The sequence below is a fragment of the Vanessa atalanta genome, chromosome 21 (genome assembly GCF_905147765.1).
Source record: "Vanessa atalanta chromosome 21, ilVanAtal1.2, whole genome shotgun sequence".
Lineage (NCBI taxonomy): Eukaryota > Metazoa > Arthropoda > Insecta > Lepidoptera > Nymphalidae > Vanessa > Vanessa atalanta.
The window spans coordinates 5,587,735-5,709,630 of record NC_061891.1 but is presented as its reverse complement, the minus strand read 5'-3'; the positions used below and the strand labels follow the sequence as shown (position 1 = coordinate 5,709,630).

At 31.1% G+C, this 121,896-nt stretch overlaps 8 protein-coding genes and 2 non-coding genes across 21 annotated transcripts; 4 read left to right on the top strand and 6 right to left on the bottom strand.

Moving 5' to 3' along the window:
• Positions 1 to 243: 243 nt before the first annotated feature.
• LOC125072277 (probable protein phosphatase 2C T23F11.1) lies at positions 244 to 8,032 on the bottom strand. Of its 5 annotated transcripts, none has more exons than XM_047682834.1 (8): positions 8,012 to 8,030; positions 6,627 to 6,817; positions 6,232 to 6,329; positions 4,846 to 4,995; positions 4,284 to 4,464; positions 3,673 to 3,764; positions 3,243 to 3,416; positions 244 to 676 (listed from the first exon to the last, which is right to left on the bottom strand). In XM_047682834.1, exons 2-8 carry the CDS (start codon positions 6,811 to 6,813, stop codon positions 584 to 586), a joined length of 975 nt encoding a protein of 324 aa, XP_047538790.1. In that variant the 5' UTR covers positions 6,814 to 6,817; positions 8,012 to 8,030; the 3' UTR covers positions 244 to 583. The 5 variants fall into 5 exon arrangements, with proteins under 5 accessions (XP_047538790.1, XP_047538793.1, XP_047538795.1 ...); XM_047682837.1 differs by lacking the exon at positions 8,012 to 8,030 and adding an exon at positions 7,685 to 7,785; XM_047682839.1 differs by lacking the exon at positions 8,012 to 8,030 and adding an exon at positions 7,436 to 7,454.
• A 1,879-nt stretch (positions 8,033 to 9,911) lies between these two features.
• Positions 9,912 to 11,288, top strand: LOC125072210. The gene has a single exon (XM_047682736.1). The coding sequence runs from the start codon at positions 9,912 to 9,914 to the stop codon at positions 11,286 to 11,288; it is 1,377 nt and encodes a 458-aa protein (XP_047538692.1).
• A 5,266-nt stretch (positions 11,289 to 16,554) lies between these two features.
• LOC125072270 (tryptophan 2,3-dioxygenase) lies at positions 16,555 to 30,055 on the top strand. Its single transcript, XM_047682820.1, has 10 exons — positions 16,555 to 16,704; positions 21,401 to 21,570; positions 22,348 to 22,481; positions 24,426 to 24,548; positions 25,138 to 25,229; positions 26,159 to 26,303; positions 26,800 to 26,921; positions 28,644 to 28,771; positions 29,103 to 29,196; positions 29,773 to 30,055. Exons 1-10 carry the CDS (start codon positions 16,688 to 16,690, stop codon positions 29,978 to 29,980), a joined length of 1,233 nt encoding a protein of 410 aa, XP_047538776.1. The 5' UTR covers positions 16,555 to 16,687; the 3' UTR covers positions 29,981 to 30,055.
• An 877-nt stretch (positions 30,056 to 30,932) lies between these two features.
• Positions 30,933 to 35,388, bottom strand: LOC125072289 (galactose mutarotase-like). Of its 2 annotated transcripts, none has more exons than XM_047682855.1 (6): positions 35,317 to 35,388; positions 34,750 to 34,881; positions 34,319 to 34,534; positions 33,101 to 33,363; positions 31,749 to 31,908; positions 30,933 to 31,346 (listed from the first exon to the last, which is right to left on the bottom strand). In XM_047682855.1, exons 2-6 carry the CDS (start codon positions 34,876 to 34,878, stop codon positions 31,032 to 31,034), a joined length of 1,083 nt encoding a protein of 360 aa, XP_047538811.1. In that variant the 5' UTR covers positions 34,879 to 34,881; positions 35,317 to 35,388; the 3' UTR covers positions 30,933 to 31,031. The 2 variants fall into 2 exon arrangements, with proteins under 2 accessions (XP_047538811.1, XP_047538812.1); XM_047682856.1 differs by lacking the exon at positions 35,317 to 35,388 and adding an exon at positions 35,055 to 35,078.
• An 823-nt stretch (positions 35,389 to 36,211) lies between these two features.
• LOC125072453 (cathepsin O-like) lies at positions 36,212 to 53,759 on the bottom strand. The gene is made up of 6 exons (XM_047683087.1): positions 53,486 to 53,759; positions 52,998 to 53,308; positions 42,355 to 42,487; positions 39,303 to 39,496; positions 37,930 to 38,049; positions 36,212 to 37,624 (listed from the first exon to the last, which is right to left on the bottom strand). The coding sequence occupies exons 1-6, from the start codon at positions 53,675 to 53,677 to the stop codon at positions 37,435 to 37,437; spliced, it is 1,140 nt and encodes a 379-aa protein (XP_047539043.1). The 5' UTR covers positions 53,678 to 53,759; the 3' UTR covers positions 36,212 to 37,434.
• Positions 53,760 to 54,346: 587 nt separating this feature from the next.
• Positions 54,347 to 61,810, bottom strand: LOC125072439 (ecto-NOX disulfide-thiol exchanger 2-like; the record flags this gene model as incomplete). Its single annotated transcript, XM_047683068.1, has 9 exons — positions 61,352 to 61,810; positions 60,947 to 61,135; positions 60,003 to 60,502; positions 59,765 to 59,908; positions 59,151 to 59,334; positions 57,764 to 57,870; positions 55,535 to 55,639; positions 55,207 to 55,341; positions 54,347 to 54,700 (listed from the first exon to the last, which is right to left on the bottom strand). Coding segments are annotated over exons 1-9 (2,034 nt in total), but the record flags the coding sequence as incomplete, so codon positions are not given.
• Positions 61,811 to 62,787: 977 nt separating this feature from the next.
• LOC125072262 (RNA-binding protein 41-like) lies at positions 62,788 to 65,297 on the top strand. 2 transcript variants are annotated; one of them, XM_047682808.1, is made up of 5 exons: positions 62,788 to 62,965; positions 63,049 to 63,324; positions 63,544 to 64,120; positions 64,572 to 64,719; positions 64,806 to 65,297. In XM_047682808.1, the coding sequence occupies exons 1-5, from the start codon at positions 62,961 to 62,963 to the stop codon at positions 64,922 to 64,924; spliced, it is 1,125 nt and encodes a 374-aa protein (XP_047538764.1). In that variant the 5' UTR covers positions 62,788 to 62,960; the 3' UTR covers positions 64,925 to 65,297. The 2 variants fall into 2 exon arrangements, with proteins under 2 accessions (XP_047538764.1, XP_047538763.1); XM_047682807.1 differs by having other exon boundaries at positions 63,541 to 64,120.
• Positions 64,781 to 75,281, bottom strand: LOC125072260 (SWI/SNF-related matrix-associated actin-dependent regulator of chromatin subfamily E member 1). 6 transcript variants are annotated; one of them, XM_047682803.1, is made up of 15 exons: positions 75,137 to 75,281; positions 74,008 to 74,087; positions 73,571 to 73,615; positions 73,069 to 73,319; positions 72,660 to 72,863; positions 72,363 to 72,438; positions 69,946 to 70,050; positions 69,725 to 69,858; positions 69,258 to 69,398; positions 69,035 to 69,145; positions 68,110 to 68,284; positions 67,378 to 67,485; positions 67,136 to 67,213; positions 66,495 to 66,629; positions 64,781 to 65,704 (listed from the first exon to the last, which is right to left on the bottom strand). In XM_047682803.1, exons 2-15 carry the CDS (start codon positions 74,072 to 74,074, stop codon positions 65,670 to 65,672), a joined length of 1,665 nt encoding a protein of 554 aa, XP_047538759.1. In that variant the 5' UTR covers positions 74,075 to 74,087; positions 75,137 to 75,281; the 3' UTR covers positions 64,781 to 65,669. The 6 variants fall into 6 exon arrangements, with proteins under 6 accessions (XP_047538759.1, XP_047538757.1, XP_047538758.1 ...); XM_047682801.1 differs by lacking the exon at positions 72,363 to 72,438 and adding an exon at positions 70,573 to 70,660; XM_047682802.1 differs by lacking the exon at positions 72,363 to 72,438 and adding an exon at positions 70,579 to 70,660.
• A 21,057-nt stretch (positions 75,282 to 96,338) lies between these two features.
• Positions 96,339 to 96,412, bottom strand: Trnat-agu. The gene has a single exon. It is a non-coding gene; the product is annotated as a tRNA-Thr (tRNA).
• Positions 96,413 to 96,956: 544 nt separating this feature from the next.
• Trnat-agu lies at positions 96,957 to 97,030 on the top strand. Its single transcript has one exon. It is a non-coding gene; the product is annotated as a tRNA-Thr (tRNA).
• The last annotated feature ends 24,866 nt before the right edge of the window (positions 97,031 to 121,896 follow it).

Genomic DNA, 121,896 nt, shown 5'->3' with positions numbered 1-121,896 from the left:
GTTAATATTATAATTTAAACATTTTTAAACAATATAAACTCAAAACATCAAAACATTTTTTTTTTTTAAATCATATACAAAAATTTTACTAAAAAATAAAAACATAATAAATATCGAGGACTTGTTAAAAATATTACCGCCTATTATGATTTTTGAATATGGAATATTGTTTTTATTTATTGATAAGCTATCTTGAAAAATACTGACAAAGAAAAAAAAAAATAGCTTCTAATTAAATGATTTATACGATTTTTTATTCTATAATGTGCATATGTGCATATTAGCTAAAATTTGTTTCGATGTAACGTCAATATAAAGCAATTTCTTATATGCGTTAATATAATTACAATAGAACGTAATTAGTTACAATTCTAAATTAAAATTTAACTAATTTCAATTTTTAATAAACCCCTATTTTCCCGCCATTTTAGACAGTTTGGTTTTCCTTATAACTCCTTGATACCAAACTTGTTTTATTAGATAGTATACTAATAAGGAATAATAAATTGTATACGAAGCTCCTTATAATAAACACCCAGTCTAAAGACTATTTACAAACGTTTATTATATATCCTAAAACTCCTCACTTTAAATCTTCCTCTTCCTCGACGTAAAGCAAATCCTCCATTTTAGTCATAAATTTGTTATTTAACACCTGTTCTTCTGGCAAAGGTTTCTGGAATATATAAAATAATACATTTTTAGTAATCTCGATATAAAACATTCAAAATAAGTCTAAAGCATTAGGTGCAGCCCATCTGGACCCAGTAGCACTCATCACATTTTCTACCGCCAAACAGATCTACTTAGTATTGTTGTGGTCTGGTTTGTACTGTAAGTGAGCCTGTATTACCAAAGGCACAAGGTATATAACTAATTAATTCCTTAAGATCCTTAAAATGTACATGATAAATTCAAAATAAAACATACAAATAAGTGCATGTAATGCAAAAAATATAAGGTTTTTTTAGTGATGTAGGAAGGCGAACGGCCTAATGACCCATCAAGTAAGTGGTCACCTATCGTCTACCGCCCATAAACATTGGCGCCTTAAAAATATTAACCATCCTTACGTCGCCATTGCGCCATTTAGTGAAACTAGACAATCCAATTGGAATATTGACAATATCTAATTTTATATATTAAGGCAAAAATAACTCATGCATTCAAAAAAAGATTGTTACGGGACGACTAGGTTATTAGCATTCCGTAACTTCTTATTTTGGACTTGATATTCCTACTTAGAATATGAAATGACGTAACGACGACAGACTCTTATAAATTGGAACATAAACATATGGTTGATGTATAATAAAATAACACAACTAGGAAATAAAAGTATAAAAGTCGATAAATGTTTGTAAAACAAGGTCATGTACGCGAGACACCGAAGAAATTTCCATACTTTCAAGTTCATGCAGTGCTACACTTAAAGCAATAAATTCTCACTTCACATGTTTGATAAAAAATCTACTTACCGTAGCTGCTTTTCATGTCGGTATTATTACTTGCATAAATTATTTACAGCATGCAATGTGTACATAAACTTAAAATAGCTATGAAAAAAATTAAAATACAAAAATAATTTTATTTGTAGAATGGTATTTTTTTTAATGCCTCATTTTGAAGATTGCTGTTGCTAATTAAAAAAATGTAGACCATTCATTAACTAAACTAAATTACTACAAGTGTTCAAATTATCCGATTCATATTACCACAAAGAAAACGACATAATTATTAAGGAATATTTATTAAAACAATGTGAATATATCAGACAAAATAATTGTGAAACGTTATCAAAATGTCAAAGCAAACAAAATTTAAACTAAACTTACTTGTATACAAAAATGTGTAAAAAAATCATGATTGTTACTTATATAACTTTTGGCTTATCAATGCATAGTACTGTCTTTTGTACTAACAATAAATACTTCTTATACTTTTAAAAAAATTACAATAAACATTTCTGTTTAATTCAATATTAGACTTCATAATTTGTACACAAAGAAATTATGTTACGTTATCTGCGAATGTATCTTTAATATAAGTCCGTAAAGTAAATTAAAGATGTCTTTTTATTTTCTTTAAATTTAAGCGATAATTAGTAACACAGTCAAATTCTAATAAAACGTAGCATGCAATAAAAAAAATTATAAAAATAATAATAAACGTGCACGGCAGTGTTAGGAGGTCAAGTTCTGAAATATTGCAAAAACGTAAAACATGCATAACATTACTATAAGCGAAACACACATTATTATACATTACAAAATAGGATTTAGTCAACTTACAAGCAATTCGTTAAAAAATATGCAAATGGCTTTTTTTTTAAGTTACTTTTTTTCATTACTCAGAAAATATTTTCGAGAAAGTTTTCATTTTTATAATTTAGGTTTTTATTATATTTATTGTCACAATAATCTCTTAAAATTTATACATTAAAAAAACATCTAAACTTTTAATTCATAACCTATTTATTGAGGTTTTCCTTATGAATTTAATCATAGCATTAAGTATATTTTAATGAAACACATACACTATTTGGTATCAAAACATAAGAAAACTTCGTCATAATCTTCGCTGTCGTTAAAAAAATATTATATATGCATTAAATTTAAGAGTACTGATGTATGGACGTTTTTAAAAATTTCATTACTTTATAACGAAGTTTTCAGATTAAAGCTTGTGCTGGTGTAATTAGAAAGAAAATTATGAAAACCGTCTCGGAGGCATCGTCCAATACTGGTTCGGACGTGAGTTATCGAGACATTGGAATGGTGACTGTGAAAAAAGAAAATTACTTAAGATACAGATACTGTATATTTATTTAACTAAAAAGAAAAATATGTAGAACGATTATTTTTATGAATATGTGATATAGTGAATATACATAGTAAATAAAATAAATATAAGAAAAGTTTTAGCCTTATATCTTATTCGAGTTAATTGAAATTTGTTTTTAAAACGATTGAGCTTGGCCTTGTCCATAAAACGATAAAACATATGCATTAATAAACACACCACCGACACACAACATGCAAACATGCACATAAATGTTAAAAAGATATAACAGAAAAACAACCACAACTTCAAACATACAAACTTACCATTGTTCATTTTTTCAATTAAAAATAGTTACTAAACCTTTAATGCCGTTTATATTTCTATGAACGGTCCAAGTTACTTTATGTTATATTATATATCAATTTTATATCATAGCGTTAATATTTAAATGAACTTACCACCATATCAGCTCTCGGGAATGGAGACAGGCACACAATCAAAACGGTCATGTTGTCACATCCTAGACCTCCAGTCGCGCAATTGGGAGCCAAACATACTTGCATCAGAGCCTCACAGACGGCAGCGGGTTCCCAACCACTTAACAACCTCACACGACAGAATGATAAAACCTCCTAAAATAATATAAGATAATAAGAATTATAAAAAGAAAGGATTTTAATTAAAACGTCAGACGAAACGAAGTCTGATTGATTGATGAGCATTTAGGGACAATATTAGCTTTACTAAAAAATACCTACGATATAGTTTATCCGAGAAATTACCTCATAGTTCCTGAGATAAAATATATTTTTATATTCAATGAATATATGCCTCATTGGTCAAGTAACTAGCTTGCACGATTGCAAATATAGACACACATTTACATACCTCATTGGACAAAACTTCCCAAATACCATCGCATGCAATCACAATAAATTCCCAGTCATCATTGAGTTGCCTCACTTGAACATCTGGATATGCTATAAGTCAAAAAAGATTTCAAATTACAAAAGGAGTACACGCAATGATTAGAAACAGATATAATATGAAATAGTTATACAATATTAACACTACCCATAGCACTGTTAAGATATATAGATACACGTCATATTATAAGCGTAATACGTTTATTTGATTCAAAATATTCATATTTATTTGTATTAATATAATTAAAAGCTTGACACTGAAATTATGGATTGGATGAAGTTGAAACTTGAAGAGTTGTAGTGTCCTAATCAACAGCAAACTTCCTCTTTCTCTTCTTTATGTAGGTAAAGAAGCAAAGTAACTAACATATAAAGAAATTCCCTATAATGTAAGTCAGTCGTAATAGTCAGATAGACATGGAATATAAAAATATTCAAATCGTTATTTTGACATATATATAAATAATAAAAAATATAAATAATTCACCTTAACAAAGTTGACGTGATAGTATAGCAACCAGCCACTGTTAACAATACCAAAACCGTAATCTGTAGCAAAGATTTACAACTAACCTGTAACTATTTGGTCCCGGGGTGACATGCGGTAATTACGCTTAAAAATGTAATCGCCCAATGCACGAGAGAGGGCTAGATTTCCATTCACACGATTCAACTGTACCCATCCCCCGCCTGCTGTTATTCTACGGAGTTCCTCTTTATGATATGGTTTATGATCATATGACAGGACCTCGACCTACAATAACATTACTCATAATAAATAAAAATTAAAAAATGACTGACATATATATATTACTATAAATTGAAAATTATAGAAAAGAATACCAGTAATCTTGAACTTGGCACTCGCACATATGCACACTTAATTATTTTTTTTATCTTATCACTGATTGCTGTATAACAATTCATGATATACTCATACTAAAACTAATATTTCATTTTTAATTCTTTATTAATCAATATGCATATAAAAACCTTTAATATGAACAAAAAAAACAGCAACATTATAGTTTTAAGTTTTTAGATGCTATTAGAAAAAATGTAATAGACATTTTAACACACAAGAAAGCTTATAGGCCAATTACTTAGATTATAAACACTAATTAATATCACTTACCGCACCCCTGACACTGGCTATAGCTCGGGAGTCGCCAACATTAGCACAATACAGTGTGTTGTCTTTTATAAGCACCGCCACTGCTGTGCTACCTGCTACCTTCTCTTGCATGTTCTCTTCCAACATTGCCTGATCTAGGTCAAGAAAACCCTGAGAACAAAACCATATATAATGATTTCATTGATTTATATGTTGTAAATCTATTAAATACCATTTATTCCTGTCCACTGCACCCTGTCTAGATTATATACTTATAATTAAATTTCTTTAGAGATAATAATAAGGTACTACTTAAGAAGTTATTTAAAAAAAATAAAGGAGAAAATTCAGTAACTCCAAGACTAATACAATAAATAAATAACAATAAAAACACACAAATTGTCTATCTGTTTTGGTTGGTAATTTTTACTTTCATTTTATATAGGATGACTTAAAACTTATCATCTATTCAATAAAATAAGCAATATTAAAATATATTCACAACAAGCGACAGATATCGCTAGTATAAACAAAACTAGTGACAAATCCCTAGTTTACTATCCTTAAGGGTGCATTATTTTTTAAATAAGATGTTGTTTTCATTAAAATAAAATAATTATCAAAATGTACATTAAGTGTTTAGTAGATAAGAATACCATTAAGATGGTTCAACTAATGATTGATTGACACATTAATATAAAAAGCAAAGCTAATCTAAGCTAGAAAATAAATGAACTCTACATGTAGCCATGTACATGAGCCGAGATGGCCCAGTGGTTAGAACGCGTGCATCTTAACCGATGATTTCGGGTTCAAACCCAGACAGGTTTATAATTCATCTCGTGCTCGGCGGTGAAGGAAAACATCGTGAGGAAACCTGCATGTGTCTAATTTCAACGAAATTCAGCCACATGTGTATTCCGCCAACCCGCATTGGACCAGCGTGGTGGAATATGCTCCAAACCTTCTCCTCAAAGGGAGAGGAGGCCTTTATCCCAGCAGTGGGACATTTACGGGCTGCTTATGTTTATGATGTACATGTATTGAGTTAAATCTTGCAACTGATCTTGATCTGATCTGATCTATCAATCTTTAAACCAGTTTCACCCAAATTATATTTGTCACAAATTTTTGGTTAAGGTGAAATCTAATGCACTAAACTTGATGCATTTTAGTAGATGGATAAAATGTAATATTGATGGGGTGAATATATTTTTATGCAAAGTTTTCTGATGAATTACATCTTTGGTACCAAGCATCAGTAAGTAGAAGAAAGTATGATTTATTAATTTGACTATATTTTACATAATTTATATAAATTAAAACTACTCATTGAAGAATACTATAAAGTTAATTATCACACAATTTGATATTGATCAAAATGACAATTATTAATATTGGAATAACCTGTTTCATTGCTTCCTCAATATTTCCAAGGTGATACTCAGGTCTTGCCATTATGAATTTGTGTAGATGTTTCCCTGCATATTCAGCTATGTTTGACCCTGAAATTATAATATTTATCTGATTACGAGCTCTGCTTATGTAAATATATGTATTGTAAGACAATAAATTATGTGCATATCTCTTAATTTTAATGTAAACAGTATTGTATGTTATTGCATGGTTATTTTAAACTTTTAAATTATAATAACTGTTCAATTCAATAATTACTTATTACTTAAAAGCTTGTATTAAACTTTTTTTAAATAATGTAAACTTAAATAGTCACTACTTCTACAGTTTTTCTATAATACTATTAATATTAATAAGCTTTAAGATTAAAAATAGTTCATATGTACCTCCATGGCCATCATAAACTGCAAAGTATGCTGTACCAGGGTCATCAGGCAGTGATAATATCTGTGTGTGTGAGTCATCCATTGATACACGCCATCCTTGCATACATGAGGACCCCACAAGATATCTGGAGTCCTGGCATGTTGACGACTGCTTCTCTGTCACGGGCTCAGAGAGGGTTTGCCCCATAACTCTATTAAGGCAATAATTAATCATTATTTAAACAATATAATGTAATAAGTTATGAATGTTTCTTTCAAGACTTCATATTTATTTGACCAGCTTGGTATTTATTCCATGATTTTAATCAACTGTGGCTGATAATTTAGTTGCACAACATCATCACAATAGTGCAAGGCAACATCCCAAATAGATGAACTCTAGTTTAATCATTATAATGAATATGGGGATTTTCATTTTGAAATCAGTTTAAATTAGTGTTGCTAACACACACACATACAAAACACTCATATGTTCATGATTTAGGCACAAATATTAAGAGGATGTATGTATTGATTTCTTTCACTGCACACAACTTGTATAAAAGTTAATAATAATTACAACAATTTAGATCAACTATATTTTAATATCACTAATACATATTAAAACATAACTAAGCTATAATTTAAAGTTATATTAATTTACCTTGATTAGTTAAGGATACTTCTATAACAAGTATGTGTATGAAACTGAAGATATCTTGTCTTTGAGTGCAAGTCAAATAGAACAATTAAAAAATTACTTATATTACAGAAAGCCGGTCATACTTTCTATGAAATAGAACACCTAACTAAGACTTAAATTGTCATACATGACTAAGATCTGATGTCACTGATGCATAAGACATGAATACGTCTTCCCTGGATTATCACTATTGAATTTAATTTAAATAAAAGTATGTTTAACTATTTAAGACAACTATATAATAAGATAGCGGACTACTTACTGATAATACAGAAATAACAAAACACAAGATAATAATTGCAATATCTGTTTAAAAATATAAATATATTATACATTTTCCTCATAACTCGACTAAATTATAGATAACTATACTTACAATGTTTTTAAAACTGTAACTAAAACACTAATTTGGTCGTAATTTGTTATTTAATACTGTACAAATTCTGAAAAATAAGTATCGTAAAGTGCGTAGGTAAATATCAACTAATGTGTCTATGATACAGAAACGTCAGAAATAATGAATTAAAAACATATGATCATAGACAACTTTTATAACCTTTAGATTGTACCTATTAACCCTAGTTACACCTTATTTAAAATAAAACAACAGCTATTTGCAGATCCATTCTATTTATATAAATATTTTATACGAATAGCTAATGATACATATTAATAACTTCAATGTAAAAGCAAAATGGCCAACCTTAATATTCTTGATGCTGCGAACATAATTAATATTTTCAAAATAAGAAGTAGATACCCTTTAAATTGATTTATACTTTAATTAACAAACTATTGTAACCAGAAATATAAAGTCAACCACATTAAAAACTAACTACTAAAATTTCATTGATAACGACAAGCTCTTTTTTTTAATTTTTGTCAATGTAATTTTTGTCGTATGCTAATCATATTAGTATTTAATATTATATTTTATGTATTAAAAACTTTTTGTTTTAATTGTCGTAATTGTTGTTGTAATTGTAAGTGAATTTATTGGATAAATATTTTTATTAATGATTAATTTCCTCAAACTAGTGATTTTGTTGTGCAAAATAGAAATATGGCCTCAAACTTAACTACCATTAGGTGACATTAATTATTATTTAATTCTAAGGACTACGGTCATTGAATACATTATCAGTTTAATTTATTTTTCAATAAAATTTGGTTATTAACCAACTGTAGGTTATAATTGTTAAATAATATGTTGTAATAATAATTACATAGCTAGGTATTCGGTAGGTTTCCTAAACCAAAATCGAATACTAATTACGTACAATTTATGGAAAAATAAAAGAGCGAAAAAGCTGCGCCAAATAAAAGCAAATGTTGCCAATATTGATAACGTATTTATGTGTAGTATAAAAGAAAAACTAAATTAGAAGACTGTTTTAAAAATTTTAGATGCAATAGCTACCCAACTAATATCACCATTAAATGCAGCCAAATTATCATTAAAACTGCATGAATGCACTGCATTAAATGTTATAAAAGTGTTTAATGATGCCGATAATATTGTAAAATATAGCATCCTATGGTATATTAGAAAAAAACGAATTATCGTAATAGTTTGGACGCGTGTTAAATTCCTCACAATTTATTGAAATATATTTAAGTTATACCATTGTTTAAAACTGGTACCAATAAAAGTGAACACTTTGAACCAACAATCTACTTCGGTATGAATGCTATTCATCCTACTTGGCTGAGATGGTTAAAATACTAACCAAAGAATTCGTGCACAAGCCCGGGCAAAACTATTTTTGGTGATGATAATCGTGAGGAAAACTGCCACATTGATTCAGCGCGGTGAAATAAGCTAGACCATCACATCTAGACATTTAGTGGTTGTTCACTTTTTATTATATTTAAGTATATAAGATTAAGGTCTTTGCCTATTTGGAAGTAAATATTTTAGTTTTTCTTATATTATACTAAGGTTGTTAGTTCTGGTTGTTATTTAAATCTATCACCGCCTAACGCAAAATAAACGAGAATTGCCTCAGCCTTGAATATGATGTCATAATTTATTGATTGAAATCAGCATAATTTTTGCTGTGTATTTTCATTGCGTTCATTACATAAGCAACTTTGCCTACGATTTTGTTTTTATTATCTTGAATAACGTATGGCGACATAATTATGTAGTTCGTTCGTAATATTTATGTATGTACGCAAAACATGAATAAATTTCTCCAAAATTATAATATACATATAATACCCGGCACGAATCTTGACTCTGCGCAGTAACAAAAAATAGATGTCGTTTGAGGTGCGGTCTGAGGCGAGGAGCGCGTTACTATAGCAAACAAGGCCGCCATTACTAGTAACCATAGCAACGGGTGGATGCGTGGCCCCGCGCAGTGCCACCGCGTCTCCCGTCGCCCGCGCATGTTCCTGTGTTGTCTTAGTGTACGCTCATTAACATAAGTTATTATTATATAACGGTTTTATTGTGTAAAATTGTGTTTGATTATTAACTTTGTTTTTGTATTGTTGATTTTGTGGGTTGTTTCTTTTGTTATTATAGTAAGATTTTAACGAAGTATACTAAAATGCCAAGAAAAAATAATATAGTTCTAAAAAGACAAGCTCGGAAAATGATTTACGATGTTTACTGTTTTTTAAAAAACGAAGCTAATGGCAGAAGTGATACTCAAATTAAAGAGAGAACAGCTGAAGCAACAAAAACCTCTCTATGCACTGTTCGGAGAATCGTAAAAGAAGCTGAGCAGTCAGAATTTCTCACAGTATTCCGGACGCCTGGAAAAAAACATGCTAGATCGAAACCTGTAACTGGTATAGACAATTTCGATCAAGGAGTTATCAAAAGATGCATTCATAATTTTCATTTAACAAATAATGAAATCCCAACAGTTACGAAACTTCTGACAAAACTGCGATCGGATATAAATTATCAAGGATCTGAACGGAGTCTTCGACGCATCTTAAAGGATCTAGGCTTTAAATGGAAAGCAACAGAAAATAATAGAAAAGTTCTTATTGAGAAAACCAGTATAAGATTACAGCGAATCAAATATTTAGAAGCAATACAAAAGTACAGACATGAAGGAAGGCCCATAATTTATACTGACGAATCGTATGTCCACGCTTCGCACACAAGTTCCAAGGCGTGGACGGACGGTTCAAAAAAAGGTTTAAAAAAACCGATATCCAAAGGTCAACGGGTAGTTATGGTACATGCAGGGTCTGAAGCCGGTTTTATACCAAATGGTTTATTAATGTTTAAATCCGGAGCCAAAACGGGCGACTATCACGACGACATGAATTATGAAAATTATTCCAAATGGTTAACTTCACAATTAATACCAAACCTACCACCGAGATCCGTCGTGGTAGTAGACAATGCATCCTACCATAATACACAATATAATTTGGCCCCAAATTCAAACTCCAAGAAATGCGACATGCAAGCCTGGCTGACTGAAAAAGGAATTTCGTTTGATCCAACAATGTACAAGCCACAGTTGTACGAACTAATAAAAACGAACAAAGAAAATTTAAAAAATTATAATATCGATAGATTATTAGCACAACACAATCATAGTGTCCTTCGCTTGCCGCCCTATCATCCGGATCTGAACCCCATTGAAATGGCGTGGGCCGCAATCAAAGGTTACGTTAGCAGCAAAAACGTAGCGTGGAACGTCACACGCGTTATGGAACTGGTGAAACAGAAGGTAGATGCTATGGGATCAAGTGAATGGCAAAAGTTATGTTCAAAAGTAAGGTCTATTGAAGACGACTATTGCAAAAGCGACCATGTAGTGGACCAGTTGACAGACCAACTTGTTATTCAAGTGGGAGATTCAGATAGCAGCAGTAGTAGCGATTGGGAAGTCTTTGATGATGACGAACCCGGTCCGAGCACCAGTACCAACCCCAGTACCAATCCAAGAACTTCGACTTCATTTGCTGATTTTGAGGGTTTCACGCCGTTGAGTGATAGTGATTAATTTATTTTCTAATAATATTTCTAAATTTTATTTTTATTTCTTTTTATTTATTTATTGATACAATAATTACTAAATATACAATAATTAACCCGTTGTGTTTTATTACGTACCTACCCTTTAATATATTAAATATTTATTTTAAGCTTTTTAGATAGTACGTGATTTTCGCAAGGACTGTACCTGCGCAGAGGACGCCATGTTAGGTCAAGTTTCGTGCCGGGTAGTATACCTACTTTTAACACTAGGAACAAGCATAAACTTTCTCAATTACAGAGTTTTAGTAAGTCTTTTATGAGACAATGTTTTACGTTTATACAACAGAGTCTAAAAATTCATTCATAAATGTACAAGTGTACAATTTAATAGATTCGTTAAAGATCATCCGCGTGCTAAAGAATATTAGAAAACTAATTACTTTTTAGTTCATTGTTCACCTTTGGAATGAGCTGATAGCACGAAAAAATAACGAAAATAAAATTTTATTAGTATATGAAAACTAAAATAGTAATATATTACATTAAAAAAAGTCTCGCTGAGTTCTATCACCGGTACTTCTTAGGTCCGAGGTGTATATTTACGAACCGGTGATAGATTTTGACACGTGAAATGCTTCTACATTGAATAAAGACTTTGACTTTTTCTAAACTACTAATAATGGTTTTCAATAGTTTTTTGCGATGTATTTCGTCAAAGTTGCTTTTGAGGTGTATTATTACGCAATAATTTATTTATTATTATAAAATCAATACTTTTATGTAGTAGGTATCAATATTAATACATTAATTTTCTACAAATTCTTATATAGAAAAAAATAAACCGACATCAATTATTTTCCGAATCTTGCAAAGCCGATATAACCGAAGATAACCGATGCCCAAAAGTAACTTGAACAAGACCAAAATCTATATTGATCCATCAAAAACAAATAAATTTCATATTGACTAGTTTTACAAGCACACCCTGCCTTATAAAAAGGCACCAAAAATTCTTATCGTGCGAGCGTTCCGCATATTAGTTAAGTATTAAATACGCGTCCTAACCGCTGAGCCGAGACAGCTCATTGGTGGGTTCAAGCCCAAGTTTATTATTAAATTTGTACTTGAAGTAAGACGTCGTGAGAACACCTGCATGTTTCTAATTTCAATGGATTGTGTATTTCACATTTGTATTCTACCCGCATTAAAGATGACTATACCTTGGCATAGCGAGAGGAGGCCTTAGCCAGCACATTTTACTTTTATTATATAAAAACGATAGCTGTAACGATAGTCCTGACTTCCTCCGTGCGAAATAAGGATTTCTTTTAATTCCCAATCGCAATGAAATCTACTCGGTCCAAACTAAACAATCACGGGACCCACTGAATACACACAACAAAATCATCGAAACCGGTCCAAACAGAAGATTTATATATATAAATATTACACTGACTTATTTAACACAGACTTGAGTAGAACCGACGAAAGAAACACATTTTTTTATCAATATTTTTTGCTTACAATATTTTTTTTATTTCAAATGGCAAGTTTAATTTTTTTAAAGTAGTGTTAGGTTAAGCTTTATTGGTGTTTTCTGGGATCCTGTTGTCAAAGCGTCATTGTTCACAAAAAAGCCCTCTGGAGGCTGACAACGGGGGTAACAAGTTGATGTTATTTCCTTGTATGTGCCTGCAACAATATTTTAAGTTTTTTTTGTTTGTTCGATCACAAATCACCTTAACAAATACATATACACTTATCGAGAACCGAAAACCAATATTTTTACTTCCTTAAGCTTCTTTCTTTTTTATTCTATAATTTCACTGATTTTTCTTACAAAAATCCTACTGATATCGATTTTACTTTCGACCTTTACCTGGATCAATACACCATGGACCTATTGACTAGTCAGCAACCACGTTTCGAAAAAAGATTTGCAAAATTTAATATATATATATATATATATTATATCAAAAAAAAAAATTCAACATGGGAAAAATAATCCACGCGTTCAAGAAAATGGGCATGGTTGTCATGGACTGAGTAACTTACATCATCTCCGGACAATTCAAGACGGAAATTAAACTAAGGTAACATAAGATTGTCGGTCGACAACCTACTATTCTTGGAAACAACTGTGGAAAATCCACAATGAAGTGTTGTATTGATTTAATTAAAATTAAAGAATAAACTTGCTTAACTTAGTATAGTTAATACTGTCTACTCTTTAAAATTTGAAGTTTGTCAGCGATTGTTTGTGTGATAAAACGAAAGATATCTAACATTAGAAAAGGAGCCCCATTGAATATTTAGTTTTCTCTAGGAAGGATGATTCCTTTACGGCGCAGAGGCATGGACAATTGGAAAAGCAAAGGGAAAAGGGGTTATGTTGTAGAAGAATGCATGGGAGACCGTTGACCACGAAGAGAATCAAGTTAATCCAAGCTTTTGTGTCGACATCAGACTTTGGGAGCAGTTTTTTCGTAAAATATAGTTAATCAATAATTTATGCGTTAGATGTATATTATTAGACTTATTAACATATTATTGTGCATAATGCAAATCAGGCCAGTTATCATCAATACAGATACAATACTAATTATTCTTCTCCGAAGCTTATTTTAATATATTCCTATAAATATTTACGACAATCGATAGGTATATATCCAATCTGCCGCCGTATTCTGAGTTAAGATTCTTTACAGTTCTATATTTAAAACATTGAACGAACTTTCCACTTGCTTTTCTTATAAAGATAAAGCGCTAAAATTATCTTTAAAAAAACTATTTAAATTTCCATTGTTAACTATCTTTTTGGAATATTAATTAATTGTGTGTTATAAATAATCGTTCTTGGCAGTGAAGAGGAATATCGTGAGGAAGCTGTTTTTATTGTTGTGTTCCGGTTTGAAGTAACTACAGGTACAAGGGACATAACATCTTAGTTCCCAAGGTTGGTGGCACGTTATGAAATATTGGGCTCTAAGAAATATTAACCATTCCTTACATCGAGAATGTCTATGGGCGGTTGTGACCACTCACTGAAAAAAAATTGTCACATGTAAATAAACTCCAAACCAGCTGCAAAGGAGAAGAAGCTTGGAAGTAAGACATTTACAGCTACTAAAGGAAAAAGAAAACATTGTTTAAATACGAGAAGTAAAGATAAACTTGTAACACTTATTTTCGGACAACACAAAGTCAATATCACTTTTAAAATTAAAATAAAACTGCAAAAAATATTAAATTGTCAAGTAAAGATATCTTAAAAAATGTTAAAACAAAAAAAAATAATATTATATAATATAATAGGGATATTGATATTACTTGTTACATTTATAATATAATAAGTATGTAATTACTTAAATTCTTTTCTTGGATATAAGTACATTTAGGTAATTGCATTTAATTAATTTGGTGAAAAAGTATTAGTTTATTGTCAGTTCCTCACGGTTACGGTTACGGTTTAAATAGTAAAATCGTGTTCCAAACGCTTTTAAGAGGTTGCTCGAATAAAGTATATATATTGTTTTTTATCAAATGTAATTTATGCTAATGTTAGTTTACGTCATGACTTCTACGTACATACATACGACCTAATTATATATTTATAAATTGGAATGAACTTCTAAATAACAGAAGCCAAATTGACGACATGAAAATTGATTCAGGTATTCCATCAGACTGTATCCTTGATTTTTAGTTCGAAAAGTCAAATTTTACGTCATCAAGGTCAAATATATTATAGTATGCGGAAACCGAATTTCGTCATGAAATTTAGCACACATCTTTGCTTTGACATAAGACATTCCTCCAGATTTGACGAATTTTAATAATTTTCGAGGTATAATATTCTGAAACTTATTTTCAAAGGTGGATCGACCACCGATATAGTATTGTATGTCTTCATAATATTGCTTGGTTCTCTGTAGAAAACGGTCTAATGAGAGGAGGGGTAAGGTAAACCATTTTTTATGGTTCCGTTTTGTATGGTTTATTCCAATTACCTAAGGATTATGGAGACAATGGTTTTATTTTACTTGTATTCTAAGGCTATTTGGCGGGACAATAACTGCTAAGAATGTGCTATCGTCTATAAATAACATAATTAATTTAATGATTTTAAATGAAGCATGGTTCACATTCGTTTGCAATTAAATAGTACAGTACCTACATATGCTCGATATTTAACTCCAAATTATATTTGAGGGTCTCTATTGTCGTTGGATGAATGAAGAAATCAGTTATAACCAAGGTATCGAAATTTAAAATTTGTTGACGATAATTTTATTGATTAATTTTCAAGTATTCTTATTAACTACACTAAAATGTCTCCTTTAAACCCTTTAATATCAAATGTCCTTGCTTTGTAAACTGTACATTTATTTAAAAAAAAACTCTAAAGGCGAAAGCACAAATTTAGTTGCTTTCTATACTATAACTGTTTACTATTTTGTTTAAAAAAAATACCTGCAAGTTCTGAGAACGAACGTTTTTTTATGAGATCTTTTTATTTATCTTACACTCTAATGGTGCCTCGTTAGTAAGGTAACCTGTACACAATATTACAATTGAACGATTCTTTAACATTTCGTACTACCTTATTTAATTATTTAAATTTTTCATATATTTAAATATATATACCCATGCGAGTTAAACACGGCCGACGAAAGTATTTTTAAAAAGAAATTTTATCTATTTAAAATTATTACTTTTTTATATTTAAAAAATATTAATTTAAAAAAAAAAACAACTTTTACTAAAAAGGCTTCCAGAAGTCTGATTAAAAATTATATTAATTCTGAAATGAATAAAAATGGAAATCCCATATTCCATTGTTTGTGCTTTCCTGATGTCAGCGGAATGTGAGCGTTATGATTATTATTTTAACTACCTACTGTATTATTTTTTAATAGTCTGAATCGTAAATAGGTAAAGACACACATTTTGAACTGAATTAAAATACCTTATCCTAATTTATGATAACTGAAGGCACATTATAAATCTTGTTAAAGATTTAATTTATTCAAGTATCGGCGTTCAAATATTTTTTACGTCTTTTTTATCTTTCGTTTGTGAAGTTTCACTGTTGTAGAACAGTTCTAATCATACGAAGGTGTTTATCAACTCTACATATTATAACTAATATCTACGATAAAAACTCGTTTCGGATAAAAAATCTGACAGTGAACTAATTTACTAGTGCTGGTATTGCAGACTGATGAAATCGGCGTTGATGCATGTAAAAACATCCATCACTATTGGACATTCGAGAATCGAGTATTAAATGCTTATACTTTAGTTTCAAGTGAAATCGCGCAGGGATTGCGCGTGTGCATCGTTGTGTTGTGCCACGTGATTTTAAATTTGGAACATTTTATTTATTTGACATTACTTTTTCGAAAGTTTCGATATTTAATAATGGCCTGTCCTATGAGGTTAGTAAATTTTTTAATTGTTAGTTTTTGGCAATGATGTAAATATTGTTGCCTCTTATCTGAATATAAGTGAAAAGATATTTTAATTTAAAATAAAACACAAGACATATAAAATATAAAGGAAAAATATATAAATGCCTTTTCGACCACGATTTAGTTAATTCAGTTGTAAACCAACTATGGATTATTATAATATCTGTGTTCTGTATTTTTTTATTACTAATATCGGTTTGATAATTTTATTAACACAAACTAAAGGTATAAAAATAATAATCAATCAATGTTTTTACTTCAATTAAAAGAGCCGATGATTAAGGTTTCAGAATTAAATAAAAAATAATAAACACAAGCTATAATTTATTATAAAGAAAAAACAAAACCATAAAATAATATCGCTAGAAGCCAGACTTTTTTCTACTTAGCAGATAGAAATGCAAGTTTTCATTTGTAATAATTAATGTCAGAGACAGAACCCAAAAAGGGTAGGATAGCATCTCAATATTTTTGACATATTTTACAAGAATAATTAGTTTAAAAAAAAGTGAGTTCCTAATATTTGAGAATTACTAGCTAGATAAGTAATGTTAATTCTTCAAATAAGAGAAATCCTGATTTCGAAAAGCGATCGGATTTATTTATTGTGTTTAACTTTAAAACATAAAAAGCCGAAATGGCCTAGTCATCAGAAATGTGAACCTTAGCTGATGAGTCCGGATTCAAACTCAGGCGATCACCATTGATGACAATTCAATATTATTGTACTCAATTTGAGTTTATAATTCATTTCGTATTTTCTATGCTATAAGTAGGCTGACGAGTAATGGGCCACCAATTCTCACATCGCCAATGCGCCCCCAACCTGCAGGTTGGGTTCAACCTTGGGAACTAAGATCTTATGTCCTTTGTTTCTGTAGTTACAATGAGTCATTCACCCTTCATACCGGAACATAACTCAGTACTGCTGTTTAGCGGTAGAATATCTGATGAGTGGGTGGTACCTACTCAACACAAAGCCCTACCACCAAGTAATCTGTTATTAATATATTTGTTATTTATAGTTTGTAAATAACAAACTAATAAAAAAAAAACGCTATCCAAAAGTTTGTCGCTCATTCGTACATTCAACAGCTGTTAGCCACCATTTGGTAGGATGGTACTTACCCAAACAGGCTTGCACAAAGCCCTTCCACCAAGTAAAGTGCTTTGAGATGAAATATAAAAATTCGTGTCATTCGTCGTGTGCGATTCTGCCACATGGAGCACACACATTGGAGCGTCTTGTAGGCTCTAAACCTGCTTATTAGACTAACAGTAATAGGTTGTATAACACAAATAAGTATATACATTTCAAGACGTCACAAAACGTATATATAAATATACATATATATATACATATATGTATCAAATTAATATAAATAAAAAACAGCTAAAACAGTATTACGTTTTAATATTATTCCATAATTGTTAATAGTCAAAATTCTGCCAGGAAAAAATAAGATACCGAAGTATGTATTGTAATAAATATATAAAATAACCAGATATTTAATTCAGTATCGTGCTGACAAAACTACTTTGTACAATATATATTTTAATTATTTGAATATTTATTAAATAAATAATACAGATATAATACAAACACAATTTAGTCGTTATTATTGTAAGAAAAACGATTCACATTTTATTTATTTTACACTCAAACCCGCAATTTATCCATTAATTTTTTGTCTTTTATAAATCCGCCATAAACGAACTTAGAAGAAAAGTCTTCTAAGTTAGTAAGTCTAGTGAGTTAGCTTCAATTTATTTAATTTTATAGAAAACATTACGCATATTTCTCTAAATCGCAAATTTTAGACACTGTTTAAGGGTATAAACTGATAGAAACGATAATGTTATTTTTTTAAGGTAAATCGAATGACTTTTATTATCCGCGCGCGTTCAGAATGTCATGTGACGTTTTGGAACTGAAACGCGCGGTCCGTTTATACTTGATGCTTGCCAGACTTATATACTTGCTGGTAGGGCTTTGTGCAAGCCCGTGTGGCTACGTAATAATAATAAGCAATACTTAGTATTATTGTATTTCGGTTTGAGGGATGCTTTAACTACAGACACTGGGATCACAACATCTTACTTCATTCTCTTAGTGATTATTAATAATAAGGAGAGTGAGAATAACAATTTTGAAAAGACAATATCGTATAATTATTTTGTCAGTTAAACATACATACATACAAAGACTAACACACATAGGTATGTGTGTTAGGTTAGGTTTGCTAGGCGTTTCTATGTAGGTAGGTACATAGAAACAATTTACTAAAATCATGTCTCCCAAAAATTGTTTACAAATAATCCTTCGATCTATAACGGTTTTCTAAAAATTTTAATCAAGATACATCCCAATATAATTTGCGCAAATTACACATAGAGCTCTAATTTACCAAATTTAAAAAAAAAAGAAAAAAACATTAAAATTCGAATTATTTTGATCGAATTTAAAGCGCGTAGTTAACATCAATTTGACAATTCATTTCATTTCATTTATCTTTAAATTTAAAACTAAAAAAAAAGAAAACTAATATGCAAGACACGCGATTGTACAAATAGTGTTTATTTGTAACATTATACAATTATCATACACTTATTATTTGAGATAGTATTCAAACCAGTTTTTATGAAGCAATCGAACGAGTTTCAATAACGTTTTTGTTAAACATTTCGGTTAAAGTTGATTTCGATAAGGATGTAACAAGTTTTCGAATGAACCAAAAAATAAATAGATATTTAAATTTTGTAGATAATTAAATAAAATATGAGTAACGATGTGTTTTATATATTGGATACCTTTTTTAAGTGACATACGTGTTTATCTATCGAATTATTTGATGTCATCCTAACCGACTTCGGCCACGATGGCTATTCACAAGAGAGACTAGCTATAGCCTATTCCAATGTAAGTAGGAAAAAAGATAAACAAACCTTAGATTTACTTATTTCACTAAGAATTTATGATAAATATATCTTCATTTATAATTGAACACTATTGCACTTAACTACTTATTTCCACTTTAATTTTACATCCAAAATTCCGATAGCAGTTTCGTCGACGTTCAAAACGCCATTTTTTTTACAAATCCATAGTGAATATCATAGATTAATCAAGCTCTCGACCAATTATATCGCGTCAATTTGCAGTCAAATGTTGTTTATTTGGCTGTTCTCCTATTATGGTTGGAATAGAGCACACAGCTGCGCTCTCATAATCCGATGGAACAAAACCGAATGGACAAATAAGGAATGAGTTCAGGCACACTATAGAAAATATATACGCTATAGATTCTGCACCCATAATCCACCCATATAATGATTGAAACAAATCGAAAAATAAAACATAGTTATTCAACTTAAGAGCATGCAAATATTCTTCATTAAACTTCAAACCAATACGAATCCTTTATTTTTCTTCCTTATTGTTCCTGTAAATTATAGTTCTGCATTATAGCCCTTTTGAATGGGCAAAAAGAAAAGAAAATCTGTTAAATTGTTTGCTCATTACTGTTATTATCCATAACGAAAACACTCAAATTTTAGTTTTATCATAATAATATTATTTAGACGGCAAAACGTCAGATATCAATCCTAAAGATTAATATTTTCGAAGTAATGTATTTTAATACTAACTTGTTTTTTTTTTATATATATATAGGTACCATTAATAATTCGTCTTGACAATAGATAATGAGATTTTAATCCGAATAACAGAGAGGTTAATATCATAAGCACGAGTTACTCTTAAACCAGTTGCGTACGACTATTTTTTATAAGCGGTACGATTTACAACTTTTATTTCACCATTATTTGATAACTGTCTAATATATTTTTTAATGAATACTTATAATATTTACTTTTTTTTTTATTATATTTATGAAATTGTAACATTAAGGTCTTAACTATATATAAAATTTAAATTCTACAATTCAATGGTATTAAGCAATTTGAATATAGTAACTTTTTATCACAACATGAATCACGCGCTTTAGTTATTATCACGCAATAAATCAAGACCGTAACACATGTCTATAATTAATTATTAGTATAAGATTCTTGAATATATATATTTTAATATTTGTATTAATCAAAATGAATGCTAATGAAAATAAAGTACCATGCCACCGCTCCGAAAACGACATCGTGACGCACCATTATTTATTACAGAGACTTTACTTCAGCGAAGTCTACTGAGATACATTTTACTATTTATGTTTAGCTCTTAATTTTTAACAGTTGTTAATTATCATGTTTAATTGGTATGCATCGGTACTTATGTAAGTTATTAAAATGACATGTTTATTTCTTGTGCATACCGGTCTACATAAAGTAAATGAAGATTTGAAAATTAAAAGTTATTACTAATAATAAATATTGGACAACATAAACTACATTACTCTGATCCCAATGTAAGTAGCTAACGCACTTGTGTTATGGTAAATCAGAAGTAACGACGGTACCACATACACCCAGACCCAAGACAACATAGAAAACTAAATATCTTTTCTACGTCGTCTTGGCCGGGAATCGCTCGGAGTGGCGTACCCATGAAAACCTCGCGAAAAAAAAATGTACACACTCGTGCACGGAGGTCGTCGATATTACGATGATTATATTATATGTTCATTTAATTTTGTATTCGTTTTAGATCGATAATAGATGAAGCAGGGCAAGAAGGTAACCACCTCGGTAATGAGGCAGGTATGCTTTACGGAGAGTACCTGATGCTTGATAAATTGCTCAGCGCTCAGAGAATGCTCAGCGCCGAATCATCGAAACCTGTGCACGATGAACATCTGTTTATTGTGACACATCAAGGTAACAAAATATATATAATAGTATTTTTTTTTTTTTTTTGAAACTATTATTTCCTAATTCAAAGTTAAAATATGAAATTAATACCACAGAACTAAAAGGCAGGGATGAAAGTGAGCCAACCGGAATTTTGTACATATTTTACACAACATTTTTGCAACAACCGGTGTATATTAGTCAGTTAAAGTTTTTCAGTTGAAGTTGAAAGCTTAGAAGAATAACCTGCTGTACTTATAAGATGAAATTCTGCCACATGTGTGTCAACTATCCATCCCGTAATCCACATTGGAATAGCGTAGAGGAATAAACTTCAAATTTTTGTCCTAATTAGGAGAGGAGTACGGGCTTTTAGTTAAAATAATATACATATAATAAAATTGGAGTGTCTGTTTGTAATATTAAAATAACCCATTTTAACTAAATGCATATGTATACACGGTACATATACCAAAATAACATTTTTTACAATTTTTGTCTGTCTGTCTGTTTGTTCCGGCTAATCTCTGGAACCGATTTCGACGGGACTTTCACTGGCAGATAGAGGATGTGATAAGGAGTAACTTAGGCTACTTTTATTTTAGAATTATATAGGTATAGAAAAAAAATAAAATCACGCTACAATATCCAAATAACTTAAATTCAAACAACGCGCACGAAGTCGCGGGCAGAGCTAGTTATGAATAAAATACAAAATGTTAAACTTAATACAAGACCTGGTGATATTGACATTCAGATATTTGTTTTGTAATATTAACTAATCTATTTAATACAATGTTTCAGCATATGAACTATGGTTTAAACAGATAATATTTGAAGTGGACTCCGTGAGATCATTACTAGACGTAGAAGGATTAGACGAAAGCCACACTATGGAGATTTTGAAACGTCTTAACCGAATAGTCTTAATATTAAAGGTAACAAACTTTCTCTCATTCGTTGTCTATACTCTCTTTTAAAGGTTGATTGTATTTCTGTTCCACCCTTATAACTGCGGCCTTACTAAACGTTTTATAGATAAACAGTTTCAATATGTTTCTGCCTTCCGGCAACAGAAAAATGAAGACAAAACGTATTCTAACCATGCAAAACTGGACGTACAACTAACCACGCAGCGTACTAATATTATGTATATCTGTAATTACGAATTTAAGGGACATGAAAAAAAAACATTCACGAACATAAACATACCTATTTATCAGTAACAGATTATATCTTATGTATTTATTAGATGTTTTCTTCATAATATAATTAACATTCAACTTCCGAATGACTGATAAACAACTGTTTATTATCGTGTCTATCAGAGTACATTTTGTTAAAGCCTCTATATAAATCATTTTGCCAAATACTTAGACTATCAATTAAACTCCATTCACACATTCAATTCATTTTTTTTCTTCAGCTGAACAAGCTGAATAAGCAAGAAACAGAAAAAGATTTTAAAAAAAAAAGTGGTATGGATTAAATATCCATGTAAACCTCACAACGGAATAAACGGCTGCAACTCAAAGACGAAATTTAAAAAATGTCCGTTTATTTGTTAGGCTTATACGTCATAGCTACTCAAACGATCGTCATGAAATTTTGTATATCCTACAGATTGTCGGTAGTGCAATAATGGACAAAGAATACCTAAGCCTCTCCTTATATTTGTACAATATATACTTATGTGTATTTATTTTTAAATTCACAAGTATCCGAGCGAAATAGCAAAGCGAATATAAAGACCGTAAAGTAAAAAATTGTAACAGACACATAAGTCTGTATATAAAATACATATAATAAAACCAACCAAACCATAACATAACCTATTCTAAAATAGTATAGAAAATATAAATCGAAAATAAACTTCTACTTCTTATTTCAGATTAAATTATTTCCATGTTTGAAATAATAAATTTGACATGATAGCAATAAGTCTGAACAATGTTAATAATAAAATTATTAATCTTATTATTAAACTTAATAATATCACCTATCACATAAAATGATCGTACATTCGTATTTCACGCATTCATTGTAAATTATTATATTGTTTACTTATTAAATTACGCATAGGCCTGATAATACAACGCTTAGAGCCATGACATCCGACCCGGCACTCGGAGTCGCATCACTTTTTATTGATAAACCAGTCGTAACTAGTGACGTTCTGATATTATTGATGACTATCGTGACGATGATGAAATTAATGATTAATTAACATTATTGTTATTTTGTTATAGAGTATAGAAAACATGTTAATATTTTTCAATTTTTTAATTTATTTAAATCCCTTACTTTTGACCTTCACTTGCTTAAAACTATGACCAGAGAGACAAGTAAAAGGCATTGAAAAATTCGTATTCATCTAACTGTAGACTGTCATTGGATGTGATATTATTTATTTATTATGTATATTTAAATTTATATAAATAAATATTATACAAGAATGTTTTACGTTTGTCCTTTATGCGTTCCTAAGCCATTGATGCGTTTGTGATGAAAATTTAGTAAATTGTTCCGCGTAAGCTCGGGAAGATTTTTGACCCAAAATAATATGAGATTTTAGGCGTATGTTTTTCCTTCGACATAAATGTCTTTCTACGCATGCGAAGCTGAGACGGGTAGCTAGTTTAAAATTTTCAGAATAGGTAATTACAATACATCAGTTCAATATTTTTATAAATAAGTATTTTAAGTGGTATCAATAGATAACGACTAAGCGCTCCTCAATTAATATTATTTTTGACTCTCATTTAATTTTTCCTTAGAGAAAAAATGTAGTACAATAAAGGACCCCACTCACATATAGTGTTCGGGCGTCTAATCATTATCAATAGTAAATATGGTTGTTGTACAATATTATTTTCTTGCAGCTTCTAGTCGACCAAGTAATGATCTTAGAGACTATGACGCCATTAGACTTTATGGACTTCAGGAACTATTTACGACCGGCGTCTGGATTCCAAAGTCTACAATTTCGGCTACTGGAAAATAAAGTAAGTATATTGGATAATCAATTTCATAGACGAGACGCAATCATTGTCTTGCTACATACATATAAAGATACATTTTAAGCAAATTTTGTATCGTCGTTGCGCTACTGGCTACAGCAGCGTCATTGATAGTGAGAACCGAGTCCAAATTAACTCGATGATTCGAACGTCTTAAGGTTATCGCCTATGAGAATGTTTTTGGCGTTGTCGGAATAGAAGTGCTACTCGGTCACTTTACGAGACGACAGACGGCAGTAATGTATTAAATTCTGGCTGAAACAAGTCTCTACAAACAAACAAGTGGTTGAAGCGCATGGTGTGATTGATGCGCTTAGCACAACAATTTACTTTACAATTTACCTTACTAAAATGTACAAAACAATGTCTCTTTTAATTAATTTTAAAACATTGTAAATAGCACAATACTTCAAAGTAATGTTTTAGTTCAAAAACGTCGAATTATTACAAATGATATAAATTATAGTATATTATTTTTAAATATAAGTAATTACAATGTTTGCGAAATTATACTATCAATGCATTTTGTTTTGACTTTTCTCGCCTTCAATCTAAGTTCAATTATTTGTTTCAGTTGGGTCTAAAGCAAGCTCTACGTGTTAAATACAATCAAAATTACCAAACTGTGTTCGGAGATGACCCTGAAGCCATGGAATCATTACATAAGTATAAAATATCTTCAACTGTTCCGTTGGTCTAGTTTATAAAGGGTTTCTAGTCCTGGGTTGGGCCACTATAAGTTAATAGAGTTTTCTGAGGAGAAATTCTCAATATCAACCTGGACTTCTGAAGTTGAAAAATCGTTTCTATTCCCGTGCTTCGGAAAGGAAATAAAGCAGTTGGGTTCCGTGATTGTACCTTATCCAATCGTATCGGATGTGCCTTCCAAACTAATTACATGAATGTGAGCCTATAGACTGTCTGAAAGTAATATATGACATTGTCTGTATAATGTTCAATAGTAGTAATTATTAAGTACGGTCAATATCATATAAGGTCTTTTCGAACCTTTCCAATTGCGTCTAGAGATAGTGACGCTGAGCGGTTACTATTTACAGTAGTAGCGGTGAGTGCTCTGAGGAAATATTCCTTGAAATTCCACCTTTCCCTACGAGTCTACACTAGCTGGCTCTCGAAGTCGCCGCCTAACTGTGACATTAATTCTATCACACAAGAAGAAACTTTTGACAACACTTTTCTTTGTCACACCGCTAAAAAATAGCCTCTCGATCAGCACACGTGTTTCTTATAACCTGTTATCCATAAAACGAGGCGTGAAGAAGCATCTTGCGGGCCGGCATAGCGGGCGGCTGAATGTACTGGTCGGCTTTGCGTTTGGACTCCACTACCACTTTCCATCAGGTGGAATAAACATTAAAAAAATAAACGTATCGTAAAACAGCGTATCACCGTGTGTGACTTATCAGAATTTCACGAGTGAGATACGTAATGAGTTACATTACATTACAGCACTGCTGTTTTCCTGATATTAATAATAAAGACATAGACAATAATATTCGTTTAGATATAATTAATAATTGGGGGTATCCCATATCATACTAATTATCTCATTAAACATTTTTTTCATTTATCAGGTCTGAAGAAGAGCCCGCGCTTCTTGCACTTATAGAACGATGGCTGGAACGGACGCCTGGTCTTAATACCTATGGGTTCAACTTCTGGGGTAAATTTCAGGCAGCTGTAGACAAGCTGATCAAAGGTGACATCGAAGATGCCATGGTAGGTTTAACAAGAATATTTCTCTCAGTGTGTCACTCATTAGGTATTTAAAAATAATCAATTATTGTATAAGAAACAGTTGTTGTTTATTTTATAAGTAAAATACTTCTACAGAATTTTATATAATTCAAATATTGCAACTGTCATTTTATTAATTAAAGATATAAATATCCAAAGCCATTTCTTGCAAACTGAAAATGTAACATTTGTAATTTTTAATATTTAACTGATGCAGACTAATTATTTACAATCCGTTTACAAATCGTGACTTTAGATATTACGTACATACATCATTACGAATTTATAGTATGTTATTTTTTTCAACAAATAAAAATTACAAATAAATATATAATATGTATCGAAGAACATTAAAACGAATAGACGATCGTCGATATTAAGTATAGCGGATAATTTTGAAAAAAGTCGTTTCTATAGCGAATGCTTTGTTACTAGACGTAATCATTATGTTTAAATACAGTAAATTATAACATTTAAGCGTGAACCCAACGAAGTGGTGCGTCGTCATCGTCTGCAGGACGCTGAAAACAGGCGGGAAATATACCGATCCATCTTCGACCCAGCTGTTCACGACGCGCTACGCTCGAGGGGAGAAAGACGGTAAGATAAATATATATATAAGATGGAAAAATACGGAAGAATAAATATATATAATTTGCCCTACTAACGAATAATGCAATTTAAAACTATATATTTATGTCAGCTTACAATATGATACCATTTTGCGCTAACAATATTTTTAATAATATATTTATATTATCATTGGTCGAGAGCTTGAATAATCTATAATATTCAATAAGAGAATTAAAAAAAATGAGTTTTAAACGTTGACTAAAATGTTATCGGAATTTTAGAAGTTCTATCGTTAGTTAAGGGGGACAGTATTGTATTAAAACAATATATATCAGTCAAGAACTTAGTAGTTTACAATATAGATGACAATCGCGTGGCATACAAAATCTACCTTAGATTTACGTATGCCACGCGAATTGTTGTTTATCTTTATTCCTTTATCGACTATAGGCATGACCAATCCCAACTCTACACTTATACTACAGTTTATATTGAGACAGACTGCCCACTTGCCAGGAAAGCTTTCTTTCAACGACCAGGCTTTAATTTCACAACATTTATCTTAAAATGCAATTATTCGAAATATGAAAAACCTGAAAAAAAAACACAGTAGTACCTTATAAGTACATATACAGTTTCTGCTCCTTAATAGTTCTTAGTTGCAACATAAGGCGATACATAAATGAAACAAAAAATCCAAAACTGATTTTTATGGTCACTTTATAACAATCAATGCTACACCTGTATACATTATGTTTAAATCGTGTATTAATTGATTTTATAAATTTATATTTATACAACTGTTTTTATTTATAATACATTGGGTTCCGAGTATTATAGCTTGCTTTATAAATAACCAAAATATAATAAATATCATTTGAATTAACGGAACCATCGATATAATCGATCGTGCTTATACATCACTACGTTTTGTTATCGGAATATCACCTAAAAATAAGAATTATTGAATAAATTGTACAAACAGGCATCACCGATATGTCAAAAAAGAAAAAAATACGCGTGCGTCTCGTCCAATATTGAAATAGTTTAACTTGAAAAAAAACTTAGGTTATTACTTTATGTATATTAATATTATAATCTAAGGATTTTTTTTTGTTTATTAATAAAATTGCCTGCCTACCGCTGCCATATGTGTAAGAGAATGGAAAGCCAAATAGACTGGCGCCGTAACGCGTTACGTAACGAAGCGGCTTACCCTCACATAAGAAGTCATCACTTCAATATTACTGCATCAATAGTTCGACGCTCGACCATCGAGGCAGTTATATTTTTTATAAGGTTATAAATCTCAAGCTACTATCATCATGTCTTCAGTCACAAATCCTTTTGTTATAATTTCTACAGACGTGTACATACACCCTTTGGTGTAATTTTTTATTATTCTAATTGAGTTTAGAGATTGATTGACAAACGATCAAGGGCGATTCTACTAACAAATTGTTACACTATCGGAATCGAATCGAAACCACTGTATGAATATCATAGTCCTTGTCCACATAGTCACTTGTATGATTACGATTTGATAGCGATCTAATTACGGTTCGGTCGAAGTTGGATCGGAATAGACTCGGGATGATATTGTAACCGTTATAAATTTAGCAGTAGAATTTGCCCCCTTTACGATCCAGCTGAGGTATATTTTGGTGAGAAATAATCATATCGTATCCGTTATACATTTGTAGAATTGTACCCAAGAATAACAACTTTAATTGTTTTTAACGTTTCCAGGCTTTCACATCGCGCACTACAAGGCGCTATCATGATTACATTCTACCGCGATGAGCCACGCTTCTCTCAGCCGCATCAACTGCTGACTCTGTTGATGGACATGGACAGCCTGATAACGAAATGGCGTTGTAAGTATTTTATTATTACTATTAATCTTCAGTCTTGATTATCTCTTACGATATAACAACGATAATTGCTATAAAGGTATCCAGCATAAAACCTATACATTTTGACAGACTGTCAAATAATAGATACTAATCATAGATATTGAGATGTTCCCATAGACAATTTTACTTTTTAACTAGTTTGACATGTTCGTAACAAGAACGAATATCGATTATCGACAATCTATATTATTTAACTTTAAAATTGAAAGCATTAAAGATATAGCCATACAAAAGATTTCTTTTTTTTGCAATCAACAGTTATGTTTAATTAATTATTCTATTCGTGATGCAGACAATCACGTGATAATGGTTCAACGCATGATTGGCTCCCAGCAGCTCGGAACAGGCGGTTCCTCGGGATACCAGTATCTACGATCTACGCTTAGGTAAGATTAAATAATTCAAATATATTTTTAAATTGAGTTAACTTTTATAAATAAGGTTTAAATAATAAAGATACCTAATAAGAGTTAAATTGATAAATAAGGCTTATTATACCGCAATATTTATATTTAAACGATAAAGGAGTTAGTGGTATTGTTTACTCGGTGGTAGGGCTTGGTGTAAGCCTGGGAAGATGTGCACCCAAACTCATCGTACATTCTACCGCTGAAATATAATACTGCTCAAACTGTTCAAACCGGAACACAACAATACCGAGATTGTTGTTTTCCGGTTTAAACAGGTAGTTGGCTATTTTAACTACAGGCACAAGGGATACCTTGCTTCCCAAGATTAGTGAAACATTTTTGGCGATTTCATGGCGGTTATTTCTTACAACGCCAATGTTCATAATCGATGCCCATGATATTTATCGTGTGCAACCTGCATCTATCTATTTCATAAAAATAATGTTCTTTATTTAGTGATAAATAAGCGTAGTTACTTGTAATCTTGGTTCTTCTCGGTAGAGTCTGCATTTCGTATTCGATGTAACTAATTATAACATTTCTGTTTACCAGTGACCGGTACAAGGTATTCTTGGACTTATTTAACTTATCTACGTTCCTCCTACCTCGTTCTCTCATCCCCCCTCTCGATGACGGGATGAAGAAAGATCTTAACTTAACATGGGGTGAACAAATCAAGGAGAACGGCCAGAACGGAGATCACCAACAAAATGGCCTTGATGATTCTGTATCAAAATTGTCGATTAATCCTTCATCATAATTTAGTTAGCTATAATTTGCATTTATGAAGTCAACATTCTGTATAATTCATTAATAAATATCAAGAATTTGTGCAACAAAAAAAAAAAAAACATTTTTTAATGATTTACAAAAATTGCTCATGTTTAATAAAAATGTATTTTATAAATTATTAACATTTTTATTCTGTGGAATATAGTTGTGCTGATATATATGGAGATGTATAAATTTAGACTGTATACTTTAGGCCTTTATCTTACTGTCTTTAAAAATATTATTATGTGGGTGCATTTAAAATGTAATTAAGGCATGTGTTATTTAATTAATAAAATCTTCTAATGTTAATTATAAGTTTTCCAGTGGCTTTGGTTGATAATTAAATGGAAATAAATTTGTTTTGACAATATGACGTTCTTTTTTTAAATATTTTTACACAATTTTACTTCGTGGTAGTGTTTTGTGTAGGCCCGGCTGAATAGGTCTCAATCACTCATCATATATTCGACCACCGATCAACAATACTTAGTGTCGTTGTCTTCCAATTTTAAGGGTCGTAAAATCTCATTTCCCGATGTCAAATATTATTGTTAATATTTCTTACAGCAACAATGCCTATGGACAGTAGTAACCACTTACCATCAGGTGACCAATTTTTCCCTGTATTATAAAAAAAAATATTAAACAGACATCGGTTTAAGATGGAACCTAGCCTTTTCCGGAAGCAAAATTGCCGGTTATGGGAAAATTCCCGAAACCAGTACCAGAATTGTCTATGGCAAGTCAGGAATAACTCACATTTATTAATATAATAGTTGTCAAATGAGCACGAAGCTCGGCGGATGAAAAACGAATATCACCTGAACATTTGCACCTCATGAACATTTGCACTATCAAAGAGCTTGATAGTGCAAATGTTCCTTCAGGGAATGAAAAACGTGAGTACCTAATTAAATAACGAAAATGAAAAAAAAAATTTATAACAAATTTAATATTTATGCTGACATAATTAAATCAAATTAAACTTTAACTTGAAAACATAATCAATGAATACTATTATCAAAAATTAGGCTGAATCAATTTAGAACCACTTGCGGTTCATCCACCGAAACTGATCCAAAGTGATAATTTACTTTATGTCTATAAATTTCTCCTGGTATCAGTATTGCACTCGGGAAGCCAGCATGGTGAACCGCGTCCGGATAATCTTGGGTCTCAAGACAGAAGGCTCCATGGCGTCTGTATCCAACTCCCCCTTTCCCTACCAGAGCCACTTCATTAGGTGATGGCAAGAAATTGCTGGTGTACAACTGGACACCAGGCTGGTTGCTGTAAACTTCTAGGTATCTTCCAGAGGCTGGATGGATGACTCTTGAGACGAAGTTGATATCCTGTTAAGGTATAATAAGCTGAATTGTAAATTTAAAATATTTTATAATAAAATTTTGAATACGTTATCGTAAGCATTGTTACTAGACAAACCTTTGCTGTATGATTATTTTTTCTCTTAGGGAGTAAATGATGAAAGTTTTACGAAATTTAGTTTTTTGGCGTTTATTTTAAATTTAGTACATAGAACGCTCTATGTACTGCACTATGTATATAATGCACTATGCATGTGGATCAAATTATCCAACACTCCAACCAACCAACCAACAATCCAACCGAAAGACTAGGAACTAATATGAGTTGTTTTTGGCGCACACTGCGTATGTTCGTCCACGTGAACGACATTTTTGTTATGGTACTAGACATATATTAATTTTCATTATTTTGAACTGGTTATAAATTACCTGTTTTCCAGTGGAAGTAACGCAAAAGTTATCGTCATATAAGTCAGTCGCTCTTCTCATGGCGTCACCGAGTCGTGTTGGAACTCGGAGATCGTAAGGTGTACCTCCGACTTTAATAAAACGGCCGGTTGGAATCGACTCGGGTGTAGTTTCGGTAATTCTGTAAGAACAATCTTGATTTACATACTCGGAAATTACCTATATCTTCCATATCAAATCACGGCTTCAATTTCTTTGAAGGACAAATGAGACTTTAAAAATTTAAATTATCGAAGTATAATTTGAAGGTTTACTTCGTGGTAGGGCTTTGTGTAAGCCCATTTGGGTAGATGCTACCCACTCATCAAATATTCTACCGCCAAACAGCAGTACTCAATATTGTTGTGTTGTGTCTAACTACAGGCACAAGGAATAACATCTTAGTTCCCAATGTTGAACCCGCAGGTTGGATAGGCGATGTAAGAAATGGGTTATATTTCTTACAGCGCCATTGTCTATGGGCGGAGATGACCACTTACCATCAGGTGGCCCATTTGCTCGTCTGCGTACCTATACATATTTGCTATAAAATATCATATAAAATCAGCTAAGGGGCCAATGACGACTTATTTATATCTGTTATGCGATCCGTAACTGGGTCGTTGTGATCGTAGAATAAGAAACTGGCTAAACGGCAACGATTACGTTTTGATTCTATTGCGATATAGTGATAATAATTTGTTAATAAAATTGGCGCCCTGTGCATGTCGCGTTTAACAAATCTTAAATCCAAAAATTCAAACAAATCCAATTTGATTTTTATTTTCTGATTTTCATAATAAGCAAAGAGAATACTAGAAAATCGTAACATAAAATAATAATATAAAAAGTTTGTCTTGAGAGTTTCCCTTTAAAGGTTTAATTATGTATTTGTATAACGTTATACTAACATTTTAATAATGAAGTTATAACAATCTATCGAAATATTTTCTTTTCATCTTACTTACTAATATTATTAATAAGAATATAGTCTGTTAGTGTGTTATGATTTAATGGCTAAACCGATTAAATCGATTTTGATGAATTTTTTTACGAAGCAAACTTACCCACTTATCGCCCTTTTGTAGGGATGAAGAGTTTTTTACAAGTTCTCGAAGCATTTTCGGGCAAAGCCCGGGAAAAAGGGCGGGCGAAAATTTAGACATTTCTATTTTTAAATAAATCTTTTGCACTGTAACCTTCTTTATCATAAAATACATTAATTCTAACGTAGTGTATCTTATGGCGTTGCGTAAGAGTGACAAAACGCGTCATACGCTTGGTCCCACTCAGTAATTTTATTACGAGTCTCTTAATACTATATAACGACTGACCTATCAGCATTTATGTTGATAATGTGGTTGTAAATCTCAGCTGAACCAGCATTGTGACCGGCGAGGTTAAAATACGAGTGGTTGGTTAAGTTGACCACGGTCTTCTTAGTGGTAGTTGCTACAAATTCCACGTACAGCACATCGTCGTCTTTAACTTCGTAAATAACATTGGTAACTAAATCACCAGGGTATCCTTCTGCGCCATCTTTGGACAAGTAGCTGAAAACAACCTTATTACCGTTAACCGTGGACTTCCAGTTGACCTGGAAACAGAGGAATATCGTTGCAAATTTTCTTTTTCGTGTAAACAAAAAAGTAAAGTAGGTAACAGTCTGTAATTATCCCAGTTCTGGGCTGAAGTCTCCTCTCCGTTAGAAGAATTATAAAGCTAATTAAACCGTGCTGTTTGTTTGAGCGTTGAGCGTTGACGCAGTGGTGGAGCACATGTTTATGTGGAAGATTTGTATCCGACATATGCAGCTTTCCTTACAGTTCTTTCCTTCACCAATGAGCAAGTGATAAAATATAAAATAAAAAAAATAAAAAATGAAGTTCATGTAGAAAAACCAGTAGTATTTGCCCAGGTTTGTCACCTCAATCTACGGTTAACATTGACGAGTTCTAGCTAAGGGGCCATTTCGGCTCTTAAATTTTTCAGCCTAATAGACAAAAATGTACCTATATAAAGGTCTGCTTTTATATCGTTACCTCCACGGGTTGGAATAGTCGGATAATTTTCTGTTAGAAAGAAACAAAATAGAAAAGAAAAGTTGTTTGGCCGCTTTTGAGTTGTATAATTATAACTATTTAGTTCTTGGTCTTGTTCAGTTTACACTATATAGAAATTACTACAGCCTTTTTTTTTACTGTAAAAAACATTATGCCTTTTCCCCACGTAAATGGGTGAAGTATGTGGGACTCGCCGGTGCCCAGAACGAGTAGTCACGACTTTCAATCCACTATCCACTAAAACGCCAGCGGTAGCCTCTCTGTATCTTCGGCGGGCGCCACGGGATCGCTTTCGCATCTTACGTGAGATCCCGAATAGAACCTACTCTAACATAGCCTCCTGATACCTCAAACTACTGATATGCGTACTGATAACTCAAAAAAAGACAATAAGATTCAGACATAGACAATTTTGGTGCAATTTAATTTTAATTGCATTTGAGTTTAAAAACAGAAGCAAGAAGAATATTAAGTTATTCGACGACTCACCTTGTCAAACCCAATTAAACCTCCATGCAAATGGTCCTGACCAATGTTCTTCGCCAATGAATAAGTATTTCCGTCTATTTCAAAAGTTGCTCCACCAATCCTGTTTGCGCACCTCCCAACAGTTGCGCCTAAATATGGCAAATTTCGATTTACGTAACCATCGATATCGTCAAAGCCCAAGACTACATCGCTGTTAGTGCCGTTTTTGTCTGGAACCTACGAGAATACTTAAGGTTTTTAAAGGATATTAATTATTTTATTAATAGATATTCGATAAATACTACAAATCACAGACATTAAGATCCCATTGATAGTTACTACTTTTATTAGGTAGTTAGATCGTTATGATTTGACTTTATTAAACGGTTAGTAGGGTACATAATATATCACAGACGGCTGCCGATGGGTTTGTTTGTGCGTATTTAAATTACCTCAATTGATTGGATGATCGCTCCATAAGATATTACGGAGACTGAGAACCCGCTATCCGTAGTCCATATAAATTTCTTCACAGGTTCATTTTTAAACGTACCAAAATCTTCCTCGTGTAATTGCACCATTGTCTAATAATATAAAATTAACATTTTGAAAAATATTATAAATAATCATCGTTGTCACACTTTTTTCAAATAATATAGTATTCATACAAAACAGCAAGTGCTTGTTACTTTTAACTATTAGTTCATTTAAAAAAAATAGCAATTACATATATAGGTAAAAATATATGAAGACATACTCGTATTCAAATATATCTTCAATAAACAATCGTAAAAACAAAGGCTATCATATTATCATTCAAACAATTCAAGATCCGATTATCTAATAAAAATGCCGGTAACCGATCTTAAGCTAATATTCATTTGATTATATATTTTTTTATTTCTAGTGTGTTTCCAATTTATATAACAATGCTCTATAAATTTACTCCTTTGTCATAATACATAAATGTATTTATTTTTCAAGAGGATAGAGTAACAGATTTAAAAAAAAAAACTCACTAAATACGCGCGCTCCTCACTTCAGTTTGAATATGACTATTTTGAAGAGTATATTTTATAGTGGTTACTTATCAGACAAGTGCCAGCAATTTGTTACGGAGTTAAGTTAGTTACAAGTGTCACTGAAGTTCATACAAATGTCAAATAAAATTGAAATAACAACTAAACTCGTGGTTACAACTAATTATAAAACATAGCTTTGTTTGTGGGAAAATTATTATCTATAATATCAGTAATAAAGATGATGAAGAAATAAAAATATATATTTTTAGTATATTGACCAGATATGTAAGAAATGATACGTTGTTAAATAATACAATGTTGTGGATAGGTTAGTAATAAAATGTGAGTCTTGATATTCGCATCCTAAACTGTTGAATAGTGTCAAACATTTTTTTTTTAATATAAGAAATAACACATTCAGACAGAAGGTAAAGGTATAATCGCTTGCAACTCTAATGCTTCAAGATTATTATTATTAAAAGATTTCACTGTTATTCTTATTACCATGTAAACGTACTTATTTTAAGTGTGGGTAAATTACCCGCCAATTGAGTGATTCGTTATCTTATCATAACTAACCACAATAAATATTTATATACCATAATGTTGGTTTGATAAAATTTGTATATAAAATACAAATATAAAAATTATAACAAACATATTAATATATAAGTAAGATAAAAATTAAATAGGTATTTAATTTTAATTTATCGTCATATGGATTTATAACTTATATGCTTTTAACTGTATTTAAATAGGCACTATTTGCTTTACTTTTTTTTAAACAAATATAAATAATATAATATAAGCTTTGGGCGACTTTCGATTTTTTTTTGTCAGCCAATAAGCCAAGGGAAATAGAAAAATAGTAGAAATAAATTAAAAAAAAATGTTAATTAAAAAATTTTATTCGAGTAAAAAAGTAATATTCTTACAAAAAATTTTTCATTGACTTATTAATAAAGAAATAGTGTAAACAAGGCACGTTCACATATTCCAGCACTTTTCATTGATTACAAAAAAGTTCGTAAATAATAAAAAAATAAAAGTTATAACGAAATACACTTTTGTTTAAATCAATCTATTATATAAATCATAGATTAAACATAACAATAAAATGAAATGTAAACAAAATAATACAATTAGAATCAAAACAGTCTTAAAATAAATTACCCAACATTAAGCCGGGAATACACATAGCCATTAGCCAACACACTACTGGCATACTAGTTACTATCACGTTTATACATATATTAAATTTCAATTCGTGGCATGTCAGATTCTCTCGTATGTGTATCCTCAGCTTAAGTTAACTTTTTTCATTACTTGACATTCAACTTGTACAATCCATCCAACTGTCATTATAAATTCTAATTATATGATTAAGTTGTATATAAGAGTATAAAAAGGTTTTCGAATTACATATGCGTAAAATAAACGTTTAACAAAAATAAAACTATATAATGGCAAGATTTGTTCGAAAGTAATGTAGCTTAAACTAACATGAGCTGTTTACTTAATTAATTATAACAACGTTATTAATGAGTCTTTTTGTTTACGTTATATCCTAGAAAACTTATCATTAAGAATCGATAGTACATTAAAATATTAATAACAACATATTGTATATCAAAGGACGGCAAATATTTTAGATTAATCCAACGACAATGCTTTTGAGCCTGTGACAACTTTTGTCTTTGGACAAAGAATTGTCTTAATCTGAGAATCGTTGATGAAAAACCCACAAGATATATAAATTCGAGCGTCAATAAATTATCAGACATTATTATCTTAAATCGTAATTTGGGTCTTTCAATAATTATCAAATCTTCCCAAAAAAATATTTTGTGAACAGATCTTATTAAGCTTAATTATTTTATGTATTATATCCATTATCCAATAGATCTAGCATGCACTGTGATATGATCCGACTTAAATCTGACTACAGAACTTCAAAACTATTCGAATGTTTTCATTACATACTAAGACTTCAAACAAAATCCACTTTCGAGGTAAATTGGTCCCACATATCTTTTAAGTATAAAAATATCATTTGATAATCAAATATAAAGACACGTTACTAATGGCAACACTATTACAAACACCAATCAGAAGTTACGGTTTAATATCGATACTGGCAACTTCATTGGCGAGACCGCAGATATTACTACCAATTGCCAATAGGATGTAACCATCGGTACCGAACATTTTACCCCAAGAATTTTTCGCGATGTAATATGGAACATCGGCACTTATATCGTAGCCCACCAGCTCCACGGCATGATTGAGATCCAAGGGGCTGCCACTGAAAATACAAATAACAGATATTATTTTAATATTTATTGAAAACGAGACAGGCAGTTAACCTATCTCGAGTTTTTATGACTAGGAACCCTTCCGGGCGTACGCTGAATTTACAAAAGTTTCATCAAAATCGGTTGATGTTTTAAGCTATTAACGCTCAGCGGACAAACATACTAATATTAATTTTTATTTATATGAATAGAAGAATTTGTACAAGCTTTTTTGTATGTAAATAGTAAAACGCTACTTAGTAACTCCTAACAAAAATAATAAAAATAAAAAGACATTGATAATAGTGTTATCTACCTGCAGTGGAATTGAATAACTCCGCCGAGATAATTCTGCCAGGTGAGGGCGTTAACGGCGACAGACACCGGGCCGTGGGTCGCTATTAGTTGCAGAATCGTCTCCTCTTCCCCGATCAAGCTGTAAAGAATAACAACATTCATTTTCATTAACTCATTCGTTCATTTCATTCATGTGTCTGAGCGAATCAATCAGATCTTAGAATAATCCGCGGAAGACACTGACCGTGATCAGCGTTCATTATTTTTTAATAATTCTTGTATACGAGTATATTGAAAATCAAACTATACCTTATTTAAGTAGGCTTTCACAAGCACTTCTCAATAGTTATTTAACAAAACTATATTAAGTGAAGCTACAACCGATTCGAAATGCAGATTCTACCGAAGAAATACCGACAAGAAACCCAGTAGTTACTCTTTTTCAACATTTAAAATAAAAATTTGTTAGTTAAAGACAATGACATATGTATATACATTGAGTAAACTATTGGTTATATTATCAAAAAAATAAAACCAAAATATTATTCAAGTAGGCTCATAAAAGCACTTATGAAACGTCAAACAGTGTTGAATTAAATGGAAAGTTATCATCAGTTCGGAGAGTAGTTTATAGAAGAACGGTCAAGAATGAATATTAGCAGTTCGAGTGCGATATTCTTACACACAAGAAAAAAAAACTAATATTTATTCAATATATATAAATATAATCTCAAACAAAAACATCCTAAACTATAATTTTCAAAAGTAACTGATAACTTTGATGAATATATTTAATATATCCTTTTACAAAGTGTAAAATTACTGCCGCAAGATAGTTACTAATTTGGACCAATCGTGTAACAAAGGTAACCAAACAACAAACATACTTCAACCGAAAGTATGTAGCGATACTTATTTTATTATATACATTTGTTTTTAAACAATCAACGTAGACTGAATTTTATAAGATGCATAATGAATTATTATTTATATATATCAACAATTAAAAAATTAAACTTTTTAATAGAAGCAATGGGCCTTTAAGTACTCTTAATTGTCGTATGCATAACTTGTACAAGGTACCTAACAGTCGCTTTCCACCGTCTGTGCGCTTAGGTCTTTTAAAATAGGCAACGGATTTTAATGCGGTTTTCATAAATGGGCGGAGTGAATCAAGAGGAAGGTTTATATGCATCCTATATGCATATTATGATGACAAAGAAAAGCCGACTATTCGAACTTTCCTAGCCCAAAAAAAAACACTTTTTTGTTTATTCTCTAATCTCGAAGTTGTGGGTATAAATGCTGGATCGGGTAGGTATTGGTCGTTACGACCCATGGGGACTCAACAGGAACGTATAAAGCTGTTAAATTATAATATAATGTACTCACTCGTCACAAGTGAATGACTTGACACGAACGCCGGTCGCGTTGGCTTTCTTGTGACAGACGCCGTTGGTCAACTTCAAAGGATATTCATTGTCTGGTTGGATTGCGGTATCAGTTAACATCAGCCAGTCAAGCAAGAGGCAGATGTCGCCGCCCAAACATCCGCTGTTGCCGAGACCGGCGCAATCGATGACTTCCTGCAAACAATCATAATATATTACATAAACATCATACTCTGAAAATGAGTGACAATATAAATATATAATAAGTGTGTATGAAATAGATACATATAAAATATGTTTAGATAATAATAGCACCTCGACCCCTTACTGACTTTGGTCCCAGCGGGCCTTGTTATGGTAACCTATACTCTCCAACCATAAGAGAAGAAAAGCCAAATAAACAACATTTGACAGCAAATTACCGCAATACCATTGGTCGAGAGCTTGATTAATCTATGATATTCACTATGGATTTGCAAAAAAAAAAATAATTTTGAACGTCGACGAAACTGTTATCGGAATTTTGGAAGTAAAAATAAAGTGGATATAAGTAATTATGTGTAATATTATTGCATTATCAGTAAAGATATATCAATCATAAACTCTTGGAGTTATTAACAAATCGCATAAAATACGTCAATCTAAAGTTTGTTTATCGAATTCCTACTTCGATTGGAATATATAGTCAATTGAGCAAGATATATAGACAAAAACAAGTACGATCTCAATTCCAACACGCTCGTAATCCAATGGGACGCAAATCCGACACGACCGCAAAGAGTTCAGGCGTAGGGCCAACTACTTTACAATTTACATGCTTTCCGCATAAACCTTTACATGCACTTACAACCTTTACAACATAATGGTATTGATTATGCATGTTTTATTGTTTCCATTCTTAGTTAGTCATGTAAATTATATAAAAAAAACACACTTCTAATTATATTATTTAAGTTAAATTTAATTACATAATATTTTAATCTGTGATCTCGTTTGCTACACGCGCTATAGCATTAGCATTAGCATTAGCAGACCGTAAATGTCCCACTGCTGGGATAAAGGCCTCCTCTCCCTTTGAGGAGAAGGTTTGGAGCATATTCCACCACGCTGCTCCAATGCGGGTTGGCGGAATACACATGTGGCAGATTTTCGTTGAAATTAGACACATGCAGGTTTCCTCACGATGTTTTCCTTCACCGCCGAGCACGAGATGAATTATAAACACAAATTAAGCACATGAAATTTCAGTGGTGCCTGCCTGGGCTTGAACCCGAAATCATCGGTTAAGATGCACGCGTTCTAGCCACTGGGCCATCTCGGCTCACACGCGCTATAGGCCTTTGCAAATATTTATAATCTTCAATTGTAGTCTTTAATTTTCATAAATATTATAACTTCATAAGATTTTGAATTAACATGATTAAAACGGGATTCAGTCTCGTGAACTAGACATTCGTAGATGATGTCGAAATATCGAGCTCCACCAAGAAACATGGAAAATATCCCGTTTTAAATATAAATATTCTTTTATATGATTATTAGTACGATGGGAAAAATAAACAGTAAGATTACTGATCATTGACCTATCGTTTAAATTTTTACATAAAATTACGATGACTTATTTATAGAAGATAGGTAGTACCGTCACAGACATATCAGTAGACAATATCAAGATCTACAATTCAGTATAACATTTAATAATTCTTACTTATCATACTTCAGTCGGTATGTTTTAAAAATTAGATTATTATTTCTAAATCTGTATCGATTGTCGCACTACAAAATAACTAAAACTAGTAAAATAACTGGCTAGTTTAGCCAACTTTATTAACTTAGCGATACTCGCCCAACGTCATACTACTTTACTAGTGTGCGTGTACTTAGCTGCTAACTGATTTACTTTTTTTATCAGTCTATCTAGACATAAAAATTATCAAAGTTAGAGTTCTTAAACGCAACGTTTTAAACATTTCATACAAAACGTCAAATGACTTAGGTTTTTAAAATTTAATACGATTTACAATTTTACCGGAAACATTATTTGAATACTCATGAACACAGTTTTATACAGTTTTTTTTAGGAAAAATCGACACGCGCTATTGTTTTATTTTATTTAAATACCTACTTAATTATATATGTGAATTACAATTAACTTAGTGTAGACAAAACACTAAAATACAGTCATAATATTAAAATAAAGTTAAAAAACAATGTAAGAACCGGTGCATTGAAATTTAGCCAGTAACCAACCAGTAAATTTAAAACAAGAATTTTGCAAGCCCATATATACAACAAAAAAACCTGTTCTAGAAATACAGACGTCTGAAGCCTTGAACAGGTTCAAATTTTGTTTTCGATGGCGAATGGAGTATATTTTGAGTGATTCGTTTTTCTTTACTTTTATTAAGAGGCTAAATAAAATGTAATGTAAACTGGATTCTAGTCAATGAACTAGATAGGTTACATAGTCATTATTCGTATTTATATTGAATTTTAATGACGACTTAAAATAAAATATAGTTGACATCACTACACTAAGCAAAATATCATTTAATTTAGTTTCCAATTTTGTTTTAACATTGACATATTTTTCCAATTTCAAAAACATTCGTTAATTGAAAAGTGTTGCCACATGCAATGAAACTTTTACTTTTTTTTATCATTCATTTTAAATATGTATATTCTTGTAGCGAATTACATCTATATTTTACGAAAGTACAAATATAAATTATTGACCGCTTCAAATTATTAATTTCAGGCATCAAGACCTATTACATAAAATATATAATAATTAATGGAATCAATACATTTTCGTCATCATCATCATCTTCCTACCCTTATCCCAATTTTACTTGGGGTCGTCTCAGTATGTCTTCTTCTTCCATACTTCTCTGTCGTACGTCATCTCACAAGTGACTTTCTTACCATATCGTTTTTATTTTCGTCGAATCAAATAATTACATGCATAGTGTGCGTATGTGTGAATGTGTATGATTGAGTATACATTCAGCGTGAGCGTTTACTTCAATTCGACTTTTTTTTAACATCTCACCTGTACACTGAGAGAGCTCAGTTTTCCCGTATTTATTGCAGCCATAGCCTCCATGGTACCAACGGTACTGAACGCCCAGCATGCGCCGCATAGCCCTTGGTCCCTAACTGGACCTATTACGCCCTTTTCTCTCCTGCAAAATAAATATTGGTCGTTTCAAATATCTTTGTAAATATTATGCCTTTGTTAACAATAACAAAATATAATAAAAACCAACGAGAAATAAAACAAAAAGCATTTATAATCAACCATAGAAATGTATTCATGGTTATTTAAATAACTAAGATCTTTTAGCAAACGATATCAACAATAGGACCTTTTTATTTTATTGTTGGCAACATAAACAAAAACCAATTACATAATTCTTTATTGCACGCCGGTACACAACCAAAAAAAATTGGTAGACTACGCTTTATCGCTTAATAGTGATTTCTTTCAACCAACCCTTGGTTTAGTACATTAAGATACGGGTCAGTTTATTTGTATGTGTACCAATAACTAAATAACAATACCTTAATATAACATCTTTTATATTAATAGCGTAAGCCGATTTTTGTCACAGTGATTATGGGACGATAGCTGCACATAAAAAATCCGTTATGGTCTCAAAATGAAAAACGTAAACAAAATTAAAGTAAATTGTCATCGTCAAACTGAATTCTAGCTTAATGTCTATTTGACATAATTTTCTAAATTTCATTCAAAAAAGGTTTTACAATTTTGGCGCCAAATTTAGATGAGTGACTTGCAGTTTACTATGAAATAAAATCAAAACAAAACCTGTCATATTTTTAAGGTTTCGAAATTCCCAAAAATATATTTTGAATAAACGCAAAGTTTCGCAGGAGATCCACTAGTAGAAAATAAATATGTCAAAATCCACAAATTAATATACATTAATATATACGACACACGATCAACACATTATCATGAAACCGCTTTATTTAAAAAATACGAACGTCGTTTGACATTAATGATGCCGTTCGAAAATACAGTTTGACCGCTCGTTTGAATACAGAAATAGACATAGATTCTTTTTTTAATTAAAAGGAGAATCATTCCATATTTTAATCGCCGGGTAATTCAAGGATTGGTCAAATAATTTAATCGTATGAAAAGATAATCTAAAATCAAAAATGATCATTGTATTACTAGTTTATTACTATCACTACGTTTAAAAAACTCCGTCCCGACTTCGTACGCGTTAAATCTAAAATTCATATATATAGTTACATCCTATTTCTCCCATTATGTTGAAATTTCCTTAGCGAATACTTACGTTATAAAAAAATCTGCTAAAATAAACCAATGCTCCAAATTTCAGCTTTCTAGAATAAGTACTTTCAGCTTTTCGTGCGTTGATAAATCAGTACAGGACAAACGAAAGATTACTAATAACCTTATGAGTGTTTATTATTTAATAATTCTTTTTCTTTTGTACTGTCGTGTGTGTACCATATAACTCAACTATCGAATAGTAAGGTAAGTAAGAATCTTATTCATATTATTTATTTAACGCAATGCATACAGAAACAACAATGATTTATCAAAATCGTATTTTCCATAATATGTGAACATCTTTATTTAATTCATATATAATAGCGATACGATACATCGCGTATACGTAATCGTAAGTCCATATGTAATTACATACTAAAACCTACGTTGCAACTAATTCGCTATAATCTTGCAACAATGACGCATCTTCGACCATTTAAACTCTACTATCATTTTTATTCTAAATATAACGTAAGGACATTTATATATTTATAATTACATATACTTAAACATGGGTCGAACCTTTTATTGGCACGCCATCGAACGCAAAATTAAGTTTCCAAATTAGACCAATAGTTCATCAGATTTGTTCATTTAACCCAACCAACAAAAGAACGAAATGATTTTTTATGTTATATATGTAGGCGGACTGGAAAATACTGGCACATTGCCATGGCGCATGGCCCGATGTTAAGTGGTCAGCGTTACCCATAAACATTGGTACCAAAGTCTATGTGCAGTGCATGCATTTAAGAAATATAAATAATTCCTCATATCACCAATGTGCCACCACCTGTTTCGAGAGGTATATTATGAGCGGATGGTACCCAGACTTTAATATCACGAAAACAAACATTGGCAGTAAAGATTTAAAAAAATATTTATTATATGTTTTTTAAAAGAATTGTCGATTTGTTCGTATAAAAAGACCGTAACTTTTTTAAAGTGATACTCTATACAATAACCGTACTTTGATAAAAATCGGCTTCACGTTAAATAATCCTACAAAGTGGAAGACAAGACTGTCTGTACTTATCCTATTTCATATATTTTTCAAAAGTTGAAAATCACGTTATGCAGATCCGAAAATCAACCAAAAACTGGTTTGTCATAAAGAATATAATTAATTACACATTCAAAATATATTCAGGCATTCCGTAGGAAAATACTTGGCTAACAAAAACTAGTACACTGTTTTATATAAACGTAGGTAGTATCATACACGTTGGCCTATCAATATATCTATATCTACAAATATTTGAGCAAATCTTGGATCACAGTTAATTGGTGACAAATTTATTTTATATTCAAGTAACAAAACCCGGCTAACTTTGTCCTGTATTTGTATATTTCATGGTGGTGGTAGGCGGACGGGTAGATATGCCACCTGATGGTAATTGGTCACCAATGCTCAGTCATTGACAACGTAAAAGTAACCACTCCTTACATCGCCAACGCGCCATCAACCTTAGCAACTGAAATGTTATGTCTTGTGCCTAGAGTTACTTCTAGATCTGAACACATCGATACTAAATACTTCTTATTGGCAGTAATATATGATAAGTGGGCGGTGCCTAGACGGGCTTGCACAAAACCCTACCAAGTAAAATTGTATAACATACAAATCTTAATAGTGACCGTTCGAACGTTATAGAAGTAGATTCGATTTAGCACATGCGTTGCATACAAGTGAACACTGAATAAACCATATAAAGAGATTCGTGATGTAGGATAGACAACAAACAGATACACACACCTGAAGAGACATGGTCAAGCGACTGAAGATTGACCCTTAACATTCAAGCCAAAACCTTTAACTCAGCAATTAAGGTTACTGAGGAAAAAATGGCTGGGTAATGGTAAAAAAACATATGTATCGATTTTCATTGTAATTGGTAAAACGATGTCGATGTAGTTAATAATCTTAATTCGGTGATTAATAACAATCTTAAACAGGCAGGATCCATTTCTGTATCCATTAATTCCATCGGTATGTTACAAAAATACAAATTTATATTTTCATCTCTTTCTATCATGCGATTTAACATTTGAAAGAGGAAGATAAGCAGTGTAACCATACGGCGTTTATTTGTAAGATTCAATTATACATTAGTTGTTTGCTGTTTATGGATAATCAAAACATACAACATTACGATAAAAAAAAATCAAACATCAAAAAATATTTATAGGTTATAAAGTTACTAGCACCACATCGCTACTTAGCCCTAAACCATAAAATTATTAAAATTTAAAATAGCTCAACAAAACAAAATACATATAATATCCGAACGTGACCTCAATCAGTAAAGTTGTTTAGAAGTGACGACATACTTAATATGCAGCTTCACGAATCTAAATAAATAAGTAGATAAATCCATTAAATAAGCAAAAATAAACATATTCATTTATAAATTAGAAAGTTTCATCGCTATAGTTTATAAGATATATAACATTTGATAATTATAATAAAACAAAAAATATGTGTACTGTATAATATATTTCTGTAGACTGTTATTCTAGTCATGCAAAGCCGGATCGGGTAGCCAGTTATAATTATAAAATATCCAATTCAAATTTGGCTATTCGAAAAAGGATACAAAGCAGACATACATATTTCAAAACGAAACCTGTTTCGACAGATCGAATATTTCGAAAAATTAAATCCTTGTTCAGATAACAGTGTATATATTTTATATGTGATCACGTATACGCCGATGCCAAGATGTCTTGTATACTGATGATAAGGATTTACTAAATATCTTTATGACCAGTGGTCTACGTTCCCTAAATATAAATTGTTTTCTTTGCTTTTTAAAATAAAAAAAATAAAAAAATTAGCGTTCAATCATTGTTCGATATGACCATAATCATTATTAAATATTTGAGGAACTCATATCAAATAAATTTTTGAATTTCGAACGTTTCTTTTTTACTTTTATTTCCATTTTTACCGATAACATAACAACGAAAAAGAAATCGGTTAACAAACAGAGAATCAAAAAGTACTGAAATGTTATATTTTTATATGATAAAAACACGTGGAGTGTTTGATTTTTAGGCAGTATAAATTCGGCTGTGTTATGTTTTTTTTTTTTTTTTTGATTTAAGAGTAAGTAGTGAATTTCGGGCCGGTTCTCCTTGCTATAATCCACTTTCCAAAAGTGTGATTGCTTAACATTTAATAAAATCTTAAAGTTATCGATTCAAAACTGCTTGTGAGCCGACTTTCATGAAGCATAAAGTCGATATTCCAGCTGCTACGATCTTGTCTAACAATTCCACTGTCTAACTGAATATTTTATACGTTACTAAGACAAATGGATAAATTTCATTCATCACCTGAGAGGGTGAAACTTATGACCAAACTTTCATACAAAAGTTTGGAAGTAGATCATTTAAAAAAAATAGAAATATAGGTTTAAAGAATTTATTCTAAAAAAAAAAATGGATCGTTTATTTCGGATTCGGATTAAAACGGATCTAATTGAAATTAAATTACCCAAAAGAGTATAATTGGGGATGAAAGTTTTGCTAATACTTCTGTTTATAAGTAAAAGACCAATGTTAGTACATATTTTACGATGGAATATCCTGTCGGGTAAACGGCTAAATATTATTATATTTTATATTAATATTAGTAACCTTACTTTTCCTATTTTTCTTCGTACCATTTTAGAATTTATATATTTTTGTTTTGTTTAGTTACTTGATAATTTATATTATAATAGGTACTCATGTCAGTGGACTCAATAGTTGCCGTATTGTATTTATTAAAAAAATCTTGTTTTAAAACATTCATTTTCCGTGCGATTCCAGAACGGATATGTAGTAAAACAAATATTTAAAAAAAGAATACTAAATGAAGTAAATTCATTCATACCTCAAATCGGACTACATAAATTTGTATAAGATTATCATAATTCACTAATCCAAATATTACAAAAAATCCGAAGGATGAATTTTTATTTATAAAAATGCATTGGACTCGACACGAGGACGTTGCCCGCGTCTTGAATATTCTCGCCATACAAACAGAACCAGTATTTTTCTATTTATAAATATATATTAAGGTCCAATACTCATGCGACGTATCTCGCGAACTAAGAATTAAAACTAAATATTTAAATGAAATATTATAGTTGATAGAATCGTACCTACATTAATCGCAATATTCAATATTAGAATGGCATTTATGGTTTTGAAGCAAGCTAGTAAACATTATAATGATTTGTATACTAATAACATTTCATACAAATAAAAGTTTAAATCGATATTGATACTTGATTAGGTCCAGTATAAGAAGATCCTACTAAGCGCTACAGCGCTTCCATTTATAAAAACAGTAAAGGACAAAAAAGATAATTATTTATATGCTGTAATTTACTAACATTATTTAGTATAGTAGCGGCTGTGTTTTAATAAAACTCTTTATTAAAAAAAAATACACTAAAAACTTTTCTTGTTTTAAATAATACATTAAAGAATATCAATTAGACATAAGGGCTTTTATCAAGGTTATGTATAACGCATAATACATAATTTGATAATTTGTATATTAATTGTTACTCGGCCGAAGAACGGGACGAATTATCACGTATAAAAGTCGGTGACCTCGTGGTAGAATAGGACAGAGGACAACTTTTTAATTATATTTTTTATAAAAGAAAAATTATAGTGCCTTATTAAATATTTAAGGCGGTAATAAGCGACAACAGCGGTCATTTATTTTAATATTATTACAATTATTATTATACAAATTTCAAAATCACCGTCGAAATAGATGTGATTATTTATATGATAATAGCATGGCTGATTTATTTCCAACTCGATTTTTATGTAAAATAATTATAAAACGATTACCTATATATTTTAATTTTAGCTGATATGAATTCACTTTTATTAATTGAATTAAATTATAATGATAAATTAATAGAATGATTTATAAAGAAATCAAATATACTCAAAGAAAAATCTAGAAGCTACTGGACGCAACACAACACAAATAATATACATATATATATTTGTATGTATAATAATTCGGTCCTCTAGACCAAAGATTTTTGTAAAACGATTGTGTTAGAAATACTTATGAAGCAGTTACATTTACAAATATTTTAATTATATAATTAGCTCATATTTTGCTATTGTATCCGATTTCAGAACGTAATTCGTATGGCTTTAGAAATTTTTTGCCGCGTAAATTTAGAAATAAAAAAGACGGTTACCGATTTATTTTTGGAGATTGGATTGGAGATTTTTGTCGAATATTCTCGAAATAAATTTTATTTTATTAAATTTGGTTTTATCTGGTAAAATAAGGCTTTAATGCTAAAGAAATCAGGAATTGTCCGAGATAGTACGTCCGTCTGATTACATAATACACGTCACCTTATAATAATTGTTGAGATCAGTTTCACGCGTGGGATTGAGACGGCTAGCGGTGGACCTGTCCGTCAATATTCGCACTACTTGACCTTTAGGTGTATTTTTATCAAACTTGTATAGCAACTATATCTGTTTAGAACAAAAGATAACTTTCTGAACATACATTTTGTCATAACTGACATTATGTTAGACTTGTTGTCCGTCCGGCTACGTACCAGTAATATTCATACAAAATTATTCCATTCCAAAAATTCTTCTTAGCGAGTGTTTACGTCGTTAAAGGAGTAACTACGCTAATATCAATCAATCGGACCTATAATTGCAGAGATCTTGGGATGAGTTAGGCTGTGGTATTTCGCTTATATATAATAAACAAATATTTATAGATTTGATAACAATAGGCTAGTTGACAAAATTTGGAAATTCGTTTAAAACTATAGCTTAGCATCTATTTCACCCCAAAAATATACTATTTTAAGAAAAATAGGTTTTTTATGTTAGTATTTTGAGTTTTTAGAAATGAACTTGAAATTGACCGCGAAAAAGGCCAAGATTGTCATGGCGTCTTGAATGACGTCACACCTCGCGAAACAGTCGTGTTTGTGTATGACAGTCAATTGTGTTTTTTAATAAATAATGAATTCCTCGTATTATAAATACTGTATGGTGCCCCAATGTGAAAGTACAACGATAAAAACGCTAGACAAATTATTCATATACGTACCAAACAATAAATAAATACGAATAAAGTGGTTAAATGGCATGGAGGCAAGATGCTCTTACTTTGTTAACTAATTCCACAATTTATTTCTGTGAAGATCATTTCGATGTAAGTATTAAATACAACTTGATATATCTATTTATAAATGTATAGTAAAAGAAATGAATTTAGCAAATATAATATAACACACATAACCTATAAAATGTTAGGACTAGAATAGGATTTTATGATTTGTTTGAGTTAAAATATTATTTTCGTTTTATAAAATGTAATAATTCAAACTCTTCTTATTTTTTTAGTTGCCAAGTTATATGACTAATTATACAGAGTATCATATTATGGGTAAAGACATAAGTGCGCATGAAACCAGGTTGTATACCAACGAAGTTCGAATGCCAAGAAGATATATGTTGAAAAAACAAAGTTTGTCAATAATCGCAGAGTGTTTGAAAGATCCAGAACCAAGTAGTACCCCCAGTTTATCTGCCATAATGATAATTGATAGCAACAACGTAGCGTTCCGCGCTTGTTTCGCGAGGTGTGACGTCACGCGACTCTGATTGGTGTTTAATGTCACGTGATTAAATGCCTCATTTTGTCGATTTTATTTTACAAAAATATTATTAATCTTTTATTATTTTTGTAGAAAAGTTGTTTTTTTATTTACTAATTATCATGGTTAATCATTAGAAACCCAAAGCCATCCGATTTATTATTAGTGGAAACAAGCCTATTGTTGATGCAGATGAGCAATTAAAACTTTTTTAAGTTTTTTAGGCATCAAGGCTTATGTCTTTATAACTTTTAACCTAGCATTCATTTTTTTTAATGAAACACAATGGGCAATTTGACAGTATATGCCAACAGACACTAGTGTTTTTAGATCAAACGTCATCGAAAACAGGCACAAGACACATAAAATGATCATATAAATACACAATAATGTTATTGTTTTGCCTACGTGACATTCAAAGTTTATCTTATATTCATAAATAACTTTATAAAGTCAATCGTTGTAAAAAGTTATATTATATATTCAGGTTAAAAAAAAACTAACACAATAATCTTTGAACAATGATTAAATAATTTTTGTGACATTATTTTATTAGAACTGCATGATTTTTATATTTATAGAACTTAAATAATAAAGATTGTTTTGTGTGTTTGTTCGTAAAAAACTGTTTTGTTTTCCTCGTCGAGATATGACCTTAGAGATATCTCTCCGACTCTTTCTAAACTAAATAGCTAATTACAATGTTGCGCGGTCTATTTACATAGGAAGCTCTTTCACATTTAATGGCTTCGTAATATTTTTTCAGTATATTTTTCGCGTCTTTTATATTACTTTAATTACTAAAACTGTCGATAAAGACGTTACTAAAAGTTTACAATAGCGTCAATGTAGTGTTAGAGAAACCGCGTGTAAGTTTATGGAGGTCCGATGTCGGCATTGTTCTTTACTGTTTATTGAGGCTAGGTCAGAATGTTCACTTGGTGGTAGGACTTTGTGCAAGCCCGTCTGAGTAGGTACCACCTACTCCTCAGACATCCTACCGCAAAACAACAGTACTCTGTATTGTTATGTTTCGGTTTGAAGGGTGAGTGAACCAGTGTACTGGCACAAGGGATATAACATCTTAGTTCCCAAGGTTGGTGGCTCATTGGTGATGTAAGGAATGATTAATATTTCTTACAGCACCATTGGGTTTCGTTCGCCTACAGATATCGGCATCGTCACCATAAAAAAGGCATCGTCACCCAACACAATCACCAGATTGCTTTAAATTATTCGTTATTTGAATAATAATTTACAGTGAAAATTTTCAAAGATGAGGTGGCGGAAAGCACCTTTACAGAGTACATCGATTCCCGTCACGATTTCTTTAGCAGAGGCATCAGGCCGTTTAAATGTCAAAAGTGCATCGGCAATATGGACAAATACTGTTAAGTGTGTACTTAACATTGAAAAAATTATTTATCATACAAAATATCATAACCAAATACACTTTTGAGGCAGTTCCATGTTATATGTAAACATATTCATGGTTATTTTCCATGCTTCTGTAAGATCATTATGGAGATATCACCTGTATTTTACCAATTATTAGAGTTTAAGTAGAGTTTCTGAAAATCCATTCTTCGGGCCTTATCTTTTTTAACTGAGTGCAAAATCTTTACTGATCTGGGCCTATGAATAGCCTTACTAATGACGTATAAGAAATAAATAAGTATTTATTTTTACATGCTACTATGGACACCTGTTTTAAGTTTTGAAAGTTTAAATTTTTCGATCCTTAAATTTTTGGGACTCTCCACACATGGCGCGGTCGAGTCCCACATACCTTCGCTTCATGTGGGGGAACGCGTAATATGGTAGAATACATACATACAAAATAAAAGCATGATAGAACCTTCCAACAACCTTAAAAAAAAGGTTTTAAGCCAGGAGTGAGATGTTTAAATGAAGTTATATTTAAATAAAAATAAAGTTCCTTTTAAAATGGGGGAGTCAATATTCTCCAATTTTCTTCCTCAATAAGGGGCGATTTTAAAATAAATTATTGAACACTATTTAGCAAAACATAACACTTAATGCACCCATCTTTATCGTACTGATCATTATGTTACACCACAAGTATTATTATGAGAAATATAAGTAAGTTATTAGAAGTATCACTTTTAACATAATTATTGTAAGACAATTTACTCTCTATTTATCACACAGACTGACTCCACAGATTCTTAGGTCTGTGGTATTTTGAGTTTCCTTTTCAAATATTGTTCTTTTCTAGCTCAATTATCTTTAATAATAATTATGACTGCAATTCTATTAGATGATTATCTTGAATAACTAATAGGTTTAAAACTCTAATTGTTTAGCAAAGTCAATTAACTTAATGATGTGACCTAACTTGTTTTTGTAATATGTAACATATTACAAAAAGTTTAATAATTAAACTAATTTATTCAAAATGTAATACTTATATTATATTATATTTATTATACTATATACACATGATTATGTTCTACCTATGTGGTATATAGCTGATCCATATCTTGTAGAATTAGATCAGTTCTCTTAATTATATTACCACTGGTTTAAATCAGACATTGTCCCACAAGGTATGCAAACATGGCTACAACTGGGTGCCTGGAGGCCCTGGGCATTAAAGGGCCACAGATTACATTTTATTTTCTTTAAAAAATGTGTTTTAAAAAAAAAATAATTCCTTAATTAAAAAGTAATTAGTTAACTCACCAGTCGACACGCAGTGGAATAGCAGCCCGTCGTTTTCTTATAAGAATATTCTTATTTCCATTGTGTATTTCATTATCATCTTGAAGTGACACAGTATATGCATCTCTGTCATTCATATAATTTTTATCAGACCTCCCTCTGTGCCTATTCCTCCTAGTATTTCTGTTATGGTGTGGTTTCTCATCAGATAGATGTATTTCTTGAAACTCGGCTTTGGACAAATCGGATAACTTTGTAAGGCCATACTTAGCTCTCAGGTGTTCAGGACCTTTGGATGCTGAATTTAACGTTTCTATTTCTTTAACGGAATGCTAAAAAAAATTAGTTATATGTTATAAGATAAACATTTATTTTAAGATTTCTTTAACTTTGTTATAATTTAATGTTATTGACCCCTAATGATATTTCTTAGTTAAGTTTGAAGTCGTAATGATTTTTACTTTTTTCCCCTATTTATTATAAGATTTATTGGATTTGTAGGTACTTACACAAAAATGTTCAAGTCTTGTTTCATATTCGGTTAAATTATATTTGTATGTTTTGTTGAACTTTTGTATATAACTGTCGAACATTGGTCGAAGTTCATCCTTAGTTTTGCTCTTTGGATAAGTAAGAGGAATAACAATGAATAATAAACCCACTAATGCTAATACAAGAATCCAATTCCACCATTTTTTCATCGTTACTGATTCAAACACAATTCAGAAAACACCGACCACTCAATGGGCTCCCATTATCAGTAATGTTTTATTTAATTTGAATGACATTGACATCTTGTTTCGGAATGATATGACACATAACAGGTGGTGTGCGTTAAAGTCATCCGATGACAGATAATACACTAATTTAAAGCTCAACATTCATGTTACTTCATGTCTCTCATTGTAAATAGAGATTTTATGTTTGCAGTCAATCGAGTTAAGTGTCCAACAAGTATCAATTAAAGGGAATTGACACTTGTAAAATCTACCGTTTGAGTGAAACTACCTGCTGTAGGATTAATAGTTATGTCAAAGCATAGTATCGGACTAAGTCAACCCGGTGTTTTAAGAAGTTTTTTGGCACATATAAAAGCCACAAAAAAAAGAATTTAAGAAGTTGATTTTACAGCAGTTTATTCGTTCCACATTTGTATGTAAAAGTTTATTATTATTTAGTTTAAGTGCCGCAAAGAATTATGGTAACCATGCTTGATGTTCGCGCCCTTTAAGGCTCTTGTGCGCTATTTACAAACTAACCATAAGGTTACTTTTAGGGTAAAAATTAAACTAATAAATTTCGTCATAATTATTTATTATAAATAAATACCTTAGTCTTTACAACAATTAAAATAAATATTACATTTCTTTTTTAATTGTTTCAAATGTTATAAATGACCATCTATGTTCAATACAAGCACCGACGCCAGTAGTTTTACAATGAAAAATATCGACGTATTTTTGTAATGTTGCCAGTACAGTAGCTTGTGTTACATTTGGTGTCATAGACCTCACATAGGAAACAAGATAATCTAATGATGCTCCTAAAGGATGGACCATTAAAAAAGCCGTCAATATGCTTATGAGTTTAGCTTCAGACGGTGGTACCGATGGACCAGTAACGACAACTTTGTCGTCATCCGGCGTTGGAGGTGGTGGTAACGGCTTCACGGATGTTGTTAATGTTGGCTCCACCTTATGATGAGATGGTAACGGCGGGTAAACCTAAAATTGTAATTATTAATTTGTTTGTTTATTTCATGGTCACAATATTTTTTTACTCATACATTAGATATGATAAATTATATTATTATTAGCTGAAACTACTACTTCTGATGGTGAATGAATAATTTAAGTTGGATCAGTAGTATAAGACTTTATCGAGTAGAAACAAACGAATCTTTCCTTTTTATGCTATCATAGGAACCGTGCATTTTTCCGAGATAACAAGTACCCTATTCTTGACCCCTAAATGATCACTATGCAAAAACTCATGTCGATCTCTTGCTGAAAAACAAATGCATATCATCCCACCAGGATAAAACTTTTCCGGAAAATGTAAACATGTAACATAGATGTGTAAATAATAGTAGGTAATATATCTTTGTTCCAAATTTCATCCAGATCCGTTCAGCTAATTTAGCGTGATGGATTAACAGGCATCCATCCATCCATCCAAACCGCATTTATAATATTATTAGGATAGTAGGATTATTGTTACACAGTATTACCTGTTTGTTCTGTAAGGCTTGTTGAGCGATAAAATGGGCCTTGAACTTCTCAAATTTTCTCTCAGCTTCGTCTTTAGCAAGATGTGCTTCATTTTTGTAACCTTCTAATTCGTATGTTAAGTTTTCGTTTTCTCTCTAAAATTAGATCGTCAAATTTGTTCATTAGAACATAATATTGAAACTATTATTTCACTATATTTTGACACTTAATAGATATCCCAAAAGGCGTCAAAGTATAACAAATTAAAATAATTGTCTATTCTACACAAAGATTTCCATTGCAAGCAAATGAACCAAGTCACTGATAATTTAATACAATAAATAATACCTTCAACTCTTCATATCGCTCCAAAGCCACTACATTCTTGCCTAATTTCTCCATTTCTTCATCTTCAAAGATTGCATTAAATTCTTCCTTTATATTTTCTACCTCCTGTAAATCATTTATTTATTATTATTAATTAAACAAGAAAATAAACTATACACAAAATATATTAAGTTTATTTTTTTTTAATTGTAACAAACCATATTTTTTTAGGTACCTAATTCATAAGTTTGTTTTTTTTTAACATGGTTTAAAAATAAAGTAAAATTTATTCATAATCTGTCAAAATGTCCAAATCACATATTTTATTATCCATGTCCTCGAATGTTGAAATGAAAAATTCGAAGTCACTTCACTCCCTGCTGAATTTGATGAAAACTTGGAGAATATGTAGCTCTGCCTGATGTCCCTCGCTCGAAGATTTCACGATGAAACAGTTCGGCGACACAGATAATAAATATGTTACTATCGTTTTTATTGCAAGATACAGAGCATGTTTCAGACAAAGTATAAGTTAGTAACATTTTGACAAATTTGTATACCAATTACCTTATCATCCACGAGATAAATTGATGTCGCAGATGCATTTGATATCGCGTACAAAAAGTTTCATTATACTTACACGATATCGAAGATCATCGAAGTCGCCGTAGTTTATTTCTTTTTGCTTATACGGTATACTATTTTGGTTCAAAGGTGCCATAAAGAAACTCCTTTGATAAATGAACATACCAAGTGGATTGCTGTCTATTTATCCATTACACCTTTATTAATAATGTCAATGTTAAAACGTCTTCATTAAATAAGTACTATGTACAACTTGTTTGTTGTGGAAAGCTTGAAAATTTGGTAATCCACTTGCCATATTCATTCTTACCAATTCTGAATTGTGTTTAGCATATTTGAGATCCTGTTGGTTCTCCCGTGTATTTGAAGATCAGCTCTAAGCGATACTCAAGCTTAGCTAACTATTATAAATAGTGATAGCCATTTAGAACAGTCATCTAGATGGCTTTGCCGATTATTAACGATATACGCAATCTAAGTTGGCCAGTCAGATACTAGTCACGAGTGGCTTCACCGATAAAGTTTATACATGTGTAACATAAGCAGTGGCGACGACCTCCGCCGGCCTTGCTTGATTCAACATTAACATTTTTGATTGTTTGAAAACTGATGTCACAGACGTCCTCACTTCATTTAACCGCCGCCGTTGTCTATGGAAGTGCGGTCCATATCATAGATATTTAGAAATGACAATACACATAATGTGCAGTTAATAATATCGATAATTCACATGCGAGAATTTCGGACGAAAGGTGCGAAGAGGTTCGGACTAGCCAACATAAATTACGCGTATTACACTTAATAACTTACCTTCATCATGACATAAGTGGCATAATTGATTTTATGAAAGAATAGAGTATCGATAAATAAAGGACATATCAAGAGATCAACCGAGCTATGACCAAACCACAGAAAAATATTTGTAACCTAGTTCAGGTTACAAATACTGTTCTCCAAGTTGTGAATAGTGAAAGTTTGAGATACATTGCAACAGTTTCAGTTCGAATATCAATCGAACGTGTTTTAATATGGGAATGATATAATCACAGCACGGTCAATATGGATTCATCTTAATAGTTAGGGAGCTGTCGACCAAAATTTTAAAATTATTATCACATATGGCAGACTACATCAAGGTCATATATAATTAGCTCATATCTCTAAGACTGATATTACGAATTTTCAAAATGGAGATCTCTATCCCACTAACAGTAGTAAAATTTTTGTTTTAAAAAATAAATATAAGCACTCCTTGCAATTTTGAATTATTCGATGATATTCAAAAGAAAATATTCAATATAAACGCATTACAGTTCTGTTATATTATGTACAAAAAAAGTACGTAAACTACTATATAACTACTTTGTTATATAGCAATATTTAAAGTGTCGTTTTTTCGCGGATCCACAATGAATATCATTATTTTAATTTTAAACGAATATTCAAGCTCTTAACCAATGATATGGGGTCACTTCAACGCCAAATATTTCTCATTAAGCTTTTATCCTCTATGTGGTTGGAAAATACAAAAATTGCTATTTTTGTGTATTCATAGACATTCTTTATTTTCAATTTTTCAAGAAAATTTTGACCTAAAGCAGCATCTATAATCCTTAAATTATATATGGACATGCTCGACAACTCTCCAACCATAAATAACTGTACCTCGGTCATTTTGAGCCACATCTCGATGTTCCGACGCTGCTGTTTCGTGAAATGGTCCGACACGCGTTGATGTTTTGCCGCCGACAATATTTTGGCTACCTGCTCGACTGTTATGAGGAAAACTATAGTGTTAACAGTTGATTGATATTTTTAATCGTTACAGGTTAGTACTGATGGCATTTGAAAGGCCAAAGCTGACTGAGAATGAAGAATTGCATGAAAATAGTTTTCTGGGCTGTGTACCCAAATATCTACATTTTATTTTACCATGTGATAAAATGTAAAAAGTTTGAAATATGTGAGAAATTGACCAGTGATATGTTATATCGATTGTATTCGACAAATTGATAATAATTTGAGTCCGACAATTCATTTACATTTTTTGACATTGATTTGGTCAGTACAGTAGAAATAGCATCGTGTAGATCTTATTAAAAATCACCTTCAAATACATAGTTTCATAAATAAACCAATTGAAGGAGACTGTTACTTGTTTGATACGCTGAAATCTGAAGCTGTTAAATGCTTTCTGTAAAAGTAATGTATACTCACTTTATTTATTCATACGAACAACGTGTAATATTTTTAGATCGATGGATGGAACGGAGTTGAAATAACGCATCTCTCTTGTCTCCTTCCGATGATTTTTGCAGTATAAACAACAGGTTCAGAAGTGAAAGTAAAAAACCGAGCGGTCGTAGTTTTTCTGTTCAATCATATATTCAACATTACCTTTTTTCTCGACGTATCGTTTGTACAATTACTAGACGGTGTCACTTAGGTGCAGATTCATTTCAAGGTCGTAGATGGAAGAAATATACCATTTTAGGAATATTTTATTAGCCCCCTGGATTATAGTTAGCATCATATTTCTTTGCCGTTCTGTGTTATGTGACAATTGTCTGCGCAGTAGTCATAACTTGCACAAAGTTCAACGCACTTGCCTTTTAGAATTAGCAGTTAAGGTGATTAATTTGAGTTCATTGTAGAAGTAGTACTTAAGAATAATTATAAAGGAATTATACAGAAATATTTTAAAATTGCATAATTAAATAGATTTATTGCATAAAATAAAAAAAAACACACAGGCAACCTCCATTTTGTTTACACAGATGGTGGCAAAGTAATATAACGCTAACCAAACTACGCATTCAAATCCTTTCCGAAATTGGAAGTAAATTTTAGTGGCCGCAGAGGTTTACTCTGGTAACCTATAAAAAAAAAAATTGCTTCCCAGAACTAACTCAGCATCCATTTCTTCCGATCTTGATGATGTGAAGTATGGTGGCGTAGGTCAAAGCCGCCGTACTGTTGCTGCCACATTGGCGAACCGGTTCGTCGGAAACCTATAGTTATATAACCGCTAAATATTTTAAATATTACTCACATTGCATCACAACATGTGAAAACTTGTCTTTGATAGTATTCTTCATGCTCAGGAACTCGTCATCAAGTTGCATTTTCTCATTAAATAATCGTCGAATTTGATTGTTGCTGGCTTGAATTAGCGAATAGAATGAATTCGCATACTTCTTGTTACACTCACCACGTTCCAACCAAACTGCTAAAGTCTAGAATGATAGAGATTAACGTATTTTATTCATTTGGCCAAAACTATTGAAATTGAAAAGGGTGACCATTTTTAATGGCAAGAAACTACTATTTTCTAACTAAAGAAGGGGGGGGGGCTCATATTTTAGGTCAGAATAGAATGGGATAACCTACCAGAGCAACATAGTCACCCAAGTGACTCAGGTCTTAAAACAAGAATAAAAAAAATAATAATAGGTAGGTATCTGAATAATTGGTTGAGTACTTTTGTATTTATTAGTTACAATTCCACACTATCAATGTTTAATTAAACTGACTCACTACCTTATAAACAATAAATGCAATTAAAGAGGTGATGAAATAAAGAATAATTATATTGTAGTTGTTTATCTCGGATGAGTTATATACGTATGTGATTAATTTAATTAAAGAATAAATATAAATACTCACATTTGCAGCAGTTGCAAATTCTGACTCACTTTTAATCTTCTCTGTTATATTTGACAAAGCAGTTGCCGTAAAAGGTTCAACACGAGGAGGAGTTGGCTCTCTTTTTCGTTGGTGTTTTTCAAATTCATTCTGATCTTCGCGGTTCTATAGAGATATTATAATTAAAACATATAATATATCTGATGTAAAATGTTATATCTAGCTATATTAAATAATTAAATATTATATATATGCTTACCATTGCATAATCAATAACTAATGTGGTAGCTTCATTTTCAGTTTGGTCGTGATATTTAAATCTAAATCCAGAAAGAAAGAATGATGGCTCCACACTCTCTTGTCGTTCAAACCGAATATAATAGACTCCAGTTTTAGGTGACTTTATATCTTGTATGATACCAAACCTTTGGAAAATTTCATTCAACATATCATGCGTAACATTTGATGGGAGCCCTCCCACAAAAATTGTACGACACCCTTTAGGCTTATCTCGTCTTTGTCGTAAGGAAACACCGGGTATAGGTGGTAAAAGAACACCATTGCTAATAAACATTTGCTGATTAGCCATCATCGCAGGTATCATCTGCTGATTCATCATCATCATATTCTGGTCCATCATATGAGGCATTATGTTGCCCATCATGTTCATGTTTGGGACCATTTGCACCTGAGACCCATCTATTGATTGCTGTCCCATCATATTATTCAGCATATTTGGATACTGCATCATATTCATACCTAGAGATTATAAAATTACTTGTTAATAAAAATAAAAGTCATGAAGTAATAGTTTAACTGAAATATTATTTATCTTATATTCATAATAAAATACAATGACCACAGAATTTAATATGGAAGCAAATAGACACCATAGAAATTGTCAGTAGACATCATAGTAATAAGATATTGCGTATTCGCTTCACATACTTTGTAACATATATAAAATAATTCGCTTCTGTTTGTCAATTTGATAATATTACTCTTTAGAAAACTAAAAAGGAAAAAATATTTAAAAGTAATTTGGTGTAAAATCTAATTAATTTATACATGCATTTTTGCTTGGGAGATAAAAAATGTCCCTGTCCCAAGAGGCACATGATTCATGGATATTGTGTCTGCTGTATGGACAGGGGCTAAAGCGTCAAATTAAATAAAAATTAATCAAGATAAAAAGAAAAATACCTGGCATAAGCCCCATACTCATATTTCCCATGTTATTTCCAAGAAGAACCCCTTGTCCTGCACCATTATCAGCATTTTCCCATTTAGTGCGTCTATCTCTCTCATCATTTCTCTGTCTATTCCTGTCATTCCTATCATTTCTGGAATATCTGTCACGACGATCCCGTGATCGTGAACGCCGCCTTCGATCTGTAAGAAATGTAAAAGCACCTAACTAACTTGGTCTAGCAAGCATAAATTATCAAATTAATAAAATGGGTTATAAATGCTGTGGAGGGGTTATTAGTTAATCAATTCTGAATTTTCTTCTTTCAAATATCAAATCATTGTTAACAGAAAGAGATTAGTTCATTAAAACACCCATTAAACAACGTTTATGAGGCCGTAAGTTTGAAGTTGTGTTACCAGAAGCACTCCTATCTTTATCACGACGACTATTATAAGTAGAACGTTCCCGAGACCGTCTTTTTTGATTCTGTGTACTAGATACATCGTCCAGTTGACTTGTTTGAACGTCTCGATCCTGATTATTTGGATCATTAGGCAAATCTTCGGCCTCGATGTTCATATCTTCAGGACCTATGAGAGTCACATGTGCATTCGGTGACGGGTTCATTGGAGGCATATTCATATTATGAGGCATTAAACACATTGGAGGTACTAACGGAGATACCATTTGATTCATCTCAATGTTATAACTTTCATGACTCCAGGAATTCATTTTAATAAATATAAAATAACGTAAACAACTTTTGTAAAGGCAATCTTACACCAGAGAAAATATTAATATTTTATTACTCTTTTTATATTCTCTTTGGCGTGAATCAAACATGTATAGTTTCTCCTTTGTGATTTGTTTTCCGATGTTTTAACTTTAATGTTTTTTAATATTGACAAATGAGAATGACAGTAAACACATATGATCATAAACGGTGAACCACAGATTAGCATTTTCTATTTTATTTTATTTTCTTTATTAACAGTACATACAATATACATCAAAATAATAAATTATCTTGGCAAATGTTTTACCATTTACAGGTTGTCTCACCATGCACTGTCACGTTGCACAATATGTATTAAAAATATAAATTAAAATAACTATCTATACTACAAAAAAGCAAGTCGAAATTTCGAATCAAATAGTCTCTTACAGCCACCAATCTACCAGCTGGATTCCCAAATGCGTTATTTTCTTACAATTTAAGTACCTCCTGAAGGCTGAAACATATATATTTTACAGTGACTTCATACGTTTTCATCTAGCACTTAGACTGAAAGTTGTATATTGTTTATTATATAAAATACATGTAGTAGCAATTCAAAATTATAAAAGTCTATCATCTAATTTTCATTTTGATGCCATCGAGATCTTGCTATTAGATTTAGATGCCAATTCACTCTAGCATTATTAGAAACTGTAACAAAAGCGAAATATTCCTTGCCCTGAGGCTTGAAAACCACTATGCAAAACCCTTAATTTTTTTTTCGTTTTAATAATTATATCATATATCACTGTGTGACAAATTTCATAACTACTGAGACAGACAATGATCGTTAATTTTTTATTTAAATACACATTCATTTAAAAAAAGACATATATTTATAAAATACAGCAAGCATTTTGACTAAGTAACCATTAGTAGTCTTATAAACTAAACATTGAAAGCAATTTTGAGTAAAATTATAAATAGTATATGCTACAATGTTGGTGAATTGGGATCAAATAAAAATATTTTTTAAATAATAACTATATTACAGTTGTCAATAAATTACCATAGATGGACCATATATTCTATTTAATAAAATATAGTGTTACTTTGTCTATAGCCTGAAGCGGATTTGACAGATGATTTTGTTTGTGAATTATTAAAATTGAATTAGCAAAGAGCTATTCAATTTAAGCGTAATAATGGGATATTTGCTTAAAAATATATAGCTTAAAGTTAATCTAACTAAATGTATCAAAATAAATCGTGTTATTTACGTCTAATGTCGCATTAATTCTCTTGAAATGTGGTATGATACTTTACGGCAATATTTATTATCATTTTCAATTAGAATTTTTGAATATATTTTATAGTTTTCTCCTATTGTTTTAGTTCTGAAATGCCAAAAGAATTTCAAAAGACGTCCGAAGTGTTGCCTTTTACGAAATATGGGATATCAACTGCTGAAGAATTCAGAAAGGTCGAAAAAGATATTCAGCATTTGGAATGCCTGAAAAAGATTGGTTTAACCAATGACGAGATAAAGTTGTACCAGGAAAACGAGGCGGGCCTCTTAGATCAACGGAAAAAGATTGAATCAAATGTTTTAAAGTCAAAATTAGAAGGACTTTACAATAAAATTAATGAATTTCAAAATGCTTCAGGAAGGTAAGTCAGTAGGATTTAAATTACAAGACTTAATATGAGCAATTAAAGTACAAAGTTAAGTCTGTACTTTTAAATTCATAAGAAAATCGTAGAATGATAAGCATTGATAGTTCAGAAATCTCATAAAATATTATTTCATCTACACATTTTTTCACTTGAATATGCTGAATACTGTATTATTTGTTTGTAATAGTATTTAAAAAAAGTAATTTTTAGTAGTCAAGAAAACAAGGATGCTCCCACTACTTCCAATGCTGCAGCTGAAGATATCATCAACAGAATACATAAACACCCAATGAAATTCTATCCAGAAGGACATCCTATGAATGAATTAAAAGAAATTGAAGAAGAATTATTTGGACACTTAAAGAATGACAATCTTTTACCAATAACTAAGCGACGTAAAATATTGAGACGTCTTGAAAGGAAGAAAGAAAAATTACTTTTGCAGCAAAAAGATCCAGGAATACATTCCAAGGATCCAATTGCAGGTCCATCGAAAGTTAAACCAGGAAGCTTGTGGGACGTAAAAGATATGCCTGGGAAAGTTCAACGTCCAAAGTCACATCAAGATATAATAGGACCTAAGCAACAGACTATGTACACTGTGAAGGAGAACAAAATAGTAAGGTTGGAGCCAGTACAGCATGAGGAAGCAGAAGAGTACCGAGCTGTAGACATTGTGGTACCAATTAATGCAGCTGAAGAACAACTTCTAGAAGGTACAAAGATGTGCTTGGATGACATTAAAAAGATTGATAGGTTCAAGGACTATGAGCCAGGAATACCATCTAAAGTAAGTTTAATGTTTTTTTTAAATGTTAATCAAATCTGAATCTTATTGGATATGTTCTCATTCTTCACCTATTTAATTGGCTTTAAAATTGCACAAATGACATTCGTCAATTTATAAGTTGACTGATTACTTACTTGTATTGGTATTTTTGCTGAATTGTTGTAAATCAATATTGGAATGCTTTTGTCTCGTTTTTAAACAAATTAACTTTCTAACACATAATTAATGTATATAAATATTGTTTTGTGAGTGTTTGGATCTCTTTCTGGCATCATTTATGTGATATTCAAAAGTAGTAGACTTGTGTAATTGTTTAACTCATCACCTAAAAAACATTTATAGAAAAAAAAAATTCTAACTTACAATTACTACAGATGAAAATAACTATATTACATCAAAATAAAAACTAGATTGATTAAATTAATTCTCTCATTTGACTATATTATTTAAGGTGCTGTTCCTAAAAAACATTTCACCATCCGTACCACAAGAACAGTTGATGTTGCTCTTCAACCAGTTTCACTTGGAGAATGGAGGGCCAGTAGATTTACGGCTGATGACAGGACGGATGAGGGGGCAAGCTTTTGTCACCTTTCAAAGTAATTTATTGTTTCATATGTTTTTGTATAAAGTGAATTTCAGATAAAATAAAACAAATCATTTTGATACAAATTTTATTTCACAGGTGAGGACTTAGCTATACAGGCTTTGGAAGAAGTAAACGGAACAATTTTGGATGGTCGCCCAATAATTGCGCAATTTGGGCGAAACAGCAACAGAATTCAGATGGAGGAGAACAGATAAACACATTTGCAATTTGTAGTTTTTACACGCTTTTGACATCTAAGTTATACTTTAAGTAACTAATTTATTATTACGTAATTAATATATACCTAGGTTCTAAGCATACTAAATGTAAATAAAGTATTATCAATATAATTTTATCCTAATTTTAAACAATTGTTATATTCACACTGTATCTGCAAAATCATTGATGTAAAATTAAGATGTGTGTAAGAATATCTTCTGCTAATTATTACTTTTTAGTTAAATGGTTTGCAGTATAGAGTAATGATGTTGCTATAAATGTTTTATCAGATTATTGTATCACTAAGATTTATTGAATATATTTCTTAAATAATGTACGCACTAACTAAAGTACACAGTCATAAACGCCTTACTTCTATTTTATTGAGAACCTTTCCTTATATAATCACAATTTTAGAAGATTGATTTTAAATTTGTAATTCACATTAAATGTTTTAATATCAACAACAGTCACTTAACAATTTCCTGCCAAAAATGGAAGAATTAAGTTCCGAAGAAGATTCTTCCTGTAGTCTTTGTTTAGTTAAAAATATTCAGATGAAATTTTCGTTATTCACTCTTTCTCACTAATTATAAATATCCCGTTAATGATATTTCACAAGTGTTTGAGATATATTCATAAGTTGTCCGATTTAAAATCACTGAAAATCTTCGATGTACTCTACTGCGTCTCCTTAGATGAAGATTTTCTGCGCCGTTTCACGACGCGTTTCGGTGACAATCATTCGGCCTCTTTCTTAGCCGGTGGCTCCTCGGCTGTAATAAGTAATACTTTGTATATTTACATCTAAAATGTATATCAATGTGAACAAAGACTAGTATGATTTCAGTGGTATACATTTATAAAGCCCTAGGAAAGTATTTAAAGTAAATAATAATATATAAATTCGGATGAGTTAAAAAAAATCACACTTTTAAATATTAATTAGAACAATTAGAAATGGTTGGAATTACGAATGTCCACATAAAATTCAATTCTCTATGTTAGTGTTAAAAGTGATTTTTATTTCAATGCACAAGAATATATTGCATAAGTATAGTATTATCTCACCTTCTAAATATACAACAATAAAATATATTATAGTTTCCATATAATATAAATATAGAAGAAGTGATAATGATAAGTTATTTGTGGTTATGAGTCTTTACAAATGAAAATCATGCTTGTTTTGCTTTAAATTAAAAATAACTTTATGTTCCAAGAGTTTCCAAATTGTTAGCTATTAGTAACGCTATATGAAATTGGTGACGAATATGATAAATGAGGTTATTATTACCAGGTAACATTATAACGAGTAATTAGTACCAAGTTATATTCGAAAGAATGAATCTGAATTAGAATCGAAAAGCTGAGTGAAACTATTTAATTGCGAAATTATAAGTACACCAAGTACTAAAAAAGGTTACACTAAGAGACTTCGTAGTTGATATATCGCAGTTACTACCAGGCAAGTCATTCAGTTGACTATGAAACGTGTTCCTTAAAATTTTGCGTTCAATGGAATAAATACGATCATCGCCTTTCGAGGACATAATGAACACTCACGCTTAAGTTCATGGTGGGGATGAGGCGCGTGGTGCGGTGGGTAGTGGTCGGGCGGGTAGTAGTGCGGGTAGGCGGGGAAGCCGCCCGCGTATCCCGGGTAGTAGCGGCCACCATATCCTGCCGCGCCATAACCGCCTAAGATAATAAAATTTTAAACTTATAATATTTCAATTTAACTACCGAGTTTCGTATGCGCGTTAAGTAATACTTTATTATAACCGTTCAATAATAATTTTATTAATTTTAGTAAGAAAATACCCGAAAAGTCCGGGGGTAACTTATGTGAATCGCCTTTAACAAGATTACAATCATTTATCATCGTGAAAGCTTAGAATAAAGAGCTAATTTTCTCTTATACCGAAATATTAAATGCTATTTGACGGTTTTAAAATGGTACTCCAGAAATGAATGAATATGGTGTTAGTACTTTTTGAAAGCAACAAAATGGCAGTGCAAATTTAGTTTATTTTGTACTCTGTATTTTTACCCCGGCACCTTTATTCGTTTTAAGAATCCTTACATAAAAAAACCAGTAATTTATCACTATGTTTGAAGTAGAATAATAACATGCCACATGTTGAGAAATGGTAGGTGAAGAAGAATGTGTTTCATTAAAAAAATATTTGTATTGGTTTGTTTACCTGGTGGAGGTGGTGGTCCTCCGTGAGGTGGTGCTGGGTGAGCTGGAGCATTAGGATTAGGAGGCATCATCATGGTTACTGAAACAATAATCATCAACTGACTATAGAATTATAGTCATATTATATGTGTTGATAATTAAATTTTAAATACACTTAGGCAAATAATGGCTCTATAACCGTAAAAAAAATGATGGACTTAATAAATATTTTAGATCAAGTAAGATATCTTATAATGTTGTTACCAGGGGGTGTTGGTGAAGTTATTTGTGACTGTGGTGGCAAAGTTGCTGGCCCTGGAACTTCCCTGTTCTCTACTTTCATCTCAACTGGTTTGTCTTCTTTGCGTTCACCTATAAATACAAATTAAGTAATTTTAGGATCGAAGTTCGCAAACTATAAAGTTTACTGAGAAGTACCCGTAATAACATCAGTCGATAAAAAAATGAAAGCAAAGCCCATTTCCCAGACTATTCTGAAAATACAGAATTACGGTAATATCTTTAACGGATTTATTAAAAAAATATGATCATAATTAATTAAAATTGTTGAGGGAGCAATTTTAACAGCATTTGAAACAGATACTATTATTATTATGATTAATACTAAAAGGCTGAAGAATTTGTTTGATCGAGTTATCATTAGGACAGGTCTTAAAAACACACACGAAAGAATAACAATTACCTAGGATTGCTGTACACAGCCACCTGCGATACAAGCCTTTTTTTAATTTTGTTATTTTTGCTAGGAGAATTGGGAGACTTAGTATCCTGGGCACATGCTAATTTTCAAATTTGTATGCTTGAAAGCTTATTTGCTTGAAAGTGGTATTCTAATGGTAATCACGTTGAAAGATTCCATATTCCGTCCTGATACATATATGTATAGTACATACATACGGATAACCTTATAAAAGCGCGTCAGTTGAAGACACGGCAAAGTTGAATGATTAAAAAAAAAGTAATAAGTGATCGTACCTTCGGTTTCCTGCGTAACGTTGTTCTCGGGTGCAGCCTCTTTCGCTTCGCCCTCCGGTATATTTAGTTCCGTAGTGACATTAGCGTCCGGTTTCACTTCCGTCGTCGAAACCTTATCCACCTGTGTCGGTGCGTTCGGTCCGGACTCAGCTTTTATCGCGTTCTGATCCATTGGCTGACATTCATTTAATGTATCGTTAAAATCGATTGACAAACAAATTAAATATATTAACATTACTATACATTGGAAGTAATTTTTGTTGGCGATGAAAGGGATATATTTAACTTACATGTGGTTTTTGTATATAAAACACACATTTAAGAGCCATCAATCCCGATATATTTTTAATAGTTTTGGCGAGAGAATACAGCACAAAAGATCATTTAGTTTGAAAAGGTTAATCTCTATGTGACATTTAAAATAAGGTAAACGTAAATACCTATATATCTCTCAGAGTTAACGAAGGTCAAGGTCATTACAATTTGGACTAACTTATACGGTTAAACTTGGCTCATTCCGTTTATTTGGAGATTCTATTCATTTTCATATTTTTATACTATAGCCTGATAGCCTATAAATTTCCCATTGCTGGACTAAGGCCTCCTCTCCCTTTTGAGGAGAAGGTTTGGAGCATATTCCACCACGCTGCAGGTTGATGGATGCACATGTGGCAGAATTGTGTGAAATCAGACACATGCAGGTTTCCGTACGTTTCCCATCACCGCCGAGCACGGCATGAATTATAAACACAAATTAATCACATGAAAATTCAGTGGTGCCTGCTCGTGTTTGAACCCGCAATGTTCGGCTAGGATGCACGCGTTCCATGCACTGCGCCATATCGGCGTGGGGATGCTGCCACCACTAATTAATGTAACTGCATCGCGGCGAGTTCAAAGTACAGCGAGCGTAGTGCGGCGCTACCTCGTGCGGGCGGTCGCGCGCGTGCGGCGGCGCGGCGCCGCGGCGCAGCTGCTCCAGCGCGCGCTCCACCATGCGCCCGAACGTGTCCTCGTCCACCGCCGGCTTGCAGTGCTGCGACGTTACGGTCGATTAGTGGATCGAGTATATCATCAGGTTATTTGTATTATAATTCTATCGGCCACATAACATTTTTGCCAGGATATGTGCGAAATTCACGGCATACCTTTTTCAATTCTTCCTGGAACGCTTCGCTGCTCTCGATGAACTTGCGCTTCTTGGCCTCGAACTTCTCCTCTATCTGTTGCAGCTCGTCTTCGAGCTTCTTCTGATGCATTGTCAAGGATTGCACTTGTTTTTTTAATATCTAAAAAAAAATATGTCAGTGCAATTGTTATTGGAACTATGAAAAAATATATAAATTAAGAACGAATTATTTTGCAAAATACAGCAGAGCAATTAACAAATTGCAAAGAACAGGAACTATGATGTTATGTTCCTTGTGCCTGTAGTTATACTGGGACTATCCTTTAATCCGAAACAAAACAATGCTAAGTTTTGCTATTCGGCGGTAGAATATGGGTGATACCTGCCCAGACGGCCTTGCACTAAAACTAAGTAGAGTTTGGAATGAAGACAATTAATTTCATTATGAAGTATACCACATACTGTGGCTGTGTTATTAGTAATTACCTGCATCCGAGCGGTGGTGACTACTGAGCGAACATCGGGAACGACGGTGTCCGAGAATATCTCATTAATGAGGCGATGATTGCGAAGATAGCGTGCATATGCCACATGCTTTACTGACAAGCCTTCGTCTTGATCTGAAAGAAAAGTTAAGTTAATTATTTAGTTTTATTTCTTATCTTAATAAATATTATAAAGCTATAATTTAATATTTCAAAATTCACCTTCTTCGTCTTCTGCTGGTTGAATATCAATTCTTCGATCTTGTTGTTGTTGTTCCTTCTGGGATCCCCCCTTCTTGCTCGAACTTTCTTCTTCCAAATTACCAACTGTTTGATCGAAAGATTTACCATTATTGCTATTTAAATTTTATGTTCTTAATATTTATTTAAAATATGATTTATTTTTAGTTTCGAGGAGATCTGACATTACTTAATACTGATCACTACTACTTAATACTAATTAATGTTATCCTTGTGGGTGTTTTAGATTGAATTTGATAACAAAGAACATCCATTTTTTGTTCTTATAAAACTATATACGAAAATTATTGCAATTTGATGTATGTCTTATAAAGGGATTAGCGTAGGTCAGGTGGTAATATTATATTTGTAAACAACTTAACCTTTCGTCTTTACTAGATTAATATTTTTAATTTTATTATAGAATATATATTATTCGATTAATAAAAATGCAAGTTCACAAACCTACAATACGGGTAGTGTTGTAGGGGTACAGTATGAAGAAACTGTAATATTTAACCTCCTTATTCGGTGTTGCAATGTCAAAAAAATTATTAATGTATGAATTAAACTTAAACTATTAAAAAAAACATGCAAATAGTTCCATACCCTTACCGACAGCCTTGTTCTTCGCGGCTATGTACGCCAGGTACGCTGGTGAATTGTGGTACGTCTTCAGACTCTTTTCGTACTCCGACTATAGCGTACATGTGATCCCGTGTGCATAATATATATGAGGTGATGGTGCATGTGGAGGAAAATTAGCATTTTGTGTGTTAGTCACAATTTATAGTGATTCTGTATGTATTGAACATTCCAATTTTATTTGTAAAAAAATGTGAAATAAAAAAACTACTAGGTATATAGCTATTCACTCTATGATATCTTCGTTTTAATAACATATTTTATAGCTTATTTAATTATTCTAAAACTCCCAAGGTATAAAAACCTACAGCGGTAGCGTTCAGACATTGTGGTATTTTCTCAATCAATTTGTTGTCATAGAAAAAAAACTACCTCCCAAAAAAATTAAAAATAAACGATAATATATTTTTTTATTTCAAATTATTTAGATAAATAAATTAATGATATCTAATGAAACACTCATGATCGTATAAATTACATCATAATGATAAATGTATTCCGATTTAATGATATATTTGACAAACATATTGTGCAGATATTACTGTGAATAAAAAAAAATTATCTCATAGCTTTTATTGACATGTGCCTAAATGTTTCGTGAATGAAATTTATCAACATTGATTAAAAACAGGAAGACATCTAGTGAACATGTGTTAAGTTTTAAGTACAAAGCATCACATTTGCGTTTACAAAAAAATAAAAAAGAACTTCATTAATTGCCCGCCTGGGGCGCTGCACGTTTCACGGTATTTTATATATTTACACATGCGTATTCGCGATTCGATTTGATACTCCATGCACATTCAAATGGACCATTTACGTTTTCGCTTGTACTTCTTTCTGCTTCACTAGTGTATCCTAACTGCAGTCGGCGCACGTTAAAACGGCGCATTTGGGAAGTCTATATAATTCATTAGATGTGGTGTAAATAATGTCTTTTCCGAAGCTTATTAATCCCTTATTCCAATAGTATTATGATATTAACATTTTATTATAATTATGAAATTAATCAATATGCGTCTGTGAGTGAATAAAAATACTATACATAAAAGAGACCGCAAAAAGACGAGTCTAGTGCCACCAGCAGCCGAAGTCGCGAAGTATATAACTACTGAACTGCGCTTCATGACATGCACGCATATGTAAATACGTAATTATGTCAACGCAAACGTTATAATTTGTACTTTAAACCCACCACTAGTAACACTGATGTTATAATTTCTATCGGCGAGATTTTTAAACTGTAACTCTTTGACCAAAATTTGTATACCAGTTTCCTTTACAACAATTATTTATTTATTAAACCTGTACACATATCATAACATGACATGGATATATTATTATGTTAGGACCATAGTTATATAGTTAACTGTAGTATTGCGCCACCTCTGTAATATTAACCTGTTATGGTTTAGGTGCACGAAATAAGCTGGCTATTTAAGTATATTTCTGGCGAATAGTGTTGCCAGTAAAATTATTAAAATATATCTTTAAATAATAAATGTTAAATTCCAATAAGTTAAATTACTTTAGAATATTTTTTTTTATTATGGAATGGCAAGTAAATTTTAATATATTGTTTGTTACTTTTTATATAATTAATAAAATATACAAATTACTGCTTATAAATACTCGCCGATACGAAAGAATAAACAGATCAAGACCTATGCCCACGTTAAATCAAGCCAGTGACATGGAGTGTTACACAAATTGGATCCCTGTGTTGTGGCAACAGGGTCTATATTAATTTGTACCTCTGTTTTTGTGAGCCAGCCACTGTATATACGCAGGCGAGGATTGGTACGCTTTTAACATTTCTGTGTACTGCGCCTACACCCAAACATTTTACTATTATTTAATATTAAATGGTAGAATATTATATTTATAATAAATTTGATATTTTTTATCCTAAGTATGAGAACAATCATGACATTCTCTGTATATATGAAATATTTAACATAAAAAAAAAAACAAATATTTGGTAAAATAATTACAATAGTAGCATTATTAAAACTTCTATTTGTCATCTTCAAATCAAAATATAGTCATACCTTCTCAGCTTCATATTCGTCAACAAAAGCGTACTTTTCCGTCTGAGGTAGATCTCTCCACATGCCTCCAATAATTCGTCCAATCTCCCATAGCTTCAGATCTGGGTTGGCCGCTTTCACACTGTCCCATACTCGTCGTGAATAACGCATGTATGGCATAAGGGGCTTCTCTGGAGGCTTCGGTGGCTTCGGAAGACCCGCACCCTGTGACATAATAACAAAAGATTTGATTTTAAAATTCAATAGATAATATTTTTTTCATTTGTGAAATACATACCTATGCAACAAAAATTGTATCTTATATCTTCTATATATCTGTAAATAAGTGCATGTACAACAATTTTGTAAAAAACAAGGCTAAATTGACGCCTTATTTTAAAGATTTAAATAGGTAGCAAATCGAACTTACACCACCGGCGCCCTTCCCAATCTTCTGCGGTTGGAAGCCAGGATGCGAGTGTATCGTGGATACGAAGGGGCTCGTCTTATCGTCCTTGGCGGCCTGCGCGCTCTGCGTGGAGCCGCCGGCGCGCCGCGCGCTCTCTGCACCGAAACGCGCCTGATGTTGCCACCCGTACCCCCCCGGCGGGCCCATGCCTGGCCCGCCCTGGTATTGAGGGTGGTACTGGTATTGGTTAGGCGGCGGTGCATTCATACCGCCTTCAAGCCAAGCAGCGCGGCAATACAATGAAAGAAAAAACAAAAAGCGTAAGGGACGGGACGGGAACGGAACGGGCAAATAATACTAAAAAAATAAAATTAGTCTGAGCGGCACTAGCGAGTTTAGTAAGCTCTAAGAAATAAACAGATGTGATTGCGAGATGAAATCTTATCAATTATTAGATACCCCAGAACCTAAACGAATGTGTGAAATTTTGAAAATTAGAAAAAATAAATCACTTTGTGTTTACCTTTCATCATACCGAAACTCATTGGGGGCCCCGCAATCATGTAGTCTGTTTCGACATAACAAAACATGAAACAAATCCAACATAAGAATGTAAGTCTAATGCATAAAGAATAAAAGAGAAAATAAAGTATTGTTGCAGATGCAATTTTGTTTGAAATAAAAGCGGAGAGAATGCGTCATGCTTGTCCGACGGACAGAGCGGTTAGATACCAGCATTACTAAGTACTTCAACCAAGCTTGCACATCAGGTTTCGTACTTTGCATGTTAAGTATGTTAGTATCTAACATTCTAAACATTAATCATAACTCATAACAATTACTAGATGCAAAAAAGGCAGCACTATTGCCTTATTCTAATGAATCTATGTCTAGAACAATTTTTAATGATATAATTTACTAATGATTAATTATATTCAAGTAAAATGGAGGTATACGAACGCGGATTATTTTGTGGGCTTGGCATCGACATTGATGTGTTTTGTTTATAGCTGTTTGGTGTAGCCATAACACGTGGATACCTGAAACAGTATTGCGAGTGTCACTTAATGCAAAGCACTTTTACTGTATCATTAATCTAATTAAGAGGAAGCGAGTAAGTCTTGAGATTCCATTTATTGGGTTTGCATTAGGAAGTTGTGAGTGAGTGCCCGGAGTTAGGAAGTTCATAGTGTTTTTGTCCATGTTGTGGGAAAGAGGTGAAGCCAATTCTGTTCCAAGAGCCTCTTTTCATGTGTTTGATTGCCATCCCATAGGATAATGGGAGTCAGAGGACAGACTATGGCTGCTCACACACTTGTGCATTATAATATCTTCTGAGTGGCTGTCTATTGTAATTACATGAATACTTTACTCAAATACTATCTAAGACCTGTTATTAAATATTACATTGTTTTTTTCCATAACAAAACAATACTTGAATAAGTGATATACATTTAGAAATGATAACAAAAATGTATATGATATAGGGTGGTAACAGTGATGGTATTGAATGTTTATATCTAGACTATAAAGTCAAGTTTTATGTGGATAGAAATTTATAGGTTATGCTATTGAATTTAATGTGCTTTACATAAATATGTAGTATTAACTCTGTATTTATTCTTTGGATATTATATATTTATAGTATCATATGGTATTGATTGATAATTGCAATTGTATTACAATACTTTTTAAACCCTACTTTATTATTAACTAGAAAATACAATTTGTTTAAACAAGTGTCTTACAAATATTATAGAGCACTTTTACTGAAGTAATAAATACAAGATATATAGATATATTCTTAACATTTTATATGTTACGAATGCATCTTTAAATTCATGGAAAATTAAGAGTATATGGACAACATAATTTTAATGTTTTAGCCCATTTCTATATACATGGTCAAGTTTATTACACAAATATTATCTCTTTTTAGAAGTCAAACAGTTATTAGGAACATTTCGTTACGTTGTCTTATTACGATAGATTTATATTCAAATTAATAAATGTTGATTCAAGGCGCGTTTTCATTTTATTTAAACTACTTAATAAGTTATTAATATACACAGAAATTAATTTAAATTACCTGAAAATAAACTTTCTATGTTTATACTGTTTTAAATTGTACCCTTATAAGCAATTAATATTTTGTTAAATTTCACTTTTAAATCATCACAAACATAGCGTCACTTGCTAATCGCTAGACGCCATTTTATTCGACATATTGGTGTCTGGTGATATGGTGACATTGACAGTTAAACTATATTAGGTGTTGTACATGTAAAACGGTAATTGTTAAAAAAATTTATCGGATATTTACAAAATAATAATAAATATATATAGATTTTAAAGAAACCCAATGCAAAAACATTCCTTAATTATTTTTACGTAGGAATAAATGTTCTACTATAAAGTAGTGCTAGTCCTTTTTTCTAATTGCTTCGTAGATATGTAATGTTGTTACTGTAATAATAATGTAATAAAAAATGATATAGATAGATTGGCATAAATCACACGGAAGTTGGCTATGCGATGTACCATCTTGCGCCAAATTGGCAATTAGGAAGGTAACTTTTTTTAAATGTCTGTCATGGTGTTACAAGGAAAATAATAACTTATTCCTCGAATATTTCAATATTAAAGAAATCTATTATGTCAATTTATTTATAAACTATTTTTAAAACTCAAACTACGTATTTTTACGATTGGGAGAATCTCATTGTTAAAACAATAAAAAGAATGGTTGTATTGTGTAATATATTTAATTAAATTGAACGAGTACTACACTCGTATAAATTTATATCAACTCATCATCTATTGTCACTTATCTTGTGACATATACATTAATTTATATGTAATAAAAATATGATGTTTTTTTAATACATCGGTTTTTTTAGAGGTGAGTACAACACTATATGACATTTGCCCGCGAAATTAAGAATACAAGTAATTACTTTTCTGCTATAATCCTTCCTCCGGTACCAATCCCATTGTAAGTATAAAAATTATAAATAAATGTGACACTACGGTAACTACGGTAATGAAGAAAGCGCCATTTCGTGAAAATTGTTTTTTGGTTGGTTTTTTTTTGTGGTGTGAGTTTGTTATTTTTATAGCCATCAGAACAGTAGGTTTACGAGCATACCAGATGTAAATTTTATTGCTGCTTATTAGCCATTTTGTGTAAATATAAGTTTATTAATGAAACGTTTGTTTGGTTACTTTATTTTTATTACTTGAGACGGGTCCATTTTTAATATGAGGAAAGAATACCTACATTATTTAGAATAAAGCAAATACTTTAATAATATATTTATTTCATTCGTCAATTACTTATTTAAAATGAAGTTAGCTTTGTGCGTTACTATATTATTGTACGTAGTATTAAAAAAAACAGAATTAACTACGTAGGATATGTTTTGATTAATCAACTAGTCAACCAGATAATATGTGTTCAATCGAAATATCGGTTATACCTAATGAGTAAATAATATATTTTATATGTGTTTACAAAAATCCTTCTTATCACACTAAAAGCAGTAAACAAAAATATAACCAATAAACTAGTAAGACTTAGCAACATAATTCTAAATTGTTTAATATATTTACATGAATGACACTATGAATACAATTCATGAAACTCCGAAAGTTTGTTATACACCTAGTACGTAATGTACATTGAACGCATTCATTTGTTTAGTACAGATGGTCACCAAATAAACAACATTTGACGGCAAATTAACGCGATATCATTGGTCGAGATCTTGATTCATCTATGATATTCACTAGGGACTTGCGAAAATGGCGTTTTGACATTTTGGAAGCAAAATTAAAATGGATATAAGTAGTTAAGTGTAATCGTGTTGTACTTTAAATAAAGGTATTTTAATCATAAACTCTTAGTAGTGTACAATATAGCTGAGTTACAAGCAAATCGCATGAAATACGTAAATCTAAGGTTTGTTTATCTTTATTCCTACATTGATTGGAATAGGCTGTAGTAACGTATGACTTACGAAAATAAGCTATTTATTGATATAAAATATGTGCAGGTATAGCTGAAAAATGTAATGATTGTGGTAAAACTCACGTATCTGGCAACCTATACTGCAATTAGCACTCGCTAGCTAGCCAACGCATAATGACCGACTGACATTTGACACGGTTGAATGAAATGGGATTAGAGCACTTAGGTCACTGCTCCGTGTACTCAGGTATACTGTTGATGAATTTCTGATCTATTGTTCATTTTTATAACCTTAACGCCATGTCCGGTTTCACACGGATGCTGTATTTGTGTATACATATAAAAGATTAACCGACTTTAAAAGGCTTTTTAGAATAGTAAATAGATAAAATATTGTGAAATAAATATTCATTGTTTTCCATGTAAGATCTTAAAATAAATTTACAAGTATCAACAATCACGGATATTTAAAAGAGAACTGAGAAATGACTTAGCCAAAATTAAATGATTATTTAATTTTGGCTTTTTGTGGCGATTTTGTGGAAAGGTATAAAATATATGGAAACGTTGTTCGTAACTTAGTCGACAACAGTCGATTGCACTCTGTCTAGCTCTGAATTTCTTGCAGATTATATTCGGTAGAATCAACGTTCCGAATCGACAGGCTCCTTTGCGTGAACAGTAGTGATTTGGCGTGTTCTTGGTATCTTTTTCGTGCTTTCCAGTATTGTAGCTCCATAATGGTTCATGAGTGACTTTATGATCTACGATTATTCTTTTGCACTTCGTTTTTCTTGCTCGTTTCAGACCATTTGATTTTGAGGATCGATGATTTGATGCCATTGTGCTCTGGTTGCCTTCGGCGTTAAAGTCTTTATATAAAACAACGTTCGTAATAATTTGTTAACTTAAGGGCAATAATAACCAAGATATTTTAACTGTTAATATTGTTAAATTTGTTAAATACGTGTCAAATAGTGACAAAAAGATTGATTTTTACAATAGGTAAATAAACCTACCAGATAGTATAAGTTCCTTACTAGTTTTTTTTATGATATAGGTAAGCGAACGTGCAAATGGACTATTTGATGGTAAGTTATCACCGTTATACACAATGGCGCTGTAAGAAATATTAACCATTCCTTACATCTCCAATGTGCCACCAACCTTGGGAACTAAGATGTTATGTCCCGTGTTCCTGTAATTACACTGGCTCACAAATCGTTTAAACCGGAACACAATAATACTGGGTACTGCTTGGCGGTAGAATAAATACCCGATGAGTGGGTGTACCTTATCAGACGGGCTAACACAAAGCCCTACCACCAAGTACATTTTTTGTCGTACTTATAATGTTTATAAGTACGACTTGTCGTCGATATTATAAACATACTGCAGACCTACAGATCTTTTCAATATTTCCTGATGCTTATTTTAGTCTACCTACACGGTTTTATACTTCGATGACAGATATATTCGTATAACCTTCAAAATATAGAAAAAAATAATTTTCATAAATTGCAAGATTTCTTGGATTTCTATTTAAATCACCGCTAGCAAATTTCCTGAACGGTTTTATGACATAATTAGATACTTTAAATTGAAATAACTTTCAACTCACGGTTATTTTTTTAAATTGAAAAAAAAAAAAACTAACTACGCTCAAATAAAAACTGTTTATACGCTACCCATATTTGACATCATTAGATTTGGATATTTTTGTCTTTTTTTTAAGTTTCTTAAAAATTTAAGGCTTAAGTCAACCATACTTAAATTTTTGCTATGAACAATTTAGTGCCTTGAACTTTGAAATTATAATATATTCTTATCGCCTAATGCATTAATTAGCGTTATAAATTACTCTATAGCCTGTCACAGACGTTTGGATTTCCTTTTGGTGCGAAACTATATATACATATATATACCCGCGATATTTATGCGTTATATATAATTTGTCGTTTTAGTTGGCATTTATTATATATTTAAAGTAATTAATGTTATCGTTGATTGTTATTATAAAATTTATATTTTTAAAAGTCGGTAAGAATATATACACAGTTATACTTATTGAATTAATATATATTTATTAATTAAGTGAATTGGTTCCAGAAAGGCAGATTTATTTTAACGAATATAAGAACATGCTTTCTTGTAGAGTACTTATAAAAATAATACATAAAACAAAACACTATAATATAAAAAGTGCACAAATATATAAGACGAATACGTTTAATTTTTTTTTTCTCTTAGTTAAATTTTTAGTAATAGAAATCCATTAATGGTAAACTTTATACTAATTACCTCCCATAATGACAGGAAATCTTGACATGTAACCAATTAAGAATCACGGGAGCAATTAAGATCTGAGTCAGAAACAACTATGTAGCTGAAAATCACAATTCCAGATTGTTCTAGATAATTTCAGTTTGATCAATCATTGGCTTAAGAATTTTATTTTGTGAGGTTTTAAAATTACATTGAAACTGGTTCCGACTTTTACTTATGTTGATATAGCCCGTGTCGCACTGTACGTATTCAAATATTATGATGATGTCCTAGTGACCTATTTCAGACACGGCGACTAATCTCTACTAAGACCAGTCACCTACACAGAGATATTATAGTCTGTGTGCGTGTTTGCAACACAGATATGCTCTCTATGCCCTCACACTACTAATACTATGGCTATGTCAGAATTCCGATAAGGATATTTCTCGGGATCTCGAAAACTGCAGCCATACGAGCCAGTGAACTAACGAGGATTTTTTTAAGGTGTTATTCATATACATAAAGTATACCTTTATTTAATATGCATTATACCTATATATAAACTTTCCCAATAGTATTTACAATAAAAACAAACCAGAAAAAAATCTGCTATGATTTTGTCTACTTCGAATATCAACTTTACTTATTTAAGGCTAGTGTATCCTAACTATATTTATAAAAATATATCCAAATATAAATTTACATTTTTAACCTTGTTTTATTTACATGCACATGTTGTATATTTTTTTTTAGCTTGAATTGGCGCCAATGTTATTAACGCTATCTTCATTCACCAGACTAGACGTCTCACGTTCAGCGATAAACCTCTTTTGATGATAAGAATTATCGATATCAACAATAATAATCAAGAAGATAATAATGTTACGGTATTTTGATAGACTGCCTAATTTGTTAACTGTAAATCATTTTATTTAAAAAAAAAAGATTTAATTATTTAAATCATTTAATTTGATTTCTGTCATCGATTTATACTATTAATGCGAATATTTAGTAGATATCCTAGATTATATAGAGTTCGGCGTCAAAAGTTTGTAGCTACATTTCAGATTACGATACGATACGATTGGATGGAACCTCAGAGCTATTTATTCTGGAAGAACAAACTCGAAACTCGGTCGTGAGATATCAGAAAAAAAAGTACATTAAGTTTAATAATTAATAATTAAAATAACAATATAAATAAAATGTAATAACATTTTTAAACGATACATAATTTTTTTAATTTTCTATTATGAAAGAGATGATAAGTGGTTACCTCCGTTCATAGACATTGGTGCCATAAGCAATTTTAATCAATCCTTACATGTCCAAGGCGCTACCAACATTGGGAACTAAGTTACTATGTCCTTTGTGCCTGTTACATTGGCTCACTCACCCTTCGAACCGGGAAATAACATTACAAAGTATTGCTGTTAGACGGTAGAATATACGAGTGGTTGGTACCTACTTAGACGGGCTTGCACAAAGGCCTACTACCAAGTAGAACATAAACATAACTTCTCTTACCGTCTCACTCTAAGTCAGTGGTTAACATTTCATGGGCGAGATAAGTAAATATTTACAGAATGGCACCACTGCTTTAAAATGTTATACGATTTTTAATTAGTAGTACTGCTGGAGAGAGCTCAATGAATTCATTTTTCATTAAACATTAAACACATTCAATTTTTCTATTAACTATATTTTTACAAATGTCATTCGTCAGAAACCTCCAGTGACATAACGTATTAGGTATTTATATTGTACTATTTACAGTGCTTTTGAAGTTACTTATCTATCTGCGTGCACTCATCACGCGAAAACCACTTTGTTGATTTAATTTTTATATGGCACAGCGTTATCTTATTATCAATGTAGAGTACAGAGGTGTATAACAATAATAATGGAAATATAAACTTGTTTTTCATTACTAATATCCCTGTTTTTCCATTCAATCAAGATTTCGAATGATAATAACCCAAAGGGTCAGAATCGAATTTTTACATCTCTGGGCACCCTATACTTATATTTAGAACCCATAAAAATTTAATTAAGTTCTTATTAAATCATTTTTAACATGATTTAGGTATAAGACTCATTCTTTAATCTTTCAATGTCCTCGTGATCATGGGGTCTTAAGTGTTAAAACTTTTATTGTAAATGATATTTCAGCTCCTACCTAATTGTTTCAATCACTTAAATAAAATAACTGAGCGATACTAATCGAAATTTAATTTAAAAAATATAACAACTTATTCAATTAATTATTTGATAATATCTTAAGATATATTTCATATTAGTAAAGTACTCAGTCTACTCGTACTTGGTGGTAGGGCTTTGTGCAAGCCAGTGTGGAGAGGTGTGTGGCCTTTTCATCAGATATTCTAACGCGAAACAGCAGTAGAATAGGTAACATTCCTTTTTCTGAATAATGATTACTTTGATCTCAGTTGTCGGACGTTTACCGATTGCTGCGAGGACATAATTGACGTTATTTTAAAAATAAAATAAAACAATTGAAACACATTTTATTTCTCAGCTTCAGGTTAGATAAGTCAAAGATTATACATATACTCCCGTGTATTATTACGGTTAACTCCTTAAATATACTGATTGTTTATTAGCATTGTAAGATGTACTATGATGATATGTATCTATACAAGGGTTCGTCTATGTGGATAGATTAAGAAAAACAGTATCAAAATCGACTAAGGGTATTTTGTAACTTAGTGTAAAAGGTTCTATTAAAAAAAGTGTTAGTGATATCACTATATTCAAGTATATTTATTTATTGATAGTATATATATAGGTATATAAATCCCGAGGTGAAAACGGTATTTTCTGTGAAGGACATTTACCAATAAAGTAATTTGCTCTGTCTCATTTAAGCACGTTTTAAGGCGGTGTAAACCAAATAAAGGCAAGGCAAACGTATTAAGTTAAATATAATAACATTGACCCTAAAATAGAGATTGGGGAGATAGAAGTCACATTTAATATTAATTAGTGCAATCTATTATTTAGAGTATTTTGTTTAAATATAGAAAGCTAAGTAAATTCCCTACTTATTTAAATATACAGCTTTTTATCAACACTATAAGTTTGTATACAAGAAAATAAGGATATATTGTAAACATATCAGTTTCTGTAAACAAAACAATCAGTTTTAATTACAAGGATGATACACAAGTTAAGCCAAATAATTGCCCTGACTCAACTAACACTGTGTAATGTATGTTATAGTAGCGTGATTATATATTTTATTGTTTCCTGAAGTTTCTTTTCATCGTAGTCATTCATGTTGAACACTATTTATAGTGTGAATCATTCGAGAAACAGACGCAGACTTGCGACGACTTATAAAAATACTTTTATCCGTGGTAAAAGAGTTAATTTTAAATTTTATGTTTTTCAAGCTTTACTACAACTGAGGAAGTTCGGGAACAAACAGCACATAATAAAAAAAATGTATATATTGTCAGTTTAATAGATTTATTTCAATTAGTTAATATAATAATTAATGAATTATATTCAGCCTGAACATTTGAAATATTCTTGTCGAAACAGAATAATTTTGACTATAGATACACACAGACATATCGAACTAAAAAACTCCACTAGAAATAATAAAAACATCACCAAATGGATGGAAAATACATCTGAAAAGATTTAAATGATCCTGGTAACAAACAAAAAAGATTAAAAGGACAATAATTTTAATTGAGCTTACTTAGATTAGCGCTTAGCTTAGCATTTGCTGTCTTAAAGAACAGTGATCCCTTTACGTTCGTCTACGCTACTCCTGTGCCCTATTTTTCAGCGTTGCTTGCTTTTACGAGAGATGATGTGACACGTATGACGTAATGCTTTGAAAAACATATGATATTTTATTATGACATTTACAAACATAGCTCTCAGGAAAATCAAAAAGTATTAAGCATGCATCATTGCATCTGAATTATTTTTGACTATGAGTCAAGCTGTATTATATTCTCAGATAATGGATCTCTCGGTAATTTAGTAACAAATTTATGTAAGAGATGAGTAGAGTTATAGTTTCTAAACTATTCGTTTATTTTTTAGGGTTCCATTGTCATTTTACTTGTTCATTGCGTTTCGGTTTTATGTTTAGTAGATAATTATATGTGTATGTAACTTATTGTTTTTATATATAAGTATAAATCTTCTGTACGTGTGTATGGAACTGACCCCCTAAACGGTTGGATTGATTTCGATATATTTTCTTTTGTGTATATTTGGGTGGTTTAGATTGAACCCTGCAAACAAAACAAACAAACAAGTAAAAGTCCTTCTTCACAAGGATCAGTCAGGACAGGCAGATAGTTTATAATATTTTTTGTTTATTCATTATTTTATACCATTGTGCTATTTATTTTACAATACAAAATTGTGAATTAATTGCATGGTTTACAAATTAACTAAAGTAAACAACGTCAGATTTCGTTTGTTTTATTTTAAATATTTATGTATACTCTGTGTACATATGTACCGTACCTTTAGCCTATTCCAATGAAAGTAAGAAAAAAAATAAAGAAACCTAAGATTTACGTATTTCAGGCGATTTGTTAATACAACATTATTAAACTTCCCTACTTATTTCCACTTTAATTTTACTTGCAAAATTCCGATAACAGTTTTGTCGAAGTTCAAAAAGCCATTTTTTCGCAAATCCCTAGTGAATATCATAGATTAATCAATGACTCTAGACCAATATGGCGTTAATTTGCTGTCAAATGTTGTTTATTTGGATTTTATCCTCATGGTTGGAATAGAGCATACTAACTGTTAAACTTGAACGGGATAGAAGATGACGCAGCTAGTATCGAATAAAAAAAAAGTTGATACAATAAAACCTTCTCCATGAAAATATATAGTATTACATGGTGATCGGTCAAACTGTGTCGAAGTCTATTACCCTTAAACAGATTTACAAATATCGACATTTATATCTAAGATATAAAAAGATAAATGTAATAATAATCTAGATATAAGACACAAACATGAAGTGTGCAAGAGAACAGTACTTATAAATCTTACATTTGCATGCAATCATTCGAAAAGACAATCATTTTGAGATAAACAGCTCTCGATCACTTGTCAGATTCAGACAATAGATTACGAAGCCGCGTGATAATGTTGAAAAAATTGCGTGTAGCCTTCGGGATGGTAAACGCATTTGGCGCCGTTCCCTGTTTACTATGATGTATTAACCACTAGAACATTGTTATATGCAAAAACTAAATATAATTTAATCGTAACGCGGTACACGCCAGCGACACTCCCGCCCGTGCCCAGTACGTTAACTATCGCCCAACAGAGCGCTCGTGTTATGATGCTAATAAAACTTTCTACACATACGATGCTTACATATCCCGATGTCGACATGTTGAAGCATAAAGACAATTTTACAATGGAATGCGTGCTGCCAAGGAGACCTAAGCAGAATTTACCTCCTCTACCAGAAGATAAAGAATATACGAATATGGAATACAAAAAGACCAAGTTGGTGCATAGGAAAAGGCGGCAAAGACGGCATGTGAGGTTACCGGTGCTACCAGAAAATGATGAATGTTGAATGTTGGTGATTTGTGTGTGATATAAAAAATGGCTGTCGGAATAATAATTCCATTTGACACGTGGGAGTATTTCTGTGAAGATTTCAGCGGATTTAAAACATATGATTCCTGAAACTGCACGTCGTGTCGGTATTTCGTCGTTTGTGTTGCAACATAGTGATATAATATATGATCACGTTATTGATCTGTTGATTTAGAAAAGATAGAGATAATGTGAGAGGTCGCTGCACTAATAAAAATCGAAGTTAAGAGGAACGCATGTATTCGTAAGGTAAAAGTTCGTTTGTTCTAAATAGATGTTGCATTACATTAGAAAAAAACCAAAGAGCGTATGTATTGTAATTTATAATGTACTTTATATGTTGTAAGAATGTTTTAAGAATCTGCTATAGCATAATTATAAGATTTGAGGAAATTTAATTGTAATATATTTTAAATTAATCATATATTTATCCTTATATATCAGTTGTGTTTCTCCGAAAAGATAAACACTATTTTGTATGTATTCGTAATATAGTAATGTGATAAATTATTTTTTTATCGGTTTTATGCAAAGTTGAGCCTTTACGCATATGTAAATATTATGGAAAAAAATGGTAATTTATTTATTATCTAGACAATTCTCAAACAATTTATATTGCAGATTTGTCTAATTTTATGATTGTTTATATTATTAAGACTTGATGTACAATTTTTTCAAATTATTTGTATATTTAAGTTTTAGTTACTAAGTTTTATTTGATAGTACAACAATATTTGTTTAGATAGGCTAGATATTTTTTTCCTAACTTGCAATATTAAACTTTTTTTTACTTTCATACGTAGTCAAAGGCTGTAAAAAGAGTTTTTCAAGGCAATTATTTTTTATTAATACATTGAGTATAAAAAAATGTTATGTGTTTTAGTAAACATGTTTACGTTTTTACTTTTCTAGATTCACCGTTAATAATGTTGTTTTTGTATAAAGTTAATGATTATTATTGATATTATGTATTTATTTATCGTTTAGTTTTTAGTTTTGTCAATCTGTGATATTGTTTTGCCGTTACAGATGCAAAATACTAATTTGTAATAAAAAATAAAAAATATATATATGTTTTTATTTTATTTAGACGAAGTCGTTTAAACATTTTTTGAATAATTTTAAGATTAATAACAAAAGTAGTCTTATCTATTTAATCAGGACGAAACTTTTAGATTTATAAAAGAAGCACGCGCGAGTCGCGAGCTTGATTTATTCTGTCATAGATACTAATATTTATAAATAAATAATGTTTATGAAGACAAGCTTTATCTTGACTGTAAATTATTGATTGCTTCTCCGCCTCAACATAGTAATGAGAATAACCGCCTTTGACATCATTGTTTATAAGGAGAAATACAATTATAACATTTAAATTTTTGCATAGTATGATTTTCTTATACGAGGAAGTAATTTTTAATGTGAATAAAATATCTTATATATTTATTCATAAGACATAAATATTCCTTCTTAATAGTACAATGCATCTTAAAGACTTTAGGGTCATTTTCGACAGGTTTACCTGAGTGGATCGGAACATTTATAAGAAGAGATGTATTTAATTTTTCTTAACGATATTCGAAATACGAAATTTTGAGAATGTTTTTGAAAAAAGTTTCAAAGCAAATAATTTTGAGTACACTCTAACACTAACTAAAAATTATGTCAAAGAAAACAATATCGAAAATACAAACTTAATTGTTTACTTAAGATACGTGTTACGTGTACTTAAAATGTAATTATTTTTGTTCACGTGGATACGATCACGAAATTTGAAGGTGACTTTGGAGTACGTTAATCACTTTACACTAATTCATAATTAGCGTTTTAATACCTGATAGCACTTAAACTTAAAATGCAATAACATTGCACTGTAACACATATTGTGATAACAATTCGTGTGATAACATTTCATTGAATATTTTAGGCATTACTTTTATAATGTTTTGCTTGACTTTATCGCACAAAAAAAAGTCGTTTAAAGTTTTTTCGACTTTAAAGATTAGTAGACAAACCGGATCTCACACGACATATTTTTTACATATCTTAAGTACATTATTAATTTATTACTTTTAAATTCTGTCTCTTTGAGGGGCATCACAGGATCGCTTGAGCGTACTACCATGACATATGTAGGCTTTGTCGAATTACCATCAGGTGGCCCATTTGCCAGTCCGCCTACCTATATGATTTTTTATGTCATATAGGTAGGCGGACTGGCAAATGGGCCACCTGATGGTAATTCAACATAGACGTTGGTGCTGTAAGAAATAGTAATTGTTTCTCACTAACTTGACTTCACCACTAAGGTGAAGTAAAACATTGTGAGGAAACCTGCACATGCCAGAGGAAAATCTTACGTCGGTAAGCTTCACAGTCATAGTTTCTGTGTAATCTATGTTGTATTAAAATAAAATAGCTAATTTAATGCTCCAATTATAGCAACATGTGATAATAAGAAATAGGAATGACCCAAATTCAGTGACCGGCTTTTCTCGTTACGTAAACAAAGAATAACATTACACCCACGGCTTCTGGTGAACTGTACTTACTTCGAAATTACGTAAATTCATGTATTCGCAATGTGTTGGGATCGTCGAGGCAATATATCAATATTATTATCTGCCTTTTCTATTTTAAACCCCACTACGTTAACTCGTGTTTAATGTTTAAGGTACTTAAAAACATTTACCTGGGTTCTACGTAAGCCTTCGAAAAATTCCTTGTAAACTAATATCTAGGCCCACCATATTTATATGAGTTTTTCAAATAAGAGAAGTTTTCTATCCATACTAAAAAAAAAATTAAAAGAACGACTTTATATAATAATAATTATGAGTATACTATAAAATTAATTCTGCCGGCCTAACGTTGGTTAAGAAGGAAAATTTAAATTCAAAGAACAAAGTTGAAAATAAAATATTGTTTTAATTATTAATTTTTTCGATATGCTATCAGTTATTGAGACAAAAACTTGATAAATGATATTGTTTACCCACAATCTAAGGCTGATATTAGCGATTATTTCATAACAGTTTCATAATTAGTAGTATCACGAATGATTATTGATATATTTTTTGTTCAATTAGTAGTAGATTAACAAACTCTCCCCCATAAAAGCCCTGCCCATTGATACTCCGCTTCACATTTAATGAAATAAAGACGCAAAGATTCATTCTTTTTAAGAATTATCTTTAGTTATTTATAAGATCGATTCGATCTAAAAATGTCTATTGGTTGTTGTAAATTCATGTTTAACTTATCAATTTTATCAACATATCACATGTAACATGATTATTCAATACAGACTGGTAACTGATAATATATTATAAACTCTTTATTCTTCCTAACATTTCTCGTTTCAAAATAAAAAAAGCCTTAAGAAAGCTTAATGTTAAGTGATATTATTGTTCTTTGTTCATCGAACACGATGATAATTTAATTGTAAATACACTTTTTTTATAACATACATATATTGACGTAAGAATTATTTACGTTAAGGTCTTATTTTTTTTTTATATCAGAGTTGGCAAACGAGCAGGTGGCTCACCTGATGGAAAGTGTCTACCACCGCCCATGGACATCCGCAACACCGGGGGGTTTGCAGGTGCGTTGCCGGCCTTACAGGAAAGAGTACGCTCTTTTCTTGAAGGTTCCCAAGTCGTATCGGTTCGGAAAAACCGCCGGCGAAAGCTGGTTCCACAGAGTGGTTGTGCGAGGCACAGCTATTTATATATACAAATAAAATAAAAAATAACAACTTTACAAAACATTAATTGTCTAAAATTGTTCCAAGAATTGAAGATAACACAAGCAACCATTGACCTGACTTTTAACTTGATTAAACTGGAAGTCAGGCACGGTTTTTTGCGCTTGTTAAATTTCGAATTAAACTACTTTGTACTGTGTTAACATATGGAGAATTTGATTTTTTTGTTTATTAACTTCCTAAGGGATATCGCCATTTATGATATTTACCTTCTCGTTTCAATCAACTTTTTGTTTTGATTGAATTTAATTTTAAAATTTCTTAAATCAGGCCTTCGATGCTATGTGCTTAATTCATAAATAAATAAATTGTAACAAATTAATAAATTTTATCCTTGCTGGATATTAATATATGACATGATTTATTAGAATTATTCACCTTGATTTAAATGTACAGTGTGTCCGGTTACGGACTAACGATATTTAAGATACTAATAAAACAACTATTTTAATATACAATGTTTTTACTAGATCGATAGCTTTTGAGCTAAGCTACAATACAACATTAAATTTACAACTGTATGTCTATTACTTTACGCAAGCACAAACGGCCTTTATCGGAACTCAACATAGGAAAACATTAAAACACTTAACATCTCATATTTTTTTAATTAAATACTTTTACAATATTGACAAAACTAGAATATCGCTAGTCCGTAGCCGGACACACTGTATATTCAAAATGCTAGCAATAGCTCGAATCGCAACTCCGATCCTCTCGCCGAAAAATGAATTAGCCCTCTTGTACCTAATTAGTACAGGATATGGGTATTATATGTTTTACAAATTTTTTATGAGTCTTCGGTTTTATCTTGTCAGTTATTCTCTGTAGAAATGTACATACTTTAGCTTTATTTTTAATTCATCTTGAAAAATTACGATTCATGAGTTCCTTTAAGAACTTACTTGAATATATTATATACTGATTTCACAGCATTTATTAATAACAGGCATTTAAGTGCCCTACTTTTATCTTCTCTTCGAAATAAGAGTGGAAGAAAATATCTTCGAAACGTTTAAATTCATATGTTTTTCTCAATTTTTCTGTAATGATTATTTATGCTTGTCGTCCTTGATTTTCCTATTGCGATTTTAAGATGATGATATGCTATAAGATTCGTCACTGTGTCTCACAAGTCACATGATATACTGTCTCGAATGCTATGTTACATAAAGATTAACATAGTCTTCAATATAGCTTACTTTTTTCATGGGTATATTACGAATGTGTTTGTTTATTAAAAAAGATATGATATAACCACAGCAAACATATAATATGTAATCTCAATTAAAGGCTTTTCAGGAGGGGCATTATTTTTATTTATTGAATAAAATATCATAATAATAAAATATCACATATAATTTCATTTAAAATAATATATTTTTTGCTTATATTATAGAAAACATATTTCTTATTCCAAGTTTCTTAGTCCAGTGAGGAAATGGCAGAAATGTTCCCCACATTTCTGGCATTTGAGATCTTATGAACATAATTTTTAGTCAAATCAAAGACAATAAACTACACTCTTACAAAGGAAATGATCAAATAAACAAATCAATAATTATTTCGATTAGGAAATTGTTAACAAGAATAAGCTTTTAATTATATACACGATAAATAGATTATATAGATAAATAAATATTGTGTTAACATAAATGTGTATTTTAATAATTAACAACTATTAAAATACATAATGATGTTAACATAATAATTATATTCGATACAAATTTATCGTCTGAAAGATAAGTATTGATTTTAATACTAATATTACTATATATAATATTAATAACATATTTATAGAAACAAATTAAATAGACTTTTCAAGTTAATGTTAAACTTTTGCTACAACGCGCAGATAGGTCAGTGATCGAAGCTACGACGTTCACACAGGCAATCGCCTGAAGGCTGAAATACAATGTCGAGTGTCGGTTAAATTGCTACAATTGTGGAAAATAAAAAGTTATAAAAAGATAAGCCGCTCTATTCACGACTTCACTGTCTATATATTATATGTGTTTTTTTATTACTTATACTTTACAGTCAATTTCAATGTAATTATCAATTTAAAAAAATATGAACTTGCAAACAAATTTTTATATTCTGCTTAACAGAGTAGGAATTTTCTCGTCAGACATGCTTTTTTTTTAAATTTTTATGATCTATAAAATCTTCACCAAATAAAGGTAAAATAGGTTTATCTAAGAAAACAAATAAATGTTGTAAAACATTTTTTTCTTTCCTTAGATAGACATTTCTTAAATAGACCGTAAATATAATAGACGCCATTATATTTATGGTCTATTAATAAAGATCTCAAGTATTCTGACTCATTTAATACTTTACTCGATTCTATGAAGTAAGGTGTAAAAATAAATATGATTTTCAAATAATTATGTACTTATCATGATGTACAAGTACTCATGATTTCATACGTCAAACTAATCTAAAAATATATCCATTCCTGGTACTAAAACAGGTAAATAAAGTCGTATTTACCTTATTAGAGACGGAAACAGCTCTAGCAGCCAACTCGGCTGTATACGCCGAGGTTTCTAGAGGTAACTAAAGTGAGGTAAAATTGGAACGGGTAAAGCTATTGGTTTTTCCTCTTCATATACCTGCTGTACCATCGGGTAATAATGAAGCAATAGTAGTGAGCCACTAATTGTCTTTTTTATGATATAGGTTGGCGGACGGGCTTATGGGCTACTAGATGGTAAGCGGTCACCACAGCCCATACACATTAGTGCTGTAAGAAATATTCACCATACCTTACCAATGCATCCCCAACCTTGGAAGCAAAGATGTTATGTCCCTTGTGCCTGTAGTTATACTGGCATACCCACTCTTCAAACTGGAACACAACAGTACTAAGTATTGCTGCTTGGCGGTAGAATATGTGATAAGGGCTTGCCCAAAACCCTATCTCCAAGTGATAGCTAGAGAAAGATCCTATAAGAACGGAAAGGGCAGGATTACATACTAAAATATAAAAACAATTAGATATGCCATAAAAAGTAAGCGAAACAATATTAAAAAAAAATTAAAAGTACGTTTTGATTTATTGTTTGAAGTAGAATCGAAAAACAATTCATATTTTATAAACACAATACTCGTATCTTAAACAAAGGTTGGTTTTAAAATAGCTTTGCTTAGACGTGGGAACAAGCGTTGCAGAAACATGAAGTAGTTTACAAAACAAGAGGCTACCACGACACACGTGGGTGACAGTGTTGACCTTAACACACGTGAGGGATCACCTGTGCTAAGTAACAATAAACTACGTACGTAATGTTTTCATTGTAATTATTTCACGACATTCACGCGTCAGAAGGTTTTCGTGTGAAATGGACATACAAATACATACAGTTTATTTTATTTAATTATATACAATTTCATGAAAATTATGGAGCCTTATTACCACGATATCAGATTTATCGTGTTCGACTAAAGCAGTTTGTAATTGATGCATAGCTAAACTCATTAAACAGTTTGATAAAAATAAATCGGGTTCGGATGTTATTAAAAAAATATTTCAATGCAAGCTTTTGACTTTTAATAATTGATCATCAACAAACGGTTCCAGTAGACATTACGTTGCTCTTAACCGTATAAATAGACCTGCTATCTGCCTGCAGATTCGAATACGGTTAAGCAAATTTAAGTTTTTCATATAACAATAATCGTTTTTTTTTAGTTAGCGATTTTCGTTTTAGTTAAAATACTTTTTTCTGATCGTAAAAACCAATGATATTCAATGAACAATATATTATCAAGTATCATATTAATAAATAAACTGACACATATAAATTTTACTCCTATATTAAATAGATCGAATGATAATGTTTTTTCATCCAATTTTTAAAAAGACGTAAGCGCCATCAGGTGCTATTAGGTAACTTAGACCTTAGGGATAGTACACAAGTATATGAGCAAGCTTAGGTGCACTTTCAGTTCCCACACTCTCTGTCAGGTGGGACGACAATCTCGAACAACAGGGATTAGGCGTAAAACAAACAGCTTTATATGCTTGTTCTGGCACAAGAACATATCAACGCCAACCTCTTAATGCCAAGTTGCTGAGTACTGAAATTTAGATTAAAAATTTGTTCTTAAAAGTATTACCTTTTATTTCTATTTATGAAATAAATTAAGTTTATCTTAAATAGCATCCCGTAAATATCCCACAGCTGGACGAAGGCGCTCGTCTTCAGACTACTTAAAAACAAGTTTATTGGAACATCGACACCACGCTTTTAAATGCAAGTGTTAGGTACATGTAGTACGAAATTACTGATATGGATAAATAAATTACATAGAAAAACTTAGTAGTGTTTATCCGGTTTTGAATTTGAGGCTTCCGTTCAAAAGCCATGTGGTCTATCCAATGAGCCATCTCCACACGCCCACGAGGTCACAATACAAACGCAAACAGTGATTATCAAGAAATCACGTAATATTAACGTCGCTGAACACGCATCGCTTCACGTTCCCAACGTAACTATTACGTTTAAACTGCGCATGCGTCACGGAACGAGTTTCCACGGACTTGTGATAATGGGACACGTGCCTCCACCGCAGGTAATAATAGATGAAACGCAATAAAAACGCATTAAAGCTGTTTCCATAAATAATAATCAAGTAGTTTATTAGTCGTTAAGTTGACTTTTGTCCTGAATACCAATAAAAGCAAAAGTTACGTAGGTAAATGACTCCACTTTATCAAAACACGTGCAAAATTTTATGACATGTAGGTAAAGTAACACCTACCGGCTTATTTTTTGAATTTTCTTTAATTATTTTTATAATGTTCTCCTGACTTACTAATTACGGCTACTGTGGCTTATATCAGTAGTCTGAAAGATACATAAGTATCAAGTACAAACACTCTTGTTCCCGTACTCGTTGCACTAATTATTACGTACCTGCACTATCTTATAATTGTACTATCTTATATAAAATAATGGGAGATTAGACTGGAAACAAATTAGACGTACAGTACAGTACAGTACAGTACAGTCACTACTTTATGAAACACAAAATTGTAACAATGGCTACTTTCTTTTGTAATAAAAAAATAAGAAACAAAAGAAATTATAATTTTCTATTTTTAAAATAAAACTATGTTAGTTTACTGTTACTTGTGAGATGACGTTAGATAGGGAAGTATGGAAGAAGAAGACATGCTACGCCGACCCCACGTAAATTGGGTCTAAGGACAGGAGGATGATGAATTTATTTGTAATTTGGTTATATACAAAAAATATTTACATAAGAATTATTAACATTTACAACAACAATTAGTCCTTAAATATATACAAATATGAATTAAAAATAGTTTCTGTATAAATCTTGACCACGTGGAATGGTGGCAAGAATGCTAGCAGCTTTCCCCCTTTTAATCGCAATTCCGATGTTCTGGGCAAAAAACGAACCAGCCCTCCTGTCACCTGAGGAGGCAATAAGGCGGTGTTATACTTTTAATAAAGCATTTTGCAATACTACTCCATGGGCCAAGTGTTTCAACTGCAAATCAGACAAAAAAAGTAATTTTACATAAGACATTTTTTTTTAATTAAAAAAAAAAGTAAAAGTTGTGTGGCGTGTTTTATGAGTTTGTAGGAGGACGTAGACTGTATGGTACGATAGTGATTTTATTACAAAACTTATTACTTTCGCTCACACGTTTCGCTCGGGATATAAAACTTATATGTATGTTTATATTTGTTGCCCACGGCTTTGCTCGCATTTTAGGGATTGGTTGTATGTCCTTCCTTGGAGTCAAGGCTTTATACCAAATTTCTTCAAATTCGGTTTATTGGTTTGTTAATGAAAGAGCGACAGACAGACCGAGAGTGTTACTTTCTCATTTATAATAATAGTATAGATTCCAGACTATAATCTATGTCTGTGACAAATTTCATTCAGTTCCGTAGTTTATTCAGTTCTATTTCAATACACATACGTACACTTACCGCAGCTAACGCTAATGTTTCGCCAAAATAACTATAGAAGTATTTTCTTTACGGTTTAGGATGTATTATTAATGACCTAAGTCTGTACTCTTGCTTAGTTCTTCATTAAATCTATATGTAGCATCACAAATACGCTCTATACTCTATGGCTGTCATAAATCTGGCGACCTGTCAAATTATATAGATAACATTTAACTCCTGTCAATGATATAGAACAAATTAAACTCAGAAAAAATAATCCAAAGACAATTAAATAATTTTATAAACTAGCTACACATATTCCTACCACAGTATCATTTCATAATATTTCATCACACGTGTACGAGGAACAGTTCAATGTTTATTAAAATTAAATAGTTTTATTTCATCGCTTAATTCAGTCACTAAACTTTTATTTAATCCATAACTAATGTATTAAACAAAATATGTATGTTATGACGAACATAGGCCGATTACGCTATTATTATATTGAAGGAAAAAATGTGAAGTCAGTATGGCATTCATAATTTACTTAAAATTTGCATGAAATTTATCAGTAACGCTACCTGCGTCACTGTTATTTAATGTATCACACGCACATATATGCATTTCGTTCTTACATCACGTTAAAACTTCCATTATATATTCAATTGTTATACGTATTTATTTTTGTTCTTTTGTTTTTGAATATTATCATCACAGACTATATTCTGTATCAACTGAGTATTGAATTAAATACTTGAACGTTTTGTTTAAAGACGTAATAAATTATAATGTATCCAATATAGTTAATTTTTATTTAATTTATCTTATATATGTAAAGAGGTCTCAGACATAGACAATGGCGCTGTAAGAAATAATAACCATTCCATATATCACATAAAAGACTGACCGACCGACCTTGGTGGTTAAGATGTTATGTCCCTTGAGCCGGGAATTACTCTGGCTCAAGGACCCTTCAAACTGAAAGACAACAATACGTATATTCTTGCTTAATTACTTTTTGAAACACTTGCTGAATATATTTAGATAGTGACGTTAATTTCGATGGAATATTGTATGCAGTTCTCGGAGCGAAATAGGGAAATCCAGCTTACCGCCGATTTTGTACAAAAACAATGTCAGTGAAAAAAAGATTAGCTGAAATACCCATTAATTTTTTTTATAATTTTAATAATTCTACGATTTTAGACCGCCATCTTTCCAGACTGCGTGTCAAATCAGTTTCGACGAATAAAATTACTAACCTTCGGCGTGATTTTGCAGGTTTTTCTAGTTCAAATTTAAAAATCTTTTTTGTAAGACCACGTATAATACCTTTATTATCATAAAAATATATAGCCCACGGATGAAATAAAAATTTTTAGTGCTCTTAGACGCGCTCTCAATAAATTAAATCAAATGTTAAGTCTCTATGCATCAGTTCAAAATGTAGATACTATACTATCGATAAGAACCGACAACAAATTCTATTATGAAAATACATTAAGACATCAATATCGTCTCCAAAATCGCATTACGTTGATAAGTGTAGTCTTATCGCTTCTCAGGGCATTTAATGAGAAGACAGTTGGTCAAAGCTTAATAAGATGAAATAAGTCATGTTTTGAAGGGATAAGTATTGTTCTAAACGCATTGTTGATAACAAGCTGACCAGTTGTGCAATAAAAATGAATTTAAATATATTTCCATATAATAAAATAGTATCTGTAGGCCCCGGCGAGATTCGAACTCACGATCTCCTGTTTACTAGACAGGCGCTTTAACCAACTAAGCCACGGCGCCGATGTATATTTCCATTAAAATATTACACTATAAGTTTTTTTTAGAATAGCTTATTACCTTATTATTAATCTCTTATTATTTTATTGTAGCATTCTTGTCAATGAATGCGGGATGTTTGTACAGATTTAATTGTATAGATATATTTTCTATTTAATTTCTTTCCTCGCAGCCTTTAACGTCCAAGTGTTTTTAATTTCGGACGGTTTCGCTTGCGTGGATTTTAATTTGTGACGAAAATATTTAATTTTTTAAGTAGCGGATTTAGTCTAGCTCCTCAAACACGCGGAATATGTGTTTGTTTACCCTATTTTCTAGTTGTCGTCACATTTATGGCAGACTTTTCTTTTTTATATACCTTAAAGTAAATAATATATAAATGTATCTTATGCCTGTGTTCTTGTTCTAATCTTTGTCATGATCTTAATGATTTAAAATAATAAGAGATTAATATTTAATTCGTTCGCTCTAGTAAGTATACTCTTTGTAGTAGACAGATAATTCTAAATTATACTTGTAGTATAAATATTTAAAAGAAATATACATCGGCGCCGTGGCTTAGTTGGTTAAAGCGCCTGTCTAGTAAACAGGAGATCGCGAGTTCGAATCTCGCCGGGGCCTTGATAGTGTTTGTCAATAAAATAATTTTCAATTTTTTATTACTCAAATTCATGATCGATTTTATTTATGATTTAAAATTTTCAATACGTTTTATTCGCATTCCTTTTGTAGATTCCTTAGAAAAGTAGGGGGCAATCAATTCGGCTTTGTGTTATATATCGAAACTGCTCTTATAAACGTATAAATTTATAGAAAAAAAATCTACCTATGAGAGTGAAATTTGAGTGGAAACGTTTTAATATAATCTGTATTAATGTTCCCTGTTATGAAACCGATTTTAGTGTTTGTTTTTTTATCGCATAAAATATCAGAAAATATTTTGAAAGTGACTAATTGTGTTCAAGAACGTATATTAAAAACAAATTCACCGAACACATATTTCATAAAAAAGTAATAAAATAAATTAATATTTCAATGAATTATCATATACTTACTTTAATTTTACATCTATATACTATGAACTTCCATGGACTTCTATGAGCTACCCTGTAGCGTAATAAAATGTAAATCTTTTTTTTTCAAGCTTAGCCCATATAACAATAGCCAGTAACAATATTTCTTAAAATTCTATAATAGTAATTTATAACGTTTCGCTTTTATTGGCACAGAGCACACAAACTTGTATGTGTACCCCAAAATAGGGCAGTCATATCTCTCACTAAACGTCTTCAGCATGAATTATGTTTATTGTAAGAGGGAAATGTTTGAGCTGGTTATATATATATATATATATATATATATGTAAGAAGGTATACTTACGACAAGTATGTAACTAAAATGTGAAGTCAACAAGATACTGTTATATGACAAATTGCTTATGCTGTTTATTTGAGAAATAAATTGACACCTTCATAATAAACGAAATATTTTATCGATCTAGATGGTACTTACAGGGCTAAAGCGTAACAAAAATATAAATCATTTATTTTTCTTCGGACCTGCCATAAATATAACTTAACTGGTAATTTTTGTTTATAAGGTACAGTTTCAAAAATGTAATGTATGCCTTAATTTTAGTGTTGGTTAACACCACCGTCCACTGATAATAAATATTCTTGCAATGTATATATTTAATACTATGCTCGTCAATAAATTAATTTTATTTATTTACATATATTAAAATTGAATATATTAGTACGTAAAGTAAATAAAGATCGGTAACGCATCTGCAAGCACCCCGGTGTTCATGGGCAGCAATAATCACTTTTTATCAGGTGAGTATCCTGTTCGTTTAGCACACATATAATAAATTATACATTTATTATAATTAAACATACTAATTCGCTTCACTTATATTTTTAAAGGATTTTGGCAATCACTAGGCCCTAGGGTATATTTCAGTATAGAGTTCAGGCCAGTTTTTCACAGAAAGCGTAGCAATATTATGCTTAAATTATGCCAATTCCTTGAAACAGATATAAAAAACAAATTCTTATAAGTTTAAAAATCTTTAAAATTTGAAAGACTCATTCGCTTTTCTTGTTTCAGCACAAAATTGATCACAGATAAAAACTGTATTTTTATTTTTTATTTTGACATACCTTTTGAGAACTCGTTTAATGTACTTATTTTGAAAAAGTCATCAATGAAGTTCTGGCAATGGGAACAATATTTTAACAAAAACTTTAAGGTAAGCCCATAGAAAAAAAATACTTTTGAAGCGATTTCTGTTAAACGGAGTGGCCAACAATCATCCCTTGTATTAGTTATTGCTTTATTTGACTTATAAATGAGGGATATTTTTTTGATCACTCTGTATTGAGTAAATTACCGTTACAACTATGACGTGTTTTTTCTAAGCAGTGGGCAGTTGACCATTTACGTCACGGTTCACTTACCACCTCGATATTTATGTTATTTTTTACGGTTGTCTTCCTTGTTTGTTCAGAGTAAGTCATTTAAAACAATAAACCTTTTTACTTAATCATTTTACAACGGAAATTTTGCCTTCTTATTTAAACATTTCAAATAGAAAATAAAGGTTAAGATGACATCGCTTTATTTTTTATTTTTTAATTGGCATTATTTTGAAAATTAATTTTTTGTCAAGCTGTAGTTCAATTTGAAATACGAATAGATTTATAAAATATGCCATCTCCCTCCCTCCATAACCACAGAAGGGAGATAGCTTATCTCATCAGCAATCATGACGATAGACGAATAGATATAACAAAATACTACTATAGTCGCTAATAATAAAAATTGTGATTACAACAATCAGCTACATGATAAATGCATTTGTTTATTTAAAAAATTAGACGGTTATAACAAATAATTTACATTTATACATACGAATAAATATTATGAACAGTTCACGTCCTTATCATCGCGTGATATTATGACGTAGAGCTTTTGTGATATATTTACTGATACGTGTAAAAATTATTAACTTCTTAACGTCACGAATAATTATCACAATGATGAAAATAGTCCTAATTTTATTTACTGAAGAATATTTTTTTCTTTAAACTAGTTATCAAATGTGATAAATTCTTGAAGGCAAAATTCTTTTGACACGTATGTACTTAAAATAAATCTGAAAAGACTCCCTTAGTCATGCGTTAGCCTTGCAATATTTAAAAAATAATAATTCCTATTCGATTTTTGAAAATATTGCCCGGTAATACGTCCTGATGTGATTAAGGTTGACGAATGTACGTCAATCATAATCACATCAGAAAATGTGTTATCCAAGATGGCGGCCAAAGTTTACCCTCAGTCGAGACGAAAGTCTACCTATCTATCAGACCACCTCATGTATTTCAATTATAGAAAAAGGGTTATGAGGGTTTTTTTGAGTGATTTTACTTTTGATACTCCCTTGATTACTGGAATATACGCCACGACACACATGGGGTGATAATGTTCTATAGACAAAGTTTTATAAATTTCATCTAGTTTATTACATATATGTATATAGTTATAAGATACTAATAATATATAATCAATAGTCCATTGCAAATAAACATTAGTATTTGACACATTGAGATAGAGGAACAGAAACTTATTTATTATTATATATTATTACTAGCGTAAGCCGTTTTTTGATTGTGGGACGATAGCTGCACATAAAAAATCGCCTTACGGTTATGGTCTCATTTTGAAGAGCTCAATCTGTAGATGTGCAGAAAAATAAAGAGGATTCTTTATTGTAATTTACTAAATTGTTACGACTTAAGCAATAATTAATTTTAGTGCGCGGATAAGTTACTGGCCGGTTAGAGAGCGGTGCTACGACTGTATAATAAGAAAAAAATGAAAAACGTAAACAAAATTAAAATAAATTGTTATCGACAAACTCAAATTCTAACTGAACTAATGTATACTATTTGACATTAAATATTTCATTTAAACAAGGTTTCATCATTTTGGCGCCAAATGTAAATGAGTGACTTGCAGTTTACAATGAAATGAAATAAAAAAAAAACCTGTCATAGGTTTTGAATAAACGCGGTATAAAGTTTCGCGGGAGACCCACTAATACATATATTAAGTAACTATAGAGATTTATCATTAATTATGTGGGCGTGACGTCAATGCGAATGTAATTTCGGTATTGAGCTGAGATAAAATACCAAAGAGGCAGGATACGCAGCTTGAATCACGAAACGACTGAAATGTTACTCAGAAATTCGTTATCAAAACATTTTACCATTAATTACAGTTGGAAATTCGTTAACATCATTACAGGAACTGGAGTCATCGTTACCGGTTTTATATTGGCTCAATTACACCCGGGAACCGCTTGATTCCACCGGTCAGTACTAGACTGATAAGCGTCACATAAACACGTGTAAAAAAATGATACTGTAATATATCTGTCTTATAATAAGTTCTGATCTAAAGTAATGAACGAGGGAACGTTATTTCGTAATATGTAACTAAATACAATTTACATTAAACATATACCAGGAGATGCAGCGCGATATGGAGGTTTTGTTATATAAGAAACTGCGCTTCGCAGTTTTACACTTCGAATTAAAACTATTGACGTTGAATGACAGACGGATTCAATGTCTTTGTGTAAATAATATATTTTAACGGAATTAAATCGATTCGGACTAAAAGAGTATCAGTTAGTTTATTAGTTTTTAATTTTTTTATAACAGATGCTACAAAATGAAGTAGTTTAGAATGAAAAAATCTTTTTTGTAAGTATATTTTGAACGTTTTATAATTATATTACTATAATACTAATTATTATTTTATAATTATTTTACTCGGTGGTAGGGCTTTGTGCAAGCCCGTCTGGGTAGGTACCACCCACTCATTAGATATTCTATCGCCAAATAACACCGGTGGTAGATTTTTGACAATCAATAAGCAAGTGTAAACACTTCTATATTGAATAAAGATTTTTGACTTTGACAGTACTCTGTATTGTTGTGTTCCGGTTAGAAGGGTGAGTGAGCCAGTGTAATCACAGGCACAAGGGACATAACATCTTAGTTCCCAAGGTTGGTGGCGCATAGGTAAGGAATGGTTAATATTTCTTACAGCGCCTTTGTCTATGGGCGGTGGTGACCACTTAACATCAGGTGGCCCATATGCTCGTCCACCAACCAATGCCATAAAAAAAAAATCATTGACATTTTGAAGACATGGAGGACCGATTGTATAAAATTCATACGGGTAAGATAATAATGTTTAATGAAATGATTAAGAATAATTTAATAATTGCCAATAACATATAACAGTGCTCAAAAACACGGACTAACTCTGTCTTACTCTCACGATTCGATGACCCGTCCCAATTAGAGAGACTTTAGGCGAAGGACCAATGACATTACGCGCTTCCTCAGCCACGAGAGTGTTAACACTGCTAACTTCCAAACTCTATTAAGAGTTCGAGCAGCTATTAAGAAAATATAGTAAAACTATTGGTTGGAACCAAATACCCGCCAATTGGCAGTCTTATGAACTAGTCTCTAAATCAACGGGACTGTCAAAGATATGCAATGTATAGAACACGCCATACAACATTGGGATCAAACGAATACTTATAGTCTATTGTATGCTATTCATCAAACCATTTAAATCTGATGCAATAGGTGACTATTTCATTGTGGATCAATTTAGTTTAAAAAACTTCCATGATCTTTTTAATTTTATTGCATCGTTAAATGGTCAGTTTTATTACGCAACATAGTTTCGTTTGTTTTATACGATGTATTTCATATAACTAATGTAATACGATTTATTTACGATATTTTACATTAAATTTCGTAAATGGGATTTTTATTTTTATATTAAGGTAGGTAGACTTGTTAATGGGTCACCTGGTGGTAAATGGACTGTAAGAAGTATTAACCTTCCGTCAGTGCCATTAACCTCGGGACCTAAGATGTTCCATCCGACCTCCATGTTTAACGACCTCCGTGGTCGAGTAGTGTGTACACCGTTTTTCATGGGTACGCCACTCCGAGATCCCGGATTCGATTCCGGGGCGAGTCGATGTAGAAATAGTTCATTAGTTTTCTATGTTGTCCTGGGTCTGGGTGTTTTTGTCGTTACTTCCGATTTTCCATAAAACAAGTGCTTTTGCTACTTACATTGGGATCAGTAATGTACGTGATGTTGTCCACATTTTATGCATGTAGTGACACTGGCTGACTAATCCTTCAAACACAACAATACTAATATTGCTGCTTGGTGTTGGATACCTACCAAATCGGGATTGTCCAAACCCAACCGTCACTTGTAAATTACTTCAATATATTACAATAATGAATAATGTTTATTACAATATAAGAACTACTATTATAAAGCTTAGTCATTCTAAATTTAAATGTTCTTTTCTTTGTTTTTTTTTTCTGAGTAATGGATTTTATAATATATCTTTTAAATATAACCTCTTTGTAATGATTTCTTATCTGTATCAAAATTTATGTTTAACGGGTATTGTTGTTTGGTATTTTATCATTTGTTATGTGACATTTACAGGCTATTTACTTTTAATTTTTATGATACATATATTTGCGGGAAATTATATAGACAATGTACATTGGATATGTACTTTATTGTTTGAACATCACGTGTTCGTCCTCGTGTTTTCCTTTAGCAAGTCACTTAGAACAGTACAGATTCAAATAATTACTACGCAAAGTATGTAGTTATAATCACGAGTTAAACCAGAGTTATATTAAGTTTAAGAAATTTTCATCACGTGAATATAAATAGAAAACTGGTATACGTATAGATGATTATTAAGAGTTATTATAATGAGAGGATATTATTAATAAAATCATTATTATAATTATCAATTTATTTCAATTATATTTTAGTAATTTATTTTACTATTCTTCAAGCTTATGAATATATTGAAGCCTCATTTACTATTGCCGATAGAATTTATGGGTCAATTTTTTTTTATAGCACCTGGATTTCAAGGGCTTCATGTTATTATTGGAACAATTTTCTTAATCACTTGTTTTATTCGACACTTAAATAATTATTTTTTTAAAAATCATCACTTCGGTTTGAAGCTGCTGCATGATATTGACAATTTGTAGATGTTGTTTGATTATTCCTTTATATTTCTATTTATTAATGAGGAAATTAGCTATTTATGATTATGATAATGTTGGTGACGGCATAATGCATGTTGACAACACGAAAGTTGACAAACATACTATTTTGAAGACGGAGCTGTCAATGATGTGACGAATATGAAATCTTCCTACTTCTTCTGCTTAAAAAAGAAAAATAATCAAAGCAGTCTTTGAAATAACAAATCTCTCATTATTGATTAATGGAAAACAGAACGGCCATGACAGTTTCAAAATGGTTGAAGATGTTCGAAAATGAGTTAATTTGTCCTAATTTCCCAGTAGGCCAAACCCTGACCTGCGATGTGCGTCGCTATGGACACTGAGACATACAACTTTAAGAACTTTGAACAAACTTATATATGACAAGCGACCCCGGCTTCGCAAGGGTGTAGTTTATAAAAAAAAGGTTTTGATATAAATATAATTTATAGCCTATAACAGTGCGGAATAACGGACCTTTATACAAGTAACAAAAATATTTAATTGGATCATTAGTTCCGGAGATCTACCCCCTACAAACAAACAAATAAATTTTTACTCTTTATAATATTAGTATAGACTAGTCTAGATTATATATAGACACTGGAAGATGTATCTCTATACGCACATTTATATATGAAGCTAAAGAAGCTTTTGCGTTAGATAGCCATTTATTAAGAAACTTCTTAGTTGGCGGTAGGGCTTTTTGCAAGTCCGTCTGAGTAGATGCCACCCACTCATCAGCTACTCATCATTCTATTACGAAACCGCAGTACTCAATATTGCTGTGATCCGGTTTGAAAAGTGAGTGAGCTTGTGTAACTACAGGCACAAGGGACATAACATCTTAGTTTCTAAGCTTAAGGCGGTGTAATAAAAGGTTAGTATTTCTTACAGTTGTCTATCGGCGGTGGTGACCACTTACGACCAGATTTCCCAATTGCCTGTCCGCCTATCTGTATCATAAAACAAAAGTTTATAGACAAATCATGGGGCGAAGGTGTAAAATTTAAAACGGATGAAGCAACTCGGGGCCAAGTTACTTAAAGACAAGTCAAAGAAATATATTAAGTCTGTTTTTTTTAAAGTTCTTGGTTATTTAATATATTTGGTTAAAAAAAATAATAATCGATATATAAAATAACTAAGAATAAAAAATAAAAATTATTAATAATAATTCTTTCTAACTAATCTACTTCTAGGAAAGGGTTTCGAATTGCGTTAAGGAAAATTATTCAAAGTTTCTTTCTCTACAAATATTGTAGAATATTTATTATTATACAATAAGTTAAACGCTTCTTATATTATTTTGTTAATTAGAAAAAAAAACTCTTATAAAAATATATGACAATATCCGAATCAAAACATTACGCTTAAGTACGTAATGTACGGGGAATCCTTGCTTATCATTTTTTATGTATTAATTTATACCCTAGATTGATAGTGGGTCAGCCCTTGACCTGTGTTATCGGTCACCATGGACACTGTGCTACAACAATACTGTGCAGCAAGAAATCATAACAAAACAAATCTTTGGTGAGCTACAATTTAAAAAAAAATGCTGGTGTAATATTGTTTATATAATGTGGACGCACACACGTGCATAATCATTAAAATTATAATTTAAGAAATTACGTAGAGTTTGGTATAGAATATTTCATTTAACTCTCTCAAGATATTCTTAATTTAAGCATCGTTGATTGTTGATGTTTTGATTTGTAGTCAGTACACCATCTCATTTTCTTGATGATTAATATGAAGCTGAAACGAAGTCTAATAAAATCAAGTTCATTCGTTTTGACAAAAGACTTTACTTTTCTATCTTATTAATCTTACAATAACGTTAGATAAAATTGTCGGTTAATAATGAAAATGAAAATATGATTATCATCTAAATTTTGTTAATTACAAATTGTTTTGTAATCAAATCTTTAGTTAATAACATAATAATTATTTATTTATTTAAATACTTTATTGACTACCACAAAATAAATTGAACAAACGCGGACTTGAAAGTCTGTAGGTATTCTCTGCCAGTCAAGGTGGTAATTAATAATAGACAATACATAAAAATATACATACATATTACAGATACAAAACAAATACAACACAAATAGTGTATTTGATATGTAAAGTAAATGACTATCTATAGTAAACATGAAAATAAAGTATTGTACCTAATTATTACTTTTATTTTTAATTTCTTAATTTTCCTTTCATTGAGTAAAGCTTAGAAATATATTGAAAGAGTTTATTTGCTTCTAATATCAAACTATTTGAGAATGAAACTAATTGTGATTGTTAAATTACCTCCATGTCAATTGATATTATTTCGGAGTGTTAATATTTTTGACAAGTTGTAAATTGATTTTAAACATTTAGTTTTTTGTATACATACATAAACTTAAAAAGCAATATTTTATCACGTTTAGCCAATCTTGAACAGAATTTATTAAAGTTTATTAAACCTTTGTCTTCGGCCGAAGGCTGTGGCGATCGCTGATTAATCGGCTTTAGCTTCGGCTTCAGATTATTTAAAGTAATTACAAATATTGAAAGTAAAATATTAACATATACGCGTTAAAAAATATTAAAGGAGTTATTTTCATATGCCTTTATATACCACAAGCTTGTATAAGCATTCGTTTAAATAATCTCAAGTTTTACATATATTGCAAATTAAATGCACTCCCACACAATGCCGGTAGAACGCATCTGCGGTTCATTGAACTGCGAAGTAGGGAGTGAGAGGAAAATTCCATTGTTGCTACCCTCTTGTTTGTATCTACCCCTCTAATGCGTTGTGTAATTAAAAAGGAAAATAGTGACTCGTTTGTACGAATAACACGTATTTTTGTTTAGAGACGTGTGTATTTTAATGACTAAAATACATGTATACATTTTCGTCAAGGATATTTTACTAAATAAAAATGATTATTTTTTACAAGAAAAGCAAATTAACGTTATATAGGATCCATCGGTTTCAGCAGTTAGGACCAATTTTTTTTACAAAAAGACTGTCTATTCGTTCGAAATTTAAATGATTACGAATGGATATTAGTATCATTGTCCCTTTTGTTTGCCAAAATATCATCGTTTAATTTAGCCCATTTGAAGTAGGCAAAGGTCTGTAATCCTACAGCCTTGAAATAATGTAAACATTGCATACAGAAACGGGTGATATATATCCACCTATACGTCTGCGGTTCTGATCAGTCTTGCGTCACAAACTTCTAAGGAACTCATTTATTGCGTCTCTCAGCTTTAAATCAAAATAAAATAATCATCAATCACATCTAAATAAAATAAATCTTCATTATACGTTCGGAAAAGGGGAACGAACTGATAGTTGTCCAAGGATAAGCTAAGCGGATGTGTGTATTGGGTTTTCGTAGCCCCTACTACTGTTGGAAATTATTTATATATTTAACAATTCAGCATTCTTTAAAGGCTTTAGCCCGGTTACGTTTACTGAAAGTTTAATAATCATATTATATTTACATTTACAAATCAAGAGTAACAAAAGTATTGTCATGAGTCTGAGCTTGTACTATTTTTAAGTATAATTTTTATTTACAGATTATATGTATTTCCAAAAGTTATATTTTATATTTTCAATAACCATCAGTAAATGTACTTTAAGACAAGACCAAAACATAAACACGAATTTTTCATATTGTTGCTATTAAGTATTTTTTTGTATGCATAGTATATTATTTCTTTTTCCTTCAATAAAACTCTGTTTACCACTAATGATTAACATTTAGGATTTAACTAAATACAAATAAAAATTAAAGATAGTTACTGTACAAATTATTACCGCGTGGAGTGGTGGCTAGAATACTAACAGCATTTCCCCGTTGAGTCGCAATTCCGGTCCGCTGGGCAAAAAATCAACCAGTCCTCAGAAATTCTGAATCTTTGAAAGCCGCTGAAATGCCAATACATTTATTTATAATTTTATAAAATTCTTAAAATCTATGATTTTTTAAATTAAAAATTTGTAAAATGATTATAATATTTACAGTTTCAGACGATTATCAACCGATCTTAAATCGATAACAGACGGTACCGATTGCAAATAAAACGTTCTCCCACTTTACTTTCCGCTTGCGTCAAACTCTTATTTCTGTTCATGTAATTCGTGTAATGTAACCTACTTGCTGGAAATCAACCGGGTTACAGCTGTTTTGTTTCTAACGTTAACGTAATACAACCCTCGTTAAAGTCCTACGTGCGTGGGTTAGTTTATTTGTTGCGTTACCGATTCGACAGATTGATATCGAAACATTTTTTAACTGGCAATTGTAACTCATGGCCACAGCTCGCCGGTATTCAGCCTTAAAGCTGAAAGATAACAAATAAATTAGCGAGCGAAAAAATAATGACTAATAATTTGACAACTAAACAACTAACATATAAATAAAATGGCAACTAAATATTTTTTAGCTTTTTTTTCTGCTTAAGACCACATATAAAGTGATAAACACGAAAGTAAACATCCTTATAATCTTTGCAAACAATGGCTGCCAAAAATAAAACGGTCGGAAGCGCAACCGATAAGGATACAGTATTTGTTTAACAATACCACATGTCTCTCTTCATAAGTTATATGTAAATCGTTTTTCATTGTGATACTAAAATAGATAAGTAGGAAAACTTTGTTCCATAGCAGTAAGTCTATTGAGAGTTGCCGCTACATTTCAACGACACACCGGAAATAACAATAGATAATAGTGTTGACTTTACATAATTAATCTATTGAATTAAAAATAAAAACAGATATTACATAAGTCATAATTTAAGTAACGTTAAAATCAAAATCAGAACATTATTTATTCAAATAGGCTCATTAAAGTACTTTTGACTTTTATTAATACATTTTTAATTTTGTTCCGTATGTTGTAAAAGGCTGCAAATTTAATAGATGTTACAAAATGCTATAAAAATGATAATTGCAAATTTGCAGCGTGTTACTATTTTTTTTAACAGTGCTTTTAACAAAAAACGCTTTCCACCCCTTTTCAACCCTTTCCCTTCAACCCACGACGCTGCAAAATCACACGGTAAGTTACTTTACCTTACTAAAATACCCACAAAATTTTGCTGAGTTACGAATTTGTTAGGGATTTTGGGCTTTATTGACTGGACTATCATAAATTATCATAAAACAAACTGTCACACTGGTATTCATACGTATTGGCTCAATATTTTGATTGTAAAAATTTTTTTTGTATTTTTTTTATTATTTGTATACCTATAAATTAAAATGAAACATATAGTTTTCGCTATCTGAGCTATTTCGCTAATGAATTCGTAATTGTTCGGAATACGATAGAAATTTCTAGCGCGCTGCTAAATCAATTTAATTATACTAGTTCCCCTTGTGGATTTGTCTGCGTTGACAGTAACTACATTTAATTTATTACCGACGTAAGTTTAATAATCTTAACGAGGTATGTTTAATGATTTTAACGACTAATCGTGTGTGTGTATGCACTTTGAAAAAAATAAAAATCATGAAGAAAAGCCTAATATATTATTCACGTTTTTCGTTTTTTTTTTTTGACTTAATTAGTTTTTTTTTACAGTTGTACTGTCGAACAGGCTACTGATAAATATTTTAAATAATGAACAAACACATTGACGTTCAGTTTTTGTGTTAGAAAGTTGTTACCGGGAATTTTCTGGTCGTTGTTTTTAGTATAATCGAATTAATGGCGTAGTAATAAAATACTTTTTAGAGTATGAATGGAGAACAGCATATAATGGACGCTATTTTTATTGAATGGAGTTTTAACGTGATATGTTAGCTTGGTTTCTTTTTCTAAAATCTATTTCCGGAATATTCTTTTTATTACATTTAATTAGTAACCTTTATTGCTCCCTATATTGGTGTAACTTAGGATGTAACCAAAAAGTTAATAATAATATTAATATATTTATATCACATACTACTTTTTATTTTTAAACACCGCCACTTAATCTCTAAACTTATGTCTACTGTTGGACATAGGCCTCCGCCAAGGTGCGCCACTGAGCCTGATCTTCAGCCCTTCTCATCCACTTGCTACCAGTATCATCCTATATCATCCACCCATCGTAGTTACTAATATTAAATAATTTATTTATCGATATTTAAAACATGTCTTTTAGGGAATTACAAAGTTCGTAAATGTGTAGATTGGTTGTATCTATCATGACATAAATTATGATAATAATTGTATTATACGATGTCATATACCAATAATATAATCTTCATAAATAAATAAGGTATATGACGCACCTTCGTTTTTAATGGTTTATAGCCGTAATCTTTACATTATAAGCATTCCTAGAAAAGATTGAAATATATTTCCTGATGTACCTATACCTGATATTCTTTGAAATGTGTACTGAAATATATTTTCGTCACAATTACAGTGTTTCGAGAATTTTTGTTTTTTTTTTTCATTAAATTGTTCAATCTGACACAGACAAAGGTCTATGACCATAAATTATTTACTCTTGATGTAAAAAAAAACTCCTGTTTACTTACTTACTGATATTATTAAATTCGTAATTTTAAGTTAATTTGTCATTTGTATTTAAATTTTGTTTTTTTTTTTTTAAATAATTATTTTTTTATTTAAATAATTAAATGAAGACTTGCGATCTGTTCTTGTCATCTGTTTACCTTTAAGGTAATTTTCAATTAGTTGGTGTTGTATTGATTTATCGTGACTGACTATTGTTTTATTGACGTGACAATCCTCTATATATATTTGCCTGTATGCTTTTTTTTTAAACTAAGCAAACTGGCAATTGGCACCGATGTTATGTAGACACCAAAGCCTGTAGACATTGACGCTCTAATAAATAATAACCATTCCTTACTCATTACATAGAAAATTTCCAGATTAGAAATACAGTTAATAGTTCTGGATATATATCTATGTAAGTGTGAATAGGGTGTGAACGTCAAGCCTTATTAATGGTAAAAACGTCACCATTAGTCAGAATAGCCGTACCTTAGAGCCTTGTTACGTATTCCGTGAAATATGAAATTTAATTATGGAATACTTTTTTTTTAATATACATCTATAGAATCAAATCATTTTTTTTAATATAAATCTAGACAATCGTGTTTTTCATACACGATGACTATTCATGTTTTGTGCTCCAATTATTCAGTTAATATAATATAAATAATGTGTTCTATACAAAAAACGCTTTTTATTATTAATCAACCAAATAATTATTATTTAGGCCATGAATATAACTTTAAATTATTTGGTGAAAATAAAAGATAATTAATAACTTTCGTCTTATTTTTTTTATAAAATACATAGTTAAGTAAACGGGAAAATGGGCCACCTGATTGTAAGTGGTCACCATCGCCCATGACATTGATAGTGTAAGAATTGTTAAAAATTCCGTTCATAACCAATACACCACCAACTTTGGGAATTAAGATATTATGTCCCTTGTGCCTGTAGTCACACTCCTTCAAACCAAAAGCAGAGGCGGGAAGGCAAAATATGTGATGTGCGGAATCCAGACGGGCTTGCACGATGCTTGCTACGAAGCAAAAATTAAATAAAAAAAAAGAGTTTCTCATTTTTAAAACGTCACTAATTTATTTAGATAGTAATAGATACGGAACTATTAGTTTACACTGTAATAAGCAACCTTGTACTGATATAACCGATATCACCTTGACATAGATTGATAGTAATAAATTAAAAGTTTCGTGGAACCGTTAAATAATTACAAGAAAATTCCTTGAAAATTATGATGGCTGTCTCGGTCCGTCACATACATAGTTATAATATGACATCCACATTTAACGTTTAAAAGATAGATTTTAATGCATTCATACAACTGTATAAAATAAAATAAAAAATCTGGTGTTCTATTTTCATTTTGTTTTCATAACAGTGACAGTTTTTTTTTGTACGTATGTATATGAAATAAATGACCATTTATGTATGTATGAATGTATGTATGTTTAATATTATGGCTTAAAAAAAATACATACAATTATGTTCAACATGTGGCAGAATTTTATACAACGCTTGCCTGTATACCTCAATAAAAAAAAAGGTTCAATGTATGTTCCACACATGCATGTTTTCGAGCAGGAAATAAAATGTAAATAAAAATACAGAACATGAAAAGTCATACCTGTGCCGGGTTCGAAAGAGCCCGTAATTTTGATTTATAATTTAGTGTTCAAAACAATTTGAATTTAATAAATTACATGATAACACGATAAGATATTAACCGGGTTAATTACGATTGATTAGAAGATGATCGAAAGTTATCGATTTTCAAATGTTATATTTTTAGATGTAATTACGATTTAATTATGATCATGTTTGGTAACCGTGAGTGACTTATTATAATTTTAATTACTTATTATGTATCAAATAAATCAATTGCATTCGTTCTGATGTTTCAGAGACCTCCCCCTAACGTATATAAATGATTGGGTTTTTCTTTAGGGAAACTTTTAGTGGCTACCGTGAGTAAGGAAGTTGACAATGTTTACACTTCCGAAAAAGCAAATCTGACAAGATCTTCTCTTGTCGGATTAGCCGTTCTATTGTATTACTCGTGTCACTTGTGAATTAATGCACACACAAATGCACTCTACTCACATACAAGTATGTCATATATTATGCGCAGTTGGCTAAATTCACTTAAGAACGACCGTCGTGGTCTCAATAGATCAGGAGGACTTAGTTTAAGAGCCGCAGACTACGCACTAAGCTTTAACCTATATTTAATGAATCCAGCTTAGGTTAATATTGCTTTAGCTGCTCCGTTTTTTTGCCATTGTTATACAAAGTTGAGCTAAAACGTTGCATGTAAATATAAGTTTCCTAAATGCATTTTTAATTCAATTTAATGGTTCAGAGTTTAAGGTAGAGTTTAGTTTACATAATTTTATATACGACCTTTTGCACTTAGAGAAACATTTTGTCTTGAACATGTTATTTTTTTTTTAAATGAGATAATATCATGGTATTACAAATTACTTTTTCATATAAAATATAGACTCGCGCTTGACGACCAACATGCCTCATGGAAAGCAATAATGAGGTCTAGGTTGTTGAAGAGCGCTTAGAAATTGCCTATTCACTCTTGAAGTTACCCAGTTTATACGCGGAACACTGGAAGTTGCTAATATAAAAAACATTACGCATACATACGTAATAACGTATTTAAAAAAAATGTTTATTGACTATAAAATATGAATTAAATGAATATATTATATGAATAATTCTTATAAAAAAATACATTATAATAAGGATTGATTACAATTAATATAAAATATACTAAAATCGTTATTTTTATTTGTAGTAGTAGTTTGTTGTCTCTGCCAATCCAGTAACAATCCAGTATCGTCTAGCTCAGAGGAGTAGACTCGGTAATGGATCCATGAGACAATGTAATGATTCCATCTGAGTCATTCGCCATGTAACGCAAGAGTTATTAAAGCCATGATTATAGAAATTTGTTTGTAATATGAGTAGCGATGACTACATTTTATGAAACAATTTATCATCCATACTGGCTACCACTAACAGTTCCGACGTCGTACAAAAATGTTTAAAAAAATGGATAATAGTTTTCATGTTTCAGAGGGCAAAGAAATTCATAGAAAGTTGTCCCTCCCATTTCCCATAAATGTTGAAATTTCCAAAAAGTTTTTCCTTACGGAATGTTTACCTATGCTCAAATTTCAGATTTCTAGACTAGTTTTGGCTGTGTGTTAATTAGTCAAAAAACAACAACAACAAACAAGCGATTTTATTCGTACTAGTGGTTGGTCATTGATCGAATTTCGACCTCCATTATTTGCTAACGAAAACATAAGATAAATTGATTTAAAATATAGGAAAAAAATTGGTTCAGCTAGACCTTGTAATTACTTCAATAAGAAAAACCAAATGCTAAAAAAAGCGTAATTACTTTAATTTTGACTTTACTTGTGTGAACTAAACGCTTAGTAGTATATGATATATATGTATAAATTGATATATCTATTTCTAATGCATACGTGAATGCACACTATGTAAAAATATTAATTTCCTTCTCCAAATAAACTTGAATCAAATTTCATACTGTTCTATCCGGGTATTTTTTAGGGGTATAATGTTTTTGCCTCACGTATGGATATATAGAATTCATATAAAAGTGCATGCTATGCATTTATTTACATTAAAACTATTATTGAAGCGTTGATATTAAATTAATAATACGGATACACTATTATTACTCCATACTCCATATATGATTATATAGACAATAAAATTGCATGATGTTTTTAATGCATGATATAGGATTTTATTTAATTATATTTTACTAACATAACAATAACTATGTTTTTTAAATAATGAACAAATGTAAAGTAGATTTTGCCGGTTCGTGGCGGTAAATTCTAGTTAGTTACTTTCCGAAACTCTAGCAGCAGTTATAGGTGATAAAAGTACAAGGTTGAACTAAATCACAACAAATCCGATACAGACCATTGAACCCTTAACCAAGAATTTTCTCTGTAATTGTAAATAAAACGCAATAAGGATGACTAATAATCTAAACGAAGCAAAGGAGTCGATTATATTTTTTTTAATCTGACATTACTCTCTGGCTGTGCGCCAAACAGCCGTTTCTGCGAACTTCGTTTTTAACGTACCTATCTGTTACTATGTATCTGTGTGGGTTTATAAATATCATTTCGAATTGAAAGCTACGTAAATATTATTAGCTAATAATGGTTTGTTTATATGTGCCTATGATGTTGCTTAGACTGCGTAGATAATCAGACTCATAATACTTTAATGTAGTATCTGTGATGATTTTCGTTTCCGCCATTGATAATATATTTCGTTCTTTTTTTTAACTAAACATTTTAAACTAACATGTCAAAAGCTGCATGGCATTTATTATTATTTTTTTCCTTTTTTATATAATAAAATATAATACTTATATATATTGGCAAACCCAGTTCGGTAATTAATTTTATCGAAAAGCAAATAAATATATTCGGCTTTACTTTTATAACATGATAAGATAAACTGATAAATGATAACGTTAATGATTAAATCTCTCTTAAATTAGATACTCAGTCATTCATCAGCTATTGAGTTTTCTGATGAATTATAAACTTTGCCCAACAGTGGGATATTTAATTACTATTACTTTACGATTTAATTATATAGGTATATTATTAAATAATAACATGATTATTATTTATCAATATAATTTACGTAACATAAATAATAATTATATTTATTTTGATACAATGTTTTAGGATTAGGAATATCAATTGTTTAATTTCACAACATATACAGATACAAAAGAATACGTTCTATTATATCATTATATGTCATCTGTCGTTTGTTTTTCAAGTTGTTCAAACAACAAGACATTAAAACGTATAATGCAATTGTTAGGAAATGGGCTAGCTCCGAAAATAACGCATTTGGAGCAAGGCTAACGTAATCGCTCTCAACACAACATTTACATAAGGTGTAAACATTGTGTTGTTTGTCCGTATTTAACATTACTATAAACATTAATAACAAAGTAGGTATTTAGTAATTTATTCGGGATTTATTGTTTGTGACATTCATAATTTAATTTATACAGCTAAGTTTAAAATTGGAATATCGATGGTGGTCTAGGTACATTTAAAGGACAATTTCAACGTCAGTAAGGTCATATTTGAATAAAGAATTTAACTAGAACATCGAATCTAATTTCTTAAAATTTCTTTTGAGATTTACATGGTAAACCATAGTATATTGTTGCAGAAGGTTTTATGCTAGATAAGACTTAACGAGAAACCGTGTACTTTACAGGAATGTAATATAATTATATTTTTAGTCGTAGTAGTAACGAATGTTTATTTTAACAATTATATTTCTTAACATAAATAATTACAATGACATGACATTTATCAATTTTAAATTAAACCTTAATTTATAAGATACATTCAGCCATACGTATTATAAATTAAAATCTAATTATACTTTAGTAAAATAAAATCTTCCTTGAGCGCATTTGATTTGTGGTTTAACAATATTAAATAAAACTAGTAAGTCGCTTTAACAATATTAAATAAAACTAGTAAGTCGCTTGTTCAAAAGTTTTTTAAGGTATTCAAAAACCTATGACAGGTTTTGTTTTGATTTCATTTCATTGTAATCTAATGAAACCTATTTTAAATGAAATTTTTAATGGCAAATACATTAGTTCTCTATAACTGGCCAGTATAACGTTTTCTGAACACAATTTTTTTTTAAATCGTAACAATTTATTACATTGCAATCAAGAATCTCTCTCTTTATTTTTCTGCACATCTTCGTCTGGTGGAATTATCGTCCCATAATCACTGGGACAAAAATCGGCTTAAGCTATTAATATATAAAATATAAACCTCCCATATATCTCAATATTGAATATAGTATATTTATGCTATTGGTATTGCCAAATATAAAATATGATGCTTGCTTTTGTAAAGATATTCTATACATCATAAGTCGTCTATGCAGTTCGTATAAGGTTACCCACGTGAAACGAGGGTCACGTTAAATATTAATTCCGATTCTAAATTTAAACTTAACCGCAAAGCGAATGCCGTTCATATTATCAGAAACAACCCTTTCTACATCCCTACACGTGTTTGAAAATATTAATTACTTAATCAAGTTACAGACTAATAGATCTTTGTAGACTTAACCCTTTTTCCGATTTAAAACATATTGAAATTTGAAATTAATAGATTTATTTAGGTATTAGTTTTTGTTTGTTACTTATTTAATATATATATATATGTGTATTTGTAGGAACAATAATACTATATTTTTCTGTAAGCATATCAATTTATCTTATTCACACCTAGAAACGCACTGCACTTCCTATCACTAAATTATTTCAGCATTGAGCCTTCTTTTTACGTTACTTCTGTATAATTACGTCAGTGTAAAGAAATAAATAGTTAAGCACCAAATAGGCACTTTTGGAAAATTAGATTTACTAACTTCAAGTTTAATCTCATTTCTCAAAGGTACCAATTTGGCGTTTTAGTCCTTCTTCCTTTCAATGTATTTAATAAATATAAAATGACAAAACATTACAAGAAATATATATAAATAATGTAATCCGATATGAAAATATTATCTAAATTTGACGCATTTTTGCATATTCAAATCAATTTGTATGCGAATATGTCGCCTAACAATGTGAAAGTTGGAATTTCGATTCTGCTTCCTTGGGCTACTATTGTTCTTCTTCCATCCTATTTTATATCTCCGAGGAAAAATAGTTTTATTATTGCTATTGTAATATTAGTATAATGTACGTTCGATTACAGTACTTACATAGATTGCATGTATAATCTTTAACTGAATATAAAATTGATAATTTATTTAGAAAATAAATGCAAAGCAAAAATTAATTACGGTATTTTTTAAATATAAGCTATTTCTTATTTTTTATATGAGAGTCCATTACGAATGTAAATCTAAACTGAAGTTTCTAGGTTTAAGTCCGGACAAATATCACTGAATTTTCATATGCCTAAGATGAATTATTAACTTATATTTTTAATAATTTTATGTTCAGAGGGAAAATGTCGTGCGGAAAAATTGTCAGATGAAAATCTATCACATGCCCCATGTACAATAAGCTTTAAGCCTTATCCTCAAAAAGTCGATTTTCCCAATATTTTTATGTTTCAATACCACGTACCATATAAATTATCTTCTATAAGCACAAAGATTTATTCCTGTAATTAACACGTTATTTCCAATCTACGCATATAATTTCAAGGAAAAACTGTTAATGTTTTCCTTATTATCTTACGCAGATTGATTTCAATTTATGATCATCCCGCTTGGAACAGTTCCATTACTGTGGCCGATGGTTGTTTTACCATCACTATTTCGGTCACAGTTATACCACTGTACACGTAATAGGTGACTATGACTATACATTTAGTAGTATAAACTAGGTATACGAGTAATAAAATTATGCATAAACATTTGTTCTTACATATTAAATTCTATTAAAATCCGATTACTGTATACTGAGCGGTTCACTTTTCATGTATATGTATGTATTTGCATGTGACATTTATTGAAAATGACTATCTATATCCTTTTTTATGATATAGACATTGGAACTACCCATAAACATCGGTGCTATAAGAAATATTAACCATACCTTACATCGCCAATGCGCCACCGACAGGGCCGGACCGTAAGTTTAGGGGGACTTGGGCTAACACTACTTAGGGGCCCACCAAAGACATATCTGAACGTGGACTTTAATTAAATTAATTGAATGGGTTTGATTAATTGCAGTACTCGCAGGGCTGCAAACCATACGATCTGTTTAATTTAATTATATTTTTATCGTCTATTTTTGACTTTGACTTGACTTTACTGGGGCCCCCTTGTATCCACGGGGCCCTGGTGGGCCAAAAAGCCATATGGTAGATCCGGCCCTGGCCACCAACTTTGGAAACTAAGATGTTAAGTCCCTTGTGCATGTAGTTACACTGGGTCATATTTCATTCAAACCGGAACATACTAATTATTGCTGTTTGGTGGAACAATATCTAACCACCAAGTGCACTTACTCTACTATACTAATGCTTTAAATAATGTATTTATTTGTAGCCTTATTATCCGTAAGTAATAAGAAAATGGTAACTTGTGAAGTATTCTATCCGTAGGCTGAACGAATCGTTTCTTGATTGCAGTAAACGTATATTATCGAACGTTTTATGTGTACTTTGTAATCTTTTGGACCCATTATTAATATGTTTATATACATAAAATTCGCTGAACAGCTCAGTTTAAGCGAAGAATATCCAGCTGTAAAGTTCTGTAAGAATTCACTTCAAATCTCACTCGTGAAATCTTCACAAGCGTTTTACAGTGATACGCCATTTTGATACGTGTATCCATAAATTTTATAATTATTATACTTAATGTCGCATATTACATTCTGATATATCACGCTCGTATTCTGGGGTGAACCTACAGTTCATGATAAATACATCATCATCATCATCATCAGCCCACATTCGTCCACTGCTGGACATAGGCCTCTCCAAATGCACGTCACTGTGGTCTTTCTTCGGCTACTAGCATCCAGCTCCTGTTATCCTATTATCCAGCTCCTACATACATATTATGAAGGTAATAGACCTTCATCTTGGAAGATTTATTTCAATATCAATATTTAGTCAGCTACAAGGTTCACCTGTTTTGCTAAGTATTTTGAAATAGAATTAGTTGTTATTACGCTATTATATTAGAAATTGATGAGTATGCCATGGTCATCTTTAAATGTGTTCTCGCGCTTAAAATTCACGTAAAATTGTACCGAATAATTCAGCAGAGTACTCGGTTAGGTTAAAATAAAACCGAGTAAAACTCTTCTGCGTTACTTGACCCACGACCACTCACCCCTACTACATACATTTTAAGAGGAATACTCTCATATTTTTTTGTACAAAAACTTAAAATTGGGCTAATGACGTAACGTTATCCATTTCGTACTTAAATTACAAAATACTACGGACATTGAAAAGAAATAATCTTTTATTCATAGAAAAAATAAATATTTATATTCTTGTAAGACAGATGGTTTATTTTATATGTTAGTCGTAAATTTTATACACTATTTGGTAAGCCAGTACTCTAGAATCAACAATAACAAAACGCGGATTAGTATGTTGGCATCGACGAGACGAATCCACTAATCGTTGAAAGATGTTTACTATTTCCTGCTATTGCCAAGAAATTCGACCACAGCAATAAGTCAAATGGTCTGTCGAGAGAGTCTGGATTCGACGACATTTTGGCACTTACACAAACTTAAATCATCGAATCGAAACTTAAATTATTGTTTATGTAGATGGTTCTGCTGATTTACGACTTATTTTAGTACCAACTTTTGAAGAGGAAAATTTCTAATTAACCTTTGATAATAAATCATTGAATATTTCGATGTTCGATCATTTAATATAGTTTGATATTTGAAATGATCTGAGCTTATGTGAACTCCGATTTCTTCTCCCTATAGGTAATTGAGAATTCCCTGTTCCCTGGTAGATAGGTAGGTAATAACATGGACTATTTATTTGATATTTATTTATTAGTAAATAAAAATAATTAGAATAAAACAAAATTATTAGCTGCACAAAAGGCGGCTGATTATTAGCGATTTCTTCCAGACGAACTTCAGGTTTCATAAATTATTAATTATATACGTATAATTATAATATAGAAAACGAATACGGTAAAATACACTAATGATAATGATAAATACATATTTCATATGAAATGGTGATGTATGTAGTTGATTTGAATAATTTGTATAATTATGATTGGGAATTACATCAGTAAATATTCATGTGATTTGATAATAAATAAATATTTTGTCATACATGATTATAAACATGATAGTTTATCAAAAATATTTATTTATTACACTGTACAGAGTGCGAAATATAATATAATTAAATGATGTCACACAAATTTCATTAAATCACATAATCTCTGAGTAACCCTAATAACATATTTGACACACCGATGGTATTTAGTCAAATATTTCAACAGCCAAAATCCTTATCTACAATATTAATTTTCACCTTCAACACTCAAATCCTGTTAACAAATCCGTGCTAGGTTCAACAATATCCAACAACACATAAAACAAACAAAAACATCTAAATCACGAAAAGCGCACATATCAATTAAATAAATATTTCATCTGCAGTAATTGAGCCATGGCAATTAGCGTAGAAGCCAGTAACTAAGAAATTCAGTCGACAAAAATATTAACTATTGCGTATAAGCCGATTTCCAGCTTGCAATACACGTGTATAAATTAGTTAGAGACAGATCAAGGGAGATCAAAGCGATCCTTAATACGTATCTGAGATCAGTGTCGAAGCTAAGGACAAGCGGGACGATTGTTAGATAAAATAGTACCTAAATATTGAACGCACGCTGCGTTGGATTGTAACATTTGTAACGTATGGCTTCAATATTATTCATTATATATTTGTTTTATAAAATCAATGAGAAATCGTCAGTAATGTTATTTATTTAAAACATTGTATTTCAAATGTATCAAAGTGTATGTATTTTATTTTTATTACAAGTTTATTTTATTTATCAGTATTGTGAGAAATCTTGCAACTAATTTAATGTTTGATGCCGTAAACAGTACGTATTTATATGTAGATTAAATAACAATCTGCTATTTAGTAGGTATTTTTTTGTTAGTTTTTGTGTGTGGATCAAATCTTGCTAATGAATAAATTAGATCAACATATTACCTTAATTTATAGTTGATTACAATTTTCATGATAGAATCAAACAAATGTCCATATATATATCATGATGATCATAAATTTAAAGTAATAAAATACACGTAAAAAAATACGAATCATGAAAGAAAATCTATACTAATATTATAAATGCGAAAGTAAGTTTCTTCGTCGGTCTGTCTGTTACGCTTTAACGACCGAACCACTAAACCGAATTTGACGAAATTTGGTATAAAAGAAAACTTGAACCCCATACACTTTTATAACTTACACCATGATGTCCAACTCTATAAAACGCAAGCGAAGCCGCGAACGACATTAATATCATTACATAGTATAAAACAAAGTCGCTTACCGCTGTCTGTCCCTGCGTATGCACAGATCTTTAAAAATACACAACGGATTTCGATACCGTTTTTTAATAGATAAACTGTGAACATTCTAAGACATTCAGTAGTATATTTAGTATCAGCATTGCACCCGTGCGAAGCCGGGGCGGGTCGCTAGTAAGAAAATAATTTGTTTGAAGCAGTTCAACGGCTATTCATTATTAAAACTTACATTGAGTAGATCTAACCAGTTTACATAAAAATAACGTCTTGTTTGTTTAAATACTATTTGTATTGTAACACTTCGACATATATATTGTGACACAATGTTAGCCTATAACCCATAACTTAAAAATTATTGGTTATAAACGTTTTATTTGAAACAAAATATGGTACATTTTAATTGGGTTGGCTTAAGTTTGTCACGTGGATATAATTACTTATATCTTTCAAAATGCTCTTAATAAAACATAACCTAATTTAACTGATTTCATGCTCTGAATAAAACTCACGTGACAGATTTAAAAAATACCTTATTAACAACCGCTGGATTTTATCCAAACATTTTACAAGTGTATAACCGAGTAGCATTCATCAAAACATTCTTATTTTAAATTTAACGTCTTGGCTGTATTTTTTTAACGTTGTTCGAAAAAAGTGTTATAA

Coding starts and splice junctions, on each gene's coding strand:
- LOC125072210 (XM_047682736.1), top strand. CDS start 9,912: ATGATTTACGATGTTTACTGTTTTTTAAAAAACGAAGCTAATGGCAGA.
- LOC125072260 (XM_047682801.1), bottom strand. CDS start 74,074: ATGGCTACACCAAACAGCTATAAACAAAACACATCAATGTCGATGCCA. Junction 70,051..70,572: donor GAACAAGGCTGTCGGTAAGG/GTATGGAACTAT, acceptor TCGATCAAACAG/TTGGTAATTTGGAAGAAGAA. Junction 69,146..69,257: donor TCCAGGAAGAATTGAAAAAG/GTATGCCGTGAA, acceptor GTAACGTCGCAG/CACTGCAAGCCGGCGGTGGA.
- LOC125072277 (XM_047682834.1), bottom strand. CDS start 6,813: ATGGGGCAAACCCTCTCTGAGCCCGTGACAGAGAAGCAGTCGTCAACA. Junction 4,996..6,231: donor TTGAGGAAGCAATGAAACAG/GTTATTCCAATA, acceptor TTTTGTTCTCAG/GGTTTTCTTGACCTAGATCA. Junction 677..3,242: donor TCCCGAGAGCTGATATGGTG/GTAAGTTCATTT, acceptor TATATATTCCAG/AAACCTTTGCCAGAAGAACA.
- LOC125072453 (XM_047683087.1), bottom strand. CDS start 53,677: ATGAAAAAATGGTGGAATTGGATTCTTGTATTAGCATTAGTGGGTTTA. Junction 42,488..52,997: donor ATTCCACTGCGTGTCGACTG/GTGAGTTAACTA, acceptor TTTATTTTGCAG/GAGAGAAAAGGGCGTAATAG. Junction 38,050..39,302: donor AAGTCATTCACTTGTGACGA/GTGAGTACATTA, acceptor TATTCTTTACAG/CTTGATCGGGGAAGAGGAGA.
- LOC125072289 (XM_047682855.1), bottom strand. CDS start 34,878: ATGGTGCAATTACACGAGGAAGATTTTGGTACGTTTAAAAATGAACCT. Junction 31,909..33,100: donor ATCAACATAAATGCTGATAG/GTCAGTCGTTAT, acceptor TTGTTCTTACAG/AATTACCGAAACTACACCCG. Junction 31,347..31,748: donor TTACTTCCACTGGAAAACAG/GTAATTTATAAC, acceptor ATACCTTAACAG/GATATCAACTTCGTCTCAAG.
- LOC125072262 (XM_047682807.1), top strand. Junction 63,325..63,540: donor TTTCAAAATGCTTCAGGAAG/GTAAGTCAGTAG, acceptor AGTAATTTTTAG/TAGTCAAGAAAACAAGGATG. Junction 64,121..64,571: donor AGCCAGGAATACCATCTAAA/GTAAGTTTAATG, acceptor ATATTATTTAAG/GTGCTGTTCCTAAAAAACAT.
- LOC125072270 (XM_047682820.1), top strand. Junction 22,482..24,425: donor GAATAGTCTTAATATTAAAG/GTAACAAACTTT, acceptor ATTTTCTTGCAG/CTTCTAGTCGACCAAGTAAT. Junction 25,230..26,158: donor GCCATGGAATCATTACATAA/GTATAAAATATC, acceptor TTCATTTATCAG/GTCTGAAGAAGAGCCCGCGC.